Source organism: Patagioenas fasciata, chromosome 14 (genome assembly GCF_037038585.1).
Source record: "Patagioenas fasciata isolate bPatFas1 chromosome 14, bPatFas1.hap1, whole genome shotgun sequence".
Classification (NCBI taxonomy): domain Eukaryota; kingdom Metazoa; phylum Chordata; class Aves; order Columbiformes; family Columbidae; genus Patagioenas; species Patagioenas fasciata.
Genome location: NC_092533.1, coordinates 11,535,987 through 11,643,667, shown reverse-complemented (window position 1 = coordinate 11,643,667; position 107,681 = coordinate 11,535,987). Strand labels below are relative to the sequence as shown.

The 107,681-nt window shown below is 39.9% G+C and overlaps 2 protein-coding genes across 6 annotated transcripts; both read right to left on the bottom strand.

Moving 5' to 3' along the window:
* Positions 1 to 683: 683 nt before the first annotated feature.
* TTC1 (tetratricopeptide repeat domain 1) lies at positions 684 to 31,345 on the bottom strand. Of its 3 annotated transcripts, none has more exons than XM_065849380.2 (8): positions 31,285 to 31,345; positions 30,415 to 30,759; positions 19,995 to 20,055; positions 17,974 to 18,086; positions 15,943 to 15,979; positions 14,071 to 14,219; positions 8,072 to 8,126; positions 684 to 2,359 (listed from the first exon to the last, which is right to left on the bottom strand). In XM_065849380.2, the coding sequence occupies exons 2-8, from the start codon at positions 30,733 to 30,735 to the stop codon at positions 2,226 to 2,228; spliced, it is 870 nt and encodes a 289-aa protein (XP_065705452.1). In that variant the 5' UTR covers positions 30,736 to 30,759; positions 31,285 to 31,345; the 3' UTR covers positions 684 to 2,225. The 3 variants fall into 3 exon arrangements, with proteins under 3 accessions (XP_065705452.1, XP_065705454.1, XP_065705453.1); XM_065849382.2 differs by lacking the exon at positions 31,285 to 31,345 and adding an exon at positions 31,253 to 31,271; XM_065849381.2 differs by lacking the exon at positions 31,285 to 31,345 and adding an exon at positions 30,900 to 31,049.
* A 7,282-nt stretch (positions 31,346 to 38,627) lies between these two features.
* On the bottom strand, positions 38,628 to 59,063 carry ADRA1B (adrenoceptor alpha 1B). Of its 3 annotated transcripts, none has more exons than XM_065849054.2 (2): positions 57,651 to 59,063; positions 38,628 to 41,088 (listed from the first exon to the last, which is right to left on the bottom strand). In XM_065849054.2, the coding sequence occupies exons 1-2, from the start codon at positions 58,609 to 58,611 to the stop codon at positions 40,541 to 40,543; spliced, it is 1,509 nt and encodes a 502-aa protein (XP_065705126.1). In that variant the 5' UTR covers positions 58,612 to 59,063; the 3' UTR covers positions 38,628 to 40,540. The 3 variants fall into 3 exon arrangements, with proteins under 3 accessions (XP_065705126.1, XP_065705125.1, XP_071670888.1); XM_065849053.2 differs by having other exon boundaries at positions 38,630 to 41,103; positions 57,651 to 59,060; XM_071814787.1 differs by lacking the exon at positions 38,628 to 41,088 and adding an exon at positions 48,779 to 49,269.
* Positions 59,064 to 107,681: the final 48,618 nt, after the last annotated feature.

Below are 107,681 nucleotides of genomic sequence, written 5' to 3'. Positions count from 1 at the left end.
GCTGAGTGAGACCCAAGACACAGACCTCATCTGCTTCACGTCCAGTGGTGCAGGACTAGCGGTAAATGATACAAAAGCCTTGAGGAACTCCTCTCTCCGGTGCCCGGCCCCTATGGAAGGTCCCTCCTGCATCTCCAGAGCCCGTGGCCAGGTGGGCTCCAGGTGCAGACAGGCCGTGCTGCTGCCAGCCCCTCGCCCCATGTTCCGGCACCAGAGCCGGTGACAGCACGAGCTGATGGCTCTGCCTGTCCTGGCCGGGAGTGGCAGCTCCGGGATAGCATGGCTTGGACCCACCTGAGCGGCTGCCTGGGCACAAACCCAGCTTTGAGCTCCAGCCCAGGGCTGCCTCTGCCCAGGGTGCCTCTGAAGCAGCTTGGACATGTTTGCTCCATAGCGTTCCAGGTTTCAGGAAAGATGATTATCACTTATACTAGTCCCAACACTGCCCAACCCAATAAGCCTTCCCTGGAGCTGCAGAGCTCGGTTCAGAGAGCAGAGGGTTTTACAAGTACTGAGCCCACTGGAGCTGTCAGGCTCGGGGGGCTGTGCACCCAACTCCAGCTGCTGCAGCAACACGGGCAGCTCTAAGGATAGATACATAAAATCAATCTATCTTTCTTTAAAACCTCCCACCCACACACCAACCCATTTGCCCAAACTTCATTAATAAAGGAAATTCAGCCTTGCACATTAGAAACTTTACTCAAGTAAGCACAGGATAGTTACAGTTTCAGCACATAGAAATCCTAGAGGCTCGTGGCTGTTACTTACTTAAGTGACATTTTAATTACGCAGATATTACAGGCTGCACAGGCCTTGCTCTGAATTAGGGCTTCTCTGTTCTTTTGACAGTGACATTTTAATTCACACACACTGCAGACAATTTACAAACAGGTAACCACAAAATCAAAACTAAAAACGCAGCAGGACAGAGTTAAATAACAATCAAAACCCTCAACAGCTGCAGAGAGAAAAATCAAAATAAAGCACCAAGAACGTCTTAGCCTGAGAGACCCTTTCTTTGAGACGTATTAGTGTAAAGACTGGAGCTCTATCATTTCAGTCCTTAAGTACACACAGAGAGACTTCCTGAAACAAATTTAAGATGACAACCTACACCCAACAGAGAGCCACCAATAATTATTTCATTAGCTCATGTATTGAAATCTGCATGGAGACAACTGAAAAATCCATCTCCAACATAAACATTTCAGCATCGATATAAAAACCAGTAAGTAGTAATTACAAAAGACACCCCTTCTCCCAAGGCTGAATGAACTATTTCAACAGCACCTATATATATATATGTGTATATATATATATACACACACATATACATACATACAGATACTTCACTGTCTTCAAGGTCTGGTGCACTATGAAGATCTTTTGCAATCAACTTTAACATCACTTATTTGTTTACCATTATGGATATGAATTAATATGGGAAAAGCAAATGTCACTAATTTTATGGTACCATTACAAAGTGTGTGTATATATAGGTACAAAATTTCCTTGTTGCCTTCAGAAATGTGAATACAAAGTAAACAAACTGTGGTGTAAGGGTGGCCTGAGGTTAATTGGCTGATATTGCTATAAGCAAGACAAAAAAAAAAAGCAAATGCTTCAAATGGATGTCCTGCAAGTATGTTATGTGTGTTATTTCTAACACCACCCCCGCCACGGGAAGGACTCAAATAAGGCAAGAACTTCACAAACCAAACCAACAGAAATACCAGGCCTTTATTACAAAGAAAACCGACTCCAGAGCAGAGACTGGCTTGCTGCCATGCCTGCTGCCAGTCACACCCACCTGCCGAGTGGGGGAAGCGCTTCTGCCGGATTCATTAATTCCCCAAGACACTATGAGGCCTTGTTCTTGGCTACAGGTGCGTGAGCATTTCATTCAACCCAATTGCTTGCTAGAAATTTTGTTGGCAGCATTGAATGGGCCAAAATAATGAAGCTGACTGTTGGACAAGCCAAATGCCGCAAGGGAAGAAAAACAATTAATTAAAAAAAGTCACACACTGTTATCACTAAGAGAAGTCAAACGACTTGCTTTACATCCACATTGTAAATAATTTCACAAGCATGGAAATGAATATGCTTGAGTCTTATCTTCACTTGAGGAGCGTGAAGAACATTTGCTGAATTCTGTTACTGGTACGTGCAAGCACACAGTCACGAAGCCTGAAAGCCAGCAGAATGAGATTAGATCTATGCTATCTATTGTTGTTTGGATTTTGAACAAAATTGATGGAGTATGAACCAGTTGATGAATCTTTTTTTATCTGGAAATTTTCAGTTGACAGGCCAAAGGGGCGAAGAACCAAATTCCCAAGATCCTTCAGTTTGCCTGCAGTGAAAAGGAGAGATAATACATTAAGTATGAAGCAGATGGAAAATTCCCATTGACAGTCCAGCTCTACTAATTTATCTACAAACTTAAGGTAAATGCTGTGCAAATCTCTGCTGTTTGTTGGCTATTTAGGTTCTTAACATGAATTTAAAGACTCCCAATGGTGGAGATGTAGTTACTGTCAGCCTTGGGGTTGCAAACAGATCAGCGAGTGGCTGCAGACCCTCCTGGTTCAGCGGTGCCAGCTCTGCAGAGCACCGAGTTTCCTCAGTTATAGGCTCTCGAGGCACGAGAGTTTAACACCACGATGGTGTTAACACCACAATGGTCTCCCATATACTTACACTTGGATATAACTCTGATAGCTGCCGACATTAAGTTTTCTAACACAAGGTTCTCAGTTCTGGTCATTTTTGCGGCAGCTACAGTTCTATGAACAATCAAGTATTTATAACTGCCCAGTTTCCTGGGCTACGGAATGAAACAATGAAGGTTCAAACCGCTCATTGTAATCACTAAAAATCCCTTTCTGAAGGTGTATATTGATATAAAGAAAAATGAAACAAATTCTGTTTCTGCAAAGAAACTGTATTTGCACACTAAGCAGCCATTTTGCCTCCAAAAAACCTCATCATGATTTCATGTGCTGTGACATCATTAACTCACTTTCAAAACTACAGTTCTCCAGGACTAATTTACCACTGCTAAGAGCTCTAAGCAACTGTTATTTAACAAGTAAATATACATAGGGTGTGACAATAAAATGTAAAGGCTATCAATATATCATATCAATTTCAAAATCTAAAATCAATTCATACATATCACACGTGCTTTCTGACTAGAAAATGAATCTTGCTACCAGCCACAAAAGGGGAGGGACAACAAAATGACATCCTTTTAAAAAACGTCATATCTGTATAGAGATGATAGCAAAGATAAAATGCATAACATGAAACAAGAAGCAGAGGTAACAATTTGCATGTTGGCTAAACACAAGCGAAGTGCCATGCCAAAGGAGGGAGACGGTCAGCTTTCCAAGAAAAACATTTTCCTCCTGGCTTTAATGCAGAACTGTAGCTTCCCAAGGAACAAACAGGAGAAGTTTGGACAAGTGGAAGCTTACTCTCGGTTTGCACCCATATGCTGCACATCACCTTTCAAAAAGCCTTCTGCATTTACTAGATCTTCAAGGGAATGGATTTTGTTTTGCTGGGAGTTTTGTGTGTGCACATGGTGGGGAAAAAGTGACAACAACAATAGCTGGCAGATGGAAAATCCAGTTAAGCAAGTGGAGCGGCCACAATCACATAACTCAAATGTGCAAAGGCCACACCTATTGCTACTGCCATGTGTGTGCTTTCCACGAGCCACCTTCAGTCAAGAGAAACGTCTGTTGTTCTCATCATCTTTGCCTTTATTTCTAAACTAATGTTAGAAACAAAGTCATGTGCACACTTACAATTTAGTGTCTTTGCTTTTCTTCAGTTCTTTTGTTTGAAAACCCCATTTCTGCCCAGCAACACAATCACAGCTATGGCTATTAAGTCAGTCTCCTCACTACGATGCACCAGCCGCAGTGTAGTTCAGGCTTTGCTGCTGCCACAATGAAGCAGCAACTTCACAGCAGTGCCAAAGTACAGAAACCTAAGGAGCAAAGCCGCATGTGAGCTCTTTACAGAAAGAGGCGAGCGGTATTTATGTTGCACATACAGAGTACAAACAGATCAAGAGATTTGCTTGGTGTGACACTGCAGGCCTGTGACGTGCTCACAACACAAACTGTAGCCAAGCCTCAACGTGGCCCATGGAAGTGCATCCCTCCTCTTACAATCTGGCAACAGTTCAAGTCAGGTTGGACACCACCACCATAAACCAAAATACGCTATTTTTTCAATCACATTTCCAAAATTTAACTGGGGGCAGGGGAGCTTTTTTAAACACATTCACAAAAGAACAAAACCAAAAACACAAACAAAGAAAACCCCAAAACAAAACAACCCAAAAAACCAAAACCACCCCCCCTCCAAAAAAAACAACAAACCAAACCCAACTAACCAACAACAACAGAAACCACACACACATACACATGAAAAAAAACACCCAACCCCCAAAAAACCACAAACAAACCATCCCCCCCCACCAACCAAACAACAGTTGGGGAAAAATGTCAACAATTTATCCAAACAACTCACTCCTACATAAAGAAAGTATCAGCATTACTGCAGCACTCCTAAGTACACCAAAGTAATTAAGGTCTCGCATCAAAGTGCTGGCTCACAACTGGGTATCTTTCAGAGATTTGTGTAATTATTTTAAAGCAAGACTGGTCTTTGAGAGTCAACACGGCAATTCTGGGACCTTACAAAGGAAGACAGCCTTACACTCCCAAAGCACCTAGTTGGTGAGACAGAACTCCTCTTCAATTTGATTTCGGTTTTGCCATGTGGATTAACAGATGAGGTGGTTGAGTGATCTGGCCAAAGTCATTCCAGTGAGGGGCTCAGCTGGGATCAGCTTCTTTGTACTGGTGGTGGGTTATTTCTAAGATACACCCTGTTTAAACTAAGTTAACCATTAAGTTTGTAACGTTATACTGCATCCTAAAAGCGTTTCGGTTCTCAAACTATAAAGTTGTTCATAGCATCTCTATGACTGGGGTGAATAGTTGCTATTGTACTTCTAGACAACCATTTGGCCATTGCTCAGCTCCAGGTTTGGGGTGAGAAGTGTCTTTGTGTCCCGGTGGCAGAACCCGCAGGGCCTGGCGTGGCACAGCCGGTTGTGAGCAGCCCGTGCGTTGTGCGGGCGCTGCAGCTGGCTGGGGCAGGCGGAGGAGCTGGCTGGGGCAGGCGGAGGAGCTGGCCCTGCTCAGGAGACTCAGAAACGTCTTTTCTCCCCAGAGTTGGTACGACTGCTCTTTTCTGGTCACACTAGAGCCAGTAAACACACAACTGCCCTGGTATTCTCAGCTGCAGCGAGGCCATGTCTGGGGGAAGCTAAAGACTATGTTTAATACTTGATTCTTCACCTCGCTGTGAATGAATAATTAAAACAATACAGTCATAGGTCACCTTCCTGCTCTATCACTTACATCCACATACAGCAACGCCTTTTGGTGCAGCCACATTTAATAAATGGCTAATGAAGTAGAAGAAAGCGTTGCTTTTTCCGGGAACCCCAGCCCAAAGTACTGCTTCTGCTGCCTCTGAGCACATAAACCCACCATTGTAGGAAAGCACCATTTCCTCTTCCCCCACTCCGCTTTCATCCCTAAATTAAGATCTGTAGCTGAGTCCAATGTCCCCTCCCCCAGAGAGCAGCTCTCCCCAGGCAGAGCTGGGCTGGGGCAGGAAGGAGCTGTGGCACGGTGACTCAGGCGCAGAGCTCCCCGCAAACACAGCAAACACACCTCCTCCTCTGCAGGACTGTACTTTCATCATCTTGTCCTTTATATCTCAGACACGCCAGGTCTACTTTTCACCTGCAACTCCAGCATGCTAAATTTCTTCAGCAAAGCAATATTCAGAGGTTAAAAGGAAAGCTAACTGGTAAAAATCAATTTAGGGCTCAGAAGTCTGTGATTCATTATTCACCTAAACTTGCAATGGAACAGCCCCTTGCAAAAGGCAGATGCACAAAAAGATTTCTCATGATTTACATTAAGATGTAACAGCCAAAATGAGCTGCTATTCAGTCTGCCTGGCAGTAATTTTAGTATAGTTGCTAGCGTTCAAGTGGTGCTTGGATGTTGAAAAGCCGTATATTGTTTGTGTTAAGAACTTTTTTTGGATAAAAGACAAATTTCCTGATGAAGTCTCATATTTGTATAACTTTCTGTATGATCAACAACATTTCTTAAGCAATTAAAAGAGCAAAGGCGAATCCTTTTCCCTTCCCTAAATGGTAAGTGAGGACTGAACTGAAAGTGACTGTACATTAGCTCTAATTTGAACCACTTAAAGTGACCTCCCCATATACAGTACTGGGATTTAGCAGCTTAATTGCAAATACAACATGTCCTGCAGTACTAAAAAAAAAACCAAACAACCAAACCTCAAGACCAAAAACCAAACCAACAAACAAACAAAGCAACAGCAACAATAAAAACCAACCAACCAAAAACCAAAAACCTCCCCCCCGACCTCTAATTATTTAGGCACTAAGCCTAATAAATATCTTTCTTGATCTCACGTAGCTGGAAAAATCCCTTATTGGCAGAAAGGCTCCGATACACCTTCCCATAACAACACTGATAATCAAGTACATTTCATTATTTTCTGCAATGCACTCATTTATAACTTAAGCTGAAAATCCCAATAGTTTGTAATTAGATTTGATGAACTCCATGTGTGTCTGACGGGTTACACAGATGGCATATGTTCCACCCCATGTTTTTTATATCAAATATACTTGGCTCCCCTGCAGGAAAAGGTATGTTTGTCACAGCCCCAAAGCTGCTAAACCTTTCTAAAACTATTCCAAACTTCCCCCTGTTCTGACACCCTCTCCCCAAAGGAGCTGGTCCCAGTTATCACAGGAATTGCAGTTTCTCTAAGCCAGACTGGCTTGTTGCACAATCGGTGGAAATCTTTGGCTTTTACGTCAGAAGAGAAATAAAAAAGAACAGAGAAATGGTCAGTATATGTTGACATCTGTGCTGCAAGTTAAGCTTTCCTTAATGTGAAACTCAGTTCATGCTGAGCAAACTTCAGTGGCAAGTGGCAGCACTAACCTGCACAGCTGAATAGAAAATATGAAAGTAATTTAAATACAAATGTCAGCTTTGGGAAAGTTAGATCCTTGCAGAACACAAAGCAGAAATGAACTCTGGCAACAAAACATGCTTTTTTTCTAGTGATATCAGCTTCGCCAATCACATGCACTGCCACTTGCACAGAAGAATTCATAGTTAGGTAGTCTGGAAGAAAAATCCAGCCAAGAATGTGTACTCTGACTTATTTACACACAATCGCTTAAGAAGTGGTTTCAGCTTCTGACAAACTATGTGGTAATGAGCTGCAGCGCTGGAAAACAGGAAACACACTTGGGGAAGGAGGACGATGCACTCCATTTACTTGGTTTGTTCGTACACAGCTCCAGTTTTCATGACAGTGTTAGTTGGCTGTACCAGGACATGCAAGCCTGTTTGCAACACTAGGTGGGTCTAATTCAGCCTCCTCACAAACAGAACTGAAACACTGTACAAATCAACGTAAACATGAAGACTTGAAGTGTAGGTTGGAAGTGCTACAATAAGAACCAAATTTATTTCTTCAGACACAAGATCAAACATGCTCAGTTATTACAGCTGGTTGACTTATTTTACGTAAAGGTTTAGCGAAAACCCTGTTTTATGCCTTTCATGGGAATGTTTCCTTCGAAGGGCTACTTGCAGGGCAGAGCAGTCTGTCTGTTTCAAACCATTTTCTCTTGCTTTTACATGCATCAATTAAATTGATTTAGAAGGTATAGAGTATTTATTTATTTGAATTTAACCAATAGCCTTTTTTGTGAGGGAGAATTATTTAGCTAGAACTTACTGTAGGTGAAAACAAGCAATAGAGAACTTCAAAAAAATTAAGAGTTTAGCTCAACACAGAACAAGTATTTCCTTGCAGACTTACCTTCTTCACATTTTCTACAAGAGATTTTACTCATGCATTTTATTTTTCTAGTAGACTATGAAAGTTCTATGTACACACCACTTACCTAACATTTCTTTCTTTAATTTTTCATTCCGCTCTTCAATTTGTCTTGGTAGTCGCTGTGGAAAGAGAGAAAAACTGGAATCAGACCCATGCTTTCAATAATACTGTAAGCTAAGCTTATGGAATTTTCGGACACATATCCAGGATACGCTGTTTACAGTTTAAAAGGAATCCTTATGTCAAACCACACTTTCATCTGATTTCGGAAACCTGTAATTCATCCTGTGACATCAGTTCACATAAACAGTTAAGTCATAACTTGTAACTGCAGGTTTCATCCAGGCGCACGTTTTAACTGCAGAGAAACACACCCGATCTGATCGCTTGGAAATTTAACTGAAAAGCTTATGGAATTTAAGAGACTTACAATTAAAGTATATTTTAGCCCTGTTTCCACTGCTTCATGCATTAAATTCTGTAAGAGAGGCCAGAGGAACTAAGCAAGCGCAGTATTTGACTTCTGAACCTAAACACAGGTGTAATGAGGAAAACATCCATAAAGTCAGTTCTCAGCAGCATCGCACCTGAGGGAAATCCACCCTGTGAAAACACAAAGATCCGCTAAATACAAATATTTTATCAGAAGATCACTGAATTAGCTGTCTATGAACTTCAGGACATAGTTTAATGAGTAGCATCTTATTAGGCAATAAATGCACAGTTCTATGGACAGGGCATCCCAAACGGGGCCTGGATCTGGGAGTTCAGGGGAGGAAACTCCAACAGTTCATGCTGGGCAAGGTACTGCTCCAAGGAACAGTTCATTAATGTGCTTTTTCCCGCCTCAGAACTGGCACCAGCGTTAAAATCTGTTGCACTGTCAAAAACCCACCACGTTTCTAAAGAGCATTCTGTAACTGCACGGTCTGTGCATTCCTAATGATCTGAGATTCCCATTTCTGCCTAGAACAGCCGTGACTTATCTTCCATCCTTACACGGCACTAGTGTTTCGCTATATGATCGCAATGATAATTTTTAATATAACTTTATGTTCACTACAACTAAATTTACCGTTGTATCATTTAAATTTTGCATTTTCTATGCATCAGTTAAATACAATATTAAAACAAAATGCATTATGAATGATAGTTATTTTTATACATCTTTTTCATATGTTTCAGAAGTACTATTTTAAGCTTTTAAACTATGCTTATTACTGTGTAATTCTGGCAGTTCAACATGCAATTATGTGCATAACTATGCTGTCTCTTCTTGTGGGGGTCATAGCAAATAAGACAGACATACTGTAGTGGTGCTATCAGTAAATTAATTGCAGTTGCAGAGTATGGTAACAGGTGTGGAATTCACTCCTGATACACTTCCCTTATGATAATTGGTTTCTCAACATAGTTAAAGAATTCATTTCCTAATCTTGTTCCTTCCCGTCATTTACGTCTCCAGTCACCACGGATAGGTTTGTCATCCTGCTATCATTGCCACACTGAAATAAGATGTTCACCTCAAGAAAGAGCCCATCGATGAGGTCGCCTGGCTATTCCTCTGCTCTTCAGAGCAGAATACACTGGTAAACGCAAGAAAAGACAACTAATTTTCTACAGTGGTTGGGAAGAGAGGTGATACACCCTAGAAAAAACCCAGAAAACTGAGTACTGAGGAATACAATGTAGACACCAGCCCAGGCCCAGCATCACCACCAGTGAGCCAGACCTAACGAGCCCAGTCAGACCCCATCTGACTCCTGCTGACCCAGAGGGGCTTATTAGGCTGGGTGTAGATCTGGACCCGAGCTGCCTGCATGAAAACATGTGCAGATATCCCCAGGCTCCGAGTTCAGTTTGCATTGTGGCTGCGAGATCTGCTGAATCTTGGATGAGCTTGGTGTATATGGAGCATCTTTCTCACATTTGGACATCAGGCTTTAGCAGGAAACAAAGACAAAAATCCTTGATCTGAAATACATACTCCATGTTTTGTCTGTCTGAATACTACTGTTCCAAACACTCAGCATTTCTCACTCCAGAAATGTATTTGCAAAGTTAGTTATCTATAGAAAGGTGTCTGTAAGGCCAGCTATTTGTCTGGTGTCTATGATGCTCATCTCAAAGTACAGCTTCTTTTGGTAATCCCTCAAAAACCGCATTGAAGCTAAAATTCACACAACACTGTTACACACCTGCTAAAAACAAAAGCTAAAGATTGATACTACATAATTAAACACTTTTGGGGTAAGCATTAATAGGATTGTTTGACCACAAAACATTATAATTTCAATCTGTTTAATTTGCCATTGAAGATGTCAAAAATAACTAAAGTGTGTGACACTAGGATTTAAATCAAAACTCTAGCATTCTACTCCTGAAATATAAACAGTACTGAAATTTCAGAGCAGCTACCAAATCAGGAATCAAAGCAAAGAACTACTGTGTATTTAATATTTTTAAGCTGTCATTTAACAAGACTGTGACATTCCCCCTAAAGCAGTATGTGAAATATTTTCTGTGCACGGGAACGAGAAAGATTAACAGTGAATGAAGCAAATTTGCAGATTCTCTTGATGCATCATTTTCATGACCAGTGAGGAGGAAAAAAATGCTGTGGTATTTCTGCAAAGTGCAATGCACTTCGCCTTACAAAAAAGCAAAGATTCTTAGTCTCCCACATATTACATATGTTAACCATGCATATGGAGTCAACATTATAGCTGGAATTGTTTCTTTATTATGAAATGTAGACATCTATTGTGAATATTTTTAAAAGGGTGAAACTAGAAGTCAGTTATTTCCTTAACAATTTTTCAAGAGAGGAGCTTTAAGCTTCAGTCTCAAAATACTGCTTTTACCCGGAAACTTGACAAAGAACAGGACTGACTCAGGGCAGAATGTCCTAAATACCACTGCAGTGTAAATTGAGGGCATTTTGTACAGAGTGTTCTGCACCACATGTGAGCTTAAAGCCCCTGCCTAGAAAACGAGGTCAAGGAGCAGAAGGTATACGAAACAGTCAACCTCTGTACTTCCCAGCTATGAAAATTTAGAATAAATTACTGATCATTCTAAAACATTCCTGAAATATGGCCAGGAAGAAAGCAGCACTCCTCATGATTCTCTTCTAGCCCAAACCTCCACTGGTTACTGAGCAAGGGCTCTTTAGTGACATTATTAGAGACATACTCACTGAAAGAAAATTGTGGTTTTGCAATAGGTATAAAGGACATTATCTATGTTTTCACAGGGTTCCAATCAGCTAAAACATATGTATTTTAAACACCCTATATTTTGTACCAACTACTGACAGTGTTCCCAAGGCTTAATCTGTGGAGTCCTGACTGGTGGTTCATGACAACGTCTGATCTTCACAGTTGTTCTTTGTATGATGAGCTGCTAAAGTGCACTCCTTACACACCATTGTACCAAGGAACTGGCTAGATTACACTAGGCCTCACTCTGCTGCTCATCTAGTGCCAAAAGGCTACAAGCTCCAGAAACGAAACCCCATCGTTTCCTTTAAAACTGTCAGCAGACTCCTTGGCTGAATTCCTGGATCAAGTAATCCAGCCTCAGCGAGCAGGCTAGAAACAAGGCCAACACAAATACTCCTCTAGACTGTGATGGACCCATCGTATTCACTACCCATGCATTAAGGATGTTTGACAAGCTTGTCACTTATGAAGCCATTGCCAAGAGGCAGGTGATGAAGTGCTCTCCTGCTTTCAGCCAGATGCAGGCACAAGTAAACTGTCTCACAGTAAACTGTGTCAGCGGGTGCTGCCCAAAGGTTCGGCCCCAATTCCTGCACTGCCTTGATAACGTCTTGTTTCCTTCTCACTGGCATTTGCAGCAGGACTTGTCTGACTGCAAAAAGATACAGCAATAAGAAGTAAACGATCTGGAGCTTTTTGATCGCTGGCTTTTTTTACTCGCTTGTTGGTGTTTTTCCCTTTAGAGTCCCGTACAGAACCAGCCATCCCCAAGGTTGGACATGAGCCGGGACCTGTGCTCACACAACAGGACAGCTCTGTGAGCAGCAGGTCAGTTCAGCAATTTGTGAAACCATACCCTTACCACTCGCAGGAGTTACACACTCACACAGAATATTTTTCTGCCATCACTGCAACTGATCCAGTCCCAAAGGAAGTAATTTCAGACAAGACTTCTTGGCTAATATGCTATAAAAGCAGTTTCTAATCTGTCACAATACCAGAGTATGGAGAAAAGGGGGAAAAAAATAAATAAAAACCTCACTACTGATGATTTATTTTCCCAAATGGAGAGTTAAAACAATTAAACCTAAGCCTTTCAAAAATATTTCTGCATCAACATATTCTAAGTGGTTTTAGAGGTAATTTTGCATGTGAAGTAAATGATTTTCTTTTTCTTTATGCGGCAGAATATGTTGCAGGTTCACTGATGTGAAGCCGAACTAAAATAATGACACCCTCTGAAAATTTAACCAGATACAAATCAAGTCAAGTATTAGCATACGGATTCGGGTGCCCAACTAAGAATTACATTTTTAAATTGCATCCATTTGCCTTAAAATGGAAGTAAAGAATAGTTCAACTGTTGTTTTCCCTGCAGAAGCTCATCAGCTCTTTCCAGGTGCTCTGGTGCTTGCAAAATTCACCTACCATGATCTGAAGCTCTCACTTTGATAAAAAGTGACCACCTCTGTACCACTTACGGCAGCTCCCTTTCATTAGTACGTGTTCCTTCAAAACCACAGGCTGGCTGGCCACATCTCTACTGCATTTGTCATTTCAAAACAGCCTTCATAACCTCTTTTCAAAAATGAGAAGAGTAAGCAGCCCATAAGAGGAGCTTTCTGCACAAAATAGATTCCCGTTCTTGCCACCGTGTGAAAAGACCCTCTGAATTTGTCAAATCCACAGCTATTTCCCACACTGAGCATTACCGTACTAAATATCACTAGAAAAATCACTTCCTGCTGGTATTTTACACACAGAGATACTTAAAACCTCAAATCAGCAGGCTGTGGCAGTGACTTTAAATCCCCATTGAGCAGGGATTATTTACATGTTAGACTGGGGTTTCACAAGTGCTGGGGTTTTTACCTTTTTTCATCCAAGCTGACACATCCTAAAGGCCAAGGAAACTTGCAAGAAATGTTTTATCCTGAACTATATGTAAATTGATTACAAGTGGACACTGGAATACAGTACTAAGCTGGAGAATTGTTTTTAGAAGGAAGAAAGTAACAGAATCAGGAGGTGCTTTTTTCTTCACATGAAAGGGTGTTTGAAGATTAATAGCAGACTTCAGTCACTATTAGTAAAATACTGAAAGTGGCCAATATGCACACAAGACATAGCAAAGTATTTGAACAGAAAGCAGTTAAATCAAGAAACAAAAATATCAATATTTTGAAGTAGCTACAAACATAGATACAAGACTGATGGAATCCTGTCTCTGCCATTCTCAAAGTCATCCAATCAAGTCATCAAAAAAAGTAATTATTTTATAATTATGCCATAAAGGCATTCGACTGCACATTTACCAGTCAGAAATGTAATTCTACTTAAAGAAAAACAGATTCCCAATAATTAGGCAGCTAGCAAGAACTGTATTATAGGGTTCTTGTGTTCTCATCTCCACAGTGCAGATCCTTAGTGAAATGATGGCTGCTAAAGTGTAGCAGTGGTTCAACCTTTCCTAACACATGCATAAAAACAATTGACAGCCTCAGAAAACTAGAATGAAATGTGCGTGTGTGTGTGTGCGTGCACTGTTCAACAGCTAAATGTGTAATTACATGCTTACAGCTCAGAACACACATCTACTTTCACTCATTTTACAAAAGTAAAAAGAGGAATATACTTTATTGTAATGGAAGCTGTGGCAGTTGATGTAATCTTGATGTCAAACCACACTGAGAAAAGCACTACACTTTCAGACTTGACAAAAAAGTTAGCCCCGCTGCAGTATGTGAAGCTGCTTGCATAAACAGCACTGAATATTTAGAATAGGAAAGAAAAGACCTTGGTTTAAAGTTATGCCAAAGTATACTAAAAAAAGGCTTACCATGCAAGCTTCTCTGGCTTGATGAACTGATGGGTCTTTTTCTAGGACTGCCTTGTAATCTTCCAGCGCTTCATCTAGTTTTTCCGTTTTTTCATATAGTTCTGCTCTCCTCAGCAAAGCTCTAATATAGTTCGGGTCTAATTCCACTGCTAGAAAACAAAAACAAAGCACAATATTTTACTTGAAACATGTCTACACCCCTCAAATTAATTCTTAACTGTATATTAAGTTCTTAATTGTTACCTTTATATTGTAGCCTAGAAACAAGCACGGTCACAGTTTAAGTCATAATTCAGAAAGGCATATATCTGCCTGTGAAAGTCTAATGCAAATGATCCTATTTCATTTAACATCTACAATCCATTGCAGACAGAAGAGATTTGTAATGCACAAACATTTAAAATTTATACTACTATATATGAAGAGATTCTAAGTGATGGTTCAGAAATTTTGAGGACCTGTAAGATATTTTTCAGCTTCTGTACATTTAATAAGTATATATTATTTGATTACAGCTAAAGTTTAATGTACCTAAAGATATATATATTAGACAAAACAAGGGTTTCCCGGTTTATCTTAGTTCAGGTTGTGACAAACTCCAGGAGAACTACTGGTGTTCTGAACTGACTCCAATATCAAACACTCAAAATTGGGTTGGGAATCCACAAATGGTAATGCTAGCTCTGTAAGTTAAGAGGCATACTGATTGAATTTAAGCTTTTCCTCTCTTTATTCCCTTGGCAGCCATGACCATGTTAATGCGGTTAAGACTGAATGCTAAACCTGCAAATAATAATTTCTCAATAATTTCTTCATCCATTTTTCATCACAGAAAAAGGGAGTATGAAAGACTGCCCATTTCATATTTACTAATCCATTAAAATGGTTCTTAGGACAATTAAATCTAGGATCACCTAGCTAAATATTCTATTTTTTCCTTCTGGAAGGACAAATACAATGCTACAGTCAGCAAGTTGCAGGTTAGTGTGAATTGCTCTGCTGTGCTCCAAGTGTTGCATTGCAGTTTGTAAGCCAAGTCCTCGGGGAGTGTCAAGCGATGGCAGCTTCACGTCTCACTGCTGCAAAGCACAGATTCCCTTTCAGCCACTACAAAATTAGCAGAACTGTTTTTCAAAATGCACCACCACCAAAACAAAGCAAACCCCCAACGTGACAGAGTCCAGCTAGATTCTGTTACCTTCAAGAATACTTTTAGCATGTACGAACTCCTATTTACTGTACAAGCAGTACTGGCACGCAGCCATTGGATTAGTTTTCTGATCGGTAATTTGGATTTTTTTTTCCCCAGCTGTCATGGGGAGTTTAACAAATATTCGAGCATGTGTGAGTGGGTGGAAGCAATAAGGCAATGCACAGCTGAAACGATTTCACCAGAACTTACAGAGAGAAAGCTACACAGGACAGGAACAGGAGAGCATAAGCCCTTGTGGCAAAGCAAAAGCCCTGCATAAAAAGGACCTGATAACTTTTAGTTCTATAAGGCCTCACAGTTCTTTGGAATCTGGGATTAAACCAAGATTTGGGGGGTAAAGGCAGATGGAAGTGGGTTTAAAATAGTAGGTGTAAGGAAACAACTTCCATAATAAAAATACTTTCGTATTAAAAAGAAGTACAAATGACAGCCTTATTGGCACAAGAGAATAGAAAGTACATTATTACAGACAGGAGAAGTTTGATATTTGTAAAATAAATAACATAAATAATTCTAGATTCAAATGTCTTCCACCACAGTTTTCTGTAAGTTCTTTGAAGACCCTTATGCCCAAAATTACTGCTCTGCAGCAAGGCACTAACGGGTGTAATTAATGTACAAAAGATCTGGCACAGGAGAAGCACACAAAAAAGTCATACCTTTGCTGCAGTCATTTAGGGCAGCTTCTGTCTTGTCCTGGAACACAAAATGGTTTTGTTATATTTAAGTCATATTCCTCGGGAAACAGATTATTTGCAATTGCAAGCAAAAAGGTTTGTCTGGTGTTCCAAGGAGCTGGGATGCTCATGTAATCAAGGCTTTTCATACCATTGCTTCTGATGTAAAGCTCTTTACCAGCGATTAGCTGCCAGTGTTCAAACCACCCGGCTGCCCCACTAATCGCTCTGCCCTCGGCAGCCACCATCAAACAGCTGAGTCACATCTGCAGGCCCTGGCTTAACTGAGCTACCGCTTTTCTACCCTTGTCAATTAATTAAGGGGTTGGAATAGACGGTTCCCAGGACTCCCAGATAAATTCTTGTCTGTACAAGCTAAGACATTTGGAAAGCAGGCACTTTACTGCCTTTAGCACTAATACAGCTTTCTCCACAGGGGCCAATGCATGAGACTTCCTGAAGTGGGAGGGACAAGATCTGAGTGCACCCGCACTACCACAATTAGGAGATGAAAGTCAAGCAATCTGCTTATAATGAAACAAGAAAAAAAAAGGAGAAGAGCTGAGACAGAGATCCTATTTTCATCCAAAATAAAAGGGCTTAATTTTTTTTTAAAAATCAGGCTGTGCCATGCTTCTGTTGTTGATCTAAGTAGTAGTGATCTTCCTACACCCAAGCACCCAGTTTCTCCTCCATTAAACAGAAGCTGTCTCACAGAAGAATGCCTCACAAGCTTTTACTGCAGTGCAAAGCAAATGGGTACAGCAGGTATGAAAGAATAAACTGAATGGGGACGTTATTAATAACATGTATCTATTTTCAGAGTAATGTATTGGTCTGTCAGGTTCCACCAATCTACACTGGTGAGATACACCAGTTTTGCACAGCTTGTTCATCATCTCAGGCTCCTTTGGGGACTACTGGATTAGTTTCCCAGGGATATGAATAGTTAACATCTGGATTGTGAGGAGGTTTTTCAGTTTACAGCTTTCGTATTTGAAAGGTTCTAGCTTCTGTTATTACAGATTTTACCTCATTTTTCCCTTGTCTGCTCAAAGAATTCAGTATCTCAACAGCAAGGTAGATAATTCTAACCAAACAAGAATACTCTATGCTGAGTAAGAATTTATTTATTTATGCCTAAATATGGCTGTAAGGTGCATTTCTAAACAGAGCTGCATCTGTCTCAACAGTGGAGGAAAACTGCAAGAAACTGCCCTTTGCAGGAGGGCAAACTGAGGATAGGGGAAAATGCTATTTTTCTGTAACAATTTAATCTTAAAAACAAAGGCAACAATAGGGAGTAATTTCTCCTGAATTCTCAGTATCTTCTGTTTCTAAAGAAGTGAAGTTTCTGTTCAGACAGATTGTGTTCTACGCCTTCCATGCTACTGAACTGCACTGGTGATTCTGGTAACAGCTGGGGACCCTTCCCTGGTCAAGGAAAACAAAACATACGAAGAAAGCTGAAGCCATTCTATCCAGACTGTGCTATATAGGTTGGTCCTACTACAGAGCAACTCTGAAAAAAGCAGACTAACTGAATTCATAAAGTCACAGCTAGGAAGTCCTGCTTATGCCTCAAAGCATTTGAGCCAATTAAATGAAGAGAAGTATGTAACAATCCAGGCTTTTAGAAAAAACACTCGCTAGCTACCGTCTAATGCATGGTCTGCATGTCCTAACCATGCTTAAAGAGATCTGTTCCATGTGAACTTGGAATTTCACTAAAATAGAGAGAATGAAAAACAAAAGATCAGTGTTTTAAACATAATGCAGCAGAGCAATTTTGAACAGCTGTTCCAATTGCAACTGACAGGTTTGTGTTCATGCTCAGCAAAACCAAGCATACCAGCATTTCCACAGGGAGCATGCTCTCTCATGCTCTGAGCAAGCAGCAAAACCTGCAAACAACTTTACTTCTTTGCCCTCCTTTATGCACCCCTAATGATTTCATTATTGCATTTGTCATATAATCAATACATGGTTTCATAAAATAAAAAGAATATTCACCTGTTTGAGTTTTGCGGCAGCTCTGTTTGAAAACAAAACAGCCCTGTCTTTTTGGAAGCAGGCTGGACATATCTGCAGGGCCTTCGTGTAAGAGTCTTCTGCTTCTCCATAGTCTGCAGAAGCAATAGAAAAAAAACAAAACAGACCATTCATTTCAAATGCCAGCACTGTCAGTGAACCACATGTCTAAGATTTCTTTGGAAACATTTCTCAATATGTGATGCAGTATTAAACCAGAATCAGTAGCTGCACTCAGAAAAGTGCATTACTAAGTAGTACATAGATCGACGACAGTTAGTTACTTCAAAATCAACACCCTTGTAAAAACAGAAATATAGTCTTGAGCTTAATGTAACAAGTGCAGCATGATGCGCATATAATTCTCATATCTGAAATGGTTTCATTCTATCTGAGCACCAGCCTTAGAGGTAGAATCTCTTTAGATTAAGTGTATCTTTGAACTGATAGGAAGCATGTGCTGAAATATGTCACTGCAATGATACCTGTTCAAAGTAGCTACAGAGATATTTTATTTGCCACATCATCTTTAATGACTGACTTGAAGGTCAGTCACCACAAACCCGTTATCACCTGAAGGTCATCCAGCATCAAATCTGGTCTAAAGCAAGGAACAGTGGTAAAGCCCACGGGATTATTAAGTTATTCATTTTCTAACAAAGATAGAGTCAAGAGTGAAAAGGCCCTATGCTGACTATGAACGATGCTCTGCCAGCTGACAAGTGCATTGCCCTCAAAATAGAGCAATTCTTTCTGTGCACATTATCTGGTGACCATCCAGGTGCTAAAAGGATGTGCATTTCTGATTAGCAAGCACTTTGACAGCCACAGGTATACTGAAAAGCTCTGTCAAAGAATTTGTCAAGAAGATGCTATGGATGAGATCTCACAAGATGATTCAGCCACCATTACAGGCTTGCTGCTGCTTTCATGGTCTGAGCAGTTCCCTCTGCCTGCCCTGCTGCCGGCCTCAACTGGTCCGTCATTCCCCAGGAATCTCTCAGCTCACAGCAGCAGAGCTCCAACAGGAAGGCCCCTGGCTGGCCAGCAGGGGCTGCTTCTGGGAAGGGGAGGTTACTTGTTTGTGTCCCTGCTGACCGAGGAAAGTATGAATCAGCATTTCCTCATTTCTTTGTGAATTCCCTAGCCACCAGAACATTAAATGAAAGGCAGGTATCAAAATCACTTCCCCTTTTATGTTTTTAAATTTAAAACATTGGTACAGATATTTATTACTGACCTCAACCCCGCTGGTGTGTATTAACCATGTTCAGAATATGTCCAGTTCTGGCATAAGATAGAAATTTACATACCTCTAGATTTTTTAAAAATATATGTATTTGAGTGTACACCTCTATACATACACATGTAAATCTCTCTACATAGATGTATGTATAGAGATGTATATATGTGTATAAAAGTACATATAAGTATATATAGAGGTCTGTATATACCAATATACAACATATATTAGTATATATATTCTATATAATACTACTATATATATACACTATATAATATTATATATAGACACTATATAATATTCATACCTAAATAAAATGTACAACAGACAAAATCAGTGGCCAAAACATGGAAATGTACGAAGGTACAAGAGGGCTACTGAGTCACTGAGTCCTGCATCAATTCTAAACAAACGCATTAGCAAAACTCAGAGCCTACCGGAAGCCTTTTCTGATTAGTTAAAGAAGCCCTGGCACTTGGAAGGCAGTCAGTTCTGTATCATGTTATTGGATTTAAACACTTCACTTTCATGAGAATCCTACTTTAGTAATCCAAGTCTTTGTGATCTAAACTTAACTCTTAAGGAGGTTTCCTATCTCTTCATGTTCTCTAGAGCTGGATGAAAAATGATATAGATGATCAGTTTCAACAATGATAGGTGTGAGATCTTCCTATGGGTTTTCTGCAACACCAACATGATGGCTAAGTATTGATTTAAGATTCTTTAATAGTCATATGGTGTTAATAGATTATCAACCCACCTCCTTTCTTGAACTGCTCATTTCCTTTCTCCTTCAGTGTTGTGCTTTCCTTTCTTCTTTTCTACAAAAAAGACAATGTCTCAAAGTATTTAATTGAAATGAACAAGTAGGTCACCCACAGTTCCAAATAAAGTATGAACGGAAATCAGAATAAAATATAACCTGAATAATTTTAGCTAGTACCAAGACTGCTTGCTTGTAGTCACTGTGACATGATATACTTTATATATCCATGAAATAATGGTGTATACCAACAAGGCGGTTAAAAAGCTCTAGTTCATGGACAACAGTATGCAGAAAGAGCATTCATAGTGAATTACATGGTTTAAACTAATACATTAGCTTTTTAGCTGGCTGTTTGCTTCTCCTTTCCAACTCATTTTAATTCAATCACTGCAGGTCAACTATGTGGAATACATTTTAGACATAAAGTAACAAAAATTTTGCTTGAAATAATTCCACCTCAGAAATTCATAGTTGCTTTCAGATAGGTACAAAGCATGTTGAGCTGACTGCATTAGAAACACGTCCGTGGATAATACTGCCCTGAAAGATTTCTTATGCAGGGAGTGACTAAACCATCCGACCCAGAGACAGGAAGATTGTTCTGTTATGCAGTGAAAATTGCACCTGCTCAGCAGAGTTGCTTTTTCAACCATGAATTTCTTAACAGTACTCTTAGCACAAGTGAAGTTGACATGAATGCTCTTAGCCTCTGACACAGAAAACACAGGATGTCATGGAGCCATCTCTTCAACCTATTTACCATGGAAGTGTTTCACACGCAGACATACCTCACGCAAGTAAAACCAAAGCAGTATAAGACAGTAACATCAAGAAGCAATGCTGAGGTTCACAAACCATTTCTATGGTACAAAAATGATCATTTGACCACTGATTTTACCACCAACACGTATACACAAAGGACTTAAATCAAGTTGTCTATAAATTACAGATCATTGAGCAATTAAAAAGCCAACACTGGGAAAAGGAGCAGTTTCTTTTCCTGCAGATTGTGTAAATCAAGGATTAATGCAATTATCAATATCGCACAGAACATCTCCTTGGAAACAGCTAAATATAGTACTCTTTGTGGAGCACTGCACCATCTCACAGCTATGCCAAGTAGCTGACAAACAATACAAAATCAGAGGTTCTCTCCTCTTGCTTTCATTGGTTTTGGAAAGTAATTCACTCAACCACTGTCACCATCTCAGTACTAACAGATGACAAACTGAAAACTAGGCTCAGGGGAATGGCATTCAGTTGTGACACAAAAAATTGAACAGTAAAATATCATCTGACCCTGTTGATAATGCCTAGATCACTCATTTTTTTTGGTATCATCTACTAAATATGTTTATAAATATGGATTGCTCCTCACATTAAAAAAAACCCCCAAAACAACCAAAACATAGGTCAGACAAAACACGCACCACTATTTAGAAATGGGCTTTCTTCCACAAGTCCTTCCACAGTGTCAGTGGCACCAATGCGCACGAGCCAGTTGGCACTTTCTAAATATGAGCATACAAACAAATTTGAGCACTTAAGGCGCAAACTGCATTAAAAGCACAAAATCTTTGTACATATGCAGGATTCTGCTCTTCAGCACAGGGAGTGCATAATTGCATTTGAAAGCTGTACTCAAAATTGCATTTGAAAGCTGTACTCAAACTCTGGCAGTGCCAGAGCGAACAGCTCCAGCAAGGTCACGGCCACACGCACAGCTGCCCATCCGCTGAAAGGTATTTATAAAACATCCTGAATGCATGTAAAGTGAAAGCAAAAGCAGAGAACAGGTTTGGAGATGATGATCCTACTGGAACACATGAAAGATCTACACAGACAACTCTCATTCAAGATAAGAAATGCTTGAAACACCAGCCCTACTGACTCCATTTCTCATGCCCTATTTACAACTGGCCTTTAAGTGCCATTAACTGATTCACTGTTGCATAAGGTAGAGTTACAACTCTACAATAATGAAACAAATTTTTTTGTATAAAATGAGAACTACAGCATGGTTGCCTGATGCAGAAACCCTAAAATCAAGGAATACCGGATAAAAAAAAGAATTACCTGTATTATAAGTATTTTACTTCTATTCAAATTATTTAAAAATATTACATGTTTACTCCAGTAAAGTATGAAACACTATTATAAAAAGTGGTTTGTAGTGAGGCTTCAGGAGAATAAGCTTCACGTTAAAAAAAAAAAAGAGTAAAAGGAAGAAAAAAAATGTGTCAGTTGTGGCATTCCTCCTCAGGTAACCAAGAGGATTGTGGCCTGGAGTCTCAACAGCAGAGAAGAAAGACCAAGGTGGCTGTATGGCCATGGTCACTGGGGAGACATGGGCAGATGAATGTTCCAATCAACTGTAGAGTTAAGGACTGTCACACTCAGAAGCTGGTGATTCAAACAACTGTCTTCCGAACTCCTGTGCCTTGCTGTGTCCTCTTGTCTGTGAATCAAACTGCACCAACTCGAAGGACAGAGGACTGTTAGTCACATAACCGTTACAGACGCACAAATGTCAGTGACAGTCTTGCGGTCACTTCTGACCATTAGACCAGAAAAGGTGTTGTCTGAGCATGTTTCAGAAGCCAGCAGCATTGTTCAGAACACTCTAAATGGTTTCGCCACTTACTCAGCTCCCTGGAAAGCAGCAATGCAGCGCTGGTTCAAGACCAGTATTTCTGTTACAGCTTGACCAACATTTTCAAGATATCCCTGTACTACAGTTTTCAGGCTGTCCCTTAAGCTCCAAACTGTACAAGTTTCCACAGTATTTTTCAAAAAGGTGAAGTCAAAAGGATCCCTCATGCATCATTCTGGATTTGCATTTGAAGTATTACCCATAAGCGATACATAGTAGCAAACTATCCCTAAAAGCAAATTCCTCCGGCTCTTCCACAAAATGTAAACGCATATGCATTAGCACATCACATCCTAAACGCACTGCCCTCTAAAGCACACTATGTATTCATTAAATAAAGAAATGTATGTATAGAGGAATAAATGATGTATTTAACAGAAAATCCTAGTACAAAAGCAGTTGAAAGTCAACTATTTTGGATGAATTTACATTTAACCTGAAAGGACTGCTCCAGTGTATGCTGTTATAATCTGTCTTCTATTCAAATTGAGGGTAGAAACAAAACAAAAAAATGAAACTAAAGTGCTGTTAGAAGACATAACCTCTTCCTTCAGTATGCTGCATTTCCAGCTTCGATGGACAATTATAAATTGACTGGTCATCAGTTTACTGTGATCATATCAGCCCAGAGTGAAAAAATTGCAAGTGACTTGTCCTTGGGACAAATTTTGCACAATGTCATTTCAGTGTCCCCACTCACTCATTTTTCAGCAAAAGATGTAAGTAGCTGCAGGGCAGGCTGCCCTTTCCTCAGCGGGGAAGTAGGTCAGACTGAACTCCTGGAATGCTCTGCCTAAGGAAAGATCTTGATCCACTATGTTCCCTGAGGCTGCTCATATTCAACATCGGGGTCAGGCGCAACTTCTCCAACTTACACTCCATTATGACTTCTGCTATTCAAAGTCAGCAAAATGTTAAGATTTGGTTTTCCACAAATTTTAGTAACACAAAGTTGACAAATTCCACGTGGCAGGCCTTAGTTTTTAATGTACGAAGTAGGAAAAATATTTTTTGAAGTCCAGACAAAATAACTACATTTAACTAGTAATATAATTCTTAAAGGATCTGATTAGAAATGTTTACAGATTTGGATACTGAATTACAGTCACCCATATTCTGAAGAAATTAGGATTTTAACATAAACCTGCCTGGCAAGCAAGAGATGCTGAAGATTAAGGTCTGATCTGAAGTAACAAGAAAAGACAGCTTGGCCTTCTGACAATGAAGTACAACAATTCAAAAGAAAGGCCATCAAATACAGCTCCTGGACCTCAGCTACTCTGTTCAGAAAAACTCATGGCTAAAATAAAAGCATTAAAGCATTATTCTACTATTAGAGAAGAAAGCAGTCTACACATTTTCACTGTTTTGGAAGTAACCAATACAACAAAAGTGCCAGCAGTGGAAACTTATAATACAGCTGATAAGTGCCAGAGGACAAACACCCTCAGTTTGTGACACTTCCAATCACACTTCCCCTGGCTGTTCCTATGCATTTTATTTGATCAATTGACATATCTTTGCTAGGGAACTGTTCTTGGCTCCAATTTTGTCAAGAGCAGCAAATGCACACTGTCTCTTCTCTGTAAGGCTATTTATACAGTGTGACAATGCGCATCTGCATCTCAGATACTTTATGACCTTTACAAAAGGGTAACAGTCCATTTAAAATTACTGAGGTTCAAAGGGTGCACAGAAACATGTAATTTCAACAGATAAAGAATAAATTTTTCAGCTTCAAGTACCAATTGTATTTCTAAGTCATCCATTAGTAGTCATCTGCTTCCCCCTGCAGTTTTGTGAAGCTATTGCTGTATCATGCATTCAATGATGTGAATTTCAATTTGAAGTTGTAGTCACTCAAAAAAATCCCTTTTCAAACCTTGCTAGAGTCACCCCCTGAAAACTGTGCCGGAAGCTGCCCTCTCCACACATTGCTAGATTCTGGCCAGTCTCTGTTCATTGCAACCCCCTAATAGACACACATTAGTCTTTCTACTGCCAGATCACTACCTTTTCCTGAAACTGTAAGCAGCACTTCCAGAGACAGTAGGTCACATCCATCCCTGACAGTCAGTTTAAGTTAACATGCCAGACGAACTGTGCCTACTCCTGAGTGACAATACTTGCCATCCAGTCCTTCTCGTTCCAGAGGCAACAGCCCCAGGCAGAGAAGTGGAGCTGAGCACTTAATCCATCACCACCACAAGTCCAAAAGGTCACAATTTGACAGTATCAGCATCTTTCAGAGAAATGCAAAGAAGAATATTAGACTAAAATCAGATAGCAGCACTGGAAAATGAAGGTATACTTTTTCACTCGTTCTATTAAATTGCCATCCAGCAAAAGACATTTTTTAGTTTAAAAAATGTATCTTCTCTAGCAGCTATAGATATACTTCTCAAATATTCTTCTCTGAGCTTTGATTGCCTCAGAAAATATAATGGGATGTTATATTCTATTTTGCAAGTTATTAGGGCAATTTTACTCTAGCAATCTATCTTTTCCTCCAATTTGACCAAGACAATACCATATTTAGTATTGGTGCTGTATACAGGATTCAGGTTATTAAAGTAGGTCATTTGAATAAGGGGATCACTGTTTATTATATTTCATAAGATTGCACTGTGATGCCTTCAAAATCCATTGTTTTGCAAGTTTTATTGCTGTACAAAATAATTTTGAATGCTGATGAAAATTGTTAACAAAAGATATATTCCTTATTGGTATTTGCCAGCAATTTATGTAATAACCTTTACTGCTGTACAGTCAGTTGGATTGTCTCATGTATTAATAATAATATGTTCTTTTTGATCCAACCACATAATTCTTCCTCAAAAGAGTTCTGACACCATTTCCAAGTGATCAACATCTGAGGACTGCTCCAAAAGATGACTCGCTTTGTTGTATCCTATGTTCCATTTTGTAACTTAGCTTTTATTTTGCAAATACCATAGAAAAAATATCAATTTGGACAGCGCCAAGGTTACTCTACTATATGGACAGACCACTAGGAACACACCAAACGTTGAAACAAATTACTACACCTGAGAAGCCATCTCAGAAGAAATCCCAGAGGTCTTCAACCCCTGAAAAACCAAATTCTATACAGAAGCCACGATTTATGGAAGAACAATGGGATCAACCTGAAGCATGGGGAAGAAATGGTGAGGAGGGGGGCAGTTCAAAGGAAATTTCTTGATTAAGCCAATGTTCTCTAATATATCCTAGAACTTCTGGAGAAAATAAGAAAAAAAAAAATCACAGGTACAACTTAAAATACTATTTCTCAAAGATCAGTTTCACTTAATTCTTACAGAGTTGCTAACAAGATACTAATTAAGAATCTCCTCTACTAGAGTTCCTTGTCATCCTGACATATTTCCTAGTGTTAAAATAGAAGTTGAATGTGATTATAGCCAGCTGTAGCTCTAATGCAGATGCAACAGCCCAAAGAATGGAACTGCTTTTGAAGAATATTAGATGTTTATACCAGAGTCTTACAGCACCTAGAAAGGAGTGTTCCATATCCAAAATAAGAGCTTACCAGGCCAGGTCTTTGATCCTTTGGTCCAAGGCCCAAAGAACAAGACAACATCTGTCATGATGGAAGAGCACGAGGGATTCAGAATCTTGCTGCTGGATAAACTCATAATTAATGGGTGTCCCTCCAGAAGAGGACCAGGTCAGACTGAAACAATTACCATGTAACAGCTGCTGGGTGCCTTCTGATTAATTCTGCAGACTAGACCAATGTCAAAGCCATCACTGTCAATGACAACTAACCAGAAAAATCTGTTTGTAACGCATCAAAAGCAATTTACTGCTCAGTGCCTCTGCTGAGGCAGCAATCAGCATGCTTTTGAAACAGTAATGATAACAAAATCTTATAAAAGTGAATTTTGTTTCAGGCAGCTTAATTCTTAAAAAGCTCAAGAGTTTTAAGTCCCGGCAATTAACCAGACTCTATGCTACATCAGCTTTTAAAAGAATAATTCTTGCAGGTCTGTATCTTAGTATCCCTTCAAGTTCTTATTTTGCTTCATTGTGCAGAGAAAACTCCTCACAATGTTGGTACTATTTCCTTGCATGTAATTCCTGTTGCTTAAAATTAGAAATCTCACTGTATGGGACTCTCAAAATATAATTGAGAGAAACTACATAATCACTTGCTCCTTCACTTTGATCTCTGCAGTAGCTTCTGCATGGGTGAGAATTTCTGCTCAGAGCTGCTACTATAAAAGCTTGCTCATCGGATACGCATAAATACACAGACTAAGGACTAGAATCTGTTTTTGCATCTCCAGAATAAATTAGAGACTTTCTTTTCTACAGCCTAGTTACTGGAGAACATTGCTCAAAAGAACTGATTTATTAAAGCTGCCAAAACATAAAATGGGCTCAGTTAAAACAAAGCAAAACCAGACTACTAAGGTGTGGCACCATGAATTTAGTTTGAGCAGGGCTAACATCCAGCCCTCCTTATGACTTGAGTACAATGACTTGAGACTGCAATCACAGTCCATAGGAAGTTTTTCTTATTTAGGCAAGTAGTCTAATTGAAGAAAATCCATCTACCCTGTGTGTCATCACAAGGCTGCCATTTGATGTCTACTTTTACCAGTACTGCCCTTGATCTAAAAATACTGCATGATTTTTCATCTGAATCATTCCCTGTAACTGGTTCACTGCACATTCACACAGAGAGGTGTGTGAGCACAATGAAGGAGGCAGCAGGGGGCTGAGAATAACTGATCAAGGGCTGCCTAAGTAGCGAACGCTGCTGCTGAGTGTCTGGTCACAACCTAAACAGACAAACAAACAAGTTCTGAATATTTCTGCCTCATTTTCTTCACCTGCAAAAAAAATCACATTATCTTTCTTCTCAAAAACGACCTTTTGAGTAACTGGAAGGAAGTTTAAAATGTTTGAAAAACTCTGAAAAAATGAATGTACAGCAGCTCTTTTCATAATGTAACTGCAGGGTTTTTTTCCTCAAAAGCTGCATCATTTAACACTCTTTTCATAATAAAAAAAGAATGTTTCACTTTTAAAAATAAAATTAAAATAACATTTGTAGACATCAATTCAAAGTACTACTAGGAAAGCTGGTGTGGCAATTCAGGAATGACGCATTCCCATTATGTTATTACACAGTGAATGTAAGGTGATGCAGCGTAATATCATGCAAATGGGCCACATCAGTAGTTAAAAGAACTGCTGTAAGTGTCTAATTAATCTCTAGTTTCTGGATTTCTCAAGCTCTGCTTATAAAAGATACCGACAATATTTTGTTAGATTAAAAATATCAGATATATTGTAAAGACTGCTTATATAATCCACTCATAAAGCTCTCCATGGAACGTAAACTTCACAATATAAATATTGCCAATCTAATTGTTATGGTGATACTAAGAGATGGAATCCTTCCATTTCATTAGGTGTAATCATAAACCAAGCTGAAAGGCACAATTGCTCAATACCACTGGAAATAAACCTACAGAAAGATGAGAACTGCAGTTGTCTCAATACCTTCTCTAAGGAAATCTTTCGAGATTTAAACAGTTATTATTTTGTACTCCCATAGCACTTTTCAGCAGATTTACACAAAGCTGAATGCAAGTATTCAACATTCACAATTCTTTTGCTCATTTTACAGAACGCAAAAAATTATGTGCAAAATTAAATTATCACCTAACAATACAACAAAATAAGAGGAACATGAAAACTAAGACACCCAATTTGCAGCCCTGCTGCGCTTTCTGGAGATAAATCCTAAAACATAATTTACCCCCAGTTTTTCGCATTTTGCCTATGAAACTCTCAAGCTGCCTCCAAGTTACATGGTGCTTCAGAAGTCTTATCATGACTCACAATGATAATGCTCCTTGTTGTATAAGCAATAAATGCAAGTGGAAAAATGACAGTTTAGTCTAAACTGGAAAAGACGCAATGGCAATGTAATAATGTTTTTTTTTTGTGTAGCAATCAGGTCAAAGAAAGTGATCACTGCCCTCTGTGTAGCACCTGAGAGAATTTGGAGAGTGCCCAGTTTTGGTGTTCTGTCCCTTCCCTACCAAAAAAAAAAAACCAACAAAAAAGATCAGCTTCCCAGTGGGAGTCCAGTGGATGGTCCCCAAGATGGTCAGGACACTGGAGACCCTGACCTAGCAGAGAGCCCAAGAGAACTGGGTTGGTTCAACCTTAGGAAAAGGCAGCTCAGGGGAGACTACACTCCTAGAGAAAATGAATCTGGACTCTTGCTGGAGGCATGAAAAAAAGAAGTGCCAGTGGTCACCAGTTGCAACAAAGGAAATTCTTAACTAAAAATCAGGAAAAAAGTTTGCACCATGAGGGTAGTTAAACACTAGAAGAGAGGCTGTGCAATCTTCAGGCTCTGAGATGTTTGTTAGGTTCTGGGCAGGCTCACCTATTTTATCTTACTTTGAGCAGGGGGCTGGACTAGATGACCTCTCCAGAGGCCCTTTTTGGGCAAAGGATGCACCAGATAACCTCTTGAGATGCATCCCCCCTTCCATTATTTCTTATTAGAGCTCAAAGTATTATAACTGGCAAGCATCATTGTGCTCATTTTACAGATATCAAAACTGAGAGAAGCAGCAGACAAGTCTCATTCCTACTTTAGGGAGATTATATTCCATGTTCCCCACTATTCCCATATTGCTTTTCCAATTAACATTAACACAACAATCTGTACTACAGATGAAAAATGACCTTTTTGTCTTCACTGATGTATTTTAATCAGAAATCCCACCCTACCAGCAAGTGAACTACTTGAGTCATTTCTCTATATTTCTCTATATTGGTTTGTAACAATTTAAATGTTTGATTGCCTCTGGCATCTTAGCTCTGCATATTTCTAACCCTCATTGTCTATTTACAGTAGCTGACCATAAGAGCATGGTATAGTCAAGTTACTGCCAAGGCCCTCCCTCTTTCTAACTTTTTGGATAGGGTATAGCCAGCATTTATTATACAACACAGTTAAGAAAGCACAATCCAGCTTTATCAACTCAGTTGAATTAGAAAAGATCTGCCTGCTTTTACAAGAGTAATAAGCCGCTATAAATGGACTGAAGCATTCATAATTTTAAAGCACCTCAAAAAAATTAATTGGATACAATTCTTCATTTCTTCTTTTCATCAAATACCTCATTTGAGTAGTACTTGTCCATTACAGTAGTAATTTCTTCAGCTGTTCCTGGTGATTTGGGAGTTTCCAAAATAAAACTATATAGCTATACAATACACTATCTTCCCCTGTGAATTAATGCTTGCCTAAGATGCTGCCTGCCTTCTCTTGTCAGCTGCCATTCCTTACTCCTCTCTCTCCTTGACTCATCATAATCAGTTATTCAATGTTACTTATGACTGAAAATCCGCAGCTAGCCTTCCAGTAAGGACTCTGTTTCCTTTATTAAAATAAGATCTAATCCATGCCTACAGGACTATAAAATAAAGTTTGCTAAAGTCTTCCCTTAATGTAAGTTACAATACATCAGAATTCCACCTTTTCCCCAAGTGCAAAGAATATAATACCATTTTTTGTCACTATTTCAATTTTTAGTACAAGTAACTGCTCCTTCGAATGACTCAGATTTTAAGAGGCTGGATCAGCTCTTTGAAACACGACCTGTTCAAGAGGCCAAGCTGTACAACTTATCAAAAGGACAGTGCTTAAGAAAAAAGGAAAAAAAAATTACAAGAGTTGTATGTTGGGACATACATAATTTGGATTACCTGTTTTTCTTCCTCTGGCATATCTTTTTCTAGTTCTAGTAAGTATTCTTCATCTAGTTCTGTCTGCTTCCTTGAGCTAGTCTCATTCTGTATATTCCCTTCATCATCCAGCACAGGTTCTTTTGTCTCAAAGGAGTCATGACAGTCATGGAAATGCTCATCTGCTGTTGTAGAATCTTTGGCTGAAGATGGTGTATATCCACTTTCAATGGTTTTGGGATTCTGTGCATCTTTGGGGCCACTCTCTGAAGACTTCTGATCAGAAAGCTTTAAGTGATCAAGTAATTCTTCAGGTGGACTTGCATCTTTAAACTCTTCCATGTTGGACTCCTTGGAGAGGTTAGGCTTTTAGAAATGAGAGAGAAATAACCCGGAATAAGCATAATATACAGCACTTGTCAGCAAACGAATCTCTAAAGTACTTAAAAGTACTCCTGGCATTACCGGAGGGAAACTATCACCCTTCAGGGGAAGGAGTAACTTACACATACTTCTTCTATGCACTACAGAGCGCCAGGGGGCCGGTGCTCTGTTCCCATAAATGAGTTAATTCAGAAGCTCAGGTGCCCAGGACCGGCACGGCACCATGGTGGGACTTTTTGTTTGCAGTGGGACTGAAGTCACACACACCTGCCTGCCCACAGGCGCACTGTGTGCAGCGACCCCCCCGCCGCCCCAGGCTCCGCGTTGCCCTGCAGCCCTATCGCGACCCCCCAGAGCCAGGCCCCAGACAGCTGTTCCCGGCTCTGATATCCCAGCCCTACACCGCCCCCTGAGCTATGGGGCCGAGCTGCGGCCCACGCCCCCCATGACACCGCCTCCCCCGGGCCGGGCCCACCCCAGGCCGCGCTCCCGGCCCCGGCCACACACCTCCGCCCGCCGCCGCTTCCGGCCGCCGCTCTCCGCTCCGCCCCCGTCACCCCGCGGGTCGCTTCCGGCCGGCGCCAGCCAATAGGAGGAGGCCGCGCGCAGGCCGCTGGGATGTGCAGTCTTGCGAGGGTGCGTGGCGGTGCGCTCGGGGCCGGGGTGTCTTGGGGGGTCTCCGTTGTTTGGTTGTTGGTTTATGTTTGTGGGTTTTTGTTTGTTTGTTTTCTGAGGAGGCCGCTTGCCGCAGCCCTTTTGCACCCCCGTAGGGGGTCTCTCAGCTGCTCGTGATACAGGGAATTAACAATTAACTACTTAACACTTAGAGAACGAACACTTAAGAGAGCTAACCCTTAACCCACATCACAATTGCCTGGTCTTGCTTAGCTTTGTATAACTGACTGTATGAGAAACAGGAGTTTGCTGACGACTTCACAGGCCTTGCAAAGATAAAAACGCTAGGGTGCATCCTTGGGCGGACTAGAGAACAGGCACGGGCACAGGACAGGAGGTATGCCAGGTCTAACCAACTCAGCGGACTGGGTCTCAACCAACCCATCGCACCAGGCCAAAGGTGACCATGTACAGAGGAGACCTGGGTTTGCGATCACTGCGCGGGCGCAAGCAGGAGGAGCTGGAGACTATGGAAACGATCTCCTGGAACTCATTGCAATAACCGCCTTCTCAGGGACATGTTTCAAAGCTGGGGTTAGAAATTGAAGCTTTGTGTGCCAGTTTCATTTTTGGTCATAATTTGTTTGATTACTGCTTCTAAATGAACATTTTTAATTATGGAGTCTGTTGGTACCAGTGATGGATGTGGATATTAAGAAGAAATTGGAACACTTTGGAGTAAGTTGGCGAGAGCATGGCTAGTGACAATGAAAACAAACAGGATCTCTATGGCTGATTTTTCACCTCTCTATGGACGAAAAAGTGTATTCAGCATTCTGCAACATCCCAGCTGCAATGTTTTAGCCCACAAAAATGTGTGTTTCAGCTGTTCTGCTAGCACTGTGTATTTTCTGACTTACAGAAAGTATTTCTGGATCTTCGCACTGTCCTGTTAAATATCATGTCATTTGAAAAGGGAGAAGGAAATTACAGCTGTGGCACAGGATCCATCCACGTGGTTCTGAATTTGCTGAAATGCTATTTAAATCTGCTCTGGCTGTGCAAAGAGCACAGGGGTTTGAATAAGTGATGATGTTTCATCCCCAGAAGGAACTGAACTGCTAAGGATAATACTGGACATTAGGAGTCAGTAATCCACCCAGGGCAGCACTAGCCTTTATTTTGACTTTTCCGAAACAGAGTGTATTTGCTAGCAAAAACTCTACAGGAATTGGACCTACTTAGAAGTTTTGAGCTGCTGCAGAGGTACCTTGCCTCTGCATGAGACAGAGGTTTCTGGCCTCCACACAGCTCCGAACTTAGTGGGAGCCAGGACTAGGAGGAGAACAGGACTAGAGGAAAAGATGCAACTCTCCAGAACCTGGAAACATTCAAGACCAGGCTGGATGGGGCTCTGAGCAACCTGGTCTAGTTGAAGATGTCCCTGCTTGTTGCAGGAGGATTGGACTAGATGAGCTTTGAAGACCCCTTCCAACTCAAACTATTTTATATTCCCAGGAGTCTTTTCTAGCAGAGTGACCTTTGAGCATCATGGATGCAGTTTAAGAATATTGTGTCCCTCTGAGCTCAGCCCTGAGCAAGCTGCAGATCAGTGAAAGTCTCTGAATCTCTCTCCTGTCTAACTGCTCCTTGGTGCCACTATGAAGTAAAATCCCTAAGGCTTCACTGGGACTCAGGGAGCAGACGCCCGCAAGGAGCTGCGGCTCACCATCAGGGAGCTGGCAAACGAAGAGGCAGAGACTTTCTAACCCCTCATTGGGTATCAACGTAGTCAAGTGTATGACTTCTGTCTTTAAGGTTTCTAAGTGCTGATTTACTGTTCGTACATTTTGCTTTCTCTTCTTTACACTTTAACTTTCCTTACAGGAGTGTTGTGTTCATGGATTACTTTATATTTGGAAAATACAGGACCAAGTTGTCTTACAGTATTTTCAAACCTTCTTTATTAAGAAACAATGTGGAGGTAATAGGGCAGTCCTGAATAAGTCGATCTGTTTGGATAAGAGTTCAGTGATGGAAGCTTTGTCTCGTGGTGTTGAGATTTACTGCTCCCTGTTTTGAACGAACAGAATCCAGGGACACTGAGTACCTTGAGTGGAACACTATAATACAATAACACTTTATTAAGCCAGGTGTAAGTTGTAGAGGTAAAATCAGAGAAAGAGTCTATATCTCAACACTTCCCTCCAGCAAGAACTCATTTACCCTTCCAAATTTTTTCCTGTTTCTTCCCGTGATGATGGTGATGTTTTCTGACATGACCAACAGAGCCAGGGAAAGTGTAGTGTGCCCCAAAAAAAGCTGGGAGAAGTGAAGAATGCTGTGTTGACTCTATCTTTCTCAGTAGTGCTGAAAGAAATCTGGAGAGGACCAATGTAAGAGGTGTATATTCTCTTGTTTCTGATATGAAAGTTTTCTACTAGATTGTATACAAATACTTTTTTCTTACTGTTCTCAAGATAAACTTTTGGCCTACTTTTTGTAGCTATTAATAATCTTCTTAGAGAAGACAACAAGGCAACTGGGAGAAGTAGAACATTTTATTCAGATTGTTAAAAATGTATATTTTCAAAATTCACAATAGTTACTCCCTATTTTGAAGCAATGCGTAGTTGGCAGTTGGTGAAATGACTCTGCTCTTTTAATAAAGTTATGGAAACTCATAGCCTAATATCCTTGAATTCACTGAAACATCTTCTTACAAGACCGAAGACAATAAGGATTTCTAATATTTTCAAGTGTGAAATGTTCATAAAATGTAACAATAGACAAACAATAGTTTAAATATTGCAGGCCAGCTGGTTTTATGCCAAACAAACTCCTGAGAACAATACCTGGCAACTAAATCTCACACTGGGAGTTTGTAGCTCCAGTATTTATGGCCACATTTTCAAGACAGCTCTGTACACAATGGGGCATCTAATCTGGGTGCGTAATTACAGTGATTTCAGGGACATACTGAGTGACACTTTGCTGCTGCTGTTTACTCAATATTCTGGAAAACGGCTTCTCTTCTTATTTACTATTATTATTATTATTGTAAACGCATGTGTTTTGCACAAGAGTTCAATTATTTTATAAATGAAGACTGAATGAGTTTCTACTAAATTTAGTTATTTGACTTCTGTAAGCTTGCCAAACAGCTTTATTTCATGGATTTTACTGTAAGAAAGAAAGGTTTCTACAAAAGAAACTGAACTTTGGCAGCTCATCACTTCTGCAAGAGACTTCAATAAAATTGAAGATATGATGTCTAAGTTCTCCTGCTGCCTTAAGAACAAGTCTTCCTGATTTACTGTTAAAGAGGCTGAATGTGTACTGTGTAAAATCCAGAGAACTCCTATCTAGATGAGAGTATTTGTGACTGTCACCCGGAGTAGAAATCCAGTAGGTGGCGATGTTGGATTTTCTAAACCGGGTCCCCTTTCCTTGTGAAACTGATCCAGTTCTCATTGAAATCGGGACTTGAAGATCCCCTGCATTACAATAGTGCAGGACTGGACTCTAGGCTAACTAGAAGAGGGATGAACTGTTCCATAGTTACCTCAGGCACCAGAACATATGCTAATTTTACTTTTTGGGGCAGCTTTTTTGATCTTCACAATGAAGAAATGAAAGCTCAACAAATCAAGCGAAGAAACAGTAATTGCCATTTTCCAGAGGTCATATAAAGTTCAGGTTCTTTGCTAGAATTAAATATTTGCGTGAAAGTCTCTGTGGAATCAAATTATTGTGCTTCCTAAAGAACGTTTTGAAGGAAATTGTGAAACAGGCAATTAAAGGCTTTTTAAACACAGCTACAAATTCAAGTCTTACTACATCTGCTTTTTAGGTTGACTTATTAAAGAAACTGTGAAGGATTCTTATTAATTTTGAACATCCATTCTCTTTTTCTCCATGTCTTGGCTGGAGTCCTGTAAAGATTATGAGAATTACTAGACAGGGAGCATGTTCTTCATTGGTCAAGCTAATATATTTTGACATAAGAATTTCCAGTAACACCACCACATTTCCTAGGTTAGTGCTCCCACCATTATGTTACTGCTTCAGGTGTTTTAACTGATCCTGGGAGTCATGACTTACCTTTTCCACAAATAGCATGCTTCATGAGGAAGGTAGCTAGTACCCTTCCCAATCCCAAAAAATTTGTTGTGGAGGGAAGGGTTTTTTGGTTCTGTTAAAGTGACTTTAACTAGCATGATGTGTCTTCGTATTCTGAAATACTTCATTTTGACTGCTTCAGGATGGAAGGGGGGTGCACCTGGTGCACCTGATGCACCACCTGCACCACCTGCATGATACCATGTTCTGCCCTGCAAAGTGTGTGAGCCATAGCATTGCCAGTGTGGTGTCAAAAAACAGGTAAGCGTATCTGTTGCTGAGTGTGTCAAAACAGAATCAAGCTTATTCTTGTGGGAATGAGCTGATTAGTTTGTGGCCAGTGACAGGAATAAGCAGCTGTTAGTATAGTCGTGCTTTCATACCATAGCTGCTATGGATTATCAATCATCTCCTGTGTTGTGCAGGTTTATGCTCATTCATATCAGGTGAAAGTCAAGCACAGAAACTGAGAGCAGAGAGAACATCCGTTGAATAGAAAGTTGCTATTTTTACATTTTCCAGCCTAGAACTGCACTTTATAATATTAATGTCCCCTCTTTTCTACCTGTTACATTTGGAAAGATAATATAAAACTGCATTTCCAAAGAGTAAAGAATGTAGAATGCTCTAGAGTTTGTGTCTCATTCAGCTGAATTGATTTTTACCATAACTCTCTTAAAAATAAGAAGCACTTTTGTGATAGCTGAGTGCATTGAAGCCTAATGGGTTTAATTTATGTGCAGCTGGTCTGTAACAATACTCTGTGAGCCATTACAGCTGTGCCTCTCAACTGAATGGCTTTGTACAAGCCCTAGTTAGTGATTAAGCTCCACATGGTAGCTTAACCTGGAAAAATTCACAGTGTTTCGTGAACACCTTCTGTGCTAAATGGCAGCAACTCCTCTTTGGAGGCAAATCTATTTGCCCACAAAATGGGTTCATTGAAAGGTCTGTTAGTATGCATAAAAATATGCATGATGGAGTATAGTTGCATCTGATAGACCACCATTGTGTGCCAATTGCCTTTTTGTTAGATTGTGGATGTTCTGCTTGTCAAATTAATTTTGACTGTACTAAAAAATGGGCTAATATGGGCTTGTTCCACAAGGTTTGATGATGATGCCCTGACCCAAATAGTTTTTCCTTTAAAGGAAAACATTGCAACAAATGAAGGACTAACAAAGGGAAGAGGATGATTTGTATCTCTTCATTTGGGGCGGGCTTTGCCTGGCTGAGGTCGTAGAATATTCCACTGGTAAAAATAAAGACGTTTAGAGTAGATTAGTTCTAGAAAAGTCAGGTGGCCTTGCAAAGGTTTCATATTTTATCAGACTTTCTCTTCTGTAATCTTTGTGGTCCCTCCTTCAGACCCATGTATTTTCTTTTTTCCATTTTTACAATTGGTTTTATTGCCTGTAACTTAATTGAAGTTGTGGCTGAAGATGAGTAGGTGTTGCTGAGAGATTATGAGCAGATGTGACCTGACTCTTTTGAAGTCTTACATAGTTTAGCATATTTGCATGGATAGGTCTCCACTGGTACAGTGTTGCTTAGTATGAGAACAGGCTGTGTGGGACCCTACAAAAATAGGAATTCATGAGGCAAAAAGCTGAGAGGAGAAACCATCTATTCAGTTTTGGGAAGTCATGTAATATCCTGCATGGCTATGGATGGCAAGATATATACATAACCTGGAAAAAAGCTTGGAGAAGAGAAATGTATTTTGGAGAAATATTAGGAATCCTTCCATCTTATATTTGTTACAGTTACAAGTTATAGGGTTTCTAGTCTTAAAATTTAATTGAATAGTGATTAAGAATGAGACACAGTTTGTTAAAGTGATATCTGAATTATATATTAATATCAGGTATTACTAGAACTTGTTCTCACTTCTTTTTGTTATCCCTGGTTGTTATGCTGGAGCCTACAGTTTGTCATTCCTTCATCTGTCTGATTCTAGGGATTGTATGAGGTAATCCCTTAGGATGTGGCCTGAAGAATATGCTAAGAAAAATAGACCTGATGTAAATGTCTGTCTTAGAAATGGCAGAGTATATTTGTTTTGATTGCCTGTGATTATTTTCAGCTTCAACATGGTGAATGAACATTTCCCCCCTTCTTCTTTTCCCTAGTACCAGAAATCCTGAAGTAGAGCTGCTCTTGCTTTCCTGTTTTCCTGGCAAGGCAGCATAACCTGGTCATGTTCCCAGGGAGGTTGCCCTTAACATGCTTGCAGGACTTGGGCTCGAGGAAGGGAAGCACTACAGGGTAGAGATCCTGTGGCTCTTAAGCCACGTGTGTGTTGCAGGTAGTTCAAATGTACCTCCTGTGTGAGGTAACACATGGGAAGAGCAGCGGTGCTGTGGGTGTCTGTGAGGGACAGCGAGCTAGCAGGGGTGCATGAGTCCGTGTTGCTGTCCCTGTAGAGTCCAGCAGCCTTCCCAGCTCAAAATTAGAGAAGGGAAATGTAACTCTTGGGGAAAAACATTACTGTCTGCCTGTGGAACGCCTTCCCTCTTTCACTCCTAAAAGCTTATGTGTCTTGGGGTCTTTGGCTCTCTAAGGATTTTGGTATATGATTCATAACATTGGAGGCACTGGATATTTTAAATGGCGTGGAGTAGCATGACATTAACGCATATCTTCTCCTCCTCATCAATTACAGTGTTTTGAAAAAGCTGGTTTTTCAGTACTAAGATGGCTGAAATTCTCTTTTTATAGATTTAAAAAAAAGCAGTAAGGGAAATCTCCTTGCAGTTTTTCTAACATTACATGATGGTAAGTGCTCAGAGGTCACTTCAGTATGGGATAAAAGCCTATCTGATTTCATTGGTAATTAGAGAATCATGTTGTTGTGTAAGGAGCTTAAATTATAATCAAGAGATGACACAGCCTTTGTTAGGACTAGAAATTAATTAAAAGAATGGTCAGTCTCTGAGAGCTACATAGTTAAAGGCTTTAGAATAATGGAATGATACTTATTCTGAAACTTTCCAGTATCATTTAGAAATTCTCAATTATGGATAACATTACTTGGATTTACACTATACAAGTCATGTGTGACTCAAAATTTAGCTGTTGTGTGCTGTCAGGTGGTTAGATTTAGCAAATTCATTTTCAATTAGCAGTAATTTTGAAGAAGCTTCACAAAACCCAAAAGTATTCAACAGACTACTATAGATTCCTTCCAAAATTTATAGCAATAGGTTAGAAATATAGTTATCTGCCATTTAGAAGCCCAAAGAGGATAGTTTAATACTGTTATATCACAGCTAGGTAGAATATTCTTTATGGCAACCCCAATATATGAGCAACAAGAGTTTGTTTATCTGGTTTATAATACATTTAAATTTTATACGCATTGTCCTTTTAAGAAGAAATTACAGCCCTCCCCACAATCAGAATGGGATTATTAAAATAGGAGATTGACCATAACTTCAGTTAGGATAAGACTTAAAATATACTTATGTGGTTCTTACTATAACAAGTGACCATGGGAAGAGCTTGGAACATGACTTTCCTATCATTGCTCACTGAGCTGAGGGATATGTCATCTCCCCACAAGCCATATCCATCCCTGTCAACTTAACGGGAGAATATACATTTAAGGGAACAAAAAGAAATGGCTCTCCCTTGGGACCTAGCATTGTTAAATTGTCCCAAAGTGGTTTTAGTACATCTGTTTATGGTTCATTCTCAGTTTAAAGCTTTAAAAATATGTCCCTAAAGTTCCTTATAAGGGAAGGCTTGGTTGGAGGAAGCAGTAAATACTAATTTTCATGGTTTGTACCACTTCATGTAAAAAAAATCAGTCATTTGTTTCATGATTGATGCTTAATTGCAAGAGTTGAAACAAACTTCCAAACATGACTTAAAATGTCCTAGAAGATATTATCAGGAATTCTGTACTGAATTATTGAGCTGAAAAATATTGATGACAGTGAAACTTACATGACTCCATTGTTTTGACTCTTTCTCTTCTTATCTAAGTGGCAAAGTAAAAGCCTCTAAATGTGCAGCATTATTTTCAAAGTCTGCTGGACGAACCAGGGGCTCAGCTTATTTGTCCTAAGGCTGGGTTTGGACCTCCAGCGGTCAGTGCTCTTTAGTGCTCTGTCCACGACACTGTTTATGAGGTATTTGGAGTGATTCATGAGTGTTGCTTTTAGAAATCAGATCCTCTGGTAGCCTGTATGTTTCCAGGACACTTACTGATGTGCTGAAATGGAGATTGTGAGCTCTCATCATTGCTGGTATTTTCACACTTTCAAAAAAGCACGTGGTGAACAATAGAGGAGTTACATATGTTGGTGATAAGCAAATAATGGAAGGCAAGCAACTGCAGAGAGTTTCAAGAGCATCCTAGGAGTTACAATGGTAAAATTAACCGCTATGAGTGTTTTATTTTGAAGCAAATACTGTGATGAGGGAACTTGGCTGAATTCCAATCCTACAGTAATAGGTGCAGGAGTTTAAATTGTTGCGAAATTACTTTAATCTTTGACATTTTTTTCCATTTTTAAAGTGCTAATGTACAGTGAAGTACAACAACAGTAAGAATTTACAGGCAAAATCAGCGGCAACTGGTACCCTGCAGAGGTACAAACAACACTGCATTGCTCACTTCCACTCTCAGCCATCCATACATGCGGCTAGCACACATGTACACACACACATTCATACACATTTCCCTTGCCCACCCCCATATTTATACATTCTTTCTATATACATATGTGTTCGGCTGTTCCACAGCACTTCCATGACAGCTAAATAATTGAATGTGCACTTCCCTGGGTTGATGTGGCACTTTCCCTGCATTCCATTCTTGCTTCAGTAGCCTCTCTGGCAATTGACTGGGGCTCTGGTGAGCCCCTACCCTGTGCCACTCTTGTCGCATAAATCTGCCTGTTCATCGCTGGCTTCCTTCTAGAGCTATACTGAGAAACTGTGCAAAGGTCTGTTTCTTCACCTGGGCTAAACATCAAACAAGTTCGTGTACAAAGAGAACAGACTGTTCAGAATCTGTTCATTCCAGCATCATGTTTGCTCTGCGGTCGGTTTTGCCGTTCAGTGTGTCACAGGTGGCCTCGTGGTCCTCATTGCTGGAAGCTTGGCTGCCAGCAGGAACGTGCCCATTGCGCTCTGTTAAGAGATTGAAGGTGAAGAAGTGGCATGAGTCCTTTTGCCTGCCGCCTTCCTGTAAGGGGCTCAGGAAAGAGCTGGAGCTTTTCCATTCCTGGAATGTGCACATCTCCATATGTGGGTGAGTGATTTTGCTCAGGTAGCCGGGGCTGGGAGATGCAGAAGATAATGTCCTCTGGCTGCCGCTTAGGAAACTCCCGCTGTCTTCCAGAGAGTCCTTTCTAGGGTGTTCAAAGGAGCACCGATTCCAGTTTCTGTAGCTGTAGGCCCACCACCCCAACTGCTTTCGACGGTGGCACTGGCATTTTAGGATCTGTATAAAAGCCCTCTTGAACTCTTTGCTTGAGCAAGGGTAGATGATTGGATTCAAGCAGCTGTTAAAGTAGCCAAGCCAAAAAATCACCTTGAAGATCGTTTCAGGGGGCTTCAGAGCTGAAAACAGAGATCCTGTCCAGAATAAACAAGCAGAGACAATATCTGAGATAATTGGTTTACCTGCCTTTAGGAAGGGTAAATGTCCCATCAGATCACTGTTAGAATCTGTTTATTACAAATCCTTAATGCACTTTAATTTTTAGTCATTTGGTAATAAAATGCTATTTTTAAAGCTAATATGAAAATGCTTTCCACCATCTGAAAGCTGAAGGATCACATAATCAATGTAGAATTAAAAAATAAAAAGAGGTCCTGGTATTTATGTATACACACCTGTTGCACTAACATTTATTGATCCCAATGAAAGATCAAACCTCCATTGTTGAAGCTGCTGCACAATGCGCACGTGGAATAAAGTTGTGCCTTCTTCAAAGAGCTTTCATATGTCATTTTTTAAGAAAAAGATCTGACAGTTCCCACGCTTCTCAGAAGGAATGTGTTTGGATGTCTCTAATACATTCTCTGAAAGCTCCTAAACATCACTTGATTTATCTAGATTATTGTGATAGTACAAACCTCTTGAAACCTGAAGTTAGTTGTGGTACTTCGCATAGCCCAGGCATTCACAAAAATGTTGTAACCCAAACGAAGAGGTTATTTTATGAATACTTCCTCTTCCGTTCAGAACCAAATAATTTCCATAAAGAGGCTGCCCAAATGAAAAACTCACACTAGGAAATAAATTTCATGTACTTTTAGTAATAAAAACATGCAATTGATCAGCTAAATTTAGCAAATGAGGCTTTATAAAAGAATGTATGGCATTTTTAAAGCAAAACAGGCATTCAGCAGTCATCCAGCTGGGAAAACGCCTTTGGGTCTGGCTGAAGTAATCGAAGAGTGGGGATTCAGGAGACAATTCTTATGTCAAGAACTGGAGTTAGATTTCAAGACTATTCAAATGGAAGGTGACACTCGAGTCTGAACGTCACATCTGAGAAGAGTGACCTTTTTTACACTGGAGTAGTTTCAGAATTCCTCGGGCTGTGAAAGCAGCTGAGTCAGTTGTGACAGTCGAGATGCCTTAGCGGGGAGGGATATGATTCTAGGCATATTTCCCATCTCAAAGCAATGTCAAGGCCATGGCTTGGGCCTCAAAACTATGCAAAAGCTCTTCCTGGCTCCTTGGGTAAATAGTTCTTACATGCCATGGCAGATATCGCTGTTTATCTCAAAGACAGTGCTGGCCTGGTGCTGACTATGGGGGTTTGAGTCTCCTTAGCTCAGAAGAAAGCCAAAAGGAGGTACGTGTCATTCCTCACACATGCACTGCCCTCCTCAATGCGTCAACTACTCCCTGAGCTGCCTCAGAAGAGAGATGCTGAGATGGCATCAGCTGTCTGAAGAGACTCTTCCTCCCTCTCACTTGGGCAATAGGAATCAGGAAAAATCCTGTGAATCTGGAATAATAGATTATTTTCCCTGGCAGTGCTTTGGGGTGGTGCCAGCCAGAGCCTCAGAGCTAAGTGACATGCTAACCATTAAGGTTAAAATGGAGGTGTTAAGTTGCAAGCTTCATAGTATTGCTTTCCTGACTCCTGTACTTTACTGACTTACATTCCATGTGCAAGACTCTTGTAAGTAGAACCCATGTCCATTATTGCTTTGTTGCTGATGCTCATTTGCAGGGTTTGACCAACTGTTGGAGGTCCTACATCTGTCCTGACTGATACTGCAGGAAGTACAGAGTACATCTAACATCAGAGAAACTGTGAATTGAATTTGACAAATTTCCAACTGATAAATCAATGCAAGCACTTAAAACTTCATCCTGTGAGTGTTCCATACTCTTCGATGAAAGATTCAGCAACAATTCATGTGATTTTTATGGAATAAGCCGCTAAATAGGTGTCAAATTCTTATGAAGCTTTAGGAAAAGTTGATCTGAGTTTTTAAGTGCAGACAAGATGAGGAAGATTCTCCAAACCCTCCCTCATGCACAGTAGCAAACCTTTTCAGGATTCATTCTGTAAATAATAATTGCTAATATTTTCCGTCTGGTTTAAGGATAAGAGAGGCTTTGTGACTTTGCAAAACAAGTACAAAGCACAATAAGGAACTTTTTGGAGCTCATACTGATAAATTTCTTAAATTGTTTTCTGGAACCCCTTTAAAATATAAATGAGTTTTAGTTCTTAAAGCCTAGTAAGGCTTGCAAAGTGGCTGAAGAGCTCCCATTTTTTCTTATGTGTGGATGCTGAATGAGCAGTGTTGAATTTTTCCAGATCATTTGGTTTGCTTTTCTCTTATACTGTAATAACTGAAAATCTACAGAACATTCCTCTACCACATTTAAATATTTTTAGGCAGGTTAAATATGGACAGAGTAAATGCTATGGTATAGTTTTCAATAAAATAAAATAAAAAATATTAAGGGAGTTACAGAAAAAAATTGTGAAATTCCCTAAGGACAAATAAAATGAACTAAGCGGTAGAAAACTGGGAATCAATGCAGATAAATGACTTGTGCTTGTATAATCTGTATCACGTGAACCAAATGTAACTGCATACAACAAAGACTAAGAGACCAAGTAGGGACAAAGGTAAAAAGCTGTGTGCTGAAAAATGCCAAATCTTTGTAAACTGCTTCATGTAATATGTGTTCCTTAAGGAAAAAAAGGTAAGGAGCTTATGTCTGTCTTTCATGATAAAGTATTTTTCAAATGCCATTTGAAAAAAATGACAGCAGACCATTTTTGGCAGCTGCAGCAAAAATTTTCAAAGCTTTTATATTAAAGGGCAGTAACACAAAAGAGCAACCCTGACTGACAGAGGCACCTTGTGTTCAGGCCTGATTCTAGAAAAATCACAGCCCAAATCAATAATTTAAAAACCATCATGACCCTAGCTGAGTCATTAACAGAAGATCTGGAGATAGATCAGTTTGGAAAGCTACGTGGTAGTGTGATTTAAAAATAAGGATCAGTATTTAGTTAACAGTAGTAGAAAAGTTATGAAACTAAGAAATCCAGGTATGAGGGGTTAATGAAAACACTGATCATTAAACATTACTTCATTCCCCACTTTTTCATGTTCCACACACAGCACAATGCAAGCGTTGCTTAGCTCTTAAATTATACAAAAACTAGTAGATTAAATTTTCACAAGAAGGCAAGGAAGTATGCTTTTCTGAACAAGGTATATTAATTTGATTATTTACAGACTGGTGTGTTAATTGCTTTTATTTCAGACTGATGTATTAAAACTGGATAAAATTCTTCTTAACTCCTACCCTTCATTCTATGTATACGTATACATATATGCAACTGCTCTGAAGAGAGGTGGATTTCATCTACGAATTTTGTCTATGGTATAATGTGCTATTGCTTCCTAGTTTTTTTCAAAAATCAGGTGGTAGGCAATTATTCCAAGAAGACCCTGGCAATAAGAGAGGTTACTGCAGTCCCAGTGAGAGTAAGTTCATATATGAGAACTCATTTGCTCTCAGATAGCACTTTTCGCCTGTCAGTCATCCTAATTTTGTGCCATCCTCCTGTTTTTACCAGCGGGGAACTGGGGGAAGGTAAAGCAATCAGCGTAATGTGCTAAATCATTTTTACCAGTAAGGAAGTTTTCACCAGGAATAGAGCCATGAAACCTGGCACAACTCAACCGCTAGAACGCACAGTGGGTAGTACAGCGCATGTTCCAGGGGTCCTGCTGCCTTCACCACCAACCGAGGAAAAGCAGAATTCAAGAACATTTCTTGGGATTAACAGAAACTGGTTGATGCACATGATCAGGTACATTGCTGGCCCTGCAGAGCCTAAATGCAATGACTACATGATCATAGCACAACTCCAGCAGTGGAGGGGCCCTGGCTAATGAAGGGATCCTCCAACACCAAAAGCTACAGATGCTCTGAAATGTAGTAGCTTTTTAATACAACTTTCTTCATGGTGACTGAGGAGAGACGTGACAATTTGTCTTAAAAAACATAAAAATAACGTGCAAAGAAGGAGGAAACTAAATTGTTTTCCATGTCCACTGTGGCAAATATATGAAGCACAGTGATTTGAATTACAGCAAGACAAACTGAGATTATGGATTGGGAAACACGATCTGTCTTCCAAGACAGGAAGATTCTGGAACATGCTGCCTAAGAAGGGTGTAAAAATCCAACCCTGGAGGCTCTTGCAAACAGAATAGATGCATATCTACTGATTTATGTATAGCTGATCCAGCCTTTGGGTTGAAGCATGCCCTGAATGACCTCTTCAGGTCTCTTCTAGTCCTACTTTCTCAGGTTAACTCTGCAGAATATAACTGTGTTCATTAGGAAAACCTTATGGCTTAAGTTTTGGCAGCCCAAAGAGTGTTACGTTTGCAGTGCTGGAATCCCACTGACACTGTAGTCTTAAATCCCTTTGGTAAATATATCCATAATTTAGGTTGAGGATTAACTGTTAGAAAAATGGAGTGTCTGAGACATAATACTTAGTTGGGAACTTATTCTCTTCAGGGTTTTGGAAAGTTTCTGAGTTTTTGTGTACAGTCCCTCCTCACTCTCTACAGAGAGAGAAGAAAAGCTTGTTCTTATCCAGGAGGTGGTTGAGATGGCTGTTACTATACATGCCATATACTTCTAAATATAGTTTAATTTGGTGGCTATTATGCAAAGCTTCACTGCCTTTCACCTTATAAAGACACAAAAAATATTTTTATTAGCTTGTATATCTTTAATATTACCTTTTCCCCTACTTTGTTCTTGGAATTAACAATGCTTTTTATTTAGCTGCATGCATGCTTTACCTCATAATTAACCTGTCAGGAGCAAACAACTGTAGGCTGTTTTGGTACCTAGATAAATTGATAAAGCTAAGCCTACTAGATCCACTCTCTAAACATCAGACTAATATTTCCTCCCCTAATCTCCAACTACTTTCCCATCACAGTCTGATAAACAGATCATTAAATATTTCCCTGTACTGATTTAGATTACTTTTCAAAATGGCTGGAAAATGTTGCATATGATTATCTTCTCAGTGATCTACTTGTGATGGGGGTAGCCAGAGGGACTTCTGTACTCAAACTGATCACTTTCCTGATGCTTCGTGTTTAACGGCCTCACTCTGAGGGAATGCTTATTTTCTCTTTTACTGTTCTGCACTAAACCCTGTGATTTATTAGACATAGCACCACAACCTTACCTATGATGTATCTTTGACACCAATGAAGTTTTTGCAAAGCCTGTGTCCACCACAAATAGAGAACAGGAAATGTTTCAGAAACTCAACCAGCTTTATCAGTTTTGATGGTTTTTGACTGTGCTCACAGACTTGTTGGAGCTATTCAGTTTGGAAATATACTGAACAACAGCAAATACCATAAAAATGAAATAAGAAGTGTTTTATTTAGTAAAAACTAATTTCATTTAGGGTCTGACTGTTTGTTTATAAAGAATGCTTTATTACACAGAAACTAAGTAAAGCACCCTCAGTGAAATTAGGGAACATTGTGGGAAACAATTTGCCATATTAATTGTCTTCACTTATTCTGCAGAATATCTGGACACCACATCACTGAGGCAGTAAAATTCAGAGTCCACTGAAGTCAGTGGGAGTCTTTCAAAGCTTTTGTACAGGCTTATAAGGACTTCAGGGGACTTTGGAAGAGTCCTTAAAATAGCAGGGTGAGCAGCGGGAAAATCTGGACTGGTTGAATCCTGATACTATTAATTGAGGAAAACTCTTCACTGAAGGAGGTTTCGGTGTAGCCCTCTGCAGAGGAGAAACACATGCACGCACACACACATACACACACTCACTACCTGTATTCTTTCCCGTTCTCTTATTTTTCTTCCATCTAAGTATCTGCTCCTTTGCTACCTCTCATCACTGACTGCTATATTCATAGAGAAAAGAGGATGGGAAAGTTAAGACCTTCTATTTAAGGATCCTTAATGTAATAGTTGGCAGGCTTCTTGACAATAGTGTAACGCTCAGGGCATGTTTGACTTTCCACTTTGTGGAAGAAAGAAATCGGCATCAAAATTAGACCTGCCAATGCAACCAACCAACCAGACAAAACCCCCCAAAATGCTTCCAGGAGAAGGGAGAAAACTCACTACTCTAGTTGTGTGCGGATACAGGTGATCAGATACCATAGTGATTAGCCAGAGCTTACACCTGAAAAATAGCAGATAAGATAATGTTGATGAGCTAAAACTTTTGAAATTACCTTTGATATCTCTGTGCCATTCTGCTCTATGTGCTGCCTCCAGCCACACAGAGTAAAATAAACATGTGTATAAGTGACCAACAGTCGTTTGCAATTACAGCCATTTATAACATTTTACTGGGCTCCACTGTGTAGTTATATTTCCTCCCTTCATCCTTCATGCAAGGTACATATATAGATATATTTATACCTGATGGGACTGAAAGTCAAGAACTTCACAGAATTATGGAATTATTGCAGTGGGAAGGGATGTTATAGGGTCTTTGTGTCCATCCTCCTCCTCAAAGCAGGGTCAGCACTGCATCAGGTCCCCTGAAGCCTTCCCTTCTCCAGGCTGAAGAAGCCCCATTCCTTCACGCTCTCCCCTCACAATGTGCTGCAGCCTTGTGATCATTTTAGTTGCCTCCACTGGGCTCACTCCAGTTTACTGTTGCCTTCCTCTGCCAGGATGCACTACCCAGACACGGTCTAATTAGTGTTAAGTAAAAGGGCTTAATTGCTTCTTTACTGGCTCCATTCCTGTTACAGAGTCCAATATACTGCAGCTTGCATCTGATAGGGGCATTTGAATAATTTTACATCCTATGTTAATGTTTGTATGAGTCATCTTCATCGGAGAGGGCATTCTTTGTATGTTTATTTTTAAAGGATGCCATATATTTATTGTTTGTACCCAGTGGGAGGAAAATTTTAAACGATTAATGATTTTTTAATCTAAAATTAGCCACATTCTCCTTTACTGTCCGCCTTCTCTTTAATAGCTCTGCTTTTTCTTTTTCTGTCCAGGCATGTTCACTTTCCAGTTGCTTATTTGCTTTCTTCCTCTTAATTTTTAAATATTTCTTTCTACTGTCCTTATGTCTTATGTACTTTTAAACTCCAACTGCTAATCTCTTTTCTAATCACCTTATGTTGTGGTAATTGACTTTCTATAAATTAGATTTTAATAAGTTGTGTATCTGATATCAACTGAGTATTGAAATTACTTATAGATTCATCGGTTCTGTTCAGAATCAAGTATGTGATACTTAGGTTAGATAAGAGTTGGACAAGAGTACCATGAATTTCCTGGATATAAGGAGAAAAAGTCTATGGATGCATTTGGAGTTGTCAGGTGCTATGTTTTCTGCCTGTTACAAAAAGTCATATTTTAAAATCTTCTAAATCCAGCTTTGCTTAGGTGAGAGCCAACATGGTGTGAGTGTATGTTCCTCTTTGCTGGAACAAATACATCATTCGTTTTTGTTGAAACAAAATGGTTTGTGGTCGTTTAAGTACTTTGCTGAGTGTCACTTGATATACCAGTAATAACAAACTAGCTACAATAAATATGTCGCGAAACAATAATGGGATAGAAAGAGAGCTTCACTGCACAGGTTTCTGTTCGTGTCTTAAGGTTAAAGAGAAGCCATAAAATTTGAAACTAACTGTCTTTATTTGTAACAAGTAGAAAATGAAGTGTTTCAAAATTTGAAACTCCGAGTGGAGGTATTCTGGAGACTTTAAGTAGTTAAGGTAACCATGGAAGGCAAACATATCCTCCTTTATTCGGAGGAATTATTCTGGTTTGGTGCAGACAGAAGTCATTGTGACCGGAGTTAAAACTGAACTTTTCAACATTACACACGAGAAAAAGCCAGTGTTTTAAAAATCACTGTAGTGATGAAAAGCATTGCAAAACACAAAACGATAACAAATGAGTTCTGAAACATGAAAAACAGGAACCTTCAACAGCATCAAATCCTGTCTCAAGAAGACAACTTTTGCAAAAATGAGTATTGCTTTGCAAGAAATTTGTTTTCTGATGGAACTCAGCCTTCCTATGAAGAGTGACTTGGTTGAATTTGTGCTGTGGTGAGCGGGAGCCGGTCCCGGTGCTGGGCAGCAGGCGGCTGCGCTGGCCGGGCCAGGAGCCTCCGCTTCCCCTGCAGCTCCCGCTCTGGTTCTGCTGCAGCCGAGGGTGCCGGGAGCTGCTGATGGCAGAGTTACGGCCACCTCCTAATGAACAGAGAACGCTCAAATGCTACATGTGCACAACTAGTAAAATTCTCCCTGTAAAAGTAATAAGCTGCCCGTGACCAGAGTTGTTATGAGTATGAATGTAGAGAATGTGGAAAGGACGTGTTTGTGTTTTATTTAAGCTTTCTGCGGTCCATTTACCACATGCTTAGCCAAGACAACATGCCAAGGTTTTAAAGCTAATTGGATTTGTAAAGCTCCTGATTTCTTTTCTTCCAGCATTCAGTGTTTGTTTACATTCCCCTGGACTTATTTAATACAGGAAAAAAAAAACACAGTTTACAAACAGTAAAGGATGAAATAGAGAGTATGGTTATAAAATTAAGAGTTGACCAAGCTGGGAGGGACTGCAGGCCTTCTGAAGAAGAGCATTAGGATAGCTGTGAAAAAAGGTCTTGAAAAACAGGAAGAGCATCCAAAATCAAGAGTATAAAATTCAACAAAGAGAATGAAATGAAAGATGGTTAAGTTACTACTACTACAACCAAGTAATGACGGCTAGTGTTTGATTATGATTTTTGAGCATGTTGGCGTCTTTGTGGGATACCTTGGGGTGCGTATCCCAGTGGTGCCCAGGCTGACGCCACCCTGGAGATCACAGTAACTGCGCAGTAACCAACATGGTGCAGAGCAGCACTCCCCTGTTTGTGGGTAATGTGTGTGTGTGCTGGGGGAGAGCACTTTGCTGTTGAGGAAGGAGAAATCATGAATAAGGAATAACTGACTAGATGATGATGTTGCAGAAGAGAATGTGGGAGAAACAGAAATACAAATATGATGCTGTTGCAAGTACAGCTGTTCTCATTCTTCATTGTATTACTAGATACGTTAAGTATATGTCCAGGGTTCTAGGCCAGCTATTAAGAAAAGTGTCCTGGTTGTGAGGAATCTGTGTGCTAGAACTGACCACCTATAGCAGTAGCAGGATACTCTTTGCTGGAGTCTTCTGGGCGTACAGTGAGCAAACACTTGTGAGGGGTGGTGAAGGTCTCATTCAACCAGTCCTCACCCCACGAGTCTTTCATTTCTCTGTTTTCCAGTTGAGTGAAGGAAGGTAGAGAAATCTCCCCTAACTGTCCTGGGAGGGTAAAAGTGGTTTATACTCATTTCTCCATCTCATTCAAGCACAGAAATGAATGTCTGCAAACTAATATGCTGGTGATACTAACTAAACTCAATAACTCCTACCAATCTAAGCCCTGATCTTGCTTTGACAAATTCTTAAACAGGCAAATGAAAGTAGCAGACATATACAAATTGCAGAATCTGACCATAAAGAGTGCTTCCCTCTATGGATATGTTCATGAATAAGAGCAAAGCCTTAGGAAAACGTTTTTCTTGCTGTCTTGTAGGCTGAGAAAGGCTATTGTTTTTATTTTCTTATCCTAATTTAAATCCACAATTTCTTATAATCCACACTATTTACCTCTGATTAAGGGTGCCTCATATTTCAGATGAACAGATCACTTCTATGAGACCTTCTTGAACTTCATTCACAATAGCTCAAATTTCAGAGCCTTTTAAAGGCTCTAGAAAGAGAGACTTAACTAGAGTGGTCAAAATAAAACCAGGACTTTACCTCCCTTGAAGCTTTGCTAATGGAAGTTGTAGTACAGATGGAGATCAGATCCTTTTGCTAAAACCCGGAGTTGCTACACCTTCTTAAGCAACTACAAAGCAGAGTAGCTACATTTGCCTTTTTAAAGGAACAGTGACTATGTATTTAACCACGGAACTACTAACATGGGCACTCCTGGTATGGTAAGATTGTCTCTGATAGACAGAAATTAAGAGATAATCTAACATTTCCAGAGATCTTGCTCTTGTCTGCAGTCCATGACTGTGCTTCCTACAGCACCATACAAAATCTGGTATTGATGCTTAAAGCATTGAGAGTTCAAAATTATTTTAAAAAATTTATATTACAACAGACCATTTGCAAGTTGGTATTTAGAGGAGCAACGGAAAAAGAACAATTAGGAGTTTATTTGCCCAGCCCAGGAATTAAAAAAAAAAAATAAATAAAAAGGTGGAAAGCTGTAGTTCAAAAAGGAACAAAGCCAACAACAAAAAGCAACAGGATTAAGGTTTTTCATGCCTCGTCCATAGTTGTCGTATTAGCAAAAATTCTGAGTAAGTCTTGAATAACAAAATATGGAGATACAAGATATGGAAAATAAATGAGATACAGAAAAATTCCACCAAGCACATTTTGGCAGAAACTCTACATATCCTTGTATATATACAAGTCTGCCACCTCTCAGTCCAGAAAAGCTATGATGAGTTACACCACGGAGAGAATTCACTTGTGTTTAAATTGTGTTACCCTCACATAAATATGGGGAAATCAAGATCAATTTTAGTAAGAATCTTGTTTGGTACTCTAAAACTGACAGTAGACAGGGACAGAAACATGATATTATTGTCATTATTTTGTCCAAAAGAGTTACAGACTGTTGCAGCTTGCTAACTAGAAAGAATATTGGCCAACCTTACGCTTGTTTTGCGAAGGATTAGCTGATTAAGGGAGTCTAGAAAAGTTAATCTAAGTCTGCTGACATTTAATTTATTTTACTTAAATATCTTCAGTTACTGGGCATGCTTTGGTGTGTTTTTCTCCCTGTCTCACTTCTGACTTATAAGTGAAGCAATCTGTCTTGGACATCGTCAGGAAATAACAGGACTCTAGTATGGAATTGAATAACACAGATACAAAGATCATGTATAAACTTCCATTATATTTTTTCTCTGTTATTACATAGAAACTGATGGTAAGTGCTTTCCCGTTTCTAGTTATCACTTGAAAGCACATCAAAATAGCTCAAAATCTTGCAATGGAGGAGGACTTCAGTGAAGATACTAGAAAACTCATCACTTTTTTGTTCATGTCTGTATTTCACAGAGGGCTACACCGAAGAACATGTGGCTAAGATCTCGAGGTATGGCCTCGACGCTTTAGGACTGTATGCATATGTGTAACTTTACTCAGTGCTTTCATCATGACTACCAACCTGAGCAATAGCACATGTGCTTGCAAATGCCTTTGGCAGAAGGACCTTGTGCCCACTGCCTTGCTGGGTGCTGAAAGCCGTGTTTGCTGTGAAATTATCACTTGTCTCCTGTCTTTGATTTCAATAGTTTTGAGATTTCCTGTTGCTGCCCCGTGGCTCAGCCCTGATTTTTTTTATTTCCTTGGAGCTTTCTGATCACCTGAGATAGGATTTGCTGCAATCCCTGATGTTGAATAGTCACCATGAGTTGGTTTCTTTGTATTTTTTTTTCTGTATTGCTTTGTGTATTTGCTTTTGTATGACCATACACTTTAAGATTTCCCTTTGTTCTTCTGACTTGCAAATCAAAAGCCTACATAGGAAGTACCCCAGAATTTGTGCAGTTTCATCTGCTTTGATAACAAATAGCTTTGTTCTAAAAAATATAAGTCTGTAAGTAACGGATAATTGGCATCCTTTGCAAACCAAAAGGCTTAAACCAGGGCTTAAGGGAGGCTATTTTAGTAGTAAAATTGATCATAATGAAATAATCTAGTCCTCCACTTGTGACAAAACATGCTGCGCTGGTCAAGAAATATCCTTATGATGTTTAGTTTTACAGGAATTGGCTAGAAAATAGGAGGAACAAGTTCCTGCTCACCTGTGCAATTGAACGTTGCACCAGAAATCGATCTGCCCAGTGGGCAGAGGGTCAGATTGCCACATATATCATGAATTTGTCCAAATTCTGTATAACTATTAACTTGAGGGCATCAAATCTAGAGAGCTAGGCTAGTTGGAGAGGGGGAGAGGGGGCAAGACCAAAATGGGATTGAAGACAAACCAGGCCTAAAACCTTGCAGAAAGCAGAACCCAGTAGCATTGACAGCACTGGATGTAATGCCCTGAAGTGTTTCCCATGGGAAACTAAGTGGCCTAATTTAGTATTCTTGGTGCAGAGATGCAGAGGTTGGCCTGATGTAACATAAATCTACATCCTGTACTTGAGTAACATTTTATTTTAGGAATAATTTTGTATTGGCTGACCTGTAACATGCAGAATATTTTAAAGATTTTATTATTTCATAGAAAGGTTTCACAAGGTTAACATGTAAGGATAGTCAAAACAGTTGTATCTTCTTTATGAAGCTCTGGAGACCTTGTCCCCCTGCCATTTGAGTTACAAGAATTTTGTTTCTGACTTCAGTGGACAAGATCACAGGTTTTGTGGGAGCAGGGGAGTTTGGGTCTGAACTGAGCGGTCAATAATGCTCTGCTGGTCTCTGCAGTTAAGCGGGAGGTTGGGGAGGTTACTGTGCTTTGGGTAAAGTACTGGAGGTGATGAGTTTTCCCTTTGCTGGGGGTTGTGTGTGTGTGTGTGTGTGTGTGTGTGTGTCTGGGAGAAGACTGGCAAGCCCACTCTGATATCTCAATTAACAGGAATGGGACTAAACTTCTACCTAGTAGCCACGGGGAAACATATGATCCTTCATTTTGGATTATTTTTTTTTAATAAATGTATTGGCATAAAATTGGATATTCCTTTTTTTAAAGAAGGAGTTTTAAGGAGTGTTACTTTATTCCTGCAGGGCTCTAGTCTTTAGATAAATCTAAATCTATTTTATTGTTTTTCAGCAATATGTATTTAACACAGTCCTGATACCTAAGAAAGGATTTGTATGGGGGGAAGAAAAGAAACATTTGTTTTAAAGAACCAAGATATTTACTCTTCAAAGCTGAGTCACTGCATTTATGGCACAAGAAGTTGTCTTAAAGACACATATGTCATAATTTTATTTTTTATGCTGCACCACAAATAATTTTGAATGTCAAGACAACTGTTTACAAAGACACAGAGCATTTAGGAATGTGCGCAACAAGGACATTCTATAGCTCTTGCTATGTGGAAAGAATATCTGGTAGCGACTGGAATAAAACCAAATTTCTCACATGATTCTTTTTGATGCCAGTTTTGCTGCATCACCAGGTACTTAACACTAAATGCAGCGCAGTTCAGTCCTACCAAAAGAGATTGTGGGTCATTCTTCGTGCTGATCGTTTCATGATGCTCAGTACATCATGATGTCAGTGCTGTGATTCCTCTCCATAGCTGTATACAGAGCACTGTCAGAGAGATTTCCATGCAAATCCAGTGAAAAACAGTCTGTAAATGTAGATAATATTTATTTTCCTTTGTTGTGGAACATTTATTCAAGCAATATCCCTGCTTTCAGCACCACATCAATTCCCAGTATATGTCTGCCGCCTGATGCACTAATCCTTTGTCTGGGATATCAAAATGGGTGGATGCAGAATATATTGAAATGTCAGAGCGGGAGAATTATAATTTCACCTGTGAATCTAGTAGAGGAGCTGAGAACACCCTTAACATGAAGGAAACTCCTCTACATATAAGCAGATTTGTTAAGACATGGGTTTAGGGAGTTGCAGAAATAAGGTTTTCTGACTTGTCAAATGTTTTGTGCTTGGATGCTCAGAAATCCAGAGCTGCTCTGCTAACGCCATTCTGCAGAGTCACGGCATTGCTGAGTGAAAAAAGGAGCCAAATAAATTAGTAAAGATGCAGATGTGAGGATATGGTTTGAGTTAATGGTGCAAATATAAGGCATGAAAAACACATTCCAAGGAAGAAGCCTGTCCTTCCAGTATAGTGAAGGTTAGTTTCTAGCCTGGACTCAGTAGCAGACAAAGTATTGTAGTTTGCAGTCCTGCACTGACGGGTGGGTTGTGATTAAAGCAGCCCAGAGCACCTATGGATGGTTTTGTAAATCATCAGTACCTTTTGGATTCTTCGGTTTGCCGATCACTGAAATCGATTGAATACCGTTGTGTGCTTTTTGTAAGGGTTCTTAATAGTGCTTAACTTAATTTTGTGACTTCAAGACACAAAGTAGAAGATTTCTGGTATGAAGAATGCAGCACACAGCAAGCTCCTTAAGATGTATTTCTCCACTGCTCTACTCTCTCCTCCAGTTAGGAATGGCTGCATAATGCATGTCAGGAAAAGGTCTTTTCCCTGGCTGTTTTACTGAGCAATGCTTTAGTCATGCCTAACATCACTAATTAACTTTGCACTGCTACACGGAGATGAAAAGCACAAGGTTCTGGGGTGTGCTGAATAAATTAAAAAAAGAGATCAGGGATGAGGAACAAACCCAGCCCTATTCCTAGTCAACAAAGCAAAGAGAAAGCACCTACTATTTAAATGCATTTGGATACTGCATTGGATACTATGTGTACCTTTTTTCCCCCCTTTGTTAGACTGAAGGTTATAATTTGATCCCCTGAAAGAGTTTCTAGACAGAGGACAGGAGGGCCAACAGTCTATATTGCAATGCCAAGATGCTGATTTTTTCACTCTTCAAACTGGCACAACGGCGACTCTTTCTGAACCTCAGCCCTGTGGGGCACCGCGAGCTCACAGCGCTGGGGTGAGCGTGCTGGGGCTTACGGGCCCTTGGTCTATGTTGAGCCAGAGCCCCCAGCCGAGGCTTTAGCCCTTCAGCCCCCCAGCAGCTCTGCAGCACACAGCGTGCTGTGGTGGAGGCTCTCAGCCCCTCACCCCACTGATGCCTTGGACACAATTGATATGAGAGATAAAATCGTTTTGTGACAAGCAATAAATTCTCCACTTATGTGTCTCCAGCAATGACTCATTAAACCTGGCAGGAAAGACCAGGCGTTTTGAAATAACCTCTCAAAGGGAAAACTGTCACTTTTTCAAGAAACTTAATTGTTTTTCACATTGCTTCTGCCCTGTGACCATAAAGTTTTTAATGGACTGGTCTGCATCTGTGTTCGCTGAACAGCATCAGTAGCTATAGTAGCTTCTGCTAGCTAAGAATATGCCCTACTGCATTCCCAGTTGCCTTTTTCCTCCAAAGTTCCTTCAATAATTCAAAATCAAGGAGGGAATCAGAGGATCATGACCTACTGGCTACATATCTAGTACTGCTACTTGTACCATGTGGTGAAAATGATTTCTATCCACAGCTATGTATTTTTGCAATAGTTGGAAACTTGCTCTGTTATAAACTTTCTTCAAGACCCAGCAAAAGGACCTAAACTTCAGTAGCCACAGAGAACTCACAATTTTCCTTCTGTTTAGGATTTTTTTGCATCATTAACGTTAGTTTTGTGCAGATTGTGAAACATAAATATTTTTAAGTTTATGATAAAATAATCTAGAGATTATAACATTGCTCTGCAATATCTTAAGTACTTGTCTTGCAGTAAAGACTCCAGTCTAAATTATATTACACATTCACTGATATTATAATTTTACAAGACTTCACCAGGATCAGGTTGCTCAACTCGGTTTAGTTTTCTGCAACAGTCTCTAAAAATATTCGCTTACCACTCAATTAGAAATGTTTTGGTGGGGTAACTAAGTAAACACTAATACAGAACATTAATAAAGGATTTTTTCCCTTTTCTTTTTTTCACCTCTTCCCATATTTAGGCTGCCAGATTGTCTGTGTCTCAGAGAAATTAATTTTGGACAGATATTTTTGAGGGCTTTGTAATCCAGTGTCTTGAGATATTCCACTTCAGAAATAGTGCTAGTATTAAAGACAATATGAGCAAATTTCACAAGGACTTGGGAACACAGGGCAATGTGTTATGGCTGCATCAAACGCTTTAGTAATATTTCAGGGTTGAAAGTGAACAAAGTGGCTGCCAAAACCTCACATGGCAATCTTCCTAAATGCCTGAACTAAGACCTAGTGAAACCAATGAGAACCGTTCTATGAGTATCAGTGGGATTCGTGTGTTTGCCTTTGGGATTTGATCAGTGATGTATGAACTGAGAACCAGAACTTTTTCAGCTCAGGAAAGTTTTTTACCTCATCATTAGATAAGGTTCATTTCCATTTAAGACACCTAATAATGCCAGGAGACCTGCTGGATTATAGTTTGGACATCTAACAGTAGATTAAAACAAGAACATTTCAATGCTGAAACTCTTTCTGAGTTCTCAGTTAGGATTTTTGTTAAAGCATCCTATAAAAATGCTTCTGAAACCTAATTCAATTCAAACAAAGAACATAAAGGGGGATTTAATATATAAACTCTGAAGATATCGTTCCCTGATTTGACATGTGCCCCGTCACTGAGGACTACCAGATGAGCAGACTTTCTGCAGGCTGCACACTTCACAAAGTTTCAGCATAACTCTGAAAAAGCCATCATCGGAGTGCATTACTTTCACTTCCTTTCATCTGTTCACTGCAGTTCTCAAAATGATATCTACTTCCCATTCATCTGATTTTTCTCTATGACAGTTTTGTAGTAAACAACTAACCCGCTTCCTCCCCCTCCCTCGCAATCCCTTGATTACCAACTTACCTAGTGGCAGAACAATGAAGAAAGGTAGCCAGCACAAGATGAACATGCCAACCACAATTCCCAGTGTCTTGGCTGCCTTCTTTTCTCTAGAGAATTTAAAAAGTTTGAAAGCTAAGGAGTTCCTGGGATTGTGGCCCTTGGATTTGGTGCTGTTTAATGTGTCCTCATGAATGTTCTTGTAATGAATCCGTAAAGTCAGCTCCTTGGAGTTAGACATTCCTTTCATAACCCCAGCTTCCAGGTTTTTCGTAGTCCTTTTTGCCACTATATAGACCCGACAATACATCACGAGGATGACGATTAAAGGAATGTAAAATGACCCCAAGGAAGAAAACAAAGCGTAGAATGGTTCTTCTGTGATACGGCACTCTTTATCATCCTTGGGTGCTGGTTCTTTCCAGCCCAAAAGAGGCCCAATAGAAATCACCATGGAAAGGACCCATACACCTAGGAGAGCTAAAATTGCCCTTCTTCTTGTTACCAAAGTTGGATACTGGAGAGAATAACGTACCCCTATATATCTATCTATAGAAATTGCACATAGACTTAAAATAGAAGCTGTACAGCATAGCACATCAACTGCTGCCCAGATATCACAAAATATCCTCCCCAAAACCCAGTAGCCAAGGACTTCCAGTGTAGCAGAAAATGGAAGGACAGTAAAACTCAGCAACAAATCTGCTATTGCGAGGTTAATGATAAAGTAGTTTGTAGGGATTCTCAAATGTCTATTGCAAGCAACAGAGAGAATTACCAGGATATTACCTACAATAGCAAAGAGTATAAAGGCACCTAGGATAAGCCCCACAATTATTGCCCTACTGATATCCAAGGCAGGTGAATCCAGATTGCTTGCTGTCTCATTGGAGCTGTTTGCAGAAAGATTGCCATTATTTAGTGCAGACAGTTTCAAATATCCAGGTATTGACAGATTGGATTTATCGCCAAGGTAGGTATTCATCTTAAAAATCAGCCTCCATAGCAAGTTATGGTTGGATCCCTTGCACGAAACGCAGGTGGTTTGAGTTCAGCTGGAAGTTATCTCTCTACCCAAGAAGTTGCTGCAAAGCACCAGACGGTTTTAGATCGAGAACTCATCTCCCCAGCAAGCTGTCAGCTACGAGCATGTAAAACTTGCACAGCGTGAAGTCCTCTGAAGGCTGTCAGAAAACATAGGCTGTTCGAACTTGCTTAATTTCTCACACAAACTCGTTTAAACAGAAATTAGCAGGCAGAAGTCTTGGCTGGAGCTTGAAAGCAGCTGTTTTGATCATGACGTTCCTGAAAGAAAAGAGAGGTTTAGTGGTTTCCCTTGCGCACTGGTGGTTCTGTTGGAAGGACGCCCCTGCCTAGCTGCGGTGACATGCGTCCCCAAGCAGGGTTTGTCAGCGCCGAGGCAGCTCTGCCCGAGCGCTGCCTGCGCTCGCTGCCTGTGCCGGTGACATCACGGCGGCCGGCCCGGCGCGGCGCTAGAGGGCAATGCAGTCCAAGTTATTAATAAACCTCCCGTGTCAGGCTCTGAAAGCCAAACAAATGGAATATATCAATCTCAATTAAAGAATTTGCCACATAAATCTGGATTGAAAACCTTAAAAAAAACCCCAGTTTTATTTTCTGGGAAAAAACGCACTCGGTGGAATGTGGTGTAAAAAGCAATTTCAGTACAAAATGATCTAGCGCCCTTTGCCTTTATTTTGTAATCAAAGTGAATCACATGCCAATTTAGAGAACTAATCACCTCCCACCTTCTAAGGACAAGTAGGTAGGTTCCAAAAATCCCTAGTTTATTCATGGGTTCAGTATTTAGTGATGGCATAAAAAAATACATGGAACAGTCTGTTTCTGATTGTAAACTTGCTGTTAATAATGAAAAGTAACTCTCTATTGAGATCTTTATGTTTTTTTCTATGCTCCTATGTACCAGGCACATCTGGCGCTTCGTCTCCTCTTCTCTACCTAGATAACTTTTCCAAGCACATGTGCATTGTGAATCCAGCCCTGACAGAGCTGAGCACCCCTACAGCCGAACTGAAGGCAATGAAAAGTATTTAGTAGTCTTTTCAAGGTACTCTTTATGCTTAAGTATGTTCCCGTATCCTTGCTAAAGGCTGTGAGATCATTGAAACCGTTGTTAACTTATTGTAGCTCTGGGAAAACCTGCAGTATCCTATAAATGGAAAAAAAAAAATAGAAAAAAGAAAAAAAGTAACAATTGATTTATTTTTTAGATAATTGCATTTAAAGATGAAAATAGTGGTTTCTTCATCTTGTATAGCTTTGTGTCATCAGGTGGAGATAAATCCCAGAGCTTTATAGCTCAATGCCATTAAAAACAAAAGGTGAAAGATTAACTGAACATATAACTGCCAAAATACTGTTCTGAACTTTCTGTCATCAGATTATGTCCTACAGCTGTTGTCTGCAGTACTCTGGGTTACTGTATATCGATTTTCGTGTTACAAAATGTACTGGAATTAAAATAAAAGATTCACTTTTAATAAGGCAGCTATGGCTGAAAGTTGCAGCTGAGTGCTGCTTTTAAGATCAAACCATGTAAACAAAAGCTCTGGTTGAATTTTATTTGAGGACCGTATGGCAGATGTTTGTAGAGCCCTTCCCAACAGCATGGACTATAGCAAAGCACTATCGTTCAAAAACTTTTCCTTGAAACATTTACAAGGATTACATGATAACATGTCATGGAGTCACTGAAGGGAAGAGGAACAAACACTCAGTTTATGAGTTTAGCCTCAGCTGTTCTGTCTGCTCTCTCTAGGGCAGAGCTTTCATTGCTAGTAAAAGCAGTTAGCAGCCTTTGATTTTGGACATACATCCTTCACACTTCCCGTTCTTGCTGGACTCCACATAACCACTCATTTTCGTTTGTGTTTTCTGATTTTGTTTCTCTGCCTTGTCTGTTTAAAGCATGAATTCCTGAGGCTGGGGGCTCTCTCCTGCTGGGAGGGTGGGGAGGTGGGATTCCAGCCCTGTGGGCCAGGGCAGCGCGCTCGGTGCCACTCTCGTTGTGGCAGTGACAGCAGCTGTTTGCCTGGGTGCCCTGGTGGCGTTGAGTAGCCTGCAGTGAAGCCTGCATCTTCCCACTCTTGGCGCTTGAGCTACACTGATTAGAGTGTGATTGGATCATTAAGTCCACACAGAATGATGTTTCTGCCTTTGACATGTAAGAAAATAGGATCGCTGCAAAGCGCGGAGAGTTTGGATAAGATCAGTGAGGGAGTAAACCGGTGTACTTCAGTTTTTAGCTGGCAAAACATGGGACATGCCCAGCCTGCAAAGAGTAACAGAGTGGCCTGTAACTCCTCCATGGCTTTGGCCACAGCACATTAGGAGTTTGTAGCCCCAAGGAACCAGATCTTTCAACTTCCAGGAGTCAGCTGGTTCCAGCTTGCTGGCAAGGTCCAGGACACTGTGCCAACAGCAGTGGCAGGAAGGGGCAGAAGGGAATTGAATAGGGATTCTAACCGCTAGTGGCTGGACTAAAACGTGTTTCTTTGCTCAGTGTCTTTTGCTGGCAGAAGTACTGGGACCAGTCTGCTTCCCTTACTAGTGCTGCTTTCTGTGCCCCTCTAGACGAATGGACAGAAAATTCCTATTCTAGAAGACACAGAGGAAGACAAAGCTACTGCTCATCTCTTATAGCCCTGTTGAGAAATCTAATGTGTTTTCAAATCTCTGTTTACCAGTCTGTGTAATAACATGCTGGCTGAATAGCCATGAGGCTCAGCTGATTAATGTTCACAAATTGCTTTGAGATCTTCAGTGCCAGGTGCTATAATAAAGCAGAATGTATTGAAACCCAGACATGAACATTAAGTATTTACCTGCTTTCGGATGAATGACTGAATAGGCACTGTGAAAAAATAGACCACTTTTTCTGCCAAGTTCAAGCTAGCACTTCAAGCTAGTGCAATTGAAAACATCTGATCAGAGAAAAGCAGATCGTAGTCATTGCAGATGTGCTTTCATTCAGATGTATCATAGTTTTCAATGAAAAGGTAAATTTAATAGCGTGGAGATTCTACTCAATATTATTTCAGTAATGATGTGCAAGACAGGATGCCCTTTAGCTGTTCAATGTGCTTCTGCTGAGAGCTTGCTGAAGGAGCAAAGACTGGATACAGAACCTGCTTTTGAGGAAATATGGAGAACATGTTAATGCGTTCTTAGACTAGTTTGAACTATGAAATATGCTGAACTTTTACGATTAATTTTATTGTATTAGATAAATGATGCAAAAGGAGTCCTATTGACATGGCTCAGTTTTGCAAAGACCTGTGTTTCTTTTATTCTTTTTCGAAGTGATGTTTAAAATATGTACATGCATCTTGATCTGATTTCAGCAGCACTTCCGAACACTTTGGTGACACTGATGAATAACAGTGCAGCCTGCTCCTAACTGGGCATGGGAGTATGAGCCGACATAGAATTTAAATGAGTATATCTACATATAGATTTATATAATTCCTTTTAATTCTTTGATTTAATTAGAAAACCTGATAAATCAAAGAAAAAAACATGAACAGATATGACTGAAGAAGAACGAGGCTATAGTGTCAGAAATAGCTTAGCTTATTCGCTCTGACTTGAACAGTGCTGTGAACATGCTATCACATTTGGTTCTTGTCATACCAGCACAAACCAGAAAGCCTTCCTCCCGTGAAAGAAGTATGAAAATCAAAAGCAACAAGAAGGACATTGAATACAGCTGTAGAAATTTCTCACTTCTCTGCCACTGCATCTGATACTAAAACATTCCCAAGAAGGAGAAGCGAGGCTTGGGGAAGGTTTTTTGCTTGTTTTATTAATTACAGATGGTGCAAAATGTCACTCAAGATTCGGTACATGTGTTCTTTCTGAAGTCTTCTTTCTCTCTCTAGGGACCACTGGGCAACACTTAAAATCCATAGGCAATATGTTCCACAAAATTTCTTTCTTTCATTTCCATTACCGCTGATTAGCAGATCTTTGTCCTTCATAGAAAACCTCTTTGGCTTAGCCAGAATTGTGAAAAATTTCCATGGACACTGGAAATACATAGAATTATAGTTTCCTTATATTTTGTGGTTGAGCAGAAGCGTTTCATTTGTGCACATACCCCCTGAGCCTCAGGAAAAGGTCAATTTCCATTATGAGAAAAGAAAAAAAGCATTTCAAATGTGAATTTTCAGTTGACCTGGTAACGATAGTTAAAAACTTGTGCTTTTATTTTCAGAGTAAGAAAAATATATCATAGGATTAAGAGCTAAGCTTATTAGCTTGAACTTGCCAAAAGAAGATTGGGAATGTTTGCAATTTTGAATAATGTTTTTTGTTTGGTTGGGGTTTTTTTGCTGTGGTTCAGTGCTTGTCATTTTTATGTAAATAGAATTTAAAGAGCATTTTCTAAGTAATATGTAGTCGATTAACTAAAATACTATGCTTTTTACGTTGTCATTGGCTCTTAAATCCTCTCCCAGGTTTAGGTTTTGCAGGCCCATTTCCCACACTAAACCAAGTTTCTTCTCACGCTCCTTTAGCTGCGCATTTCTGCTAGAGCTGTGCTAAACACCCCCACAGTTACCGGTTACTGATGCAGGGCCTGTGTCAGACACAGACCTCATGAGCATGATGTCAGCTGAACTTTCTTGGGCAGAGGGAAAAGGGCTATGCATTTAGTTATATTAAAAAATCGGTATTTGTAAGTCTGGAAGAAGTATGTCCCGGCCTAAAAGAGAGAGAAAATAACACAACCTCTCTCTCACCAGCAGCAAGAGGAATGAGTGCGTGTCTGTATATGTAGTTTTCAGCTTAAAAATGCTTGAGAAGGTGACAGACTCACTTATTGCTGTCAGTCTTTAGAAAAATGTCACTGAGCAATTGAATTAAAACCAAACAAACAAACAAACAAACAAAACCAAAAAGACACACCAGTGTGGAATTCACAGTATTGCAAATTACATCCTCTCTAAAGACAAACCTCAGTGTTACAGGTCCCTGAGACAGTTTTGGGGGATGCTGCTCTTATCATGCCGACTGCGCTTCATCAGAAACCGTGGGGCCAGTTCAGCGCACAGGTTCCCCTCTGGCTGCCGGCCGTCCCGTGGCTCTCGTAACCATCCTTTGCAAGTGCACTGGCAGGAGGAGCTTTAGACAGACAGACAGACATTGGTTTGTGTCTTCTGCTCTGAAAGTCTTACCTGTTTTTCATGAAGTACACAGTTTGCAACCAGACTCTGCACTGAACAGACCCAGAAAGAGCAAAGGCAGAGCAAGGACCTGCTAGTCTCAGCAGGCTCCAGGGTGTATTTTCTTTCTCTGGGTATCACAACATAGTATCACCATAGCAACCTGGAAGCACAGATGACTTCAAGCTGTTTGATCCTCCCAAAACCAAGAGAAAACCAGAGTAACGAGGTGCTACCTCTGAGTCTCTCTACCTTTTCTCTATGCTTTATCTAAATTATGCATTATTTTTTTCCATTTATCTACCTCCATGTTTTGATCGTGTGGTCCACAATTTGCTCGCTTTTGCCACCTGCCTTCTGCTCCTTGGAGTTGGGGAGGAAGGAGAGGCCAGAGCACGGCTACTCAGAAGACGATCTCTTACCGTCTTCCTGAAGCACCAGTAGCATCTCTAGCCTGCACGCCCTCTTGTTACAAAAACAAAGCATCACTTAGTCAGTAGCACGGATAAACAGCTGTAAACAGGCTCCTTCAGGCTGCTTGAACTAGGTCAGTGGGTTGCTGATCTTAAAAAAAACCAAAACTCAACACTTCTGCCTGCTCCAAGGTAATATATTTGGCATCTTCCCAGGAGAGGACTAAAACTGTTGGAGAAGCAACTATCACAGAGTTAGATAAATATCAGACAAGTATCACTAGAGGATGAGGAAAAAAAGTGAGAACTTTTGAAGTCCTGACTTTTCTTTATGGTCCGCTGGCAGGCCGACTTACAGGATATAATTTTCTTATTATTTATGACCCTCTTATCAATTCATGCAGAGAACTTATTTTCTGCTTGCGGTTTCACTGGAATTATCGGTGAAACAAAACACATGGTTCTGTCCTGTAACATCCCCTATTGCCAAAAAAAAAAAAATCAAAATGTTCCTGCAGGAACAATCACTCATGTTGTTCTTTTATAAATTGCAGGTCTCTTCTTGAGTGTTTCCACCTACTGGCATTGAACAACAGCGCATTCTGGGAGCATAAAAAGTAATTCTTGTGCTGGAAGCAAATTTCATTTTATCGAGTCTCCTTTGACTTTTTCCAGGAAGTCACACTGGCTTGGAGCTGATTGCAAACTATGGGGAGATCACAGAGCTATTGGAAGATAATATTAGCTGACAAGATGTTCTGACAAACCATAATGCAGAAAAAAGTATTCTGCTAAGTTATTCATATAAAGCATGGGATATCTTTACTAAAAATAAGAAAAAGCCATGAAGCTGTGTTTGATAGATGTGCAGGATTATAGTGTTGTACTAATTTTTTGTGTGAATGCAAAACAGAGAAAATTGGTCGTAGAATATCAGTGTAAGAAATGTGCTTGCAAAAAAGCCTCATGCTTGGTGAGCTGGTGTGGCAGAACTGCCCCTGCACTGGATGTGCTGCTGCTCTGGTTGTACAACGCGCAGTCTTGACTGGTTTCCTCTTTTCTTCTCTATCTAGAGTTTTGGTCACTTAGTTGTTATTGTATGGCAGGGTGGCTAACCAGAACAATGTGGATCAAAGCTGTAAATGCAGGAGGAGAAAGAGAAGCTTTTCAAACAGTTTTCTTGCACTCTCTCAATTGTTGCTTGAAATATGTAAGCCTTGTAGAAAAAACAGTCTCCACCCAAAAACAGAGACCATAGAGCTTATGAATTACGTCTTGAAATTAAAAGGGATGAAAGAAGAATGTCTGTTAGATTCAGGAACCTCTCTCTAATTCCACAAGACTGCACTAGTTAGTCAGGAGCTTATTTGCCTTCTCAAACCACCGAGATAGTCTAAGAATTCTCATCTGGGCAGTGGGAGGTGAACATCAGTTATCTCAGTCTTCAGGAGCCATTTTCACAAGGATCAGACTCTGGGTACAAAAACTAAACAGCTTTATTTAAGGGCATGGACTTGCCATGGTGAATACTGGCTAACTGGCAGTGCAGGGTACACAGTGCTCCCTGTAATGGATTTCTAATAACGGTTGGTACTTTGGCTGACCAGAAGTCCTATTTTATTTCCTTCTCATCTTTCATCCTTTCTTAATAGTCAGATTTTCCTGCAGTCCTAGCCGTGACTTTTAAAAATATGTTTGGATTCCTTCTTAAACCTATTGTTTTGTAAGCTAAGAATGAATCTAAGTTCCATCAGCCTAAACATTCTATACTACAATGTTTGGCATGACTCAGGTGCCTGAAAGAAACCCTGGCTAAGTCAGTTGCCAGCTCATGACAGACATCACTTGGCATCCAAGTGACTGGAAAGCTTGGACCACTCAAGGCCTCACACTTTAAATAAAACACAGCAGAACACAGACTAGGTATTTTGTGAGAAAGTTATTACGAAAAGGGTGATTTTGTCTTTGGTAAGTGTAATAAAATAAACCTGTAGCAGAAGTGTGCTGGTTAGTCATGGGTGCCTGTACCACATCTGCAATGATAACCCAGACAGAAGCTGTGTGAAACAAAGCGTAAATCCCTTAGAATGCTGTGCTAGACTGCACTGGGGAAAGAGGATTTCCTCCTGATCCCAGCTGGAGATGAGTCCTGAATCTTTGTGAAATCTTTGACACGTGCAATCTTTCAGAAATTTAATCCAATTAGGGGACATTTATGGGAACCAGATGATTTTCAGTGCTTGTGTTTTGCATTGGCTGACTGTTAGCCTGCTTAGCCCAGCAGGGGAACAGCCGCGATAGCTGAAGGTGATGGGAGATGGCTATGTGGCTTCTTGGCCAGAGCAGAGTGTGTGAGGAGAAGTATGAGTGGAGTGAGACAGATCTGTCCATGCCTGCCCAGAAGCCACCATGTTAAATGCCATCATAAAGTATTTAGGAAGTTGCCATGCTTTATTTGAACTGTTCTGCAAGGCTCTCAGCACCTTCACCTCTCATTAGATCCTACTGGTGAACACAAGGTCTTGTTGGATGCTCACCTGGGCTTCCATGGTAAAGCAGTTGAATTGTGGTGGTGAGGCAGGAGGGGGATACCAGGCTCTCCTGAAAGAATCCTTTCTTTTCCTATGCATTTAAACTATCTCATAACTTGGCTCTTTTAGAATAGAATTACAATGAAATGAACTTGAGATTTTAATCTCCATATTATAGTCTGTCCTAGATCATAAAAATTAAAATTAATACAGATTGCACAGTTTTCTTCAAATAAGGTATTTAGATTAAATAAATTAGTCTTAATTTCAAATATTTAATGTGACATTCAAAGGACAGTAATTAAACGTTGGAAAAAAAAGCATTTTAAACACGTAACTCATGTAACTCACTGTCATAAAGTAACATTGTGCCAAGAGCTGTGCAAGATAAGACGTAGATTAGACATTTATGTGGCTAACAAAACAATCACTGATAAACTAGCTAAGCTGACCGCAGTGTTATAAATATCCATGCCTTGAGAAATAAACTTCAAGGTAAACTCAGGCTGGATAGAAGCTCCTCATACTAGCAGATTATAAGTAATTAGTCTCATTTTTGTGCCTTCTTCTGAGACATTTCTTCATTCTAATAGTTGGGTGCTGACCCTAGAGTAATATTTTTAACAGAGCAGAAATGTGGCTGGATAAGAGACTTTTTTAAAGGTATCTGTAGTTGCACCGAGTGGGAATTGTGCTGTCTGGACATGTTTGACCTTTGTCTTTAAGCACCAGAATGCGTTATTGGCCCTTAGAAACTTCTGAAAACTTCCCCCCAGTCTGTGTGTGAGAGCCAGGATTATTTCTGAGCCTGATGATCACCCTCCCTTTGTTTTTAAATATCCGGATGGTTTATTCTGCCTCTAGCAGGTCATAGCAATTTGGGTCCCAAAGTGCTGATGCATATGAAACCTAAACTTGAATTTTACAGGTTGATACATTTTTGCAAAAGACCAATACTTCATTTAGAAAAAAGAAAAATAACAACTCCTTTTTCATCTCTTTCCATTTCATTAAGTTCTGATCATGGTGTGCACAGTACTTCCTTACATCTTTATGACATTCAGAATTTGCAATTGCAGCATAAATATCTCATTGCCAATAAGTGGATGGGGACTCACTGCTGATAAACACTGAAATTCATCTTGCTGTGGTGATATACCAACACATTCTGAAGTTTTGCCTTGATGAAAATGCCTGGGAGAGTCCCTGACTGAGTTTTATGTCTGCAATAATACAGGCCTTAAAATATAGACCCTAGATCTTCATTCAAAGAAATCAATGTCAATTTATAATCTAATTTGATCTGTTCCTTTCCATAAATTGGTATTTAGATGTATTCCGGGATATCTTTATTGGAATTAAGCCATTTTTTATTATTCTTGAAGCATTTTTGACTTCTAGTTTTGTTAAAATACGGATATATCTGAGAAAAAAAAAAGACAGTCTAGTCTTTCTTTCTTATTGGTTCCTGGTTCCAGCTAAAAATCCTGGAGAAGCTGGAAACTTGCATTTCTCCTCCATATCTCAATAATTGTCCCATCTTTCCTTTGCTGAACTTGTCATAGTAAAAATTGCAATGTTAAATGGCAGAATTGCTTGGAGAAGGATTGCAAATGGATAGAAAGCTTTTTTAGCTCAGTGTTGAAACATTACGATAATAAAGAAGTAAAGGACAAAGTGGACCTCTATACTATACAAGGAGGGCATGAAAGAAAGAGAACTTTTTGGCAAACATAGTAAAAAGAACTGGAACAGTGATTTCTTTTGTACATTCAAATGTGCCACTTCAAATAGTCTGTTAATCTAAGCAGGAGCAAGAAAATGTTGCACCTTCCTGTAGGCTCGAACTTGCTGAGAGAATTTGTCTCTTTTGTGTCTTTTCTTGCAAGGACAACCAGAGACTCCCATATAAGTGCTGAATCAAGGTATTCCCTCTTCCGTAGTACTTTATTAAGACTCAGTTTGAGAGCCAGGTATTTAAGTGCTAACGATTCTCCTCCTTTACAATAGTATTTTGAATGCATATATACATATCATAATACTTTGAAATACACACTAGTCATTTCACACCACTCAGAGTAAATAGAAGTATGTGCTACTATGTCTTTTAAAGATGAGTGTAAGAGGAGAAATAAATGAATTTTTTCAGTATTAGCCAGTGCATCAGTGACAGTTCAGTGCTCAATAGCTAGAGCATGTACTTACAGGTGGAACTGCGAGAAATTCAAAGACAAGAATTAGAGTTGGGCTTCTATTTTCTGCTAAAATTAATACTGAACTGTTCTTTGAATTCATGTTAAATATTCATGAATCTGATATTTTTTCCATATTTTGTTCTTGCGAGAAGCCATAAAAATTTATAACTACTCCTTATTTCTCCAGAGAAAAATTACGTGAAAGGAAACAACTGTTTCTTGTCTTATTCCTGTCAAGATTTGGAATAATGATATCTACTATTAAAGCAGCTGGGAAAGACCTAATTCTATTTAATACTAATTTATTGTACATTAGATATAAAAGTGAACTGCATTGTGTGTTGTCTGATAGTTTGTGGTAGCGTAAGAGAACAATGAGAACAGCTTTATTTTGTAGAACTAAAATAACCTCTTCTACTTTCATATTGCTGTGGCTTAACAGAGGGACATGTGAGATCTGGCTGATGCTTATCCACACACATCCCATGCCAGTGCAAATCAGGAGAGTGCAGATGAGTTTAGAATCATTGCATAAATGGGTTCAAGCCAGGGAAATCACCTGATCCCTCCATATTGCAAAGGAGAGAATGAAGAAAACCTACAGACCACCCTGGCAGGTCTCGCTTTGGTTATTTCACTACTTCTACAGGTGCCCAAGTGGTCTAGATGTTTATTATGAATTGCATAGGTACATGGTACCTACCAGTGCCGCGCCCAGATTTGCTACACATAAAAAAATTTAGAAAGTCAGAAAAATTTATCATTACATGTAGTTTATGCTCTATAATCCTTTTTAGCATCAGCAACTAAGACCAGACAGCAACAAGAAATACTGTCGAACAGGAGAAAAATGATCTAATCATTGTCAAGGAGCGTGAACAGTGCTCTGGTTGCCTCCCCTGGCAGGAGGGCTGATGGCTCCCATGAGCAGCCTGACCCTGTGTCCCAGACCCTCTGGAGTCTCATCACTGGGACCACTGCCTGAAGCATTCTGATGCTCAATGGAGACTGTACAGCAGGACGGAGAAGGAGAGCTGATGGAATTCAAGCTATTAAGAAATTTATAGTCTGTAACCGGGACCTTGACTATAACCTGAGGGTTTACTGGCAGTGTTGTAGAGCTTAGTGTAGAGCAGAGATTGCATAGTTCAGTAGTACTCTACTTTAGATTCCTCACAGAGCTATCAATAATTTATTAAAGGTAAGCACAGTTACCGATTTGTCATCTTCTTACACAAACAATACAGCTGTAACACTAGGCATACAAGATAAGAACCTTTCCCCGAAAAGGCCTATAAATGCACAAATGTCGACTCTTGGATTCATTTGCCAAAAGCAAAGCAGTGTGGTGCTGCAGAATGCAGCTGCTTCAAGCTATTGCTTAACTGAGGCACTAAGTTGAATTTTGATGGAATTCCCATTTTTTACATGCTCATTGCAAGAGATATTCTTGAAAGTTTCAGAAGTCACTGATTCAGAAATGAAAGTGAGCTGAAGGTAGCAGTTTTGATCCATCAGGAATAGTCTCAGAGAGTTTTTGCAAGCTCATTCTATAAGCTGTCCCTCACTAGCATCAGGCAATGCATGATCATGCAGTCATAACCACCTATCCTGGACAATATCTCATTAGCTCGCTAGTATTTGGTGAAAATAACCAATTGAGGAGGACTATGAGTAACTGTGTCCAGAGAAAGATCAGAGAGATACCTGAGAGCTCTGTGAGTGAAACTGTCTGCACGAATCTGTCAGAAGTGTGTGGAGGGACATACAATGGGAGTCTTGTGGAACAGCTGAAGGCACCAATGGATATGGTACATTGCAGCATATGAAAAAGGACCAGGCCCTTGACAACATCCTCACAAATTAGTTTTTTGAGATCTTGCCAATGATGTCTCATCCCTGAGTTTTTTAATTATACAAAATACATGTTTCAAACAAATAGGAAGTTATCCTTTAGAAATAATCTGTGGATGAGCTGATATATGGGGAGTCGTTTGGATAATTTATGTCCCCAGCAGGCAGGGCTTTTGCAGACTTTGTCCATTCCAAGTCTATTACTCAGGTTAATATTTGTTGTAATTAAGAATGACATCCCTGACTCCGACCCCATACATATCCACTAGAAAAAAAACAATTCAATAAGGCGTCGACTAGCTTACAAGTTAGCGATGCCAAATGAAGTCATTAGACTTGTCAGTCAGTCTGGCACCACTCTTCTGATTAGCAACTTTCCTTTTTTGGGTAAGAATTACCCAACATCTTGGTGGCTTAAGGAGATTTAGTTATAACAAGGAACTACTCCAACAGTTTCTGGTTAAAAAAATTACTCACCTTTGTTTAAGGACATCTAAGGAAAGAGCATTCTGACCTACTTCTGAGAGGAAGCTAGTCACGACTTCTTTCCTTCTGACCTTTTGGAATGAGCATGAGCGTTTGCCCGTGATGAAGATAATGGAAGAAAATATGTATGAGAATGAGTCACTGAAATTTTTGTTCAGAAGGCAAGATCCAGGATCCCAAGAGATCTCTATTTATAGTGTAAGGAAACTCAATTGAGAGTTTCAGGAGGACAAATGAAATTGTAGAAGAAGCTGAAGTAATGAATAATGATAATTCAAACATGCTATTTCCATCACAAATTAAATGAACAAATCATGGTAGTAAAACTACAAAAGAGCTAAGACAGCTTTAATTCTGTGGAGTCCTGCAAGACTTTTTGGCATATACATTGGATAAAAGGTTGCATTTCACTTGTTGCTTTTATCTCCATCTAGCACAGTAGATGTCTAGAATAGAAACAGCTACAAATCTGGAGAATATTCAGAATAATACTATGGTCTGCATCTCATCTTTGTGTCTGTCTGTCTTCAGTCCTATCACCTCAGTGTGATATTACCATAAATGTATTGAAATATATTCAGGGGGAAAAAGTATTTGCAGTTGCAAGGATAAAATTGGAACGCTTCACTGTCACCTATCTGTCACTCTCATCTTGACTGTGATCATAAAGTAACTGCAGCTAGAAAATAGGTACTGGACTTCTCCAGAGCTGATGGAGGAGACAAAAGTTCCTGCCATGCATGTTATTTAGTGAAAATAAAGACTTGGATGATTTTACATTAATGATTTGCCTGTGTATATATGTAAGAGAAAGGCACTATCAAGCTAACCTCAGTACGATGTACATTAAGAATATCACGAATGTCACAACACTGTTCATCAGCCTGTGGGCTGCAGTCTCTTCTGATCGGACTAACTCTCTGCTACATCCCACACGTGGGGTCTGGTGTGCGGAAGCAGTGCTGCTGCTGTGTGGGACACTGGCCTGAGCATGAGGACATGGTGATTGTAGTCTGAGCTCTTCTAGTGGGTTGCTGCGTGAATTTAAACAAGTCATGCTCTCTCCCAGTACCTCAGTTTCTTTATCTTTCACAAGGAAATGATGATTTTAAGTAAAATACCTTCAGACACTTAGCTGGAAAAAGTAATAAATTAGAAATGTATTATTCCTAGCTGCAATAAAATTATAATTCTGTGAACACCCAAGCTTTCCCCCTTCCCACATGCATATATATATATACATATATATATATTCATTCCCACTTTAGCACAAGAGTGGTTTTCTTCTGTTTCTACTTACAATCATGATTCCTGTGTCTCTGCTTCTGCTACAGTGAATTTTTCACAGAGCCTCTGTAGCCTTTTACGCATACTAACAGGGTGAGTGCCTGCTCGTCTGTCGTGTGACTCTGAGGCTATTACAGAGAAAAATAACATCAATGTTTAAAAACAAACGAGCAACTGAGAACTTTAGTGATGTACCTGTCTCTGTGATGTCCTTCAGTCTTGGGAAAATGGAGCAGTTGGAAATACAACTTGGGTCTTTTTGGTGGTGGATGGATCGGCTGCAGCGCGTACTCCTGCTGGCTGTAACAGGAGTATTTTTGGAATGGATGAAGGGGTGATTCTCTTGCCTTGCCTTGCACGTCACTGTGATCTCAGTGCTGCCGAATATATGATGCGTCTCAAACTGCAAGGCTCGCTTGCAGCAGCTGCATGATGAATGTAAACTACTACTCACAGAAACGAAGGTAACTCCCAAGAAGAGGATAATAGCTGTTTTTTTCCACTGTTTATTGCTGGATTGTACTATAAGAGGTTCCCATCTGTCTGAAACTAAACATTTTAGAGATACTGATCAGAATATTCCAGCGAAACATTTTCATCACAAATTACTTGAACTCTTTACAAATGCTTTTAAATTCTTTGTAATCAAAACTTTCCATAGGAACACGGAGATTTTGATAAACTTTCACTTTCTATTATGTGACAGAGTGGAAGTTCTGATCAGTATCAGAGAGATAAAGGCCCATCATGAGACAGCTCCATGACAGTTATTTATCTGGCTTATGGGTAAACCAGCATTCAAATTCCTCTTTTACCTGTCTTGAAGTGAGACATCCAACTGCTCACCCATATGGCTCTCATATTTCATTTCTTTCCCATGGTTGTCAAGAGATTTTCCTTCCATCAGTTTTCTCCTTTTTGCCTGCCTGTTCCTGGCTGGCTCTGTTCTTTGAATGCTTTCATCTGGGTACCTGGCTAGTAGATGTACCCTCCAGCAGCTTGCAGAAGGGTTGGGTAAACGTTGGAGTGGCAAGTAGATAAGGGCTGGCTCAGCATTTAGCTGTATCTGGAGCAGGATGAAAACCAGGATGCCTTTTTTTTTTTTTCCCTTTTAGACTGGAGAAATTGTAAAGCTTGGTTGACAGCTACATGTCCCCAGGAAGGTGTGCACTGGGAGGGAGCTGTTGGAGGCTTCCAGAGATGGTGGAAGCTGCTGATGTGTGATCGTGGCAAGGGTTGGAGTGGAAGGTCGTTGCTGGCACACTGTTGGGTTTGCTGTAAGATTGCCAGGATTGTCCTGATGTGTTTGAGAAGGAGCTGCTACCTACAAAGTGAGGAAAAGCCGTGGGCTGTGGAGGACACTGAGGGAAAGCAACAGGGTGAAGGGGACTGCAGTGGGTGAAGGCCACTGCAGGGTGGTGTTTGACAGCAATCCTTACTCCTCATGTGCAAAAATTCAGGGGGACAGTTAATGTGTTTTGCTGTTGCTTTATTCCTTTATTCTTTATTGCCACCTATGTGAGTGAAATTGGCTGGCTGGAATAGTGTTTATTACATGTAGCAGGTACAGGTCCTTCCAATAAAATAGTAACAAAAAACTGTATTAGAAAAATTAAAGAGCATAATGGTATAATTTTTGCTATATGCAAACCTCATATTTTGACTAGAGTTACTTTCTCTACAGCTTCCAAAATAGGAAGGATTCTTAATGGTTGTGGAACTTGGATTGTTCATCTCTCTGCCCATCAATAAGCAGATGCAGTGTTTGATTTGTATATGATGATTTCAATATTGCTTCTAAATACCACTTAGGTTACAAGCAAAAAAGAATCTGTGAATAAAACACCAGTGCTCCTCAGTGCTTCTGTTCTTACAGATGTATAGAATGCATGTACATATATAGGTGCAAGCATATATGATAAGAAGTGTAAAGAATTGCAAGCAACATTCAGATGTATCATTATACTACACCGTATACATGGTGGCTTCTTTGCTCTATCTCAAAAGGCTTTCAGGTTAATTTTGCAGTGCAGCATTTAATGAATACTAAAAGTCTATTCGCTACCCTGTCACTCTGTTCTATCAGCCCTGCTAAGGTTTTGTTTACTGAGTTTATCCTTTCATCCTCTAACAAATATACATACATATTTCCTGCCTTGTAGACTTGGATGAATATATGCAAAGCATTATTAATGTTCTCAGATAAGGAGCAACATTAGCATTTCATGTCATAATATTTATTTTTGTTAAGTATTATGCCAGCTGTCCCATGTTTTATGAAGGTTTAAGCAATGATAACATGCTGTGTCATCTGTAGACATGCCATTGACCTACTTGGTTTGACAGAAACAGAAATTATATTAGATCGGATATCTCCAAAATGGACTGCTTCAGTTGTGTTCCTCCAAATGATATGATGCAGACTGCTTTTTGTTTATTTTGTTTATTTTATCCCACATTTCAGATGTTTTTGCTAAACATGCTGCTTGAATCTAGCTGGGGATTTCAGCTGATTGACCCATAGAGTTGCTGAGAAAGGCCAGCCAAAAATTATACGTATTTTCAAGAGGTTTGCCATCGCTGCTGGAAGAGGTGCCCTGCAAAGGCGTTTGGATTTCTGATTCACAGACTTGTAAGATATAAATGTAACACTTCTGATATAGAACATCTGGATGGAGAAGAGCTTGTAATCTCCATAGGTCAGAGCCCTGAAGGACATGATCCTCTGAAAACGTCACCTATGCCTCATACTGAGTAGCACCCATTCCTATGAACTGCATGGATATGTCCAGACCAGATCAGGGTGTGCCAAACTTTGCAGCTACTAGGAAAAAATACAAGTCCTGAGCCTCTTGGTCTGAGTCTGTGAGCACACTGATGTGGCAGCCAACAAAATCAGGTGCACTTTGAGTGAAATCATCAAAGAGACTCAACATATTCTAGAACTAGGGGAGCTGTAAGTGTTGGTATTAGAGTATGGAGTCATGAGGCCATGACAGCTTTCTGAGCTCATGGGGTAAGGTTGACAGAAACTGAGGTTATTTGAGAACTGGTGCCAGAAAAAATCCTGACAGTGTCATTTCAACCTTCTGTTCTTTTCTTGTAACTTATAAACTGTCTCTTGTTTCCTTTCCTAAACCTTCAAGCTCTTTTTAATGAAATTAGTTCAAGTTTATTACCCCCCTGAGGTTGAACTGCTCCAGACATTGTTTCATTTGTGTGTTTTACCCGTTCTGTGCTGTAATGACTACTGTTTTCTTTGCTGTTACTTCAGTCAAGTCATGGCTCCATCAAGCTGGTTTAACACAGCAGTGATGAGGAGGCTGCTGGTGCAACTCACAGCTTGAGCACTGCTGTTTCTACAGACTTCTGTCTTTGATTCATCATTCTCCTCCACTTTTTATTCAGACATTTATGGATTGAATAAAGAGTATGATGGGTTTTTACTTAGATGAGTTTTCAGCAGACTTAATGGCAGAAATGTTGACAGCAGCATGGATGTTGTGGATTATATCTAATAGCATTTTAATGAACATTTTATTAAAATAAACTTAGTTAATGTGTTGCGGTTGCATGGAGCAGTATCGGTCTACAATTTTCGGTCAGGAAAGCTTCAAGTTCATTGCAAATTTCCTCTTCCTAGAACAGGATCTTCTTTCTCAACAGCATGACATAAGGTCAGAAGGATACAAATGCAGTTAAATGCTTGGTTTACAAGTGAGAACATAGTGCAGAATTTTAGCCAGTTGTGAGGAATAACATTTGGTATCTATTGTTGATCAGTTACGAATGATAAATGAAATTTCAGCACGCTGAAATCTTGTGCCGGTGCCAAGACAGTATCTGGGAAAAGTGAAAAAGATCCCAAGACTTTGGGACTTCTAGAAAATGGCACAAGTAAGAGTCAGTGTTACAGGCAGACAGTACAGTACAGTTTGGGGGAGAGGGTAAGTTTTTCTCTCTTTAAACAGAGGTGCCCAGGTTATACTCAGACTGCCCAGTATCTGAGCTGGACCGGGTCTCCCATCGAAACTGAGCCAAGTGAGAGCGATGCTTCTGGCTGCCCTTCATCTTGAGTGCTCTCCAGAGCAGGCTTGCAAGGGGGGCATGCAAAAGCGTAACCCATGGAAACTCCTTCGGTGTCCCACAAGCTTTTAGTGCTGGCTTCTTTGCTGAGGTCCCAAGGTGCTGCTTCTAGCACATAACTAGATCTGTGTCTCAGTGGAGTGGTTTACTCTGTTCTATGTGTGCATGTGCATCCCCAGGTACCTTCAGGGTGGGCTTGGTGGCCAGTCCTTGCTGTACGATGGCTCACCAGTGCTCTCCAGCTGTCTTCCTGGGCCGGTGCTGCAGCGTGCTCTCAGCATCTAGGTGTCTGGCAGTCTTGACTGTAGAAGTATTATCGCAAAGTGATTTATTTAAAAAATGTTTTCTAACATCTCCATTGCTTGTAGACGAGGGTTGACATTCTTCAGGGTGAAAAGCCCTTGCATCTTTCCACCTTCTATGTAGTGCTGGTTTGGCTGTGCTACTGACGGTAAAAAAAACCCACAAATTTTCTCACGATTTCCAGGACAATATGGACAGACTGATAACTATAAACACTGCAGCTAGGCACAGGCTTGGGTCAGTAGCAATACGAATTGCAGTGAGGGGTACAAGGACAGAGAAAGCCCAGCCCTGACGCAGACGTCTTACAGGAGCATACACCCACTATGTTCCCAGCCTCCCACTTTGGTACAACACCTGAAGCAGGGTTCCTAGGAGGAACAAATTAAAGAGGGTGAGGTGGGATGATTTTCCTTTGAGTGTGTCTCTATCACACATGCAGTTCCAGCAGTCATAGTAGGAGTTATTGGTCTATCATAATTGTGTGGCAGCAATTAAATTTAATTTTAGTATATACCCTTGTCTCCTTCAATTTTCAAAATGAATGAACAAAGAAGGAAAAAGCTCCAGCTTCAGTACATATGGTGTTTTTAACCTTTAGAAATTTGACTTTCAATTGAAATTAATTTAATTTAAATTTGATTTTCAGTGTACATGTGAGGAAAAGTAGACTACTAATTATCATTGAGGACTTGGAATCAGGCCTGGGATCAAACCTGTAGCCTAAATGATGAAGCTGTTTCCAGCTGTGAGAAAAGTCATCACACTTCTCTGTACTTCAATTTAGCAGATGTTAAGCTTTTCATAGTGGTATAAGAGCATCCATGTCAAAGGATGTGAAATTAAGCTCCCAGAGTTTGAGAACATCTTCGTGTTTTGTGCTGATGCTGCTGCCAACCTAAATAAGGAGCTGGGAGTGACAGCAAGAAGTGGGATTCTTTTCTACATGGAACAAGAAATTGAGGAGAGGGCTGAGAGCAAGCACTTCACTGTTGTTCCCACATGCAGTTTTCCCATCTTTAAAATGCATAAAAGCAGCATGGATGAGACTCTAGCCAATGTTTGTAAATGGAGTATAATGAAAATGGGAAATGAGAAAGTGATAGTAAACACCAAAAGGAAAAAACAAAGATTTGAAAGGCTTCAAACCCTCCTCACTCACAGCCCAGCGATCAGGAATTAGGAAAGATTTTCCTCAAATTCACTCCACCTGTGGAGTTATTTAGCAGCCTGGCACCTGAGGTGGCGTTGGCTGTTGTCAGCCTGAATTTGGAGTTGCGTGGATGTGCTGTCTCATGAGGTGAGTCTTGTCTCCTTTTTATATTCTGATTTAAGAGTACTCTGTGTTTTCAAAGTATCTTCCATGTTACAGATGCAGGTCTTACAAAGTTCATCTCACTTGATCTAGGTGCTGGGTACAGAAGGACTCTTCCCTGGGATAATGGATGCTGGAGATGATGATTAGGGGCTCTGTAACATTTACTGTGGGCAGCAGAGAGGCTTTGGTGGGCCTGAGCTACTACGGACAGGACGAGTTTGCTGCAGAAAGCTTGCGAGTTCTCAAAGCTATCAAAGAATATGTTTTCGAACTTATTAAGGAATGCAGCCAGTTGTTTTTGTTTGGTTGGTTTGGTTTTGACTGATGTGTTGCTGCTCTACTAGGACCTTTGATGTAGTTTCTGTCTTCCCTCTGTGTGTTTGCCGTGAGTCTCAAAAACTATACCTAAATCTCAAAATTATGCCAAAATCCCAGGGGCCAGCAGTGCCCAGGCTTTGGAAAGAAATCTAAGTGGAACAAAGTAAAACTCCCAACTGTTCCTACTTGTGGCTAAGTGTTACTGAATGTTTCTTTCACATCCAGCTGAGCTGTTTCCCCTCAGACTGGCTTTGAATGAATTAAATCCTTAGAGATTAAAATACTATAACAGGCTGTATGAAATTCAGAGGTTATGTGGGAGAAAGGATACAAGTAGAGGTGGATTAACAGTCCAAGTACATAGCTCCAGGGAACACATGTCAGTCATTTCCTCTGGGATCTGCTTGACCCTTGTTGAATAGGAAGAGAAGCTGGCTTTGGCCTGGAAACCCACAGATATCTCATGACCTTCGTGGAAGTTCATTGACTAAATGCTATTTCTTGGACCCAGTGGCATCAAGGGACCTGGGGAAGCTTTACTGATGATGTGTGTCTAGGGACTGCTGCTTCCAAACCTTCACCTCTTGGCAGAGAGAGGGCTCACTGCTTATAATAGGGGGCATAATTTCATTTCATTTTTCATGTCATTGTGCTTTTGACAGAGCTGAACAAGGAAATAATCTGTTACCTTGGTAAAACACTCAGCTTCAGTGCAAAATGTGGTTTTACCATATGCAAGGTATTTTATCTAACAAATAAGCCAAAGAGTAAAATACCTGCTTTTAAAGCTCAGCTGTATTTGAAACACTTCTGGTTGTTGCAAGGGAATAGAAAACAATCTTAACCATTTCTTTACCCAAGCTGGAATAAGGTATCAGAGCGTTAGCTGCCAAAAATAATTCTGGGAATGTAAGGAAGTCACCTGAAGAGTCAAGAGCTTTTTTTAAACCATCGTTTCACTAGGTTTTCCCTATTGCAATATGTGTTGCTATAGTTAACCAAAGGTATGAGTTTGTCTTTGTTCTTCCAGCAGCTGAAAATAGCTCGATTGTCTTTGCTTTGTTTTAGTGATCTGTGCAAACTTCTGCTGGAGTGCATGTCTGAAGTGAGGTATAGTCACTGAAATGGTTTCAACTTGCATCTGTGGAAATACATTTATTTTTGTATCCCCTGACCTGTGGGAAAATATTTGAATATCAGGATGAGGTCATGGGACTGGATGGGGGAAAACATCACAGAAAGAGCTAGTTTGATCTTTAAACTAATCAAGATGCATTATTCAATATTCTGAGTCAGATGTATTATGACTATGCTAGATTTTCTGAACAAGCTACTTACAGAAATACAGAATCTAGTGTAAAAGACTGGCTGGCAAAGTACCACGTGAATGTTTATTTGCTTTTGTCTTCATAGACGTTAATTTATCATCTCCAAAGAATGAAGGCGTTTAAGCCAATAGGAACAACGTAATGGGCTCCTAACATGAGAGTTTATTATGACATATTACTAAAAAGACTGCTTTTTAAATGCCTTTGTTACATCAGATTTAGAGTCCTTAGTCTTCGGTTCAAGTACATTATCACTCAGACATATATTCTTTCAAGCAAGGATGCTTCTACACCTATAGGAGTCACTGAGTTTTCCTGAAGATCTTTTCCATAAACTAACTGCACTACACATAGTTTTTCAAAAGGGAAGAATATAAGGTAATCAACAACATAGCTAATAGAATCTTTCTTCTCCCGGGAGAGAAAGGATCCTACTGAAGTGTTTGTAATAGCACTAGAAATCATTTGGTTCCTGTAGCTAAGCTGTTTTTATATCTTACTATAGGAAATCCATCTTTAACAATGATGAAGCAGTTTTCCATAATACTTCAGAATTAAGGATGGAATTGTCATCTGCCACTGAAACCATTAAATATGTCTTACTGACTTTAAAGCAAAAACACTGAAGTTGCAACATATGCCAGTTACAGTAAAAGCTTTTCTGAAGTCTGCTGAGTGCATGTAGCTGTCAAATAAAATCAGCTCTTCTCCACAGCCTAACGTTTAGCAGGGACTACACTGCAAAGTGCTCAGAATGCAGTTTCAGTAAGGGAGTATGAGAGCAATCTCTGTCTTCCAAAGCAATAAGATGACAGCTGAGCTTCCAAAGGGTTTGCATGAGCATCCAGAAGCCAAGAAAACTCACCATGTTTTGTTCTTTGAGCTGATATTCCGGGGAAAGGTAACCAGCAACAGCCTATTGTGTCTGACATTGTTGTAAGGGGCAAATAACATGTTTTACTTCTATGTATACTCCTCTTTCTTCTCAGAGGTTTGAACTGGAGTGCTGAATTCTCTGATGGCTAGCATTAACTTGTCAGTTGGAAAAATAAACAAGGATGCACTTGTGTTTTATGAAAGTAGTGAACTAAAATTCCTTCTCATATATATGAGACTTAATCTTCCATTGAGCAGATTCAGTCTGAAAATGCATGTTTCCTGGAAGAACATTCAGGAGAGGAAAAGGTGCCCGACATGAAGGAGAAAGTGAGAGATCTACCTCAGTTACCTGAGGTTATTTACTAAAAGCCAGCAAATTTTAGGTTACTTTCTCAGCAAAGCAGAGAATTCTAGCTCAGGCTGCCCTTGGATTTCCTCCCATCACAATTGCCTGCCCTTCCTTCCCTTTACCCTGCAAAGGCACTCGGGCCGCTGCTGCAGCTTTTGTGTGCCACAAGAAAACACCCTCAGACACATGGTGTGAACAGTGGGGTTGTCATGTGCAGGGACAGGAGTTGGACTCCATGGGTCCCTTCCTGCTCAGGACATTCTATGATTCTATGAAAACTTATTTACTGAACCAGAGGGAGACTGGCAAACAGAGCCTGTTACCATGAGTGCTTACTGGAGGAATGGAAACAGGTCTTTGCTGCAGTAAATGTGATGAGATGAAGCTACTGAAGAATATTAGTCATTACCACTTACATTTGAAAAAAGGAGTAGTTCACTGAGAAGTTTCTTTGCTTTTGGCATTAGCTCTACCACCATGTTGTTATTTTTGCTGGCAGTGGTAAGACCGTGTAGTTTTATCAGGGCTCTTAATGCAGTGGTCTCTCTTGTAAGTGAAAGACTTGAACAACATGCGTTTCACAGAAAAAATAGGAGGATAATCATCTTAGAAAAATTTCATTGAGTAAATAATTTTATTCAAGTATTTTTAGTAAAGAAAAAATATCTCACCATAAAAGTTAGCTTAAATTTTCAATAACTATAAGGAAAGAAATGCCATTAACATTCTTCTTTCTGGAGGAGGCGTCTGTATTATTTAATTTCAGAGCAGTTTTACATTCCAGCAGCTGGGATTTAATTACTAACTCCTTTTCTAGTTCATTTAAATAACTTTAATTATAATTTCCTTCAATGGTCAATGCTTTGGACACTTCATATAATTATAAGGAATTGCTATGCAATTTTGAATTAATGAATATTCACTGATTATAGGAATCTCAATATCTTTTATTATTAAAATGTTCTAACTAGAATAACACTCAACGATATCTTAAAGACAGAGTGCAGGGCCATCATTTTAGGGGTGTTTGAATAAATACAAATATAATCTTGTTTTTCAGTTTCCTATCTGTATCAGGAAGAAGATGGACACATGAGGAGTCTGTTTTGCTCAATGAAATGGAAAACATGAAAACAGTAAAACAGATATTAATTAGGAATAGACTGAGACACAAGAGTGAAACTTGAATTTTGAACATATTGAATTTTAGGGAAATGAATAGCTTTTATTAATCTCCTAGATTCAGATAACGAGGGGGAGGAAAAAGGAGAGTGAGGAAATTGAGCCTGAATATGGATCAGCGGTACTTGGCAAGAAGAGCTTGGCTCAGCCCCCCTGTGTTTATTTCTGAATAGAAACAATAATTAGTGTTTTTCCAGTTGCACAACTGTTCTGTGTGAATTGGGGTAGCATAACACAGCTATATGTACTTGAGTGTACATAAGTAAGCGTACCTAAGTTCACTTAAGATAATTCTTGGTGTACCTTCATTACTGCTTTTCATTTTGGTACTATGAAGTGACCTAAAGCTATCTTTAGAAAGAACTGTGAAATGGCAAAGTAAGCCTCTATCAAAGTCTCTGGAATCTGCTGGGGTTGGTTTTGGTTTGTGTGTTTCTTTTTATTATTGTTATTATTATTATTTTTAATGTATGAGAGGTCAGGAATGATGTATTTGCTTATCTTAATCACAAGCCTCAATTGGGCTCATGGGTATTGCCTATTGCATGGGTGATGTTTTGTTTGTCTAAAATCCATAAATAAGTAAAGAGAGTCTATGTTCGTAAAACTGTAAAGAGAAGAACCAACAGCATTGGGAAGGGCAGTGAAAACTGAAGTTGTCAGAGATTCCTTCTTAGTGTTTGGCCTTGGGAGTGTTGAAAATGGTGCTTTTCATACTAACTGAAGAGCTCAGCGTTTGTGAAGCAGATGTTCTAGATGGTATAAATTGTGAATGTAAGTGTATCTGTTCTAAGCTACAAACATGAGTTTACCTGGTTATTGCATTTTGTAAATATGGAAGGTCTGCACTCTTGTTTTCCTGTCCAAATATTGAAGTTTTTCTGATAACAGTTAATGTATGCTGTGTGTGTGTGTGTGTGTGTGTGTGTGTGTGTTAGAGTTTCATCACTGGTTGTTTTTCAAGTGGTCGGAAGCTCAGCTAACTTTGTAACAGATCCTACAGATAACTTGTTGGCATTGTGATCATCTTGTGCTAAAGTTTACGTCTCCTTCATGTCATTCAGTAGCTCCTTCTTCCAAGTTGTAGTGGAATACCAACAGAATGAAAAACGTCGGAAACAGTTTGGCATCAACTGTGAAAGGGTGTGAGAACAGAGTTATGTTTCATGAGAACAAGTGTTCTGTTATGAAATGAAGATAAATAATGAGAATAAACATTGCATTAAAAAAATAATGAGAATTTAATGAGCTGGAATTGTGGTCAGTCCCAGGGAAAGCTTCCCTGCCCCTCCCTTCCCTCCCCCCATTTTTTTATGTTCTGGTCATTCTTAGTAAATGACTACTGGAAAGCGCTACCCAAATTTATATCTGGCTTCTTGCGAGCATACACAAATTGACATTTCTTAGATCACATTCTGTACTTTGCTTAAAATAGATTTCAGGTTTGTGTGGAAATTTACAGCTAATTTCCAGCCAGAATGGTTGTTCTTTTTTATAAAGCATTATGATTATAATTACAGACATGTATTTATAAAGTCATGATCCACATTCTTTCTGATGAGCAAGGAGGTTAACATTCCATTAATGGAAACTCAATTATATCAACTTTTCCCATTCCATTCTCGAGTGTAATCCAGTTTGCTCACCAGAGTTTTGAGGGAGGAGACCACCATTTCTGGTGGGACCCCACTTTCTGGGACAGCGAGTGTTAGATGTTCTTGAGGAAGGCTCATTTTGTAATGCTTCTGGGTCCCTGCTAACCTGGGAGCATCTACCATTTAGGATGAATTACTGCAATGAACCTCGTTGCAATTTGGTTTTCATTAACAGCAAACACTATTGTTATGCTATAATTTAAAACAAAACTAGAGAAAATTAGAGTCCAGTTCTGGTATCTCTGAAATGCAGAGGAGTCAGCTCTAGACCCTTCTTCACCCAGGGAGATGTTTGGGATGCAGGATATAAGGTGGTCTCTTGTCCCTTATGTTTGTTTGATCTCTTCGGAGGAGGGCCCTTTACAGCTGTTCTAAACAGCAGCTGTTTAGCTCCGTTTCTTTGAAAAAACATACTGTGTTTCATAGAGTCATAGTTTTAGTGGGCAGATGGACAATTAGATCATTGAGTCCTATCTCCAGCCTAACACTGGCCATAGAAACTCATTCAGTTTCAGATCATCAGTCCCCTGAACAATAAAATGATTGTTTTACAACTTGGAGAAGGAAACAAAACATACTTTGCTTTAGTGCAAGCATCTGTGTGACTGGGTAATTTGTGAGGCTGGTTTATGGAGCCTATTCACACTTGCCATCGTCCCCCAGACACCAGGCTCCTTCTAGCTCACAATACTATGGTGAGACATAAATTTGGCATCAATCATCTCGATCCACTGAAAAACCACCACTTTGGGCATGAAGCTTGCTTTCATCTCAGCTGGTGAGAGCGTGCTTGGCTGTTAGATGAAAACCTGTCAGTAAGAAGTTTCAGGGGAGCTCTGCTGGCCCCCGAGCTGCAGGGCAGGGCAACCTGCCCACCGCCAGCACCCAGCTCTCCCTGCAGGACCATAAGAACAGTTGCTCACAAGCTGAAGCAACAGAAAGCCTGGAAATTTAACGCTAGAAGGAATATTTGAAGCCATTAAGAAAGTCTGCTTCAGCCAAACTGAAATCCTTTATTGTACTAACAAACACTGTCTGCTACAAATTGGAGCCCTAGCACAGGGAGAGAGCGTGGTGTGATTGCATACCGCTAGTCACTGAAAGACTATCTCAGCATTGAAGCAAGCTGATAATTTTCTTTTTCAGATAAATATAAATATTTCTGCCAAAGTAAGACTTTTACTCATCATTCATGAATTTACAGTATCTTTGCAAAAGGACGGAATGTACTGCAGTGGCTGAGAAACAAATAGTTTCATAAATAACCCTCTTGAAATGTGTAAGATGTTAACATTTTTTTGAGTTTTAGGCAGGGTTTGGGGTAGCGGAGAATTTATTTGCTTGTTTCAGTTTTAAGGCAACTGCGTCCTTTACATCTACCAATGGGTAGAATATTTCTCTTGGCTTCTCTGATCTTTCCCCCTTCCAAGCAAGCATTCCACAACGACTGATGTTGGCTACAGGTGAGACTTTACAAAAACATGTATTATTTAATTTCAGTAAGACAGATATTATTTGATTGGTAATGTGATGTCATTATGAAACAGGGAATGAACCATGAGTTGTAATTCATATTTAGTGTTGTTCAGTATATTTATGCCATAAATCTATGTGTACATTATGCACATAAAAATCTACAATGGATGGAGTAAGAATGCTCTTCAACAAGAAAAAAAAATGAGTGAGTCCCTGTGCTAAAAAGCTTACTATCTAAGAGGCATGGGGGCAAAACAAATATTTGTAATAGGAGACCTGGAGTGAACTGTCGAGAAAATGCCTGTAGCAAAAGATTAATAAAACAAGGTATATGGGAATGAAGCAGCATCCTCAGTGAGAGAAGAAGCTTAAGGTTATTCCAAGGGCTCTATCTAAAAAAGAAGCCAGAAGTGTGATACACATTGTCTTGGATGCAGTTGAGTATCTCCCCGTGCTGCCCTGGCTGGGTCCCTGGGGCAGCCTGCAGTATGACCTACAGCTCCCAGGGCACCCAGGAGGAAAGCCTGGCTCTGCGGGACGGAGGGCTGCACGCTGCCGATGGACATGAGTGAAAACTACTGATTTGTTTTACAAACTAACCTTTCAGGAGAAAATTATTTGCTTTTCAGGCAGTTTTTCAATGGCGATAAAAGCCAAATTTTTCATATAGAGTAGATGCTTTTGGAGAAGAATTCTTTGGTCTGTGAATATCCAAGAATATAATTTCCCTTGAGACCCAATTTTTAAATTGTCTCTGTTAAAGCTTCAACAGACTTTCAAAAGTTTGCCTTCCACCTTTTTTCTTTAACAGACAGATGAGACTATGAGCTCCTTCTAATCATTATTTCTTATACAGAAATGCCTATTAATGATCTCTTTCTTTAGGGCAGTGACTATTTCTTTCATTGAACTGTCTTTGTTATACAATTCTTCAATGAAGCAGTAGTGGTATGTCCAGCAATGCCAGGGAAAATCACACCTATCTGATAGTTTTAAAAGAAATATTTGAACATCTGTTGCAGACTCAGTGCCACAAGGTACAGGAATTGCAGGGAGGGAGTTGGCTTTAAGTGGTGCCTCTGTATCCACAGCGGATACACATGTGAGTATGGTCTCCCCAGCCAGATTTCCCCACCAGCTACTCTGAAGGCAGCTGAAGATGTTATTCTGCTCGTGTTGCTGTGCATTTCTGACTTCACCATCCCTTGCGCCTCCCTCCAGTGACACTTTACAACTCTTTCTCTCTTTCCAGTCTTTGCTAGGTTGTTTTATTGTTTGGGAGTTTATTTTTTTTGGCATGTGTTGCTTTTGCTTCTGGACTAGGTTTATCTATTGTTTACTTTTTTGGCTTTTAATAAGCTGTTGTTTTCTCCTCAGCTATTTTTAGAATGTCTGTTGTAGTCTGACTCAGAAGAAATAATCTGTGTATGTGTATTAAGAGCTTTCTCATCTCATTTTAATGACAGAATAGTGCATATCAACAATTTTTGAATGACCACGTGATCATCCCAGGAGAACTGGAATAGAACAACATGTCTTAGTGAAATGAATTCTTTGGTATTTAATCGCCAGCTGCATACTGTAGATCAGTAAGGGTGCATGTTCTTTTAAGCTACAAAAGTTAATTACACTAGTAAGAGTGGCTTTGCTCCCAACTGCAGGAATCAATTCAGCTGACAGTGGCTGTTTGGCCAGTTGTACTGCTGTTTGTACCAGAGGGAATGTTCATCAAAAGTCACAGCATAGTTCAGAGACAGTGTACTAAACAACATAAATAAGAAACAGGAAATGAAATTACAAGTTCAGAAGCATAAGGCCACAATGCAGGAACCAAAGAGACAAGGCTTTTTTTAAGGGAGCATGTTACACTTACTAGACAACTGCACCCTTGCAGAGTGAAAATAGAGAGAATAGTCTAGTTAGGAAAAACAAGAAGCTATTAACTTTTTAAAGCTAAAACCAGACAGTGGTTATTAGACAGAGCAGGAAAAACTTTGTTCTGATGTGTGATGTGTATGGTATGGTACGTGTGGGCACAGTGACAAGAGGTATTTATTCCATCCAGTGTTGATGAGACAAGAGAACCTCCCGCAGCTCAATTCCTATCCATGTGTGCCGATGCAAGTAGTAACAGTTCCTTGGGGCTGCGGTCAGGCAGGAGACAGAGCCAAACTGGGAGCAGATGGAGGTTTTACCCTGAACTCTGCCGTTCTCTCTGCACGCAGTGCTGCCCGTGCACTGGTCTATAATGAAGGTGATTTTGCTGGTTGCTTGCCCAGTCCGCAGGCTGCTGGAGGAGTCTCTGCAAGAGAAAGCCTTGTTCAGCTCCAGCTCTTGTGCTGCTTTTCTTCGGTGAGTGTGTGCACAGAGTTCTTCTGCTGTGCGGGTCCCCACGGGGACAGCAACAGCAACTCCTCTGCCAAAGGCCTGAGCAGAAGAGGGGTGTCATACTTGTCCTGTCTCGTGTTCTCCCAAAACACACATAAGGGCCTCAATCATTGGACCTGTCTCTTGTCTGTCTCTGTAAACATCCTGAGATTTGATCTGTGCAATTGATAAGTAAGTTACTCTTTGAGAATGGTAGCTGTATTTATGAAGCAACTTTCACTAGAACACAATGTTCATGATGTAATAAAAAGCCACCTTGTCACAATTTGTTTCTGATCCAAATTGTACTAAATGAAAATAAGGACATGTGTAGCTGCACTTGAGCTAAAGATGTGCTGATAGTGCTGCTGGGACTGCGAAGAGTCTTCCTCTGACCATCCCGGTACTGATATTCCTTTCCTAAGCATCTGCTATGGGCTGTGGTTGGGACACGCTGAATGTACCGGACCTTTGTTGTCACTCATTATGGCAGTCCTCTGGAGAACTCATCTATGTCCCTGCTACAGATCTATTTTGTGGTCCCGGACAAGCGTCCCAATAGCAGGGTGAATGATGAGGCCTACGAAGGACAGAGGAGAGGGATGGAGTTAGGAGCTGTGGGTGAAGATCAAAGCAAATTGATAGACCTGCTGTGAGGCAGAGCAGGATAGCACAGGGGTCGGGGCCTCAACAAGGAACCATATGGCCACTTGCCCACCACCTTCAACACTGGCCAGTCTGTCAACTACCGAGAAGAAAATTCTAAGAAAAAAGGAGCAAAACAAGAAATCTCTTCAAGTCACTCTAAATAAGCATGGTTAATAAAATGTGCATGATATCTTACTGTTTCTTCAGATAAATTCTTAGGTTTCAGAGTTTATATTTAAAGTCATGAGGTCACCAATTATATGCAGTTCCAAGAACACATATTTTCCAAACCAAATACCTTTTTTGGTATTGCCCTTCTAAAACCTTGACAACTAGAATAACAACAATGTCATTTGAATTGAGTGACAGCTGGACATAGGGAAGAAGGGAGGGTGCATTAGAGTGGAGGACTCTTAGAAATTAGTGGAATATTTTGCTGTCATTGGCATACAGCAGGGAGATGATGTACTCCTGTGAGTGAAAAAACTTTAGAGAAACTGTCTTGAGTCTGTCTGCTTGTATGCACCACCTCCTGTAATGCAGGAAAAAGCTCTGTTTGCAACAACATAAATTGGCTTCTTTAAGTGATGCAAATTGCTTTGAAACTGCTGAGTGCTGTTATGCCACACTGTGCAAAAGACCTTCAGCAACGCTTCCTGACAGCTTATTGTTTTGCCTTTCAGCAAAACACATCTTGTCTTGGAATTACCTAGTGCCTTGTAAATACTGTTAATATGCAGAGGGTTACTTTTTGGTTTTGGATGACTGTCAGCGTCACAATTTCATCAAGAAGCAGAGGACAGCAAGTAGCACGCTTTCATACGCTTGGATGGGTGCACATTTTCCGTTCTATAAATTCTAGGGAGCCAGGCAAGAAATTGCCGGCAATAAAGGTAGAGAACTGAAGCCTCGCTGTTCATATATACACACCATGAATAATAATAAGTTTTTTCTATAAGTTCCTATATTTATAGATTCTGTAAAGTGCCTTGTAATGATAGAATAAAAGATATTCCTCTTGGCACACTGACTGCCCACGCCTGAGTTCAGTACGCCTGGGTGAACTTACATCTCTGTGCATTCCTGCGTTCTGCAATGAACGTGACTCTGAACTCTAGTGCTGTGGCTGCATCGGCACTAGCGTGTTGAAATGTCCAGAAGAGATACCTGTGCCCTCAGCTGAGACAATTTGTCCTGCTTTTTGTCATCCTGCCCAGGCCTCCGTCTGGACTGTGTGAGCTGGCATGTCTTGGTGAAAGGTACCTGAAGTGTGGATTAGCTGATGAACGTGTAATAGGATGTTAAGTGTATTAAGTGTCATCAATCCTGTGAAAGCAAAGGAATCTTTTTATCACATTCCAGTTGCAGCTCGTAATTCAACTTGATGTCTTTAGAAGCACAGTGATTTCAGTATGAAGTGCTATACTGAACCCAAATTACTGTCTCAGTTGAAATGCACGGTATTTGTTCTTCTCACTTACAATGCCTTTTTCATTCTTTAAGTGCAAGAAATTGTCATTATCACAAAATTAATATTTCTGGGTTTATTTTTTTTTTTTAAGTGAACAGGATTAAACTAAGTCAGAGTGACCTCTCAGTGTGGCTGAAGTCAGGCACATGCAATCCATAGCATTTGTCTTGGGAACAGTCCCAGCAAAGAGCCACACTTGGAGACCAGGCACTGGGGTGAGAGTCACCCCATCCTGACCTGCTGGAGTAGATGTGTCCTTTGCAGTGTGTCTCCTCATTGCTTGTAAAATGAAATGAACAGAAAATGAACATATCGCATAACTCGAGACAGCCAACATTAAATGGATAAACCTGACTTCCTAAGTATAAAGCTGTAGGCTCATCTTTAACCATGCCTGTTTTCTGTGGTTGGTCAGTCATGTTGCAGGAGTCACCCGGAATTTGAACATAATGATCAATTTTCTTGGAAGGCCTGTATCACAGCCGTAACTAGCTGTATCTTACGGTAGAAATGGTAAACAAATCAATAATTAGTTAAGGCAGTAGTTGCTAAAATCTGTTATTGTTAAGTGCAACTTGATTAACATCTCCTGGACATCACCACGATGCGCTGTGCATAGAAAGGTGACACACTTCTTGGGTGCTGTGTGGCAATTTGTAGGGACAAATGAATTCAACCAGTGTCTTCAACCTGCTCCAATGTGTCACGTTGTGTTTTGATGTGGTAACTTGCAAGCTGTGTTTAACCTTCTTGGTCTTCTGTGATTTAAGAAACATGCAATTAACATTCGAGCAGGCCAGAGCATTAATTTTTCATGTCATTCAAATGCATGTTTGTGGGGTCTCACTTGCCATTGTGGATTATGGTTCAGAGTCCCTGGCTAGAAAGGGTCCATGTACTGACAGTGCTCAGTGTTCTTCCATCTCCAGCTGTGCTGAAGCACAACGTTCAGTGCTACAGGAATGGTGGCTGGGTACATGGAAGCTGAGAGAATTACATGCAACAAAGCAGATTCAGTTTTGGAAACTAGGTGCCCAGTCAGTGCAGTGTTCACCAACTGGAGGGAAACTTCTAGACATAAATATGCACATAGGGTTGACTTTTTGCACAAATATATATATATATATATATACACACAAAATTATGTACCCAGCACCAAAGGCCAGCCTCAAAGTTTTTATGTGAATTATTATGCATCTTTCAGGATAATTCCAGAAAGGGTAATGTTGGTAGATGTGAGATAATGTGGAGTATAAATTGAGAGGAGAAATTTCTCTCCAAGGCTTCACTCATATGATATCGGCTAGTAGGCAGAAGAGGAGAGAATGATTAAAAAGCTGTGTGTTGCTAGATAACTGCCGATGTATTTGTCCTACCATGCAGAGCAGATAAGGTAGAAAACCACCTTTTCCAGCTTGAAAAAGACCAGCCTAAGTGAAATCAGTTCAATTATTTCAGCTCAGTCTACAGTAAAAAGCAGTTCATATATTAGAATTACAATTACATGCTAATGTGAATTGCAATTTCTCTCCTTATTAATGCAATATAACAAACAAAATATGAAAAATGACAGTGCGTCAGTGTTTGATACTAGTTTTTAGGAATTTGAAAAAAAAACACTGAGCCACAATGGGTCTTTAAACACTACTTGACTTGACTTCATTATTATATACAGTGGCTTGAACTGAAAATGTATAAGATTGATCTTGTTGTTTGAGAGCCTGCAATACTGCATCTAGTGCACTGTATCTATACTCATGAAGACTCACATTGGGAAATACTTCTCGTAACTGACTTACTGCATTCCAAAATAAAGGGACACTTTGTGCTAATTACTAATATTTACATTAGCAATGCCAAACCCATGCACTGAGAAGTCAGTTCAGAGCCCAGAAAATTCACGAAATGAACTTCTAAGCCATGAAGAAAAAAGAAAACGACGGAAGATCATTTTTGCTTTGCCTTTTTTGGAGCCCTAGGGAATGAGGCTCCTTTTGTTTTCAAACCTGTCGCCACAAACATGTAGCCTAGAAACTTTCTTTTCAACTGCTGCTGGCTTTCTCGCATGATTACACAACTGGGGCCTTAAGGACATACTATGCAACTTGCAAGAAAATAACCGCATTTGGCAGCCTAGTCAAGGCAGACGCGTACATCATTGAGCCAAGGAAGCTGGTAGGACTTTTGGAATCTGTTAATACACAGAACTTCCTACTTTAATTGCATGTTGTTGCATCCTTGGGTTCCTCTGAGCTTGCATACCACACAGGACTCTGCTAGGAAGTTGGACATTATGTGTTTTTACACATGGTTGGTAGAGATGTACATGAGCACCAGGCATTTTGCAGGAGCAGAATTTTAAGTACATTGCCCTTTTCCAGAGAGTAATTACTGACTTCTGGTCATTACAGCTTAGCGGTTTATTTCAAGCACATTTATTATCAAACATTTGCAGGGAATCTAGAAAATGCAGTTCTATCATGAGTATTAAATATATATATTTGTATGTCAAGGTACAATATATTTAGGTCAGATATGTAAGATGCTAATAACAGCAAAATCAGTCTATGTTTAAAATGAAATTGGGGTGGTCCTTTTACAACTGCAAATATTGGCATGTGCACTGACCCTTCAGTCTGGACCTGATGGCGCTATGGAAGCTACAGACTCAGGCATGAAAAAGAATTTTCTTGCCTCAGAAAGGCATCAGTTAAGTTATTGAGGTCAGCAGCTATTAGAAAAAAATTGAATCAAGGACTGAAAGGTATTGGAAAGAAACAAAATTGAGGTTCATCTTCTAAACATGTTTGATAATGAATCACTTTTCCTTAGGTTTACAAGGCTGTCAAGTAAATCCATAGCTATTATTCCCTGCATGTGTCTCCTATAATGCAAGTGAAATACCATTTCCTGATAATATATGACTCTGCTTTCCTGATTTTTGGCTGGTTTAAACATGTCTCCTCTGCCTGCCAAATCTGCCTGTGCCTCTTTCTCCTGGGGAGCAACCCAGCATTTCAAAGCCATTTCTGTGTATCCAGCATTTCTTCTTGTGGGTTCTTGTGTCCATCCTTTCTGCTCTGGCTGTCTGAGCAAACAAGGGGTAGGATTTTGTCCTGCGGGGGGGTTAGTCTGGATTTCTGGAAGAAACTTGATTTCCTTAATCCTAAATTTTCTAAAGAGAATGGGTGGATCCAATTCCCTGCACAGTTCTGCAGCTGTCTTGGCCCTTGCACTGGGTTTAGATTCAGGCCCTTTCATTTGAAAGGCATGTAAAGTGATCTGCTGTGAAGTGATGTCAAAGCTGCATGTGCACAACTAAGGTGAAGGAGAGGAGGAGTGAAATGTGTATCTAGTTTTGCTTAGGGATCATTCATGGGAAAAAGAAATGAGAAAAGTAAGAGACATTGCATTCACAGCCAATATGCGTCTTTAAAGGATTTTGTCCCAGGAGAATTGCATTTCAACCTATGCAAACTTCTGGCACCTGCAGCATCCCACGGCAAGGAGGTCAAGCCCATGCTATGAAGAAGTATAGGTATTTTGAATCTGCTCTCTGCTAGTTTTGCTAGATGCTCCCTCATTCCTGTTGTGGAAGATCCAATATGTAGTCACTCCTGCTCTGCTCCCTCCATGCCACTCGTGGTGACCAGCTCCTTGTAGCAGCTTCCTTGAGCTTTTCCAGGCTGAGGGGTCCGAGTCTGTGTAAGTGTTCCTTCTACAGAAGATCCATAGCATCCAGCAGCTAAAAGGGCAAGGTCTTGCTAAAGGGGCAAGAAGGAGCCCTAGGTTGTGGGCTAAATCTTCTTGATTTAGCCCATAACAAAATCCTAGCCAAGGGGTGGGGTTTGAGTTTCTGTGCACAAATGTTTACACTTGACTCTTCAATCCAGACACTCACCAAAACTTCAGTTTAAAGCTGACCCAGTTCAGAGTGATTATTCTTATTTTTTGGTTGAGAAATAACTGGCAAAAGTGACATAGTCTATCAGAAAATACAAGTCTGTTAAAATGCATCATTCTCAAAATGTTTTAAAAAAATCAACTTTGGTGGAAAATTTGCAGGAAAATTAAGTCAATCCAGATGTAATGACTTCATAAAGTTAAACACCCTGAGGATTTCCTATGCTAGAGCCAATTGAGCCTTAGCTACAGCTATGCACTCATACTGTTAGCAAAAACTATTGAGGATAAAAATATTGCTGCAACTTATTAATATTTTCATATATCTACAGCTTAACCTAACAGTTTACCCAGATTCACAATCTAATTTTGCAAAGTAAAGCTGTATTTTGTAAGGCTAGAAGTGTGGGGGGTTTGTTTGTTTGGTTGTTGTTTTTTCCATTAAAATTAGTGTCAGTAGGCATCTTGGCTATTAAGGTGACTTTGGAAATTTTAGATGTCTTATTCTAATAATAAATTATTAATAAAGCTTAGCTGAAAAATATTTCAATCTCAAGGTGTCTACACTAATGTAAATAAACTATATTTAAAAAGATGCAAAACTTGAACTATAAAAATGGAATAACACCACTGCTAAACATTACATTTATTGATTTCATGGCAAATTAACAGCTCTTTAAATTACCAAATTTTTATGTTAACAAGTGCTTTTTCATCTCTGATTCAAGTGTACTGGGTATTTAAATTTATAGTGTAATAATATATTTTTAAATAGTTATCCCTTTGCTTTATTTTCATCCTTCCATGACCCAGTCCCAGCACGTTGTCTAGTGCTGAAATACTGATGAATGAGTTCTTTCCTTTTAAAACAAGGTCGTTCGCAATTAAATGCTCAGGCAAAAAAGGGTTAAATATTTCTGTGAATCTTTGTGGTTTTTTTTCCCACTGATGTTTTCAGACAAATCTGTGCAGGAGCAGTAAGAGCAGGATCTTGAGTGACCGTGTATGGCAGAACAGCAGGGCCCATCTGCTGCCCTCCGCCTGGGTGAGCCCTTCACGTGCTGGTGCGGGAGCTCCCTGGCAGCCTGTGGACACGCAGTACCAAACTCTACTTTTTGCTTCATAATTGATTGCTTTCAACACCTCTTCAGTCAGTTTTATATCGCTAGAGAACATAGACTGCTTGGCAAATCATGTCGTTCAATGCTTTACCAACATGCTTCAAGTATAATTTGGTGATTTATGAAACAATCCTCTATTTAAAGTTGAGTGAGTGACCCAAATATAAAACAGAAAGCATCTCAGTGATGCAAGCAGTTGATATGGAAACTTGCTCAGGCCAACAACTGTTATTTTCCACAAAATCTTTCAAAAATCATAAATATTTAGTGTCATGAACAGCAAATACTCAAGTGCTGTGCTTGAGAAAGCATCTGGCATTTTTATTTGCTATGAAGAGATTTTTGAGTATTTGGAGTTCAGTCCTCTGCTGGTGACAGGGAAGGGGTTTTCTGCCATTAGAATCCACTTTGTCTTTATGAAGCCCTAACGCTTGAGTCCATCTTCTGCTACAGTCACAGAACTACGTAAAACTTGCTAACTGCAGCCTACCTGTTTTCTAAGGTAAATTAGGTGTACCAACTTTTGTGGCATCTATGGCAAACTAAACACTGTATACTTCATAGACACTGTACTTCAAATTAAAAAGCAACAAGAGAAGGCAAGTGTTATGAAGGTTCTGACAGTATCCATCCATCAAAATTTACTGTAAATGTAAATGTTACAGAGAGACAGAAATCTGATAGTTCAGAACAGCTTGTGTTAAACATGCCTCTGTGTGCAGGTAGGGCCCTGGTATTTACTGGCTGTTTACAAGGGTGCTGGTAAACATAGTTTTCCCAACTCTGTGCTCAAAACACGCCAGTGACCCTTCCCACATAATGAAAGTGGTGACCTCTAACACATATTTTAGCACATTTCTAAGCCATTTTGAAGTGCAATTTGCTAATGTGAGCTGCAGCACAGAAGATCCCATGACTGGGGATTCTGTTTGCTGGCAGCATGGAGGGGCAGTCAGATTCCTGCACCCCCTGTTTTTGAAGATACCTGAACTCACAAACCTGTTTCTGTCCGGTCCCATGTGGACATGTCTTGTGAAATACCGGCCTCACCTGAGCTTGAGTGTTTTGTCTAATAGAAATATTCTGTATTTAAATATTGGATGCTGGCACTAATTATATCCTAGTCTAATTCTTCCTGTTTTTACTTCTTTTATTTCCCAGCCACTCGTATAAGACAATACTTACCAGAACACTTTTTAAATATGGTGCTTTGTTCAGCATGATTGCCAGTGTGCACGCTCGGCACTGGCCTAGCGTCATTGTTCCAGTGCGCACTGGATACGAACAAGTGATTTTCTGATCAGAAGCACAAAACAAACACAGAAAAATGATCTACAGAAGTACATAAAAGGTGGAAGAATAAATCAGCTTCTAGTAAAGACTGCTTCCTGGCAAAGACAGACTCTCAGAATATTCCAGATTGCTGCCCTAAAACAATTGATGAGAGAGAAAGAACAGATATATTTCAAGGCAAAAAAGTTGCTGTGTAGGCACAAACTGAATGATACACATCCTACCGAGTTAATCTGATTGTACCTTGAACTGTTTGCAATGGAAGATACTCAAATATAACCACTTTCCATGAAAATGCCTTTGTAAATTAAGCATGATGAAATATTTATTGTGGTTCTCGTCAATTTTTAGAGATACTAAGTGGTAACAGCAGGTGTTATGGAAACATCTGTCACATCATCTAATAAAAAATATTTTGAAGAGCAGTTCCACCTCTTCTGAGTCCTGCGTTTCCTCAGGACTGAGGAGCTCATTTTGGGTCGCTATGCTGAATTACTTTTCTTGCATGTCACACAGAAAAACTGCCAGACCAGGGTTAAGAGAAATGGGTGTATCTCATGGCTGAAGGGTACAGTTCCCAGGCATATTTCTGATGTATCTTACATACGTAGCTGCATTGGTGGCTCATTCAGAAGTTGTTTTCAGGATAAATCTGAAAACCAGGGAGTGATAACTCTTCTTAATTTAAACTGAAACTCCATGAATCTTTATTAGGAGAACCTGTTGGGAGGTACTGCTGTGTTTTACAAGCTAGTAAAACCAAAATAAGCTACTTTCCGGTAAACACCTGCGTTCTGGGAATTTCAGGACGTCTGATGATGTTTGTATCTTTTTTACCCCTGGGATGGCATCACTCAATTAGATACAAAGCTGAGCTCATAGAAGGGAACATAAAGGGTTTTCCATATCGTGCTGTATTTTGTGCTCACATCTGGGTCAGCGCAGAATTAAAAACAAGTTTATCATGCCGTCATTTTTGACAAAGGAAGCATATTGTGCACATGTTATTCTGGTTATCTCATGGAAAAGATCTGGAGTTGATGAGTTGTTTTATTCCCCACAGCCCATACAGCTGTCTCAGAATTTTAGCACTATCAGATACAACCTCCAAGGCTTTGACTTATTAATATATTTGATATGAAGAATGATATCATCATACTAAAACAAATTAATACAAGTTCGAAGAAGCAGTTCACTTTCATGCTATATAGTATAAATTATGTCTTGGGAAGAAGATAATTGTCCGTGTTAAGATTTCTTGCACTTTTCTCTATAGTAGCATGAGAGTTTTATAAGCTTACATAATGTAAAAAAAGTACTTTTAGAACGAAGCATTCTTCCTCACCATTTCTTGGATTGCTCCATCAGATAGTGAATATTATCTTGAAAGTAAAAGCTGACTGAAGGGTTGCCAGTCATGATTCACTCTCTACAAGTGTGGCAGAGTTGAGATCTAACTTCACCAGTGATTTCAGAACTTGTGTAACCTTTGGCTCAAATAAAATGTTGTTTTTCCTCCCTCAATTGTGTAATAAATAAATGGTCAAGAAATTAAGAAATGCAAATAGTGTTATCAGTAAGAGTAATGAGACCCTGAAACAACTTCTGAGAGATATGGTAGTTTCTTCATCTTAAAGGCCTATTCATTACTAACTGCTACCTGTCTGTAGTCTTAAATCCAACTTCAGTCTCTTGAGCTCTGTTCAGGAGTTACTGGATAAAGCACACTGAACTTGACTGGGCTGGAGTATGACTGTATGATCTGAATAGTATTACCTATTTTCTAAAATTTCTGAGGCAACATGTACCCAAAGGAGCATTACATGTTAACAAAATTACCGATGGAGATGTTTCACAACCTGTGAGAGGTAACCCTCAAAGGGCGGAATGAAAGGTAATTGGCACCAGAAGAAGGAGTCACCATAAATTGTATTTCACTCTAAAGCAGAAAAAATCCCACCCTCCTTCAACCTCCTACCATCTGTCTCAAGGTTAACTATTTTCTGTTAACTTCTAAAGTAAAGCACAGAAATAAATGTTGCAGCTTTATCATTTTTATCAGTTGCACATGAGCTTATTCTTTCTTTTATTGTAAATGTTAGGGCATAGGGTCACCAGAAAACTTGACTTTGAATGAGTTCAGTTATCAGAAAAGATACACAAATATTACCCTAGAGGAAGGCCCCCAAGAAAATAACTGGGACAGAAGCCAAACTCTCTACATTCTTCCTGGCTGATTTGTTCACAATCTTAATTAAATCTAATGGGATTCATGAATGATCCCAGTGCTTTTGTCTCTGCTATCTCAAACAGATAAACCTCCATATACCTATAGCCCCATTTGAGAGTGATTCTTGTAATTAATTTTCTAAAATAAGTGTATTTAATTAACATACCATTTACTCTGCTTCTTATTGTCTAATGAAGTAAAAAAAAAAACCAAAAAAAACCCTTGAGTTAAAATGATCTTGCCAGTCATTGTATTTTTTATTTGACTTGTCTTCATAAATCTTCCCATTTGCTCTTTGGTTTAACTGTGCTGGTTTTCAGCACAGTGGGAGCATAAAGTAACAACCAGTCTGTTGCACCTGTCAGTATGCAGGTACTGCAGAGAGCTTTCTTTAACATGAGCCTTCAAGGACTGAGCAGACTATGTAATATGAAACGATTTATACACACAAGCCAACTAAGTTTATTTGGATTTTCTTCCATCAAGCATTTCACTCATTTGCATATTAACATTACATGAATTAAAAGAAGGTTGCTGCCCACCAAACCCCTCATTAAATGCTAAGTTTGCTCAACTCATAGATGTCTATTTTTTCCAGGTCTCCTAACACAGATATATCTGGAACATACAGCGCTCTTGGGAAAGGCAAAGGAGTGAATAAAGCTACAGACTTCCATTGCCAAGGTGAGCCACAGCTGGGAATTCAGCTTCCTATAGATGCCTGCCAAGGCATCCCAGCACCTGAGCTTCTCCCTCTTAACAGTTAGAACCATGGTATTGCTCCACTCCTCCAGAAGCGTTGTATTTTCTCCTTTGCTGAGATGTGCACACACATAAAACTCCACAAGATCTATTTGCCCGGAGAGGAAGGAGAATCTCCATCCTTGGTGACATTCACACCTGAAACAGGCATGGCCCTTCTGACCTTGAGCCAGATCTAACATTAAGGCTGGTCCTGCTTTGACTGAGGGCTTGGACCAGAGACATCCAGAGCTTCTTTCCAACCAAAATTATGCTGTGATTCTCTAAGAGTGACATTTCTGTATTTGTTCTGGGCAGAGAGACTTTGCTTCTATGATAGGAACCACTGTTGCTTTCCTCTGGTTTTCCTCTGGTGTTTTCCTCTGGTTAGTCTCATTTGTCTTATATGTATTCTGGAAGAATGGCCTTTTATAGGTTTTTAGGAGCCCGGATGCACTGCACGCAATGCCATGTGCTACATTTTAGAAAATCTATCACTGGCACAGAATTCAGTTGATTGTATTTGCCAAACATTGGATGAACTCTGTATCTGAATACTGAAGAGTTTTTTCCACTGTCTCCAAGTTTGTGATTTCTGTGATTTTAGTTATTAGTAGACATAGCTTGTTTATCGAAGTTGTTTTCTAGGAAATGTACAACAAACAGCCCCCTGCTCTCCGTTGCCCTTGTCCTCAGATGCCTTAGTTCATATCAGAACTATTTCCTTTCCCCTAGCACACACGTTCTTCATCCACTACAGCCACTGGAAGAATTTCCCTCTCCCACTCGCAGAGTGATTCAGAGTATTTGTAAATGACAGCTATGAAATGGTTTGGATAAAAGCAAAATATGTCCTGCTATTCTTTAGAAGCTTCAAATGTTTCTGCAGAAATTATGTATTAATCTGCGTATGGACAAAGGCTGAAAATAATTTTAAGTTGGAATTGTGTGTGTCTGCATGTGCATTTAGCATAAAATAATCTATTATGACAGAAGCACCCTACTTTAAATTTTATGAAGGCAATCTATGATAATTAAGAAAGGATTTTTATTTGCCAAAATTATTTTCAGAACCTCTTCTTAGAGATATTGCATTTTTCTTAATTTATGTTGTTAAAATTAAGTACTCTACAATAATTTAGTTTCATCATTTAACACAACACTTAATCAGAAGCATTATTAATGATGACTTTTAGATATGAAAAGTTACATTGTCAAAATATGCAAACATATATTTTCTAGCTATGTTCAGAGAAATTTACTAGTTAAGTAGTTAGAGATTGTTTTAAGGGACTAGGAAATAAAATAATTCCATGAATACTATAGGGATCTAACTCCACTTTACTAGTGTTAGTGTCTCTGAGGCAACAGGAGTTGCTATGAAAAATGCTTTGGCCACAGTCCTATTACATTGGGATGAATGTTAAAAATATATACAATGTTTTCAGAAAGGATTATTTTTTTTTTTCCGTTTTATTTTTGTTGCTGAAATCTGATTAATATTCTGCATTGAATTTTCCACCTTAAAGTTTTCCTGTTCTTTAATTTCATGATGGGCAGTGCTACTCCAGACTTCATTAGGTAAAAAATGACACCACTCAAAGATTTGCTATCAGAAAACTTACTTTCATCTTCCAAGCAGTGAGATGAGATGAAATGTAAATAGAACATGTCCTTTTACAACAGTATGGAATACTCTGCCTCTTGGTTGTGGTGTTCAGCTCCCCGCTTGCACAGTCCTTTGGAGCACGACTTGTGCAGCCTCTGGAGGGAAAATCGAGTGCTGTGCTCTTGCAGAGGAAAGCTCCTCCGCTCCTCACGAACGTGTTCCCTCTGCTTGGTGGAGATCGTGCTCAGCATCGAGAGCTGGAGTCACGGCTTTTGGCTTTTCTTCTGTCATCTGTCACGAGTTCCTGGGTGGTCCAGCTCAGTGAGTGCATCCATCTGTAACACAAGCATTCTGGTAGAAACAAACCGCAACACAGGGAAAAGTGTCATTTTCCATACAGATTGCTTCAAAATCAACAGCTTTAGTATTTTCCGCTGCCTTCCTATGTTACTTTTTTTCTGCTGGATGAGTGTGTTGCAAAGTCAAAGAGTATAAGAGGGCTTGTACTACGCTCAGCCCTTGTACTTTAAGTGAGATTTATGAAGATCTCAGGTCTTCGGCTGTGTTCACGAAGCAGGGCTTTACTAAGGAGAAACTAAGGGACCATCCATTATTTTATTTGCATTTTCTAGAGCAGTATGAATTCTCTCCTCACACCGCAGGACACTGGCCACATGATTGCACGGATACTTTATATTCAGTTTACTGTTGCCTATATCCCATATTCACAAATAAGCAAAGCACTGGCTGATGCCTGCTTGCTGAAAGTATGTGAGGCAAAGTTGAAGCTGAGATGTGGGACCTCCCTTTTCTCCAGCCTGATTTGTCTGTCACCCTTATTCTGAATTTAAGATATGGGTTTACAGAATGCAAAAGGAAGAATCACAAATGCTGGCAGTTAAATTAAGGAGTGGAACATCTTGTGTTTATTTTTAGTTTGAAAACGTGGATTTTCTTTTCCGTATGCTGAATTTCTGCTGTCAGAGCCTGGCTGGTAATGTGCATGTTTTCAAAAACTTTGTGAACAAGTAAATGTTAGCCATGCTTAGACGGACCTTAGGCTTAGCTTCTGACCCTTTCATGGTTATTTCTGGCAAGAAAGTTCCATAGAATAATAAGCAGTGGGACTGAGACGCAGAGAAGAGCCATTCTGTGTTGATGAAAGCTCTCTCTGAAGGCTGCTCCCAAAGGACGCCTTTCTCTTCTTAAGCCGTGCTTCACTGTCAGTCACCTCCTATAAGCTGAACCCAAGCGGCAACTCCACCGCACCTGTGAACCTCTGCCTGTCAAAGCCAGCAAGGTCTCAGCATTTCTTTATCTTCCTTCACGAGTGACACCTGCCAGGTTCAGAAGGCAATGACATGCTGCTTTTCAGCATCCCGGAACGCTGGTGCCTCTGAGCCAAAGCATATATTTGCTCAGAATCAGAGATGCCTCTTCTCTTTATTGAGCAGCCATTTCAGCCCCAAATGGAGACTGGAGTCCCAAAAGACCTTGAAAGAAGTTGTGTGAAATGTTAGATAGGAATAGCACAGCACGACGAAATGTGTAAGGCACATAGCTGGTCTTGCCCTGCTTGCTTTTCTCTCTCTGGGAGAATAATATCTGTACATAAACACTGTGTGTTGGACTCCTTGCCAGCTGCAAATGTCTCCCTTAAGAACATGAGCCTCCTGTACTAGGGAGATGTTGGACATAGAGGCTTGTGGTGGAATTAATCTCCTCTGACTTGAGATATCTGTTATGTCTACATCAGCTCTGAGCTCTTTGTCCAGGTTATCCTCACTGCCAAAGCAGCACCTTTATGGGATGATTCCTCTCCTCCTAAAATAGAAGTCTAAAATATTGAATGATTTGCCCTTTAGGAATGCCAGTTTCTCCCCTCTGATAACGAAAGGAGTCTAGATAACTAACACAGATGTTGACATCTGCTTGTTAACTTCTAAATGTGGACCAGATGAATGGGCTTTCAGCAGGGAGATATATCAGCTGTTACTGGCAGAACTAAAGACACACAGGAATTTAACCTTCCTTTAAATGTAGAGGTCTGTTACAGCCCTGCAGGCTGTGTATTTTAAAAATCATGTCAGAAAAAGCATTATCACACGTGGACATGGAATGTTCATTACCTGAGTGGCTGAAAAAAAAATAATCCAGTATCTGTTTTTGTGATATATTCCCAGCACGATCAAACATATTTGATATCTGTTACATCTCATTTTTAGAGGGTAAGTGACGAGCTGAACACACTGTATTTCAATGAGAAATAGATGCCAATCTAGTAATTAGTGATTAGTTATTTGGTATTCTTCTTTCTACCTGAAACCCCCTGAAATACAGATTTTTTTTTTTTCTTTTAAATTTTAAAAAAAGCAACTCTTCCATTACTGCTCCTGTTTAATGGTGTATCTTCAAAATTTATCTGCCTTGCATTAGTAAGATACTTTTTCATACAATAGCAGTGTATTTTGGTTCTCCTGTTTCCTTCATTGTAATTTTTGTTCAGCTCAATTTTTGATGTCAGCCTGGTAACACCTCTGACAATATAAAGCCTGATCTACAGCTTTTTCAGTTCTTTACTATTTTAGTAGTATGTGAAACCACCCATTTTCTCTCTTTCAATACAAAAGACACTTGTAGATTGGCTAACAAAGCCCCTGGACTGCAGAGAAATCGCCATGTAGTTGCTGAGAATGCGATTAGAGGAAATTAATTCTGGATAAAATGCAGATTTAAGTTCTGAGATGTTAAATTCTCTCTATCTTATGTGTTCCAGCACTGTGCAAATATCATTTATATCACATGGCTTTGAATTTTTGCACTGTTTCCATCATTTTATATCTTGGGACTCAATCACATTTGTATTGTGATTTTATTAGAAAAGGCCAATGTCCAGATCTTGTTAAAGGAATGAAGGTGATAAATATTCTTCCTTGTTTATTGTATCTGCTTCTGATGCATTTATAGAAGAGGTGAAAGGAAAGTAGAATAAAGCCATCCAGATAAATTTTTAATATATAGTTTTATGATTCTGCAATAACAACTGTTCATTGAGGCTTGTGAAATAGTCTCTGTTATGTTCCTGTCCTGTAACTCCCTGATCCTACATGTTTACACCCAAGAACAACATTTTTGCCCCTTGAAAGTTATCTACCTTCAGGTCACACCATTTATTAAGCAGAATCCAAACCCACAAACAGTTTTGTAGATTTCAGCAGAGTAACTTCTGTTGTGGGATGCTATTGAAATGATTAAGAAAGGTTTCATACAGCCAACTACTCACAGTAATTTCTTTGGGAAAAAAGAAAGGAAGAGAACAGTGAACTTTTCTGTGTAATTTCCACTTGCAGGCCATACTATAGTACAAATGTTTCCATTTGAATTAAAATGTTGAATCTGAACTTTGGTCCTTAACCGAAGGAAATCCACAGGTTTTTCTGCATATGCCTGTGTGAAAGACAAATATTTTGGGACTGATGGCAATGGAGCAGCACAGACTCATGTGCTCTTCACTTTGACACTGACTAGGAGAGCTTTCCATGGAGAGCATGTGTTTTGCCCTTTCCATGCTACACATCCTACAGCCATGACCCATAGCACACCACAGGTGATATAGTGTTTTCCTCTTTCTGCCAACCTCAGTATTTCCCGTGGCATGAGCAAGCCTGGGGGGTCTCCAAGGATGCTCCCTGCAAACTCTGTGCTAGTAGTTACTGCCAAAAGTGGTGTGAAGGCAGCACAACCTGCTGAGGAACAGGCTACGTGCAGCAGATCTCCAACCAGCAACCTGCATCTGTCTCAAGTGTAATGCTTGTGATAGGGGACATGGCTGTATCTTATGGCTTGCAGCTGTTGATTTATTCTGTCTAACTAGAGATTTAGAGGAAATAATCCTCTCTGTTTGACTAGTACCAAATCATACTGGTGTGAGAAGTGGGGAAGAGAATAAGAAAAGTGTTTGATCCTTGTTTAATTATATTCCTGCTTTTATCTGATTTTCATTCATTGGTCTCCAAGCAATTCACAAAATAGGCCAGTAATATTGCAACTTCCATGTGTTTCAGTGGCAAAACAATGATACGTGCAAAATATAGAATCTCTGAGTCCCAGGCAACAACCCTATCTGTGACAGTATTTTGAGAAGGTCGTGTAAGTCAGCATTTTTTCTATTTTCTCAGTGGTTGGGAGTACATACAGATTATTTTTTGCTTGTTTGTTTTAAATACAGATGTCACTTTAAATTACAGTAAGAGTAAATAAAAGCAATGCAGTAGAATTCCCATATAAAAGAAAAAATAAACAAAAGGCCATTGTTTTTTCTTTAAAACTGTTTGCTTCTCCCCTCCTTCCTCTCTCCTGAACTTAAAATATCCAGCTATAATTAAATATCCTCCTTTTAAAGTAAGGAGCTGTATCCACAGGATTGGAGAGGCCAAGAGGCAAAGCCAGGATGGGAGAGCAGAGCTTTCTTGGAACCCTGTGGTGGGAACCACAAGGTTGCCTTTGCTCCCGTCTCTTCAGACAGTTTCCCAGCAGGGTACTAAGCTGTTTGTACACACCCTGATGCACAAGTAGAGTCTATATGCGAAATTAATGTTTATGTATTCTACAAACTTAATTTAAAAGCAACTAAATAAGTCTTCACTATCTTGGACCATCTTTATAACCCATATCTGCTGTCCACCTTCTTCTTGGTTTCCCATAAAACCCCTGCTCTTTTTCTTGCAGCTGTTTCATAAAGAGGAAGGGTTAAATGATGAGTATCTCCTGTGCCTCCTATACATGAAGGATTCTGACAGGGCTGGTGCCTTTTACCCTGTGGAGGAAGGTGATGGTTTCTGCAGAGATCTCTGCTCCCTCATGCTTTCCAGTGGGCACCCCAGAATTCCTCCTTTGGCCGGCACCCTGCACAGGGGGATTTCCCTGCAGGTGGGCACTGCTGCTCTCTGACAGCCCTCATGCAGCAAATCTTCACCATTTGATTTGTTGAAGCATGAAGGCTCTTGCAATGGGACCCTGAGCCAGGCTGATGCTTCAGGTCTGTTATGTGGATGTCAGGCTCCCTCTCAAGAACTTGACAAGCATCCCGGTGAGAAGAATAATATCTGTTAGAAATGTATAGTTCAGATACCACTCTCTTTTCTCTTCTCTGACTGTACAGGTCTTATTGTTCTTACAGCTTTAGATCCCATAGTGGCACCTAAATTGGATGTGAATCGTAAGAGATCTAACTACAGCTCATAACCTCTTACCCCTTTCAGAGGCCGTCAGAGTCTGGAAAAGAGCAGGACAGCCTGGGTAAATGCATGATTAAAGCACCCTGGCAAGGCCTCTACCTGCTCGGTACCAGGTGCCCAAGCAGACCGAAGGCAGGCTGGGCGATTGGGTACATCGCAGGCTGTTTGGGACAGGAATGCCAGCCTGCCACCCAGGACACGGGCTGCTCCAGAGTGAGCGGAGGTGAGAGCAGGCAGGTCAGCCTGCTGTGCTTGTCCTGCCGGGTCCCAGCCTCACCCTCTGCCTTTCTCAAGAACAGGGAACTAAGCAGAATTAACAGTAAATGATGGTGGGATTCAGAAATCCCTCTGATGTGTTGACAGAAGCAGCAGCTGCCTCCAGGTCTCCTCTCTCCCCTCCCACATGTGTATAAAGGAGGGTCTGCACAGTGGCACTGCAGCAGTGGAACTTCTGCTCTTCCAGCTCTGTATTTTGCAGCTGCCTCACAGCATAATAACAATCAGGCTTTGGTGCTTTTTGGCTATGGTTGTTTTTCTGTAAGACATGAAAAACAGCCTGTGAAATATTTGTAAATCACAGAGTCATAGAATACCAGGTTGGTGCAACTACAATGGCACACATGCATTCTTACGCATTCGACCAGCAAATAAACAGGATAGGTCAAAATAAACCTGATACATTAGAACAGAAGAATTATTTTTCCTTGTTTATGAATGAGTAACCTGATGCTGATGCTGCACAGGACAAGTGATTTTTGTTTGTTTTCATGGAGGGTTTTTTATAGGAAGATGTTGAGAAACATCCTCTTTTGACAGGTTTTAAAAAATTCCACCTCCAGGTTCTGAGGCAGACCCAGGAGTCCTGTTAATACTTCGTTATACAGCCTTTGTTTGAGAAAGTATCCTAATTTCAGAGCACACAGAGAAAATGGAATCATTAATAAAATAAATAAGTGGATATATTCTTGGGGCACTCAGCCAGTATAGTATAGTTGTCCTAAAAGGATACAAACAACAATCTGAAAATGAATACCTGCTGCTACTTTTTATTAATTCTGGATCTTCTCTATTTTTCCTTTTTATTTGTATCTTCAAAAAGCTGGTAATGTAGGGGCAGCAACATCAATTAACAGTTTAGTAGGAGTTGCAAAAATTGTCTAATTGGAAAGGCTGTATCCAATGATATGCAAATTAATAAATTCCATTTCAAATGAATTCCAACCCCAGGAAGTTGTGTGTAAGATTTATTTTTCAGCATGACAAAATCTCTAAATATGAAACGTGTACATATCTCTCTGATGGAAGAGGAAAATGAAGAGCCAGATAGTTATGCTGGTGTAGAAATCAGAGTAATTGCAATGAAATCAAAAGAGTTACTGCTCATTTACAAAATGTAGCTCAGAACAGACTTTGCCCTGAAGTGTTTTCCTCCTTGGCCATTTATCATCTCCTTTGAAGCCATCTGATGGAATTTGGAGTGGGCTGAAGTGGCAGTTCAAAAAACATATGGTATGGCAACAAGATAAAATTGAAGCAGCATGTTGTGGAGACCTGCATGAATCAATC

Bases quoted from the DNA above. Each gene is read 5' to 3' on its own strand.
- TTC1 (XM_065849380.2), bottom strand. From the start codon at position 30,735: ATGGAAGAGTTTAAAGATGCAAGTCCACCTGAAGAATTACTTGATCAC. The intron at 8,127-14,070 runs GTAAGCCTTTTT...CTCTTTCCACAG, and splicing joins AAGCCAGAGAAGCTTGCATG to CGACTACCAAGACAAATTGA. The intron at 2,360-8,071 runs GTAAGTGGTGTG...TTTTCACTGCAG, and splicing joins ATTAAAGAAAGAAATGTTAG to GCAAACTGAAGGATCTTGGG.
- ADRA1B (XM_065849053.2), bottom strand. From the start codon at position 58,611: ATGAATACCTACCTTGGCGATAAATCCAATCTGTCAATACCTGGATAT. The intron at 41,104-57,650 runs GTAAGTTGGTAA...TATTCTGGACAG, and splicing joins CTTCATTGTTCTGCCACTAG to GATCTCTGTTTTCAGCTCTG.